We start from the raw sequence: 144,179 nt of genomic DNA, 5'->3' as shown, positions 1-144,179 counted from the left end.
TGGATGGGGCCCTGAGAAACCTGGTCTAGTGGAAGGTGTTCTTGCCTGTGGCAGGGGGGGCTGGAACTAGATGGCCTCTAAGATCCTTTCCAAACAAAACCATTCTATGATTTAATGTCTCCATAAAAAGAGTCTGATTGAGGTCAGGACTGATGAGACTGACAAACTAGAAAGTACTAAAGCATAGTCATTCAGGCAAATGTATATTTTGTGTGAAATATATTAAGCCTAAATATTGGTTATTAAAACAGATAGGAAGGGAAAAAAAAATCACAGCTTCCAAAACAATGTATATTACTGACAGAGAAGTGTATGTAACTTAAAGTTACACAAAGGCCCAAATTAAGAGATGTCTGAATCAGAACAAAATCAATATGTGTTAGAAATTATTATGGAATGAAAAAACCCTGAATCTTTGGAAAATCTGAAGGAATGTAAGAAAAGTTCCATCTGCCCACAAAAATACTTAGGAAAATATTTCTATGAATGAAAAATCCCCTCAGATATTTTTATATCCAAAGTAGGTTTTAAATCATAGGTATGATTACCTATATATTACCTATATACCTTTATGATAGGTATTAAAAGAACAGAACTGCTTTGACCTTCTAAATCAGTGTGTTGCTGCTTTATCCTAAGCCACTCCTTTATTTTTTTTAAATGGTTACGTACCCTTTTGACACCAGAAATTAAGAGTTTTATTTCTCATTGCTTGTTAAGATATTTAGTTCCAACTGGGAGATTTAGGCTAGGCATTGAGAAGACTTTATTCACAGGAAGGGTTTAGGTACTGGAATGGGCTGCCTTAGGGGGTGGTGGAATCATCATCCAAGGAGTATTTAAGGAAAGACTGCATACGGCACTCAGGGCCACTGATGGCAATCATGGTCTGGTTAACACCGTGGTGTTTGGTCACAGGGTGGACTCAACGGGCTTGGAGGTCTTTTCCAGTCTAATTGATTCTGTGACTCTTTGTGACTGATGAAAATTTCCTTCCACAAGGAGACTAAGTATCTGAACTTGGAAGGACAACGTACTATTAAAATGAAAAATAACGAAGATGGATTTATAGCTGCATAGGGTGGACTCTGAATTCTTCATCAGATTGTGAGGCTACAGTGTTCTCTTGCTCAATTTGCCAAATGAATGCTCATTCCACATTTTATGGTGATATGGTAACTTTTAATAACAGAGGAACTCAACAAAACAGAAAATTTCTTCTCACTGCTTTGGAGTGAAATAACATTTCATTTCATTTCATAACATTGCTCTGGGCAAATATGAACCAAATAGGCAAATTCATTGCCTCTGTTCACCCAAAAATCAATTAATGTTTTAACTCAAGACATAAAGATCTGGATTCACCAGACCATGTTCTGAACAGTAATCTTTTTATTAACTTTCTACCATAAGTGAATTCATCTTGCCTAATAGTGGCATACACATTTGCATTTATACTGGCTCTGTACAGGCACAACTGTAATGTGATTTCTCCTATTTCTCATAGACACTTGTCCCAGGATGTAGTGATTCCCATCCTAGACATACCTGTCTCTCCCTCCATCAGGTATTGAGGAAACTCAGAAAATTAGATAAGACTGGCTGAGGTCTGATGAGGTCATCATCAGGTATGGATTAGTGAATCAGGGAGCACACAGGTCTGTGTTTCCACAACTAATTAAAAAGCTGGTGACTATTCATGCCATATTTTGTTGAAGATTCTAGCAGAAACATGAAGCTCTAACAAATGACAGAAAGAGGTAAAATTGATAATAATGTGTTGGTATGCTTTGAATTTTGTGTTCTTGAAATGCTTGGCTTCCAAATACACAATTATTTTTGTACCAGACCTTCAGAACATCCTCTTGTTAGGAGACATTTGTCCATGAGAGCTAACACCTCCTTCTTCTTCAGTACAGATACAGCCAACCACTTTGTCTTTTCAGAATTTATTTTATTTTCTATTGAATCTCGACTTCATATTACTAATAATTACATCAAAAATCAACACTTTACACATAAGAGATTGTATAGCTAAAAAGAATCATAGTCTTATGAAGTACATAACAAGAGAACTAAAATTAAAAGCTTTTGATTCTTTCAATATGAAGATATAGAAAGGCTGTTTTCTGTTCAGTTATACATAATCACATACTAGTAGTAATAGCTGTGTGAGCATTATCTAATTTTAAGTAACAACCTGATCTCAATTTTTTTTCTGTAAGCCTCATTGCAAAATCTCATGAGTAGATCTGGAAAGATTCTTCCAGTTATCCACCTTCTTGTTGTCTGGATTTCATAATTACTAGAATTTCACATGAGAGCCCTGGAAAAAAATTCAGAACCAACAGTCTAGAAAAGCTACTGCAAGAAATCCCTGCTACACTTTCTGTATTTTCCAGTTAGCAAAATGAAAGACTTTAATCTTAAAATTATAGTGTACTGCATATCCTCATAAATATGCCTTCATATGTTGACAAATGATTCTTGTTTTTTTCTGAACAGAGAGGATATAACCATATAATTTCACAAATAGAATTATATTTGGTTTTTGGTTTTTCAGTTTGTTTTGGGGTTTTTTTTGTACTTTTTTGTACTTCTGTCACTTCTTTGACAGTTTTGTAATTTTGACATTGTGTAATGCAGTTGATCGAATATGCAAGTATGACTCATGACTTGCAGAGTAAAGTCAGTCCATAGCCAAAAGTTAAAGAACAAATCCTAACCAATAAATTACACAGGACTCCCCTGGTTATGCAAGAGGGATGTTATAAGTATTTATAGTGTTATGACTGTAATTGTTAGTCTGTTGGTATGTTCTTGTTCTCCCCTATTAACTGTGTTGGTTTTGACCCCAGTTGTCAATTATGTAAACCCCTCCCCTTATTCTCGAACCTTCCCTGCCCGTCACCCTGGCCTGCCCTAATCCCCTATCCATCATTGTAAACTCGACCCTTCCTTCCAGAACCTTCCATGCTCCTCACCCCTAGTTCGGTTCGCGATTGGTTCCCTAGTTGCCGTCCCACCCATGACATGTCCCTATTGGCTCCCAGTAGTGCAACTGCCTCCCTCACTCCTCCTCCCCTGATCCCTCATTGGACCCTGAGTTGTACCCTCCCCTGGGGATGGAGCGGTATATAACCTTGTGCGCAGCTGTGTTGGGGGCTCTCCTTCCTCGTCAGGTTGTGAGTTGCAGGGATTCAGGCTAGCCTGTCTCCCTACTCCTGTTGGTATTTTTGTCATCGAATAAAGGTTTGGCTACTTCTTTTAACATCCAGAAGAGTCCAGACCCTTGTTTTTGACAATTTTTGGTGCCGAAACCCGGGATATTCACGCCCAGAGGTGGTCCCGGAGTAGCACAGATTTGGGTGGCGTGCATTTTCTTTTTATGTATACCCCTGGACTACATCGAGACCACGGAAGGGTTGCTGGATAGAACCCTAAGACCAGCAGGAGTGACAACCCGGTGAGAAGGACCCCCCTCTCCAGGTAAGGTGTTGGGGTGAAGGGGGAGGGACCCCCTTAGGCTAGGAGGGAGATGGGCAAACCCCAGGGACCCAGAGAAGGGAGACGGGTGACCCCCTAGGGACCCCGAAGTGCCTGGGACAACACCTGAGAGAGGGGCTCCCCAGAAATCCAACTGGAAGTCCCGAGATTGAGAAGTTTGAGAGAGGACTCTGAAGCCCTTAAGGCTGGGAAGGTGCCGAGTCCGTACACCACAGTGCAGAGACCTAGGAGGGAGAGGCCACCGACTGTGGGAGGGTCCCCTTGGTGGTTAAGACCAGGTGGGAAGGTTTTTTTGTGAGTTGGACCATCTGGGGAATTAGGACCCGGAAGTGGGGAGGTAACTTTTCTCTAGACAGGGGAGAAAGGGGGTACTCACTCCGGGGTTTGTGCTCCTCGAGGGTTGAGGGACAACCTGGGGAGTTAGGACCCCGAACTAGGAACCTAGCCCGGAGTTTTTGGGGTTCATAGGGGGAACCTCACAAGACGGAGACCCTAGAGAGGGAATAAGGGCCACCGGTTGTGGGAAGGGCCTCCTACTCATTAGGATTAGGAGGGAATGGTTTTGGAGCCTGTCATTATAGGGTTCTTGTATAAGGTTCTTTGAGTTCTGGTTATTTATAAGTTCCTTTGTTGTTAGTTGAATTTCCTTTTTTTAAGAGATACTCTTTTTATGATAAAAGGCCAAGAAAAATTGATTGCGATTCAGATTTGTCTTGCCCGTCATTAAATTTTAGTTTGGGTAGGGGCACATTATCCATTTAGTTTAAGGCTTGGTATATTGAAATAATCTCGGTGTGCCAGAGGGATGTAGTTCTGGGGTGAGGCTCAGCCGAGAGTCTCCAGATCATCCCCTGGCTGTGAGGAGCAGAAATCGTGTGGCTGGCAGGGCAGCTATTTTGTGGTGAATTGTGTGACTGGTCAAGCAGCCTGTGGACTCTGTGGTGAGCAGAGATTGTGTGGCTGGCAGGGCAGCCATTTCGTGGTTAATTGTGTGGCTGGTCAAGCAGCCATTTCGTTGTTGGTTGAATAGCTGGCAGAACACTCATTTTGGTGTGATAAGCTAAGTGGCTGGAAGGGTGGCCATTTTGTTGCTGTGGCTGTATGGTCGAGAAGGCAGCCATTTTGAATTGTAAAGGTTGATTGCTGGTTAGACATACTAATTTTATAATTTAATCATCGTTTTCTATTGTCTGGCATTTTGTTTTTACTTGATTACATTTATATTTAATTATTGTTTTCAATTGTCTGCCATTTTGTTTTTACCCGATTACTTTCGATTGTCCGCCATTTTGTTTTTACTTGATTACATTTATATTTAGTTATTGTTTTCAATTGTCCGCCATTTTGTTTTTACTTGATTACATTTATATTTAATTATTGTTTTCAATTGTCTGCCATTTTGTTTTTAATTAATATTTTCTATAGTCCGCCATTTTGTTTTTACCTGATTACTTTCAATTGTCTGCCATTTTGTTTTTACTTGATTATATTTATATTTAATTATTGTTTTCAATTGTCCGCCATTTGTTTTTACCTGGTTACATTTATATTTAATTATTGTTTTCAATTGTCCGCCATTTTGTTTCTACCCGATTATATTCAGAGATCGTATTTACATTTAATTATTATTATTTTCAATTGTCTGTCATTTTATTTCTATTCTAATATATTGATAACACTTTGTGGGTATATTTGATTCTAGTTATTAAAGTGTGAGGTCACGGGTGTGCTATCTCATTTTTGTTTGAAATAAATACATATCGATTTGCATTACCTAAAGTGTAAAAAGGCGATATGGGGCAATGTGCGGGGAAGAGTGGCAGTAAGAAAAATAGAAGAGAAAAGATGCCAAGAGAAATACCTCCGAATAGCCCACTGGGAAAAATGTTGAGTAAGTGGGAGAAGGAGGAAAGGCTAAAGGAATTAGATAAGGTAAAAATGATAAGATATTGGACGGAAATATGGTCAAAAGAGAGCATTTCTGAGGGCCCGGTGTTTTGGCCCTGGTATGGGTCGGGAGAGAAATGGTTGTATCTAGCCTTGAATAAACATGTAAGTTTAAAGGAGACATCAAATGACGAGGAAGTAAAGTATGCTAGCTGTTGGCTTCATGATGATAAGAGAGAAGAAAGAGTTAAAGTATATAAGGTAACTAAAGAGTCTGAAAAAGGAGAGAAAGAGAAACTGGAGAAGAAATGGGACCTTTTAGAAAACCTCCCACCACCTCCTCCCCCAACTCCACCTATGGTGCATCATCCTCCTCCTCTGCCATTAACATCTTACCCCACGCTACCTCAAGCTTCCCTGGACCCCTCGTCCGTATCTTCATATCCAATATTAGAACCCACTACCTCTTCTTACAGAGCCTCTAATTTCCCTGTTGTCTCCCCCATGACACTGACACCCTCTTTGGAATTACCAGTGGAGATTTCAACCTCAACTCCTCCACCAAGGCCTCCTCCTAACATCCTTGCAGTTCCTGCAGGATCTCAAAGCACCCAATTGACTGATTCTCTCTCAACTAACCCAAACGTCCCTGTATCCCTTCCAATCTCTGGTAAACAGAGTTGGGATGAAGGGGGACATAGATACAATACCAGATTTCCAAACAAAAAGAAATGAGGACAAAAGTGGAATAGCAGAAAAGTTGTTCCCATTGCGGGAAGTACCCATGGGAGGTGCCAGAGGGGGTATAGGGTTTGTGAATGCTCCTCTGACCGCCTCGGAGGTGTGGAACTTTAAGAAAGAGATAAAAACCTTATTGGAAGATCCAATTGGAATCTCTAATCAGTTAGATCAATTCCTAGGCCTGAGTGTGTACACCTGGGAAGAACTGAATTCAATATTGAATATCCTGTTTTCCCCAGAGGAAAATCAGTTGATTAGAGCCGCTGCAATGAGGATATGGGAGAGGGAAAATTGGATTGGCCCCAGAGGGGAGGAGAAGGTTCCAAATCGAGATCCTGGGTGGAATCCCAATGAGGAAGAAAGAAGAGGGAATATGAGAGATTACAGAACATTAATGATTAGAGGTATAAGGGAGGCAGTACCGAGAGCGAATAACGCAAAGTTGGCTTTCGATAGTCATCAGGAGAAGGAAGAGACACCTAGTGCATGGTTGGAGAGGTTGAGAAGAAACTTTCAGTTATACTCAAGTGTCGATCCAGAAAGCCCGGAAGGACAGGTGCTAGTAAAAATACAATTCGTGACCAAGGCGTGGGTGGATATAAGAAGAAAATTAGAAAAATTGGATGATTGGCAGGAGAAGGGGTTGAATGAACTGCTGAGAGAAGCACAAAAAGTTTATCTGAGGAGGAAAGAGGAGAAAGCAAAAGCAAAGATAATGATAACAGTGGCCAAAGAGAGCATGGGGGGAGAAAGAGGAGGAGCCAAAAAGGATGACAAGAGAGAATTCAAGAGGTGGGAGGAGGAAAAGGAAGGAAGAGATGGAGAAGAGAAAAAGATACAGAGGTCAGAATTAATATGCTATTACTGTAATGGGAAAGGACATGTTAAAAGGTTCTGTTAGAAAAGGCAATAACATGAGTACATAGCCAAGGAACAGGATACTCTAGAGAAAATATTAAGAGGTGATGATTAGGGGTGTCAGGGGTTCTATGCTCTGAGGGATGGCATGAAACATCGAAAAGAACCCCTGGTAAAATTGGAAGTAGGCCCTCAGAGCGAAGAATATGAATTTTTAGTTGATACAGGGGTAGATAGGTCCAGTGTCTACAAGGTTCCAGAAGGATATAGTTTAAGTGAAAGGACTTGCAAAGTAAATGGTGCTGAAAATAATCCTTTTGAGGTTTTTATTATAGAAGGGGTAACAGTTAAGGGGGGTTTCCGGGAAGGATGTGTGGATCTGCTATACATCCCGGACATAAAGTGCAATCTATTGGGCCGGGACCTACAAGTGCAATTACAAATAGGGGTAATACCAACAGAGGAGCAGATGGTAGCCAAGATGTTGTTGTTAAGAGAGGAAGATGAAAGTAAAATAGATCAAAGAGTGTGGGCAGAAAAAGGGCAGCATGGGTTGTTGGATATTCCTCCAACAGAGGTAAAAATGAAGCCTGGTATACCGTCTATTCAAATACGACAGTATCCCATATTGGTAGAAGGGAGACAAGGGCTGAATGGCATCATTAGTGAGTTGATTGAGGGAGGGATACTAGAACCATGCATGTCCCCCCATAATACTCCCATTTTGCCAGTAAAAAAATCTGATGGTACTTACCGGCTAGTGCAAGATTTGAGGGAGGTTAACAGACAGACCATCACTCGATATCCAGTGGTAGCCAACCCTTATAACCTACTGAATAGGATACCGTCAGACCACAAATGGTTTAGCGTAATCGATTTAAAGGATGCTTTTTGGTCTTGCCCGTTGGAGAAAGAGAGTAGCAAATGGTTTGCCTTTGAGTGGACAGACACCGAGACTGGTAGGAAACAGCAATTGCAATGGACTAGGTTACCGCAAGGCTTCACAGAATCCCCGAATTTATTTGGGCAGGCTCTAGAAGAACTGATGAGTGAATTCAAGCCCATGGGAGGTGTTAATATTTTACAATATGTTGATGATTTATTAGTTTTGGGTGAATTAGAAGATGAAGTACGAGAAACTACAATCAGCCTATTAAATTACTTGGGAAAGAAAGGACTAAGGGTGTCCAGGAAAAAGTTGCAGTTTGTAGAATCTGAAGTGAGATATTTGGGGCATTTGATTGGGCAAGGATACAAAAAGTTAGATCCAATCCGAGTACAAGGAATATTGTCGTTGTCAGCACCGAAAACTAAAACAGATATAAGGAAATTGTTAGGATTGACTGGATACTGCAAATTCTGGGTGGAAGAACACACAAAATTGGTGAAGTTTTTATATGAAAAATTAGCAGAAGAGTAACCTATCACTTGGGAAGAAGAAAAGAGGTTAAAGGAGATAAAAGAAAAATTGGCTAGTGCCCTGGTTTTGAGTTTACCTGATTTAAATTGACCATTTGAGTTATTTGTTAATGTTAAGGAAGGCATAGCATATGGTGTTTTAGTCCAAGAATGGTGTGGAGTTGAGAAGCCTATTGCATATGTATCAAAATTATTAGACCCTGTGGTCAGAGGATGGCCAAATTGTCTTCAGGCCTTGGCAGTGACAGCAGTCCTCATAGAAGAAGGTTACAAACTAACTTTTGGAAGCAAAATCAAAGTATACACACCACATGATTTAAAATCTATTTTGAGCAGAAGAGCCGGTGATTGGGTATCAGATAGTAGACTCTTAAAATATGAACTGATGATAAATAACAGTGAGAACTTGGAACTAGCAATGACAAAGATTCAAAATCCATCCCAATTTTTGTATGGAGAACCAATGGAAGAAGGACTAGAACATTGGTGTTTAAAAATCATTGATCCACAAACAAAAGTAAGGGAAGATCTACAGGCATGTCCATTGACGGAAGGGGAAGTTTTGTTTGTAGATGGATCTTCTAGAATGATGAATGGAAAAAGGGTGAGTGGTTATGCAGTCATTAATGGAAAGAATATGACCGTTGTAGAGAAGGGAAGGTTACCTGATGGTTGGTCAGCACAATGCTGCGAAATCTACACATTGTTAAAGGGCTTAGAATGGCTAAACCGAAAAAAAGGGACCATTTATACAGACTCTAAATATGCCTATGGAGTGGTACATACCTTTGGCAGAGTATGGGTTGAAAGAGGGTTCATAAGTTCAAAAGGGAAGACGTTGATACATGAGGGCATCATAAAAGCTGTGTTAAAAGCCTTGAAGGGACCAGAAGAAATTGTGGTGGTCCATGTAAAAGGGCATCAGAGAGGGGATTCGATGGAAATAAGAGGGAATCGTATGGCGGACCAGTCAGCAAAAGCAGCAGCATTGGAACAGATTGAGAGGATTTTCCAGTTAAGAGAAGTGAGAAGTGAAGATGGAGGTGGTCCAGACAAAAGTGAGAAAGAAGTCCCTGTATTTAATGAGAAGGAACAGAAGGAGCTACAAAGAATAGGTGCGAGTAAGAATGAGAAGGGGGAGTGGAGATTACAAGATGGGAGACAAGTTCTGAACAAAGCGTTAGCAAGGAAAATATTGGAGGCTTTACATGCCTCTACACATTGGGAGGCACAAGCAATATGTGACCATTTTATGAGGACCTATGTCTGCATTGGGGTATTTGAAATCATCAAAGCAATTACACGGGAATGTATGATATGTCAGAAAGGAAATAAAAAGGTAATGCGAAAGACATCATATGGAGGAAGAGAGCTAGCTAAAAGGCCATTCTGAAACATACAAATAGACTTCACGGAACTACTCCAGGTTCAAAGATTTAAGTACTTGCTGGTAGTAATAGACCACCTGACCCATTGGGTAGAAGCATATCCAACTGCAAAGGCAACAGCAGAGGTGGTCAGTAAAATTCTACTAGAACAAATTATTCCCAGATACGGAATAGTAAATACCATAGATTCCGACAGAGGTCCTCATTTTACCGCCAATATTTTACATAAGATCACAGCAGCTTTGGGCATTGCTTGGAAACTACATACTCCCTGGCGACCACAAAGTTCAGGAAGAGTAGAAAGGGTAAATCAGACACTGAAGATCACTCTCACAAAATTGTCTGAAGAAACCGGAATGAATTGGATTAGATGCCTTCCATTAGCCCTATTGAGGGTACGGACACAACCGAGGGCAGACTTGGGGGTGTCGCCGTACGAGATGATGTTTGGGTTGCCCTTTTTGACTACTCTAGATGGCATTGGAACATACGAAGAGGGGGAGCAAAATCTGAGGAAGTATATGCAAACAATAGCTAATAATTTACAGGAGTTAAGAAAAAGGGGATACCTTCCCCAGACCACCCCAATAGACTTCAAGATTCATAGAGTCAACCCAGGGGATTGGGTCCTCATTAAGGTTTGGAAAGAACAACCACTGACACCGAAGTGGGAAGGTCCCTTACAGGTTCTATTAGTTACTGAGATTGCTGTACATACACGAGAGAAAGGATGGACACATGCCACCAGAGTGAAAGGACCAGTTCCGGCACCAGAGGGACCAGGTCCAGCTCCCAATGAATGGACTACAGAGAAGATAACAGACACCAAGTTATTTTTCAGGAAGAAGCCTTAAACTGAGTTCAACTGTATAACTTATTAAAAATGATTAATATTTATTTATTTATGTATCTATTACTATCTACTTATCATAACTTAAGATGCCAAGATGATTAATATTTAGTTAGCTATTTATTTATTACTATCTATTTATCATAACTTGCTGACTAATTTATTGAGAAAGAAGATTCCAAAATTATTAATATTTGTTTATTTATTTATTACTACCTATTTATCATAACTTAACAACTGCATATCTATTTGTTTATTTGATATTTTAAAATATAGACTGAGAGATGTAATGATACTAGTTATATGTAAAAAGACTTGAGACAAACCGTGATATGAGGCAAGATGTTGAGTTGAACTGTTGAAAGTATGAATAAGTTGTGATATTTGTAAATAAGTTGTAATATTTGCACTTCTTCTTACAGATCGACAGATCCTGAGAGACAAATAGAACATTCCCTCACATCTCTAGAGATCAGGCCCTAAAAAGAGAATTAACAAGTTGATACGGAAAGGGAATCTAAACTCCTGCAGCAAAGAAGCGAGGAGGTAGCCGGAAAGGAGAGTAGAAAAGGGGAGGCAAGACCAAGCAGAGACACTTTTGCCACGAATATGGGTGGGAGAGTTATCTGCATCGGACTCCCATGGGTATTCCTCCTGTTGACTCTCCAAGAAGGGGAAGGGATCCCTTGCGACAAATGCTACTACCCCATATATGCAGGAGAATCTCGAACAGCCATCCTCAGAATCCATACGAATCCAAGTCCCCAATGTATCAACTTTTTGGAGTTAACCACTTGTGAAGAGGATGGTAAGATTTATTGGCTGTCAGAAAATGTAGGTGATTTTAAGCAAAAACTGTTGGGGAAATGTCCTATGAAAGAAAAATGGATCTGTTCGGAAGTAAAGCCAGAAGAGAGGGATAATGAAGGGGACAGAGACTACAGATCAGACTGGGTTAAGGAAAAGGAAATAAAAGGGATAGTCAAACAGGGTCCTGGGATACAGGCATTAAGAGGAAAGAATCTCTTCCTGGACTTGGCTGAGAGGATAAGTCGGGAATTTAACATCACTAACTGCTGGATTTGTGGAGACACCCAAATGGCGGAGATCTGGCCATGGGAAGGGATACCTCTAACCCCACAAAACTTACTAAGGGCATTGGAACAAGGGAAGACAATTCTAGATAAGAGGTCCTTGGAGGAAGTATGGAGTCTACGGTCTGATGTCATCGGAGAAGAATGCATTTGGAGAAAAGGACCCCGGTTCAAGTTCTATGTGGGTGAGTTGCCATGTAAAAGATATTTTGTAACAAATGACACGCATAAATGGTGGATTCCTCAAGCTCCTCATTTGTACTGGGCTAAGGAGAAGGAACCGAGATGCTCTTATGTGGAAAGGGAAAAATTATATGAGTGTGCAACTACAGATCCAAACCCAAATCCACTACGGGGGGACAAAAGGTTAGCCAAATTTTGGCACCATATTGGAGTGGACACCATAGAACCCCCGGGCTTCTGGAGGGCTCCAATTAATTTTTATTGGATTTGTGGGAGGTCAGCTTATGTCATGCTGCCTAAAGACTGGGCGGGAAGCTGCACACTTGGAATTATTAAACCTTCCTTTTTTCTTCTTCCCCGATTAGAGGGTCGGCATTTGGGGGTTCCATTGTATGATGAACTGAAAAGAAAAAGGAGAGAGGTGTTAATTGGGGGAACCCAAAAATGGGGAGACGATGAGTGGCCACCAGAACGAATAATAGCAACCTACGGCCCGGCTACCTGGGCGCAAGACGGATCATGGGGATACAGAACCCCAATATATATGCTAAACAGACTGATACGGTTACAAGCAGTGGTAGAGATTATCTCTAATCAGTCCAGCTGTCATGGAGTTACTTTACCTTTAAGAAAGTTTAAGTTGCTGGGATCTGCCTGGCGTCTTTTCTCCTGACCAATTATCGGTCATTGCTGAGAATTGACAGCAGTTTAGGCCATTGAAAAGTGGGATCAACTTGTGAACCCTACCTTAAAGTGTAAAACCAGAGCTCTCTTGGTTCTCTTTGTTTCCTGGCTGTGAAGGGTGGCAGAGCTCCAGGCCTCCCGTTCCCTGCCCCGGGCCATGCGGCCGGGCGGGGACTGGGCTGGGCCCAGCGTCTCCCGGCCGGGGGATGCGGGCCCTGTGGAGGGGGTTTTCTCCGGGCTCCGGCCGGGCCGGGCCGAGCCGATCTCTGGCTCGGCTGCAGGTTTTTTGCTGTGGCTGGATTCACTGGAGACTGCTGAGTGAAGAAGGAGAGAGGGCTCTGGACCTGCAGCGGGCTGGGCGCGGCGCCTACACTCTCCAGAGCAGCCATGAGGAACTTTCCATCGCAGACGGCTCCAGCTCCTGCACCGGCCGAGGCCACAGAACTACCTACAACAGCCTGGGCAAGATTTTAACTCTTTCATTTCCCAGATGAGACTTGCGGATTAATCTTTTTATCCAGAGAGAGAAAAAGAGAGTGATCAACATGAAAAGAGACTTTATAAACTACTAGTGACAGGAAAGAAAAGAAAAGGTAGAGAATTAAGAAGATGCTTTAATTAAGCTGAAATATCTTTCTGTTAAAACTATGGAAATAGACAAAAAGGTCTTGAAAACGCTCCTTTAATTCATGACAGTATATAGGGAGGAATAGAGTGTTCAAAGTGTAAATTTTGAGTAAAAAGTAGAGTAATTATGGTACAGTGAAGTGCTGGAAGATTTGAAGCCTTGAGAGGCAATGAGAAAACTGTTTTCTGGTGAAGCTCACGGAAACAGATGAAGAAGACTTTTTGCCTTTGAATAACTTATCCTTAAAAATCCCATCCCTAGACTCATGGCCCATACACACTTGGGATGTGAAAATGGGAGGAGTGGGCTCTAATAACAGCAGCTCTGGGCAGCTAACATTAGAGCAATGGAAAACTATAAGAAAAATAGTTTTTCTTGTGAGAAACTCCATAAATTAACAGGAAGAAACTTCTGTTTCTCTATAAAGACTGGTGAAAGGACTGTAGCAAGAATTGGGACTGTTTTAACCATCAAAGTTCCAAAGGTTTTGTCTCTTTTGTCATGTGAACAAGGGAATAGTGGGTAGACAGGGGATGAAAAGGTTTTTCTGGAAGTTTATTCTGGTGTTCTTATTGTAGTTTGTCAATAAACTTTCTTTTTTTTTCCCTTTTAAGTTTTATGCCTGTTTTGCTCTTGTTCTAATCCATATCTCACAGCAAGAAATAAGTAATTTTCTTAGTTATTGGTTTAAAACCACGACACCAGCCTAGCCCTTGATTTGCTGTCTGCACAAGCCCGACAAATGAGGACCACGATCTATCAAAACCGATTAGCCCTGGACTACCTACTGGCAGAAGAGGGAGGCGTGTGTGGGAAGTTCAGCTCCTCCGAGTGTTGCGTTGAGATAGACAACCACAGTGAGGTAATCAAGAACATAACTACAAACATCCGAAAACTAGCACATGTCCCAGTTCAAAAGTGGTCCTCATTAGTCAAGACCAGTTGGTGGAATAATCTTTTTAATGGAGAGTGGTGGAAAAAGCTGTTAATTGTCATAGGCTGTATATTAACCGGTGTCTCTTTCCTCCCTTGTCTAATCCCATGTGTAATCCGGACCACCACGAAAACAGTACAAAAATCCCTGGAACTGAGTTTGAAACAAGAATTAAGTGAGAACATTTACCGGATAAAGACTGAAAACTCAGACAAAGATCATGGACCTGAATCTACAGTAACCCTCTACAGAAACTTCCAGAAGCTTTGAAAAATCTATCAAGACTATAAAGAAGAAGTTTAAAGTTAGGACAAGAAGCACATTGACTATAAATGCTTTTGATGTGGGCTTAAGTTAGTGAAGACTGCTTTGAGGACTGTTTATAAGATTTGGACTTAAGCCCGATCAAAGTTTAAGAGGGGGGAATTGTTATAAGTATTGATAGTGTTATGATTGTAATTGTAAGTCTGTTGGTATGTTCTTGTTCTCCCCTATTAACTGTGTTGGTTTTAACCCCAGTTGTCAATTATGTAAACCCCTCCCCTTATTCTCGAACCTTCCCTGCCCATCACCCCGGCCTGCCCTAATCCCCTATCCATCATTGTAAACTCGACCCTTCCTTCCAGAACCTTCCATGCTCCTCACCCCTAGTTCGGTTCGCGATTGGTTCCCTAGTTGCCGTCCCACCCATGACATGTCCCTATTGGTTCCCAGTAGTGCAACCGCCTTCCCTCACTCCTCCTCCCCTGATCCCTCATTGGACCCTGAGTTGTACCCTCCCCTGGGGATGGAGCGGTATATAACCTTGTGCACAGCTGTGTTGGGGGCTCTCCTTCCTCGTCGGGTTGTGAGTTGCAGGGATTCAGGCTAGCCTGTCTCCCTACTCCTGTTGGTATTTTTTTGTCATCGAATAAAGGTTTGGCTACTTCTTTTAACATCCAGAAGAGTCCAGGCCCTTGTTTTTGACAGGGAAAAGGAACAAAATTTTATTAGCTTGTCTAAAACATAGTGTAAGGATAAATAAAGGCATTCTGAGGAACTATTCCTGTTGCTAAGTCACAGAGAATAAATGAACATATCAACTAGTAATGTCGAGGATATCTGATTTGCTCCTTCGATAGCTTAACCCCAGCTGACAACTATGCACCACATGCCACCACCTCACTGCTCCCCTCCCCTCCTCCCCATGGAGGGACAGACAAGAAAACTGGAAAAAGTAACCTGAAGGTTGAGATAAGAATAGTTTAATAATAGAAATAGTAGAAATAAAAATAAAATAATCATCATGATGATGATAATAATAATAATAATAAATTATTGTAGACATTTTGTCTACAATTGTATACATAATTGTATACAATTAATAAAAATTGTAGTAGTAGTAGAGAGATAGTGGAATGATGCCCAAGACAAGCAAGTGATGCACAATGTAGTTGCTCACCACCTGATGACAAATGCCCAGCCTGTCCCCAAGCAACAACTGGTTCCTTCCAGCCAAATGTCCCCAGCTTCTCATACTGGACAGGTTGTTCCATGGTGTGGAATATTCTTTTGGCTAGTTCAGGTCAGTTGTTCTGATTGTGGTCCTTCCCGGCTTCTTGTGCACATGTTCTTTGGGACAGCATGTGACACCAAAAAGTCCTTAATTCTGGATAAGAACTGATTAATAATATCTAAATAAAACATCAGTGTTACCAACATTACTTCATACTGAATTTGAAACACAGCATGGTACCAGCTGCTGAGAAAAGAATTAACTCTATCCCAATTGAGCTCAGGACAATACCTCAGAACTATACTTGCACTTCAGATGAAAACACTTTTGTTGTGTTTGCTATGCTAGATTGTACTTTAACTAAATTACTTTATAAATCCTTACACAAACTTACATAAACTGTGATGAAAAGAGATTAATGTTTCTGATGTAATTTTCTACCATTTTCTTGGGATCAGTATGCTATTGAATAGTTCAAGCCCATCCCTGGCAGTGTTGAAGACCAGGATGGATGGAGCTTTGAACAATCTGGTCTAGTGGAAGGTGTCCCTGCCCATGGCAGGGGAGTTGGAACTAAATAATATTTACCATGCTTTCCAAACCAAATCATTCTAGGATTCCATGACGCTGTATTTATAGAGAGGGTAAAAATCTTATAGTCATTTATCAGTCAGTGAAAATCATAAGGTAAAACTGAAATTCAAGCTTTTACAGTCTTAGGGACTTGACATCCCACATTTAATGAAGCCTAACACAGCCGATGCGATGCAGATTCTGATCTCAATCTATTCTTTGAGCAAAAAGCAAATACTTATTCAAAAATTGATATATAAATGCAGATAAAAGTAAAAGAATTTTGGATTCACAAGTATTTTGAACAGTTATAAAAAGCAGCAGACGATGCAAAGGAACGTGCTTTTGTGTTTTACTTCCTAAAACTGCATTTGTAGCGAGCCAAATAGGATTTTCATAATTGTTTGACATTTACATGTTTTTATTTCGCCAGATGATCAGTATAAAATCACCTATATTGCTGATAGTTGTTTCAATGGTTTTGAATTCTGCATCTAAATACATATTCTCAAAACCATTCACTTATTTTGTACAGGTGAAAACTCAAAACTCTTCAGTTCTGATGTGCCATGGGACAAATATCTGATATACAAAGTTGTCCTGATATACAATATCTGATATACAAATTCTTTCTAAATTGATTCTGTGAGGACCTATGTAGATAATCTGATGCACAACAAATTTACTTGGATATAAGATACATATATGTGTGTGTGTGTGTGTGTGTGTGTGTATGTATATTTATGTATATGTATGTATGTATGTTGTATGTATGTACATTTATATATATTTTATATAGAAATAGAAATAGAAATAAATATAGATATAGATAAATAAATAAATAAATAAATGCATAAATGTTTGCAAGTTCTGAACCTTAGAAAATACCACAAAATTAGTTGCCTGTGAACTGTTCAAGGATTTTTCACAGAAATGCAACATACTTCTTTACTCCACTTGGAACTGGTTTGCAAATTGAAGGTTTGTCAGACATAGCAGCCTTAAACTCTGACAAGTGAGGCCAGCAATTAAGCCAGAAAGTTATTCCTCCTCAGGAACACTTTCTGATATAACAGCACATGCTAAGACATGACTCACATAATTTATCAACTCCATCAAAAAACAAATAATTGTGTAGCACAAAATGGTTGGTAAGGGAAAAAAAAATAAGATGCAAGTAAAAAGAGTCATCACTCTATTCTCTTTAGATCAAGTCCCTCAGGATACATAAGAAACATCATGCAGTAGGAGGCCAGAAATTTGTTTTCTGAAGCAGACGCATTTCCTCTCCTCCCTGGCTCTGACTCTTGCATTGTAGAATAGTCTCTTTTCAGACACTATAGTAATGACTGCTGAATGCATTTTGTCTTCTATCCACAACAGAGTTTCAACCAAGCTTGAAGGGTAAAATAAGCCTCATACCCAGTTATGTCTAAAGCCAAAAATCAATTCCAAGAACAACTAATCCTTTCCTTTCCTTTCCTTTCCTTTCCTTTCCTTTCCTTTCCTTTCCTTTCCTTTCCTTTCCTTTCCTTTCCTTTCCTTTCCTTTCCTTTCCTTTCCTTTCCTTTCCTTTCCGCACCTTTCCGCACCTTTCCGCACCTTTCCGCACCTTTCCGCACCTTTCCGCACCTTTCCGCACCTTTCCGCACCTTTCCGCACCTTTCCGCACCTTTCCGCACCTTTCCGCACCTTTCCGCACCTTTCCGCACCTTTCCGCACCTTTCCGCACCTTTCCTTTCCTTTCCTTTCCTTTCCTTTCCTTTCCTTTCCTTTCCTTTCCTTTCCTTTCCTTTCCTTTCCTTTCCTTTCCTCTCCTCTCCTCTCCTCTCCTCTCCTCTCCTCTCCTCTCCTCTCCTCTCCTTTCCTTTCCTCTCCTCTCCTCTCCTCTCCTCTCCCCTCCTCTCCTCTCCCCTCCTCTCCTCTCCTCTCCTCTCCTCTCCTCTCCTCTCCTCTCCTCTCCTCTCCTCTCCTCTCCTCTCCTCTCCTCTCCTCTCCTCTCCTCTCCTCTCCTTTCCTTTCCGCACCTTTCCGCACCTTTCCTTTCCGCACCTTTCCTTTCCGCACCTTTCCGCACCTTTCCTTTCCGCACCTTTCCTTTCCGCACCTTTCCTTTCCTTTCCGCACCTTTCCTTTCCGCACCTTTCCTTTCCTTTCCGCACCTTTCCTTTCCTTTCCGCACCTTTCCTTTCCTTTCCGCACCTTTCCTTTCCTTTCCTTTCCGCACCTTTCCTTTCCTTTCCGCACCTTTCCTTTCCGCACCTTTCCTTTCCTTTCCTTTCCGCACCTTTCCTTTCCTTTCCTTTCCGCACCTTTCCTTTCCTTTCCGCACCTTTCCGCACCTTTCCGCACCTTTCCGCACCTTTCCTTTCCGCACCTTTCCTTTCCGCACCTTTCCTTTCCTTTCCGCACCTTTCCGCACCTTTCCTTTCCGCACCTTTCCTTTCCTTTCCTTTCCTTTCCTTTCCTTTCCTTTCCTTTCCTTTCCTTTCCTTTCCTTTCCTTTCCTTTCCTTTCCTTTCCTTTCCTTTCCTTTCCTTTCCTTTCCTTTCCTTTCCTTTCCTTTCCTTTCCTTTCCTTTCCTTTCCTTTCCTTTCCTTTCCTTTCCTTTCCTTTCCTTTCCTTTCCGCACCTTTCCGCACCTTTCCGCACCTTTCCGCACCTTTCCGCACCTTTCCGCACCTTTCCTTTCCGCACCTTTCCTTTCCGCACCTTTCCTTTCCGCACCTTTCCTTTCCGCACCTTTCCGCACCTTTCCGCACCTTTCCGCACCTTTCCTTTCCTTTCCGCACCTTTCCTTTCCTTTCCTTTCCTTTCCTTTCCTTTCCTTTCCTTTCCTTTCCGCACCTTTCCGCACCTTTCCTTTCCTTTCCTTTCCGCACCTTTCCGCACCTTTCCGCACCTTTCCGCACCTTTCCGCACCTTTCCGCACCTTTCCGCACCTTTCCTTTCCGCACCTTTCCTTTCCGCACCTTTCCTTTCCGCACCTTTCCTTTCCGCACCTTTCCCTTCTGCACCTTTCCTTTCCTTTCCTTTCCTTTCCTTTCCTTTCCTTTCCTTTCCTTTCCTTTCCTTTCCTTTCCTTTCCTTTCCTTTCCTTTCCTTTCCTTTCCTTTCCTTTCCTTTCCTTTCCTTTCCTTTCCTTTCCTTTCCTTTCCTTTCCTTTCCTTTCCTTTCCTTCCCTTCCCTTCCCTTCCCTTCCCTTCCTTTCCTTTCCTTTCCTTTCCCTTTCCCTTTCCCTTTCCCTTTCCCTTTCCCTTTCCCTTTCCCTTTCCCTTTCCCTTTCCCTTTCCCTTTCCCTTTCCCTTTCCCTTTCCCTTTCCCTTTCCCTTTCCCTTTCCCTTTCCCTTTCCCTTTCCCTTTCCCTTTCCCTTTCCCTTTCCCTTTCCCTTTCCCTTTCCCTTTCCGCACCTTTCCGCACCTTTCCTTTCCGCACCTTTCCGCACCTTTCACCTCATCTCACTAAAACAACAAATGTTCTCACCACTGGTAAATATTTAACGGTATTTATATGCACTTACATAATTCTTGTTTACAAAAATATATTGTTGGTATTCCATAAGTAATCTAAATAAATTACATTTCACTCTGAAAGTTCATAGAATTTCAAAGGGATGGGAATATCTGTGCTTTAAAAACAACAAGAGAACTAGATATTCAGAAAAAAAAAAACAACAGAGGCATTACATCCAAATATAAAAAATTAAGCCATAATGAGATATCTCTCATTTTCTAAAGCAGTGAATAAGCACTAAAGCCCCTGTCCAATCTTAAAAATCTTACCAAGGCAGTCTTTTCAAGCATAATAATTAGCCTTATTAAAAAGAAATCTGTGTTTGATGTTACTTCTGAGAGGAAAATGCTAAGAAAGTATTCTTTAAAATACAAAATAGACTAATCATTGTAGGCTCAATCCAATAGTGTAGAGTGAAGTCACATATAGTGTATACCACTAGTGATAATAGCATAGCTCATAGGAGAGTTTAGGTTTTGTGATCACTTAGCACATCAGATAAACCAAGATTTTCCGACTGACAAATTACTGAAGAACAAACTACTGGGCTGTCTTTTCATTTCTCATGGTTCCACAGGATTTTTTGTACTTCCTGAGACTTCTTCTCTATTAACCAGTACCTTACTGCAATTTCTTGCTGTTGTTGTTTGCTGTTGTTGTTGTAAATATCAGAGTAGTTTAAAGATGGTTAATGTTGCAGTTGTTGGCATTATTTCAAGTTCTTGAAAATTACAAATATTGAGATTTGTGCATATAATTTGCCATGTCTATGTTTTATGAGTAAGATTGGTTTGAAGCAAAGCCTCACAAATTAGTGGCTCGGCATCACCATTACTTCATATAAACTAGTGAAGTTATAAATTTAAAAACATAATGTAAGACTACATTTGATTAATGGTCTTGGAACTCATGAATTATGGAATAAGTTAATGCTACATGAGAAAGGGAAGAATAAACTTACTCTGGATATCTAAAACTAAATTTTAACAATGGATATATGAATTTATGCGGTTCACACAATAAAAAATGAGCTGTATTGGATGATTATGTACATGTTCTCTAATGCATCAGTAATGGCTCAGCATAAAATAATTGTGTAGTGGAAGCACTTGTGGGATAACATCTGTAAGAAAGGCAGGAAAAAACTGTGCAGCAGCAACTGTAGCCCAAGAGGAGGGTGAAAACATGCAAGAGGAGTATCTCTGAGACACCAAGGTCGGTGGAGGAGGGGCAGGAGATGCACCAAGCACCAGAGATGAGATTCCTCTGCAGCCCTGGTGTAGACCATGGTGAAGCAGCTGTGCCCCTGCAGCCCATGGAGGACCATGGTGGAGCAGAGATCCACCTGCAGCCCACAGAGGACCCCATGCCAGAGCAGGTGGATGTCTGAGAAGGATGTTGTGACCTCTTAGAAAACATGAGTCAGGAGGATCCTGGCAGGCTCTGTGGAGCCCTTAAAAGAGGAGCCCATGCTGGAAGAGGTTTTCTGGCAGATCCTGTAGATCTGTGGAAAGAGGAGTCCATGCCAGAGCAAGTTTTCTGGCAGGACTTGTGACCCCATGGGGCACCCAGTGAACAGTGTATTTCTGAAGGACTGCATTCAGTGGGAGGGACCCACACAGGGACCACAGTTTGTGAAGAGCTGCAGCCCACAAGAAGGAGTCATATTGGAGAAGTTTGTGGATGCTGTCTCCTGTGGGACAGTCTCCACACAGGAGTAGGGAAAGAGTGTAATGAGTCTTCCCTGTAAAGGAGAAGTGAGCTGCAAAAACAGCCTGTGAGGAATTGGTCACAAGCTCAGCGCTCCACTCCTCTGTGCCACTGGTGGGGAGGAGGTACAAAAAATCAGGAATGAGGTTGATTAGGACATGGTGGTTTCAAGATTTTTCATTACGCTATTCTTAAATGAGTATCAAATAAAACAATTTGCAAAAAGTTAGTAAGTTGAGTCTGTATTTCCTATGATGGTGTCCTGGGGTGACTTTATGATGCTTGTATGCCCAGTTTTGTTACATTGCCTGGTTTATGTTACATATTAAGTTCTGCACCTTTAACACTGGCTCTGAGAGTGAAGGGGGGAAGAAGAAGCCACAGTTTGTGTTGAGGAAAAGCATCACTCCCCCACATGCAGCTCCTGGACTGTGGTGTCTGCAGACAGACAGCAGGACAGAGCTTCTCTTTTACAGTTAGTTAGTTTTTAGCTGGCTGAGGCAGAGGAGTTCCCTGGACTTTTTTTTCCTTTTTTCCTTGGATCTGTGCAAACCTGCTCTGGACTGAAAACCCAGCCAAACTCCGGGAGCTCACACCTGTGGGCCACTGGGGCCTGGGCCTTGGCACTTTCCAGCGCCAGAGGGACTGATAAACACGTGAGCGGGCCGAGCTACACCACATGAAAAGGACTTTTCTTCCTTGATTTGCCCTCTCATCAAACAATGAGAGGTTTTATTGTTTAATATTATTCAATTTCTGTTAAATAAACAGGGTTTTTCCACTTCTCTCCAAGGAAATCTCTTCTCCTGAACCAGTTGGGAAGAGGAGACACTTGGATTTGCTTTTCTGAAGGGACCCCATTTGGAGGTTCTCTCCCAGATTTGCCCTAAATGAAGACAGATGGTAATAGGTGAACAATTTCTCTTTATCTCAACCTGTGAACCTTCCATCATATTTTCTTTCCCCTGTCCAGCTGAGGAGAATAGTGCTACAGCAGCTTTGGAAGGAATCTGGCAGTCAGACAGGGTCAGGTCAACCCAACACAGCTCCCATCCAGGCTAGCAAAAGGAATACAATATGCTATTTAGACACACCATTTTATCTTAATGTACTTTTAAAATTATTTAACAAGTATTTCTCAGCTGAGTACATAACAATATTATTTCTACTGGCTACACAAATTGCTTTTATCACGTTCACATCCATAGCTAGCCTTGTAATTCCTTTGATTACTGCAACTTCATAATGTATTTCACTGTTGCTTTAGATTAAATATATTTAAATGGAACAGCCTTAAATCTCTTCTAGCTGTACTACAGAAAATACTTCAATTGAATTAATTCAGTTTGTACCTGCCTTGTTTGATGGACCTGACCCGAGTCTCTGGACAAGGGATTTACTGTTCTTGAAAGGTCAAGATCACCTTCTTTCTATTAGCCTGCAGGAGGAAAGTTGAATTTGGAGTTCATTAAGCTTTTTCTTGACAAAAGGCTCAGTCAAACCACCTAATGTAACACACAGTTCATCTTCTATAACAGATATGGTTTTTCTTCTTCATCAGGTAACAGGGATACAAACTCCCGTCTTCTCAGATGTTGACTTCTATTGAAAGGAAATGGGAATACGTGCTAGAAAAGATCCACAACTCATCCCAGACCATCAGGATTCCAAGGCATGACACAGCATGTACCTATAATTCAGACAAAAATAATCCATTTTCTTTTAATTTCCTTTTGTCAAAGGACTAATATTTTCTTTTTCTTTCTTAAGAATATGCAATTGACTCCAAAAAATCCAGTGCACCTCAAAATAAATAAGAGAATCACAAGGTTGATCACATCAACCTTGTGATCACAAGAGATCACAAGGTTGCAGCATCATACCACAGGTGTAACCTTACTGAAATGTTCACTTAGTCCCATCTTTTTTCTTCCCTCTGTGCCACAACAGACAATAATAAGTATGTGGGTGGAAGGAATCACTTGAAGCTGGCAATTTGTTGCAATCTTTAGAGCTGCACAGAATTTTGTCTTGATTACTGGTATCAGTACTTCATTTCTTTTTGCCACAGAACTTGTCTCAGCACATTATAGCCTTTCCAGTCCCATGCACTTCAGAAAAAGAAAAAAAAGTAAAAAAAAAAGAACCACTTATTCCTGTGTCTCTGAAAAGAAGAGAGTAACATAAAGAAGCTGATACATTCAAATTGCATTTTTCTTTCTAATCTCTTATTGTTCTAAGATCTCTTAGATTACAAGAGCACTTTATTCACTTCGCATTATAGTCTTAGAGAGGTTAAAGGTATTTACCTATTTATTTGACACCATGAGGATCCATGTTTAAAATATGTCCCTTAAAATTCACCATCTAAACCTAGATGCCTACAAGTTTTCTTGTCATAATTGTCAGGATTCTACATTTCTGCTACTGGGGAGCTACTGAGCCACCTATGGACTGGGCATGATCAGTTTATCTCATATTGAATTCAATCAGGAGTCACATAGAAGGATTTCTCCACATACCTTACCTCTGGTATCCAAATTCTACTAGTAGGGCTTAGAAAATTACAAGAAGTCCCAGAAAACATTGTCAAATGGGACAGTACTCTGCTTCTTAATTTCCACTGCCATATAGAGCATTTATTCAGAAGCTGGAAGACGCTGAAATTTCTTCTGTGTGTATATAAATCTTTCTTCTAGAAATGTAGCCTCAGTGAGGTTTCTTAGATATCATTCCATATGAAAAGTTTGTGGAGAAAAATTGTTTCAGAACAAACCATATACAACTCTCATGGAGTGTATCTGACACACAGTACCACTTGATCATCTTCCATAGTTTGGTTCCAGGTGCTAGAAGGTATGACAGCCTCATAAACGAGGGAAATCCGCTGTGTGGTTTCCTCATAATTAAAGCACTTCATTTCCACATTTCACCTTTTGTCTTCTTCATTCATCCTTCTCAGTGACATTTCATTACATAGTGCTCATATGATTTGGAACTAGAAAATTCATACCTGGAACTCATATCTCTTTTCCACACAGGGAATGAAATTATTTCTTTTTAAATAAATTTACAAAGAAAGTAGAAAAATACTAGCTGGGAAAAAAACCCTAAAAAGTAATAAATACATGAGTTTCAAATAGGTTTTGGTTTTAGTAGATATATGCAATTGTAAAAATGCAAGTAGAAGTCTGTATCTAAAGCTTTAGTTATATTTGTCTGTCCAATAAATTACACAAACACAAACACAGCTAAATAGAATGAATGACACCACAGAGAATTGTTGCTTAATACCAATTTAAAACAGTTAATCAGTAAATATGCTTCTCCTCAATTCTATATTTGTAATTCTGTTTTTAGTCTTGTTCAATTCTGTCAGTATCTTAGGTTGTGCCATTTCATGATGGCTGAAGCCAAGACTGCCATGACCTTTGCACTCCCAGCCAGTTCTTTCTGAGAGGAACAGGTCCTTCTACTCCAGGAATCTCCTGGACTGCTTTGGCCTTGACATCTTTTAGTAGATGTTAGGATATTTTAGTTAGAGTAGCTCATGTTTCTGACTAAAATCAGGGCCTGCACCTGTAAGGCTTCTTCCATTTTTCTAAAGAAAGCCTTATCAATTTCTTGTTATTTGTTATTTGGTGGTTTTTACCAAAGCCCCTCATGAAGTCACTTTAGTTGACTCTGAAGCTCCTTTACCTACAAAACACCAATTAGATCTTGGTGCATTTGGCCTTTTGTTTGACCTTTGTGCTCTTGTATGTAATGCAACTCCTCCTTCCTGCCTTCCTGACCTGTTCTTCCTAAGGTCTCATTGTCCATTCTTTACAACACTCTATTCAAGCAAACCGTATCCGTGGTGCCAATGAAACTCTGCAGCAGCACCTGGACTTCTGCCATGGTGATTCCCATGCTGTGTGAAATGATAAGCAGGTGTCTGGGATAGGCCTGCAGTAACACAGTTTATTGGTTGGAAACCAGAGAGCCTCCCTCATTTTGTGTCTCCAGGCACTTCCTTACTATCTATCAGACCTCCCTACACCTCTGTTCAGGCTTTGGTCACCATTCCCTAACCTAGATTAAAGTCTTCCTCTCTGGTTGGCAAAGGAGTTCCGGCCCCCATCTCTCCTCTGTCATCCATATTCTTCAAGGAGCTATAAAAAACAAACCTTTGCAAGTGACATGAGCTGTTAACCCAGCACTGCCAGATGCCTTGCTGCTCCACTCACCATCAAGAATGTGAAGTGTAGGAATAAATAAAAGTAAAGAAAAAAGTTTCCATTTCAACACATTTTTTTTCCCCTGGGTAGTGTGATTGTCACAAGCCACCTAGCTTGTCACAGTTTGTTTCCCATCGTGCTTTCTGTGTATCTTCAAAACTGACTCCTTAATTTTCACCAGTCTGTAAATTTTTTATGGCAGCCACTCTAGTGGAAAGACCTCTTTTCCAAAGTACAGAATCAGAAAATAAATGTAAAAAAGTCAGAAGTGTCAGAAAAATAAATCCATAGGATTTTGAGCGGAAAAAAATCAGATCACAAGAGTTAATGAAATATTGTTAGTGAATCAAAGGTTGCCTGTATTTCAGAAAATAAAAAGGCTAAAACCAGTTCTTTTTCTTAGGTCTGCTCTGAATATGCCTTTTATAAAATATGTCTTTGTATCAAAGTATTCTTTGTTATTATTTCTGTAACAAGCTTAAGTACAATACTGAAGAAGGACTGGGTGCTTTGAGAGATTCTTTTTCTTTTTTCCTGAGCTGCCTCTTCTAAGTATATTTGTTTTCTTCTGGGTCAGTATGTGAATTTTTAACCTGGAATTACAATTATTGCCTCATTTTTATCAAAATATGTTTCTAGGAAGTGAGAGAAGGAATATTGGTGTAGTTCAGAAGTTAGGAACCTAGTAGTCTGACTAGAGTTATACCTGAGCTGGTAAAATGTGACAAATTTAGGTTATAATTTGCAGCAATAAGGTGTTATTTACCAGATGCTGTACTCAGCATTACAGGTCGATTTCTAAATTTTCCTGTACTAATAATTAAACAAAATTCTCTTTCAGTCCCCATGTGAGGCATCATTGAGTCATTACCTTGAGAGTGAATACCAGTTTTACTTGAGCTGCATCCATCATTACCTTACGCTTGCTGTTTCCTTTGAAGCAAGACAGAATAAACATTTCACATTCAAATGTGAAGTAGATTGAAACCAACATACCCACTCTTTCAAAGGAGACAGCTAGAAAATATATTAAAAAAAAATAAAAAATGCTTGCACCATTGGTAACGTGGCAGTTCAGGCCAGATAATAAGTAGTCTCTAGGCAACATCAGCTAGAAATCTTGGAAGCGTAATATTGAAGTTCTGAGGAATAGAGGACCAAAGAGAGGAAAATGAAACTCTTTCAAGAAGACCTACTGTAAGTCCATACTTCCAAAAATACAGAGGAGAGTCAGTATGCACCCACTGAAGGACCATGGGATTCCCTAAGTCACATCTCACAGCTTGGAGATGTTTTCTTTTTCTTTTGCCTCTGTCATTCTTTTAGCTCTTGACTAAGAGCTAAAATTACTTATCCATCATGAAGCATGGCATTTTTCCTTTTCTACATCAACCATGACATTGGTTTTTGCTCCACTTCCTAAAGAGAATATATAGGAAATACTTTCAATCACATTATCAATGCAAACATTATTTAATAATACAATCAGAAATATACTTTTCAGGATTTTTCTGTATGTCTGCCAATGATTAGTCAGATTGCACATTAAAGAAAAGAACCACTCCGACTGTTACAAACTTCAGTTGTTCAGGATCACTCTTATCTCTGAAAACATTAGAAAAAAATCAAGGTACTTCTTTAAACCTTTTTATAGATAATGTGCTAAAAAAAGAGACTTAATTACATAGATATTCACTCTAAACAATTCACCCAGCAATACTATTCCTTTTGGTTTGCTTGCATACTCCAGTTAAACTATTCAATGTTTGCAGATAAGTCTTTACTTCTTGATCAGACCTTAAGAACTGATCAAAGCAACTGGACTCAGTAGCTTGCTCTCCACTTAAAGCTATTTCTATGCTTGTAAATAGCTAAATAATTTCCCTCATAGTTTTCTTCAATCCAGTGTTTGCAAACTTCTCTTGTAGTTCTTGCTGTTTAAATCTTTAATGCTCTATTTAAATGCGGCAGAAATACATTTAATATTTGAAGAGGACTAAGCATGACTCAGTTAGCCATCACCCTCCCATCACAACCTATCCACAAGAGGCTGTTTGTCTCCAGACTTTCTGAAGTCCAAACAGCCTATGAATATCAGTACCTTACATTTGTTAAGTTCAAATATATGTAGTTCATAAGCCGTATATGAATGATGGGGAAGCCTCAAACCGCTTTTACACAGCATAAGAGGCATCCTGCATACACAAATGTTTATTTTATTTTTGTGTTGCCCACTGCTGATCTTAAATTAAACCTGAACTCACATGCATGAATAGCATATGAAATGCACACACACAAAGCAAAGTAAGCCAACATGCAGGATGGATGAAGAAAAACATTCTATTTATTACCAGTATGGCTTCAGCTGTAGTACCATGTTGCATGCTGTATAGTACCTCAAGAAGAACACAACTCTTTCAGAAAATAAAGCTCATGGAAGTGTATCTTGGATGATCAGAGGCTTAGGAAAAATGACATAGGAAGGATGACTGAGAACTGGACTGATAAAGTTGAGAGAAGGCTGACAGAATCAGGACAAGAGTCTTAAAATAGACAAAAATGTTTTTCAGAATGGAATCATAATTTCTCCATGGCCCTATAAAACATACAAGAAGTACTGGGCTTCCATGTGAGATTACCTTTAACACCAGGAAAAGTCTTTCAAGGTGAGATAGAGAAGTACTGCGACATTTGACCTAGGACTGTGAAATTTTCATGATTGGATGATTTTGAAAAAGATTTTGTTTGCACAAATACCTATGAGGGATTATTTATGTAGAATTTATCTTGCTTTGAATTCAGAAGATGCAAAAATTATTATTCTGAGGTCTTTTCCAGTTCTACCTCACAAGATGAGGTATATTTATCAGTACCATTAAGAAAACAAAGAGCAAACAAGATCAGTAAAGAGACAAGCATAAGACATTCAATTTAAATCTTTAAAATACATTTTTTAAAAATAGACAAATGCACTGGTTTTTTGTACTGTGAGCGTTGTCAAACTCTGCAAACCAGGGAGGCTGTGGGGTCTCTGTCCTTGGAGATATTTTGAACTGAGTTGGATACAGTTCCGAGCATCCTGCTCTTGATGGCTTTATTTTCTACAGGGCCTTGGACTCAGTATCTCCATAGACCCCTTCCAACATCTTCTGTTATGTGGAGGACATGAAATCAAACATTTCTAACATATTTAAACTAGTGATTCCCATCTTTCATTCCACCAGTGACCATGGTCTTGATCCAGCTTTTCAGCTGCAGGTAGTCTTACAACTGAATTATTCTAGCCTTTGTTATAATTTAACTTGTTTTGTAGAGAAACTGCATGAAATGAAGGGTTTGACAAAGCCCTGAAATATCTATAATTACAGACACTTACAAATCACTTCTCACCTTGGTCAGCAGGGAAGCAACCTAAGCATCTGGGTATTCAACTACAAATCTGAGAACAGAGTGTTTATTAGAAGTTGGAAAATATTCATCTGACCTGCTATCAGGTGTAACAAAAACTGTGCTACAGAAGACTCTTCCCCAAAAAAACACATCTTTGCATCTTGTCATATAGATATTTTTATTATCAGTGCACCTTTCTTTCATAATTCTTTTAAATAAACAGCTACAGAAATCTGAACACCGACTGTCATTACCATGGAATAACTGCCTAATTAAAAATGGAAATTAAATTAAGTATTTGTCTTTAAACATTAGTGAAAAAAAAAAAAAAAAGCATTAATATGTCAGTTTTCTAAGTTGTATATATAAAAAAAAAATCAGAAATAGACAAACCTTTTAGTTTTCTTAAGAAATAATGAATATTAATTAATGGTTTTTGAAAATTATGAAATACATTTATGGTTTTTGTGCAATTATTACAATAACTCCTAATAATACAGAAATTTATAAGCTGAAAAACATTTAAATTCATGCTAGGACCTGCACTTCATTAAAATATGAAAAAAAAATAATTTCTTTCTCTGTTTAGTGATCATGCTATTTGGTGCTATTTGCATATTTAGATAAACATACTAAAAAACTGCTGATCATCAGCTTTTTAACCACCACATTTTTCATACTCTAAACCAAGTGTTTTATAATAGTCTATATGAGAACAGGATTATTTTTAACAGTGGCCAGCCCTAGCACAATTCTAGAGTTCTGGATGAGAATAAGTCAGAACTGAAACAATTGCTATTTTTCTAATTGAAAGTGAAGCCTTTGCACTCGCCATGAAAAGGCTAGAAACTGCTTAGGATAAGTTTCTGTAAAAACATGAATATTGCGTCTCTCACATCCCTCAGCAGCAATGAAAATTTGAGAGAAAAGGCCATAGAAGTCCTTAAAATGGCACAAAATAATCCACATCTTCTAATGAAATCAATTTTTCATCAGAAAAGAAAAGAAACAGCTACAACATGAATCCTGAATAATTTTAACATGTATGGGGACAACATGGACCAAAGCCTAAAGCTTCAAAGTAGATAATATTAGATAATAGCATTTTAACAGGAAGAATAATTAACAGTTGGAGCAACTTCAAAAACCTAGGCTGAGTTTTTCATCCTCAACATATTCAGGTTAAGCTTAGACATTGTTTTGAAGTTTGCATATCAATTAAAGGAAGACTCATAACCTACAGGGTGGAGACAATCTGTAAATGTAACTACAAAGGTCCTGCCTGGCTTCATAACCAAGGAACATGTAAAATCTTATGCCTTTTATTGAAGTTCTTACTGGAATTTCAGCCCTAATTTCCTTGTCAGCAAGAATCTGTTCAAGCTAAAAGCGTGAGCTTGACAGAATTGACAAATCTGCCATGGAACTTAAGAAAATCAGAATTTCACTGGGATAGTAGCCTTTGCAGTACTGAAAAAAAATAAAAATGCACATACCTTTGCCTGCTTCCCTTAGCCTCTAAAAAGAGGTAATGTAACAGTTGTTATTAAAATAACACATGTTGTATCAAGATAACACAGTAACAAGGCAAGGCAAGGCAGCTTTTCTCCAAAGCAGGATGCTGCCTGCAATAAACCAGAATTAACACTATTTTCTGTTGACAGCACTGAGAGCCCAGTCATGCTTGTTATAATTTTCTGTAGCTCATAATTTCTATTAATTTTTTCATACTTGACTCAGAAATTGGAAATATTCTATAAAACCCATAGAAGCAACATAAAAGAACACATAAATTAAAATAAATAAGCAAAGATAAAGAAGAATCTGAGCTAGTTCCAGGCTTCTGAAAGTTTTTCAGGGATATTAAGTAAACTGTTTATCAGATGGGTTATTCTCTAGCACTTCTTCTCTGCTGCCAGGTTTATTTCTCAACATGTTTTCTATAAGAAGGCTCTTTCATTCAGACCTATATACTGAATGAAATTCAGGATACATATATGCATATTTCTTTAATTATCTAAAGGTGTAGCCACTATTTTTAAATCATACCCCAGACACTTCCATCTTCTTTCACAAATAACAGGAAATACAGGAATGCTGACATTTCTGACTGATCCTGTCTGTTATGAATTTATTCGACTTAAAACTAATTGGCTCTCTCAGGCACTTCCTTTCTAAGGCATCTATAGCTTTCTCTATCACTACAGCAGATTTGGAAATTTCCATAATTTAATTGAAGGCTTTTATGGGTTCTAGATTCTTTAATTAACTCTAGAGTTACACTTAACAAAACCCCAGTTTCAATGTCAGGTTATGATCTGCTCTAACTTACTACCAAATTTGTGACTTGACTCTTCTTGTGTTCTTTTGTCATCTTTTTGATAGGATCTTTTGTGGGATTTTACTGAAGGCAATTTTTTTTTCCATAATGGCTCATTTCTTCTTCCATTAGAGGGATAAGAAGAATTTGTGGTCTTTATTTGTATGGTGACTGAACCAATGTGCAAAAGAGATGTATTTTGCTAATGACATGCAATTTGTCTTTTCCTCTTCACTTCTTTTTTTTTCTCTTTAGAAGAGCAGTAAGAGAATGCTTTAATATTCGACTGTAATAACTGTGTTAAGCCTTTCATTTAAGGCTACACTTTACTAAACTCTTAATATCAAGCCTTGAAAAAAATATCCTTTGTGAAAAAATATATGTTTTCAAAGCACTACAGCTTAAAAAAAGTTTAACTTCTTTTTAATAGTAGGAGAAGCTCATTTTATCATGCTCAAAAATTAGTTGAAAGTATTCCCTTTTAATTTTCCCATTAAAAATTATCACATTTGGTGAAGAACATGAAGGAAAATACCAGGCAAATAGTAATTTTGGGAGGTCATAAATCACTGGAAAATCTTTTGCCTGAGCCATAATTATGTCCCTCTTAGATCAATGTGGTACTAAAATAAATCTCACTGCCAAATTGTGAGACAAACTTTTTATTACACTACAGCTGAAAACATTCTTTGCTCACTGCCAGCAAGCATAACATTTTGTTTCAGCACCCACCCACAGCTACTCAGAAGAGAAAGCATGTGTACTGCAACTGAACCATTAGCCAGTCAGATAGAGAGACTGTGAGAGACTGTTCTGCTCTGCCAGCCAGGCAGAACGGCATATTAAAAACTCCTGTTAAGGTATAAATGTAACTTTCCTTCCTCTCCGTTTGCTGTGAATCTTCACAAGTCCTCTAATGCAACAGAATCAAAAGTAAAAAGTGAAGTTACATTGCAGATTTCTTGCCCTTTAAAGGGCAAAGGATAGTGTCTGGCATTAAACAGACTACTGCAAAGATGGTGATTTGAAGTGGAAATTAGAACAGGAATGTACAGTGAGAATTCACTGCTGTTATTTTCCAACCATTCATGGAAAGATCTAATGCCATTAATGAAACTAAGTATTTCAAGAAACACTAATTTTGGTAAAGGGACAGATTTTGGTGTCACATACAGGCACAAGACTATAAGATATGTTGTAATGCCAAAGACAGGAAATGTCTTTAAATAAACTATGAACCTGGGAGGAGAAACTCAACATTAATGACCAGTCTACTCTAAATAGCTGTGGAAAAGCCACTCCAAGATCTTGCTCTTTCTGTGTCCCAAAAAAAATGATAAATTTTCTCTTCAAAACACTAAGATTTCCATCTTCCTTTTTCCTTATTCTGCTACAAGTCTATCCTGTGTAGGGTGAAAGAGCCAGAAGAGCACACTTGGGCAGACGGCTTTGGACAAGCAATGTTATTTCAGGTCTTGTAATCTGAGAGTGCAATGAAAAACTTGTGTCTCATACTCACAGCCATTCAGTGTTGCCAGGTTCTGGGTGCTGTGATCTACATACGAGAGGGCAGTATCTTACTCAAGGAACAGCATAAGCTCTCTTAAAATTGGGCATCACAATGAAAACAGACGATAAATCTGTATTAAAAGACACACAGTGAAGTTACAGCAGGTGTTTGTTGGCTCAGCTTCATGGCTGTGTTACTTCCTGTGATGGATATATTTAACAGGAACAATTATTTTAGAGACAGTTTAATTTACACTGCTGTTCTTTTCACTGTCTCCCATGTGAACATACCTACAGGTAAAATATTGTCAGCAGGGCTGGATCTTTTAATGACCACTGCCAGTGTCCTCACTATGGTGTTATAACAAAGAGCAAAAATCCTGTCTTGTGTAATAAATTCTGTCTTATGCTATTATCTTAGAGAAAGTATTATTATACTTGTAGGTCTAAGTGCAAGTTTCTCTACAATGTTTGATAGAAAATCAATACACATATAGGACATTTATTATACTCTGTCTGTAGTGCCTCCCATCCTAAATAAAGAGAGGAAACCAGTGCTGTGTTCATATACCAAGAAATGCTGTAATATTTGTTAAATATTTGCAGGGAAACAGAATGAATTCTTACTGACAAGTGTTCTCAAGGCTTCAAAATTGTGAGTTATTTTAAAGCAGTAAGTAATTATTTAGCAAAACTGGGTAGAAATTCCCATTATGCTTCCACGTTCAGCATCCATGTTGATGTACCTTACTGACAATGATGTGGTCTAGTTCACATTGCTTACTGCTCAGTGAATGCTGTACAGCATGCTTCTCGCTAATTAGAAGTTTAGATCTCCCAACTTTCAATTACCCTAAATCCCTTTTTCTTAATCTGAGTTGAGTTTCACTGTTGCTAAAGTTGAATATGAAGAATTGAATACTGAAAAACATGGAAAAACATATTCTTGAGCAGGTTCTTCCTTCCTTGAAAAGGCCTCCACCCCATGGAGTGTGTTTTGAGGTTTTCTGGGTATTTTTGTGAAGGACTGTAACCAACCTACCTCATTCAAGATATGTCATTTAATTTCATTTTTGAGAGATGGGACTGTCTGCATGAGCAGAGACTGACAGGATCAAATCCCTGCTTTGTAAACTCTTCAAACTTTAGAAGCCAGCAATGCTAAATGCATGTGTAAGTGTTCAATAATGTCAACAGAGAGAGTTGATGGACTAACCCAATGTCTGCTAAACATCTCACAGGCAAATAAATATAAAAGCTCCTTGATGCAGCTTTTAAAAATATAAGGACTACAATGTAACTAGCTATAGTACAGCTGTGATAGGAAAGAGCAGAAAAGGGTCAGAAAGAAAGAAGCATATCAGAAATTGCAAATCGTTTCACCAGCCATTGGCAGGGGGGAGGAAAGAAGTGCATGCAAATATTATTCCAGACCCAATAAGAAAACTGATAAAATGGAAGGCAAAACATTAGACATGGCTGGGCACTGATGGCCTCAGTTCAATTAGCTTCATGTGACAGGTGAATTATAGGTCTTAAGGGCAAGTCAGTGAATATACTCAAGGGCAGGTAGTCCAAAAAGACCTACAGTGATTGGTAGACTGTGCCAGGAGGGATTGTGTTAATTTCAGCAAGGATGAATGCACACATTTCCACCTGGGAAGAAGAACCCCCTTGAACCTATGGAGATGTATGGCTGCATCATGTGTAAGTGTAACTTGGGAAAACAAATGCCATGACTTCAAAGATACCCTTCTTCCCCAAGCTTTATGAGCCAAGCGTGATTTCATGTGGTCTGGAATACCACTTGGGTCAGCTGGGGTCAGCAGTGCCAGATGTGTCACCTCCCAACCCTTTGTGCACCCCCAGCCTCCTCACTGACGGGATAATGTGAGGAGCAGAAACACTTCGATGCTGCTCAAGTGCTGCTTCATAACATTGAAAACACCTCTGTGTTCCATAATAATGAAAATACCCCTGCACTTTTGCAGCATAAATCCAGAACGTAGCCCTATACTTTAAAGAAAAGTAATTCTATCCCATCCAAAATAAATCTGGAGATACTCAAAACCTGACATGGACAAGTCCCTGAGTAACGTACTCAGCTTTGAGCTGGTGTGTGGGTTGGATATCTCTGTGCAATCTCTCTAAGGCCCTTCAAACCCCAGCTCGTTTGTGGCTGCGTGTAATTCTGCTGGATGTTGTGCAGCTATGACTTGACTGTATAAATTCCTGAGCAAGCTAGTCTAACCTCACTGCTGATCCTGTTTTGAGCAGGAAATGGACTAAGAGCTCCTCAGGTCCCTTCCAAGCTTATTATCTTTTGATGCTATGCTTGGCAGCAGAGCCAGTACTGCAGTGAAAAACACTAATGATGAGCCAGCTGAACAGTTTAGGAAGCAACAACATAGATAGACTGTGAACACCCCTCAGAATAGAATGGTTCTTTATTGTACCTCTCAAATGATTCTCTAATGCTCAGCTGTAGAAACTCCACAAGTCACTGCAACATTGAAAATAATTTAATGGCACAGTCATGTCTGAACTTCCTTTTAGGTCTACTGTTATCAAAACATAGCAAACATAAACTATAAAGCACTATACTTGGACCAATGAAAATCAGCTGAGGCAAATGCATGTATTATCAGCAGACTTCATAGCAAATTTCAGAGTAACATTATTTGATGAAATCATATCTGAAATAATTAAGATAATAAATAATGAAGCCAACATCTTCTTAATTACTTATCCCATATGCAAGACATCCAAAATGAGAAACACGGTTGACAGAAAATGGAAAGATGATAGTAATACCTAAAGACAAGCAAATTATGATGTGTACCTTTTCAGGAGTTTTTTATTCTGAGAAACAGCTTTTTGGCAGTCATAAAAATGAATGTCAAAACTTTTGTCACGGATTCAAAAAGAAAAAACCCTACAATTCCTGTATACATCCTTCATGCAAAATGGTAAAAGTGGAATAAGTCAATTATACACACCCAAACTCCAGACTTTATAATGTAAAATTTGATGATAGAAACCATCCTGTGACAGGAAGAACAGAAACAAAACCCATCATGATTGTCTAGTCAAAATGAGAGAGACAGACAAATGTGTTCATCAAGTCTACATAATGGTTTTAAGGAAAACAAATTAAAAATGATCAAAAAGTCATAAAGTTTCCCTAGCGAGGGGACACTGACTGACTAACAGCTTGGTACCCAAAGAGAAATCAAGTAACAGCTGCCTTTACAGCAAAGTGCTATGTCTAGATATATTAAACATAAGCTTAGAGTAAAAACAGTCTGCTTACCCATCTGAACATTCCCTACATGAAAAAGCCTTTGGAAAATAGCTTCTAAATCCTTGGACCATCCTTCCTAGAAAGAAAATAGGTTTGCATAAGCTGCAAGGGACAATAAGGGGCAGGGGGAAATCACTAAAACAGATTGATCCAAAAGGGTACATAGTGACAAAACCAAAACAGACTTCCATCAGCTTCATGTGTCTGTATTAGGACAGTATTTTCTGTGAAGGAAAAATAGAAGAAAAACAAACAAACAAGCAAAAATTACAACAAACAAACAAACAAACTCCACAACAACAACAACAACAAAATAATAAAAAATAGGAAGTTATAGCTTAGCATCAAAAGAGATGGAACTGTTGAGAGAAGTTGAAGATGAGAAGGAATACTTATTCATTTTTGAGAGATGGGACTCATTTCTTGACTTTATTCCAAAAGTCAAGAAAAATACCAAGGAAAGTACTCACTGGAAATGTCACTAAGTTCAAAATCCTGAGAGCAGTGGTAAATAGGAAGACTTGCATAATATGCATGGTTGAAAACATACCCTGGGTGATTCTTACTACCACTACATCTAAATGATGTATTACAAATAATACAAAACTTGCCCAAAAACAAAAATACAAGAAATTGTCTGTCACCAACATGGTTTCACGTTAAAATAGAGATGGGATATCCTTCAAGAGCATGATAAGCTATACATAACAAAAGCAAGAATATATTTTCAATTACTAAATACCTATTTGAGATGTAAATAGTTAAAAAGTAACAAGAAATCAAGTTTATTTCAACTTCTGAAGTTGAGACAGAAAGTTCAGATCTGACTTATTGGATAAACGTCAGCTCCTCCTACTGAATGTACTTCTGCTGGATATGGCTTTTTATCTCCTATTATACAATTACCATAGTCTCCTTTTTACAATTTCAGAAGTACTTTTGGTTTGTACAAATCCACTTTTCTTTTCGAATTCTCATGGTAATCCTTAATAGCCATTTGTCCAGATGAATTTTCAGTTTCTGAATAGAAGAAAAACAACGACTAAAATTTTCTAACATACTTATCTGCTGTTGGAACAGGTACTCTGTCTCATTCAGTGCAGATGAGCAGTGAAAGAATATTTTAAAATATATAAGTACAACTACTGTCTACAAATATATCAAACAGCATAAACTGCAGCCTCTGCATGGATTTTGAAACCCAGTTTTAAAAGCCCCAACAATATAAACAGAAAACCAAGCTATTTTGAATGTATTGAAGTAAATTAAGGATGTAAGGCCAGTGATTTATTTTGTGAGAACTTAATAAAACAAAATCAGTTGACTGCAATATTGTTTTATTTACAAACTGCTAGCAATAGGTAATAACCCTTACAATAATGTAATTCTAGCAATTTGTGCCTTCCTAAGTCCAAGAAATTAATGTTAAAAAATAACAAAAAGGAGAGCAGGAAAAAGCATCTTACTGAGTATCCTGGGTGTTACAATCATTAGATGTAGGGATCTATAACCTAGACAAATCTGAGGTGCACCAAGTTTTAAAACATAATAGAATTATCTCATTAATAAAAGATGTCAAAACAAAATAGAATTATCACACCAAACTTCAATTGAATCAATGTTTCACCTACATGGAAAATGTTCAGTGAAACAATTCACTGAAGTAGAAGCTGCAAACTATGACAAACTTCTTTTCTAACAGATTACAAAGCCAGAGTACCCATTTACTTTTGTGTAGCACTTGAAACTACTTTTTTATCTTCTACAGAATTGCAGTACCCTTTCGTTTTCCTTTAAAGTTCCACTGTCTCTCACACAGAAGAATGAATTTTTCAGAGGGACTGACTTGTCACAAAGCATTGCTGGTGTACAGGTTGCTTTGGTTGATACAGTTTGAATGAGTATGCTGACTAGAAAAGAGCTTGGAAAGTCAGGGCTTTGTATGAAAAAATGTCCCAATCCACCTGACTGGGTGGAAAATATGGGTAGAAATATTATAAACCTAAAAGTCTGAAGAAATGAAGTTTGTATGTGTATGTTTTTGTCTGTGCTCCCTACCATATACCTTATGACTTCTTTACATTTAGAAAATCAGAGTCACACTCATATTTTCATATCAGAAAACAATCTATTCCCCATTTTTAAACTGGATTATGTTGTCCCAGTGAAGATTGCTTCTCTACCCCTGGTCCCCTCTTTTTTACTTGGACAGCTTTGAAAACATATACAAGCATATAACAGAAAAAGCAGTCGCTCCATTGTTCCCTTCTTTATTGACTTTGTGGGTCAAATGCCCAGAGAGCTTAACTTGCTCCACAGAGGCAAAAACCTGGCATTTGCCAGAGGAAAAGATCAACAGTGAAAATTTTTTAGATGTTCTCTGCAAACATTCATTCTGCAGTAGACTAAATCAATGTCCTGCCCTTACTTTGAGGAGACTATAAGTTATGATCTATTCTAAAATAGGAATCAGGGATTTTAATGAGCAGAGTCAAAACCTTCATAAACAGCCAAAACCTAGAATTTTTTCTTCTGAGCTCATAGCTACAACTGAACTGTGTTTTTCCTATTAAAACATACTTTATTTTTTATTGTTAAATAAGCAATTTTCTCTCTGTTGCAAAGAAAAGCAATCAGCTCACATTAAATTTCTCCTCACAACAATTTTTCTCCAAACTAAGAGTCATTCTTTGAGGTTGATGTAAGTCATAAAAGTTATGGTATTTCCAAAATGTTCCCCTCACTGGTACTTCAGTTTGCATTAGCAATTCATGTAGAATGACTCAATCTAAAAAATGTGTATTTAGTTCTGCTTCTTTATGACATCATTCAAACACAAAATGGGAGAATTATAAACTTACAAGCAACTAATAGGAGTGAAAGAGAGAACTGTTCTCAAAAGCATCATTAGAGACATTTAAAGGAAGCAAAGTGCACAGTAGCATAAAAGCAATTTTATTTGCACATGAACTACAAATACCAATAATTCATCCTGTTCTCCATTTGTTGGCTTTTTTGACTTAGACACTTAGACAAACAGGTACTATTTATGAGGAAATGCTTTTTCTTGCTCTTTAATACTTGCCAGCTTCTGTCATTTTTTTTCTGTATGTAATGTTCCTCACAAAAGCAATAATCTCTGCCAATGTGTTTCTCATTTGGAGAACATGCACAGTTTAGTCCCAATTTTGATCTTCTCTTAAACTGATTCTTCTCTGTCACAGATCCATAAGCCATAAAAATACAAAAAGCATTGAAGCATCATTCAATGCATCGTTAATTTGTAAACAAAGGAGAGAGGCTGCAGAATGCAACACAACCAAATGTCTGTATCTATTCTGCTGGGCACAGAGATCTAGCCAGTCTCCCCTGCAGCCTGAAGGCTAAACCAGCAAAGCCAATGCAACACTGATCTGCCAAGAGTGGCAGAACCCTGCTAACCAAAAGGTCAGGTCTGTGCTGTAGCACAGGGGTTAGTCAAGGGTTGCAACTTCCCCCCATTTTTGACTAGTCCCTAAAGCTGGAGTCTGTTTTAAATTCAACCAGCTGATTATGATGATAGAAAATCAGATGCAGCTAGCAAATAGGAGCTTCTTTTTCTGTCTCTAAACCCATCAGAAATTTCTAAGAGATAGGAAAATAGTTAGATTTCTGTGCATAGGCTTAACATACACCTACAGTCTATAGCTGGAACAGAAGTGAGAGATTTGCACATTTTCTCACTATACACTCTGTCTTAATTTTAAGGTCTGCTGGAGATGGATGGACATTCATATGCTTTTCTCCTTGTAAATATTGTCATAATATTCTCTGCACAGTGAATATATTTGTGCTTAGAAATACCGTGCTCTTCTATTGTTACCACTCAACATGGAAGCACTTAACTGTTCATTTTCTGACTTTTCTGGACAATGATTATGCTGTATGGTTTTCTTTGTGTCCTATACCAGCTTCTATTCACATATAAATGGGAATGCAGCTGGAATCACTACAGGTTTGTGAGTGAGACAGCCGTTCAACAACATTAACTGAAGAGAAGATAGCCAATGCACTGACCCCCAAAAGTGTTTGCTTATGATGTGGCTGGTTTTAGAAACAAGGTTACAAGTAAAAGTCATGATTGGTACCTTAAAATTAAAATCCTTCCTTTTTCTAATGGGGATTTCTAGCTTTTTTCAAGTACTCCTTGCAAATGTTACACATAAAAATTAATTAAATGTTTTTGCACAGACACAACACATTTTTCTATTTTATTCTATCTCCCAGCAGACAGGTAGAAGAGAAAGCAAATAGCAGAAAAGGGGAAAAGAAGAAATAATAAAAATTCCCTGCGTTTAGAAAGATGGAGACATAAATTTTGCACTTTATAAAGTCAAAATTCCGTGCTTTTCTATTTGAAGTCCTTAACTTTTTCATTATAAGGTCTATTTAGAAGTCAATTTTTTATTCTCTGCAAAGGAATTTTTAAGGCTACTGATTCTGGTGTAAAAGCACTGCTTTTGTAGAAATTGGGAGGACATTGAAATAATAAAACACTGTTGGAAGCTGATTTTATTTGTGATTATAAGAAAAATTGCCCTAGAGATTGTTGTAGGCGGAATTAGCCACCATTAGTAAAAGCAGGAAGGTTTAATTATATGTGCTATTCTTCTCTTCTGCACAATGTAATCTTGACAGGCAGCGCCGATTATGGGTAATATTTTTCCACCCTTTTCTTTTTTGGTTTTTTTTTTAATATATCTTCAGTATACATATATCATCTGCCAGGAACAAAACCCAAAAAAATTCCAAAGCTACACTACTACAGGGGAGGGGGGCCGATGCTGAAGTGCTCCTCTTTCTGGTGTGGTTAAATATAGGAGAGCTGTTGTCTGCTTAGGGAGTGAATACCTTGAAGAACACAATTACTACATAAACTCATAGCTGGCTTCTTCTCTCTCCTCAAAGAGAAATAGTTTTTAGGGAAGCACATAATTCACAGCAGAAGTGTGATTTTGAGAAGATATTTCCATTGTAAGCAGAAATTTCATTCCTTTGCTGCGTGTCTCTTCAAAAAGAGTTGAGAGCCAGAGGATAGTCCAGAGCATCTGCTTGAGAAAAAAACCACAATGGCTTCATAATGAGAATGGATAAAGATAGAAACTATTTCAACCATTCTGTTCTGATTGCTTCCACAACAAAAACAACACAGGATACAGTACTTTGCCCTCCACATCACAGTGAAGCACAAACACAAAAAGCCGTGACACAAATTAACAGCTCACAAAACAAGGACCCATTTCAAAAGTTATTAATGACTTCTACTTGATCCCCAATAGGCACCCTAAGAATCAGGTTCTTTTAAGCTGCAAAATAGATTCTGACCATCTCTTAAGAGTTCCTGGTACATTGAATCACCATGTTCACAATCAGCACTCTGTTTTTCTAAAATTGCAAAGGAAATCTCTGGGAGGAGAGCTGGAAAACATCCCAGAGATCAAACAAAATTATCTGAATTACATTCTGCAGACGTTTTGATATGACTTTACAATTCAGAAGTATTGAAACTTCAAAACCAGTCTACCTGGTTTGAAATACACTTTCCTACCACAGAATGCATTCTGTGTCAGGGACAGATGACAGATGTTCTTTTGCAGTACACAGTTCTGAATTGCCTAGGAACATTTTTACAAAACCGCATGATTTGGTAGCACACAATTGGACATTACCTTTTTCAGAAAGCACTCCTAACTTTACTCTTTGTTTGTTGCACAAACACACACAGCCATTTCAAGTCAACCCTTTTTTCTTCTAATCACAGTCCTTAATTTATCTCTAGAAGAAAAGTGCGATTTTAAAAATAATGCTCTTCCGTGACAGTAGAAATCTTTTGAAAGTTGGGCATTCATAGATGTAATACTAAAATATTAGAAATAACTGACACTTTCTTTCAAAATACCCATTTTTGCAGTCCTTAATGATAACTCTTGGGAACAACAGTAATAAAGTAGTTTAAAATTGTCTGCAAATGTGTCTCACATCTGTAGATAACATGTAGATTTGTAGAATATTTGTAGATATCATGTAGATAACATGAAATTTCATCTTCCTTTCATCTTTTAAGATTTCATCAGCTGATTAGTGAGTAGAAGCATTTAATATCAGGAAGGTAATAGACTCATAACAACAGAAATGTTGAAGTACTAAAACAAAAAGCAGACAGAAGTAGAGGGCAGGCAAACAATTCATCAGTCTCTGACAAAGGCTCAGTTATTCACAATACTTTTTTTTGATATCTGAAATGTTTTAAATTCCATGGTCCACACTACAGTGTAGCTATTTAATAAAAAAATAATAGAACTCTGCATGCTAAATCTTTGGAAGAGATGGTAGCACTGGACAATTCTCTAGGCCTTTGTAAGGGTAAAATGTTTAAACTTTAGCATTTTATTTCTAGCTACTTCTTACTCAGCAAAATTCTATGTAGAAAGTTTCTTTTTATTTATATAAATAAAAATAACAATTTTTTTAAAATTTCCACTGAATTGAATTCCACATCACCAAGAATAATCTTGAAACAGTCTAAGTTTAGTTCTTCGCTGATAGAAACTGGTAGAGCTTGAAAGAAATCTGGTTTTCACATCTGATTAAAACTATTGTTCTTCATATCCCAGAGTTTTCTCCCCTAGGTTTTGTATGTAGGACAAAATTTGTTTCATAAGAAAAAGAATTTATAGATTTATATAACATTAGATTGGAAGGAGACCTGAAGGATCATCTAGTACAACCTTTCGTGCAGAAGCATGGCCTCTACCAGATGGCCCATCACTCTAGCTCAATCTTAAAAGTGTTCAGCTTTGGAGAATCCAATATTTCTCTGGGAGCTGATTCCAATGGCTGATTGTTCTTATTTTGAAAAATATTCCTCTTGCATTCAGTCACAACCTTTTCAGGAGTAACTTTAACACATATTTTTCCATGTGACTCCTTGTAGAAAGGGAGACTCCACCTCCTCTGCAGCCACTCTTTAAATACTGGAACATGGTGATAAAGTCTCCCCAAAGTCTTCCTTGTCTCAAGGCTGAGCAAACCCAGCCTCAAGTGTCAGGATTCCCAGGCCTTTGATCCAGGTCTTTGTGGTCCTCTCTGGGCCCTCTGCAGCCTGTCCACATCTATTTTGTACAACAGGGACCAAAACTGAACACAAGATTCTGGGTGAGACCAGACAAGCTCTGAATGGAGAGGGGTAACAGCTTGGTCATCTCTGCTGGTGGTGCCCTTGATGCCATCCAGTCTCCTGTCACCTTTCTGTACCACAGCAGCCCACTGGTCACTCATTCTGAGCTTTGTCCACCAGTACCCCAGGTCCCTTCCCAGACAGCTGCTCCACAGATGGGCAGATCCCAGTGTAGAAGCAGGGCCTGGCGGCTTGGAAGATATCGGGATATAACAGAAAGATAGTAACCCCCCCTCCTCTTTAGTATGGTAATGACCCTTGCAATTAGCCACTAGCACCTAGCTGTGGTGAAAGCAGATGGGAGTAACACACTGGACCTAGGTTATAAACTGTCAAATTTTCCAGCAATAAACACCATTTCTGCCATCCATCACATTGATGCCTTGTGTGCGGAATGGACCAAGTGACCTGGGCATGGCCACCGTGCTGCTCTTGAACCAGGGTGTCTGCCTTGCTTAAAAGACAACATCCCAGTCCATGCTGCATTCCTGGATTACGCTTTTCCAGGGCCAAGACCTTACATTTCTTCTTGCTGAGCTTTATAAATTTCTTGTTAGCCGAGTCTTCCAGCCTATTCAATTTTTCCTGCAGGATGGGTCTCCCTTCCCAAGTGTCCTCTTTCCCACTCAGTTTGGTGTCATCAGCAAATTTATTGGGTTACTCCTGATCCCATCTTCCAGATCACTTACAGAGATACTAAACAGCACTGGGCACAATATCATCCCTGAGGAACCATGATTTTTGCCAGTTTGAAAAGGAGCTGTGTACCAACACCCCCTGGGTACCACCTGCCAGCCAGCTGCTCACATGCCTCACATGCCTCTTGTCCAGACCATAACACAACAGTTTCTCTAGGAAAAGGCTGTGGGAAACCATATTGAAACCCTTAAAAAAATGAGATAGAACATGTCAACCCCACACCAATCAACTATGGTTACTTTGGCATAGAAGGTAATCATGTGTGTCAAATGTGATTTGCCTTTCGTGAATCCATCCTGGCTTTTTCACGCACGTGCTTCATCTGCTTGTGACAGCCCTCAGGGTTTGTTCCATAACTGTTGTAGAGACTGAAGTAAGAGTGATGGAAGAGTGATTAAGAAGCTTCCTTAAGAGCTCCTTAATGGGAATGACATTAGCCTTCTTCCAGTTTTCTGAGACATCCTCCAACAAATTTTCATGCCAAGTGTCCTCACAATGATGTTAACCATCTTGTAATGCTGTAGGATAGGTGTCTTCAGGGTTCGTCAATTTCTAGGGACCAGGCTCCTGCAATGTCTCACTTATCAGCTTTTCACCTCTGATGGCAGGTTTGGTTTTGTACCAAGTTGGATAGCTGATCCCAAGGACAGGGGCCCAGCACGGCTGGTAAAGGCAGAGGAGAAGGAGGTTTTGAAAAAATCCTGTTTAGTAGTGCTGGTGAATGATTCACTCTCCTGTTCAACAGGCCAGTATTTGCCTTCTGTTTCTCCTTGTTGCTTATGTACTTGAAGAACATGCTTTTGGCATCTCTGACCAATTTTAATTTGAGGTCAGGTTCTGCTTTTCTAACTGCACCTCTGCACAAGCTGGAAATGTCCACTTTTCCATCTCTTATGTTTTCTTCTGGTTTTGAGCAGGCTCAAGACCTCACAGTTTAACCAAAGTGTCTCTTGCTCCACTTACCTCCCTTGATCATCAGAGGTGATGAGCTGTCTTTGTGCTTGTGGAAGAGCACTCTCAAAAAAATACTGGCAGAACCACAATCAAGCACTGCTATCCTGCATGAAAGCTTTCCATGAAATTCCTCCCAGCTGAGCTCTGGGTGGCATAAAGTTTATTCTTTTCAAACCTTTGTGCTAGTACTAACCTTCTGCACCTGACTGAATTGCAAAGTCCTCAGCCTATTGTGACCAATTCAGCCTAGGCTATCCTTAACCAGGATATTACAAAGCAGGCTTTTCCCTTGGTAAGTAGCAAGTCCAGTCACAATCTCACTCCAGGCTGGCACATTTAACATTTTCATAAGGAAGTAGTCCACTACACATGTCAAGAACTTAACAGATGACATTTGAGTTACTCTATTGCTCTTCCAACAAAGGTCTGGGTGGTTGAACTCACCCAGAAGTACCAGGTTCTCTTGATGAATCTTGTTTAAGAAACATCATACAGTCATCCATCACAGTTCTCCAATCAGCTGAGTTGTCCCACCATGTTTCAGTTATTCCTAAGATATGATTACTTTCTGTCAAGGTGCAGCGTTATTTTTATTTTTTTTATTTTTAAATTTTCTTATTATATTTATTTTATTGTATTTTATTATATTTTTTATTGTATTTGTTCCCCAGGCTGTGTGCATTGTTGCACATATATTTGAGTTGGTCAGTCTCCTGATTTTCACCTTGGAAGGCAGCTAAGGAGCATTTCTCACTGCTCTGGCTGGCCTGCCTTACTCCCAGCTGGCTGCAATGGTGTGAGCATTGCCACTTTGGACCATGGCCACTTCTGCACTTTGGAAGTGCTTCATCTTAGGCCATTTAACTTCCTATGGCTTTTAACATATGAATTTAACCAATTATTTCTCACAGTTCTCAGACTTCATTTTTGAGTGTTTAAACCTGGTGTTTTTCCTTAACCTTTACAGTAAGGTGCAAATCTGTCTCTGCATTCATAATAATATCCATGTAGTTAATGGTGAATAAACTTTCTTTTGAATAGAAGACTGCCAAATTTGCAAACGTTTCACTCCAGTATCAAATCTGCAGATTTCACTCCTGTACCACAAAAATTATCTAGTGTATAATAATTCAGAAGTTTATTCTATGCTATATATAAACTCTCCTTGAGTAAAAAAAGTCTGATTATGATGATGACCACACTAACATTTATTAGATGGCTTGCCTTAGAAAGTCCAAGCAAATTAATAGTTTATAATTTCAAATAGCCTTCCCTTCTCTTTATCGAGATACTCAGAGGAGTTAAAGGCAAATTTATTGCTTCAAATTCAAAAGAAATTAAACTAATTGACTTTTTCTGAAGAGAGGCCATTGCATTTAAGAAAATGAAGAAGACAGTTACCAAGCAACTATGTTCAGCCTACATACATTGTCTATTCATAATCCCTAGCACAGTACAGGAAATGACAGGCTGTCACTACAGAAGAGAGAAGTGCTGAATTATGCCATTTCTTTCCTGTGCTACCTCCTACAGGAGAGAAAGCAATTATATCTTACATACATTGATTAGGTCAAATAACTAAATAACTGCAGTACGTTTGAAATATTTGGATGTCTCAGAGCAGTCACATAATGCAGTGTGAATGCTTCCAAAAATACAGCAAATTACCTCTAAAGTATTAGTACCAGATAGGTTGGACAAACATCTCTTGCATAACTGTCTGGGTAAAGACAAGACTGAATTCCCACGGAGTTTCAGAGGTAGAATTAGCATTTCAGTTTGGCCTATCAGTGTTGTAATTTACAAGTCATTGTCCCGAACCCGTAATTATAGAAGGTGGGCAGATTGTTGTGACAGCATGAAATGCTGTTAACTTCACTGAGGCTCTGCATGTGTGTAACCTTCTGCACACACAGAGTAAAACAGAGGACCAAGGCCTATGACGACCTCTCCTAGGCCTCTAATAAATGAAAACATAGCACTTTCCTGAATACATGACAGAACTGAAGATTAAATGAAGTCAGCAAGAATTCCGCCATTAACTTCTATGACAACTTCTTAAATTCCTTCATAATCTTTATGCCTAAAAGAACCATAAGAATAGGGGAGATCTACTTTCAAAATCAAGTTGGAAAAAGTAAAAAAGAAAAATCCTGAAAGCTGGTGTTGCTGCAATTTTACCAGTATGTCTGGGATAAAAAGAACTGACTCCTCTGCTGCAATGATGGCATGTACTCAAGCAGTGTGTCTCTGTCAGCAGTAAACAGACACTCTGAAACAGAATTTTAAATTTTGTAAAAATATTTGATTTTATTATATTGCATCTTTCCTCTGTTTTCACAAATATATTCTTCTTGTATAGACCAAAAATAAATAAGAAATACAAAAATGTCTCATTAGTTAGCAATTGAAGGAAAAGAAGACATACACCCTCTTCCGTATAAAAGAAAACACACAAAAATACTATGATTAAATAATTAGCAAAATAATTAAATGAGAACATCACTGTTTGCTCATATTTAGGGCATAAACTTCACTCTTGGTTTTCATTCACTTTTCCTCCTTTGACTGCAAGAAAAAGATCTTTGTAGCGTATTGACTTCAATCCCAGTATGGGCCATTTACTTTGGAGTTGGACTTGATGACCTTTGTGAGTCCCTTCCAAACCAGAATAGTCTGTGATTCTGTGATTCTTATTACTGCATTCATGCAAGATTGTCTGGACAGAAAAAAAAAAAAAAAAAATCTTACCACTCTTCAACTGTAGGAACAGAGGTATTTACCATCTTTTTTTTATGGGATGTCTTTAGAGGAGGAACAGAACATTTACTCCAACACAAAATACTGTTTTCACAGAAAATCTTTTTATTCCCAGGTGGAAATAAAAACTGCTTTCCAGGACTCTGCAAAATTCTGATCAGCTCTTAGGTCAGGCATAGGGAAAAAGCATCTTCTTGGATCACACTTTGTTCCAAATAATGACCTGAAAGCAACTGAAATCTACTTGTAATGAATGTTGGGAATATTGAATAAGTCTCCCAAGGCTGACAGATCAAACTAGGAGGATTTGCAGAGAGGGGAAGTTCAACTGTATAAGGAAGCATTACTTTTTGTGGGGCTTCTGAATTAATTGCTAATAGCAAATTACTTAATATTTACTAGTGATTGTGTTTTTCTGGAACTACTAGAATTCATCATTTACACATACAATGACTCCTACTACATTTCATTTAAGATACTAAAGATCTAAAAGTAGTCTACCAAAGATTAATCTCTAAAAGTAGATCTGATAAATACCTTGTTTAATTGCAAGTTTTTAACTGAGTCATCATAAATCATGAAAGTGAACAACTACAGTAATTCTAATCACCCTTGTCATCAAACCCAAAATTTTTCCTTGAGCCATTGACAAATCACAGAAAGTGAATGACAATAAATTAATGATGGTGTGCTTTTTCTTGGAAAGAATAGGGCTAGATCCTAGGGAGGGCATAATATAAAGGAAAGGCAGTGGAAATAACAGAGGCTGCATGTTCAAAGGATAAATGATAAAGGATGGTCAGTAACCACTGACCAGAAGACTAGAAACGGATTAACAAGATAAAGAAACCACCAGTTCCTCATGCACAAAACATTCTATCTACTTTTTTTTTGACAACTTTTGAGATTCAGTCCACTTCAGAAATTTTATAAGGAAATAAACATATTTTAAAGTCTTTCATATAGTGCAAAGCGGTTTTCATTCTTTCACTTCAGTGGCACTGCTTCATGGTCAGCTCCTTATTATACGCATTAGATAGATATGATGTGTATATTATGCAAAGTGGGACACAGTCCATGCCCTGGAATGCCTCACCAGCACAATTCATGTTCAGCTTCATTAACTGATTGTACAGACAATTCTGGATGCTCTGAAGAAGCTAAAATTATGCTCCTCAGCAGAAACACTTAAAACAGAGAGAGTATGACAAGTGTTGCCTTTAACCTAGACATCTGCAATTTTTTGCTAGTCAATGTTATGACTAGGAGTACTCAAGGAGACTATTCTAGTTAGTTCAGCTAAAATATATGAAGCTCCATTATGATAAACACATGACTACTGTGTTTGTTGTTCTTCTATCGCCCGTAAGTTGTCATTCAAATATAACAGAAAAACTTTCTCTTAAGTATCAACATGTCTTTAAAACTAGCCTGAGTTCTTTTACAGACAAATTGTATAAAATTTAATTTCTTAGATTTACAGAGTGAGGCAGATATGTATCCCCAATAGAAAACATCTGGGTAACAGCTGTTGCTATGAAATGACCTGCAAAATAATTTTTTCAAGCATTTCTCTAAACAGTGGAAAAAAATCAGGTGTACAAAAAGCCTTGGAAAAAAAAAAAGGCCAGAGCAAGAGCAAACAGCAGGAAATGTCTTCATTCTCTCTTTTCATTATTATTTTTTAACATATTACAGATTTACTGCTGCTGAGAAAGTGTTTTTTCTAATTAGAGATGAACTAGCAGAGTGAATCAATAGCAGCTGTTGCAGTCAGTCTAATGCTGTCAGCCCAGGCAGTGAACTGGAGAAAAAAAATAAAACATAAGATCCTGGAAAGTGTCTTCCCTGCTATTCTTTTTTAAGTTTCTGAACATCATTTTTGGAGGGAAAAAAATGCATTACTAGGGTTCAATATTAAGCTTGTCTTTCCACTCTGGATCTAGGGCTGAAGACAAATTGAGCATTAAGCCTTTTCAGAGCATTAGGTCTCCAGCTTAAAGTTTATTTCACTTGACTTGCAGGCAATCCATTTTATCGATAGATTCCTGAAGGCTAATAGTCCCAGATGGAGCTTGGGATTTCTCCAACATATGATGCAGACTAGAAGACCCATAGAATTAATTTCTCCCTCATTCCCCTTCTCCATCTTGTTTTGCAAATCTTGGAACACAGCAAAAGTAGAACTCTAAAGCAGTCTGTATGACTAGATTAATCTAAGAATGAGGGACCTCACACATGAAGAGAAAGGGATAGATTATATACTTAAAATCTCAGAGCTTCACAGAATCTGTATGAATAATAAGAAAATAAGCATAAATAATGTCTTAATATGGCAGCTTCCTAACAGTTTTTAGTATCTTGGCAATGTTTTAAAAGAGCGAAAGGCAATCTAACAATTAGATGTGCTACAAAAATCTACATACTTCTTTTATACAAGGAAACCCAATAGAACATCAAACTCTCCAAAACCTGAAAGAAGTTGATTATCTTCAATACCTGAGGAAAACCTTCAGAGAAAGTTCAGTAAAACAGAGAAACAATTACATTTTACCAAATCCTATTTCCTGAGTGAGGATGTTGAATCTCTCACAATCATGCAAACTAGGAGTATGGAGAGGTTTTTTTTACAAGACTATTACAAATGAACAAACAAACATTTCCCAGTTTCTTCTCTGAGATGAACTGGTTATGTTCCACTTTATATGGAAGTGGATACTTAATACATAATCAGGTCTGCGATTTGCTTGTTTAAAAACACATGCTGAAGGTGTCCTTCGGCTCCCTCTCCATCCAAGCCAGATTCCAGCCAAGCTTAATACACCATTAGAACTAGAATCATGAAAATAGGCCCACACAGGATCTTCCAGAATGACACAAAACTTTTCCAAATAACTCACAGAACTGGAATGTAAAAGGCAAGAAGGGATTCACAGGAAGAAAAAAAGCATTCCTTACAAGGGGTCAGTATATGCTTTCTGTACTAGATTCACACTAATCCTTTAATAAGAAGCCCTGACATGACTCTTCCCTTCTATAGGTATGTTAATGTCACACTATTTAAGGTCAATCAGACATCTAGAATGCAACACAATACACAGGAACAAGGCTGCAAAGTGTCTCTTTGGAAGGCATACATCCTTTGTTCATAGGAATTATATGTGAGGTCTGCCATCTTTTAAAGCACAAAACATTTTTCCAGCCAATTTAACCATAGGATATCACTCATTTGCTCAACAGCATGAAAAGGAACACTATTTTCAAAACAATGAATTATAAAATATGGAACTATGACCAAAAAAGCTTGAAATACACAGCTTGTTGGATGGACTAGAAATAATGCAAAAGTAGACCACACCAAATGTGCAGAACTGTGAGGTGTCCCCTCACAAAGATTTAATTTCAGATAAGCATTGTTAAAGTGAGAGGCTTGGCTTTAAAGCCCAGGAAGAGTAAATTCCACCCTCAGCTTCGGGGGCTGGGCCCTGTGAGCCCTGGAAAAGTTGCCCCACCCCAGACCCTCGGGGGGTGTCAGCCCAGGGGCTCTGATTGGGTTTGAGTCCCTGGGGTTTCCTCCTTGCTGTGTTCCTAGTGGTCCCTGACCCTGAATCCACCCTGGTTCTGACCCTCAAAACCCATTTCCCTGCTTCTGTTCGGGGCTCTCTGTCTCTGGATCTGAGTTTGTTCCTGTGCTGAATAAATGGTTTCCTGAGCAGAGACCCATATCGTTGGTATCCCATGCTGGTTCCTGGTACCTGTAGCTTTTCTGGACATGATCCTGCAGCCCTGGAATGCAACCCAGAACATGTGCATTCCCGAGTGATGCTTCTCTACACGTAGTTTTGTCTCAATCCACCTTGGGGCAATACTCAGGCACATATCACTTGTCAGGTTCTTCCTGCTTTGTTCCTTTGTGCTGAAAGGCAACCTACATGCAAGAGCTGGCTGGAAGAGAACTGGACCATTTACTGTCTTGTGAGCACTAAACTGGGACCTCTGACATTACATGGTAACAGAAGATTCAAGCACAGATGACAATGCCAGAATGTCAGGGACAGAACACCATGTCATCTTTACATGCACAGTTTAAGAGTATTTCTCTCCAAAGAATACTACAAAACCATGTAAATGTTGAAGAAATCAAACTTTTTTTGATCAAATCTAACCTTCCTCTAGATGTTTCATGAGCAGATAATAACTTGAATAACATGATAGAGAAGAACAGTGTATCATTACTGCTTTACCTTAAAACCTCCAATATTGACATAGGCTAAATTAAGAGTTTATTTGCTATGGCATTTCGTAGTTCTCATTGCATATGAACGTGTCTGAAATGAGAGGGGATAGGAGGGAGTCTTGTAACTTTTGTGACAAGCCGGTTCAAATTATTTTGTGGTAGAACTCCATTTATGTCATAGGAGGGATAAATCTGGTTTGCTGCACTCTTTCCTTTGAGTGAAGTGTTTCACTTGGAATTTTAAAATGCATTTTCCCAGTCTGTGTCTCCCTGAAAGCCTGGTTAGCTTGTTTTACCTCTATGGACTATATAAACCAACACAGGTAACATGACAATTAAACAAAGAATACATTTGCTTGGTAGAAAGAAAAGCAAAATACAATATGTGATACTGCTTGTAAAAATCTGGGCACTGTGCAGAGGGATATATCACAGACTGCAGAAATACATGGAGGCCTGAAAAACCTTACAGCATTTTATAGGTCATATTGGGGTATTTTTACTAGTAGATTTGCCAACAGATGCTGGTGCGGTTTTTTGGGGTTTTTTTATGCAGAATTGCAAACATTTAGGAGCTTTGTCCACATTTTCATTGTGATCCATAAAATTAAATCGAAAACATATTATTTTTTTTATTATCGAGGTCAGATAAGGAATAGCTATGGGAAAGAAACGCAGTCCAAATTTTACTCAGACTCAATATGAAATGGTCAAAAAATGTCAGGAGAAAAAATCCAGACCAAAAAAAATGAGGACCCATTAAAAGAGAGTATGTAATGCAATGCAATTTCCTCTTCTGCTAGAGGAATCTTATGTCATTACTCAGTACAAGGATGATAGTTTTAGTACATTTTCTAACTCTCAAGAAAATAATATAATCTACAGTGATGGTCTTTTCCATGTTACTCTGCAAGACAGCAGAATTTCCACAAGGGAAAAATAGAATTTAACTATGCAGTAGGTAAATATTTTGGTCCTTGTCAGTAAGATACTGTATTAATCAAATTTCCATGGAAAACACTACTTATTCTGAATATTTCAAATTTTGAGTGTCTGTAAACCAATTTTTATTTTAGCTATATTCAGACTAATGAGGTCAATCCAACATGTCTGAAAAATGGCTCATAAAAATTTAGAAATCAGTAAAAAAGCAAAACAAGAACCTAATTTTTAAAATCTGGACACACCAAAGAATTATCAATCCAAACACCAAATTTTGAGCCTAATCCTACTAAAGCTACACTATGAACACAAAATATTTCTGAAAATTAATGCATACTAATGGATCTGTCCAGTCTAATAGTAGTGCACCTTGACAGAACACAAAAAGAATACTGGGAATTGGAGAACAGATGTCTGTATTATGAAAGAGACCCATGTTTGAAAAGGACAGAATCAGGATCAGATGGCAGCAGAGAACTGGATGACAATAGCAGTACTTTCACAAGTAACTACAGGTTTTGCTCTAGGTGCATCATTATATGGATGTTTTTGGATCATGCATTTTTTATACAGGAGGTCTTGGGGTAAAATAAGCCCTCTGAAAGACAGTCTCAAAACAATTAGCTGAACAGGTAATGACACTTTTTAAGTAAGAGACTGTTTTTATATGTTCATGTATGTACTTCACAAACTGCAACAAATGGTTTGGTAAAAATGGGTTAAAACCTATTCAAAACATGTATACTAACCCAATTTAAAACTACAAAATAAAGTGCTAGACATAAATGAAGGGCTCATGGCAGTCATAAACAAAATTTCAAGTTGACAAGTTAAGAAGAGGCAGTAAAATTGTCATACTTGATATCTGAACTCTAATGAATATTTAATATTGCTATGACCACTGAGAGATCAATCATCAACTATCACCAGGGGAAACACATGAAGGAAAATGATCCCTTCCAGTAGCCTTAAATATCACTTTTGATTCTTTCTTTCTTTTGAGGATTGACTCTCCAGAACTCCCACTTTGATCTGCAGCCCAGCTCTCACCTTTTTCTTTCATTAAACATACCAGAAACTGTTGAATCCTAATATATTTTCAGTCTTCCATTTTCACGGCAAAACTGTATTACAAGTACATCACCAAAAAGTTTTGAGTGGGCATTTCTAAACCTAAACTACAGTGGTAAAAATAAGCCTGAAAAAACTCTTCAGGATAGAGTCAAAAATACTCAGTAACATTTTATATATTTAAATAAATCTTGTATTTAAATTAAAGAATGAAATGAGAATCTGTTCAACTTCTTTCTAGAGTTAGTGATACAAAAAATTTGCATTATGATAATTTTTGCAAATTTCCACCTAGGGCAAGTGAAAACAAGGGAGGAAGAGATTAACTTGATAGACAGATCCAGAACCTCTGTATGTTCTCCTTTCAATTTTTCCTATTAGTGCATTCAAATTCTCATCAGATGGAAGACTGGTCACAAACAGGCATATGTGAGCATGTTAGAAGACAAAAAAAAAATTTTAAACATTCACTTTACAATTCGTTTAATTGTTTCAGCCAGGAAATCATCACTTAGTTGGCTTCGTACACTGCAGAACATGACAAAACCAATTTTGAGAAGACAACTGGGTCTCAACAAGAAATTTTATTTTCAGCAGCTGTTTGTAGGAAAAACATTAGACATTTGGTTGCCATGTTACTTTGCCCCAAAAGTGTCAGACAGCTTCATCCAAAACCAAAAAAAACAAACAAGTTAATTTCTGCACAACCTCACCACAAAGCTTGATTTCTCAATGCTAATATTACAGTTATCTTTAGTTTAAATATTCCATGTCCCTTATATCAGAGAAAGCAATAGAAACTGCATTACAGGATAGAGTTTCACACAGTAAAAATCAGTTTGTGGATGGATTTCAAACATCAGTAATACCCCACAAAAAGCTGAAAGCAGCAGCACCTCAAATACTGTTATTTCACCATACCATTTCATCTGTCATTTAAAGCAAAAAGAATCTCTTGGTGTACCTACTACTTTTTTTTTCCTTCTCACCTCTTTCTCCACATCAGGAATGTCAGTTTAAGTAAGAAAACAAACCTGTAAGAAATACTCTCTATTACAGTTCAGAGCTTTAAGAAATCTCTTTCAGATGCATTTGTGGAAGTAGAAATGCTGATGAAGAGTTCCAGAAAATGTTCATGTATGTTAGTATTAAGAAGGAAAAAGGAAACCAGTATACTATTATCCTGTCCAGAATTTGGATGAAAAAGTTATTACTTGATATTATTGTTATTACCGGCTATATTTTTTCAATTCTTGCCCATCACTTTTGTATTTTAACTAACCCTACAACTATAAATGAAGAATTCCTTGTTATTCTTCTCCAGTATCAGCTGCAAACGTAGTCTTCCACCCAGTATGGAACAAGACTTCAAACAAAAAACTGTGTTGAACAATTTGAATACCTATGAAATGAGCTATCAGTTCCTTATCTTAACATTGATAAATATTGAATGTTTTCTACTAGCATAAGATTCTCCACCAGTAAGTAAGTGAAGAAGCAAAGTGAAAAAATTCAAAAGTTGTTAAAAATGTCAATATGGCTGTAGTTTTATTGGCAGAATTGGCATGCCTGTAATTTTTAATGTATAGCCTTTGAAACTGTCATATTTGACACTGTCATTTGATTTTCACACTGCCATGTTATAGAATTCACATCTCTGAAGCCTGATTTTGATGTTCCTTTCCAGTTTTCCCCTGATAACTGAAGAGCTGACTCACGGCACTTCTATCTCCACTTTTTCATTCTAGGCCATCAAGCAGAAAACTTTATCAAAAAAAGAAAGGAAGAATATATACAGCTCCTTCTCTCTGAGAAGAACTGATGAATTGCTGCATTAGAATAAATTATGTCCTAGGCAAAAAACCCCACATTTCACAGGTTTCCAGAAACATAAAATCAACAGATAATCAAAAATAGAAGTTTCAGGAGCAAAAAAGATTGAGGATTACCTTACACTAAGTCATGGGGAAGACATTAATGAATAAAATTCTAGACTCCATTATGTTTCAAAGTGCATATATGTGTGTGTGAGTGTGCATGCACACATGCAAGATTAACTCCTGAAAATCAAATGGCAGGGAAGGAAAACAGCTTTTGTTCCCTGAAGCTGGCTCCTGCTGTTGCAATCAGCACAGGCTTTCATAACACACATAAGTATATACACACACTGCTGGAGAAAACCTTTTACCACTCTGGTCCCTTCTTTAGATTTTCAACCAAAAATAAGTGAGAACTGAAGAGGGTAATAGAGACAAAAAGAAAGGAAAGACTGGAGGCATAAATTAATGTTTTATTTGCAATTTTTCTCAAACCATGTTTCTCCAAGTTGAAAAGAGTGGTGATGTATTACCAATAGAAACAAAACTTCTGCTTCTGACACATTTTAGGGATCTGACCTCAGGTACTTGCCCACAAGAGAAACAAAGACTACCCTGAATACTTAAGTAGTAGCTATTTGGAGATTTTGTATTTTAAGGGAAATCCTTGCTTACTGTAAAGGTGGCTTTATTTCTTTAATGGCTGTTCCCACAGTGTAGGGGAACATATGCGGGCATTTTACCATCTGGATGTCAAAAATATATGGCTGGAAAGCTCATGTCCATTAGTACCACACTGTATTCCAGCTGTCAACAGCAGATTCATAGTGGTTTTGTAGCTAGACTCAATTTGGAATGGCACAGCACTTCCTCAGGTGGATCACAAGGTAAGTGAGGAATTTGGTGCCCTGAGAGTAGAGACAGAAAGAGTGTCACACAGGTGTGTTTTGCCAGGTGCTCAGGATACAAACAGAAGGGCTGACTACCTGATTCAGTATTTATGAAGTAAAATTTAATTGTGTATGAGTATGCAGTAATTTGCTTACAGTAAAGCACAGTGTGCAACTGTTCTATACCTCCTGTATTTCCTGATTTTAAATGGCGCTGTGTGGTTATCTGTAGGGTTTATATTGTTCATACTCAGGAATTGTCAGAGGGTTTGTGATGCTGATTGAGATATTTAGATATGTACTCTTTTGAAAGCTATATTTGGGGTTCACCACACGGATTTCAATCAGCAACATCACTTTACATTGCACCATAAGTGAGGTGCCTAACCCTGTAGTTAATTTCACTGAGTAAAGAGAAAAACCAAAATTTTCTATTTTCTGTGTACATGCTTCCACAGAAAAACTTTTTAAAGAGTATAAGCCTCTAAAGCAAAGAACAAAGAATGGAGGCCTCTGGTGCTTATGCAAACTTAATCCCAGCACTTATATGAAAATAATCATATATATATATATTACTATATATATTACTCAAAACTCCAAAAAGAGGGACTCAGAAGAAGAAGGAATAGAGGAAAAGAAAGAGAGAAGAGATATAGAAAAGAGTAAATATGTCTACCACTCCTGGTTTCACCAGTGTTCAGCTGATAGAAATCCCAAGGGGAGGTAGGATCAAGACATGTACTTGCCTCATGTTCTGGGTAAGGTATACTTTGGTTTTCCTGGATCTGTCCCACCTGGGGAAAGGTTATCTGGTCACAGTGGGGCTGGATTGGAGCTTCCAGGGCAGGTGTGGAGCAATGTCTCCAGTGTGGCATAGATTGGGGCAGGGCTGCAGGACTGCAGGGATAGAGGCCCAAGGGGGTGGGGTGTGAGGAGCAGGGCATCATTTCACCAAGCAAGGCCCAACCTGTCCCTTCTCTCCAAACACATATAAAATGTTTCAAGCCAGCAGTCATTCCAGCCTCTCACATTTGGGATATAGTGTCCATGGTTAAGTCTACCCCTCAATTACAATTGCATCTGAATGCTGCATCTCTTCCCTGATGGCCACCAAACAAAAATAATTCATCCTTGTGGTGCCAGTCCAGATCCACCTGTGACACTTTGACTTCTGCAGCTTGGTCCCCATGTCTGTTGTGGTGATGCTCTTCAGCAGCTGGACTCTTGGGTACATGTACATCTACACTATGTACTTTTACAGCCAGCTTCTCTACCCGTGCAGCAACATCCTGCCACAATTCAGCAGTCCTGATGGGTTTACTTCTGTGCTGCCAATTGGTCTTTTTCCATTGTCCCAGCTACCCCTGCAGAGCATTTGCCACCAGCCATGAGTCACTGTAGAGGTACTTGATTCACCTTGTCCCTCAGTAGCTTGTGTGACTTGCTGCATAGGACTCCATAGCGAAGCTTTCCATTTTCAATGTATCCTTTACAATGTGGCAGGAACCATGAGTGAAGAGAGGGTGTTTGTTACTTTTCATTTTCTGGTAGCGCATTATATGGAGGGGCCTGTCACCTTTTTCTCCTCCTTTTCTGATAATCTGAAATTTTCACCATCAGGCCAATTTGTAATGATCTCCAAGATCCAAGGAAAATTTGGATTTTCTATGAGACCTATGTGATCTCTGAGACCCACTCACTTTATGTAGCATTGGTGGCATGATGTGTGGAAAGGACTTCCCTTTGAATATCTAGCCCAGCACTGGCTAGGTGCCAAGAGGAGCTGTGTTTTGGTATCAATCATTTCTGAAGCAGCCCAAACTCCTTCATAAGCTGCCAGTATCTCTTTTTCAGCTGTTTCTTTTTTTGTTTGTTTGTTTTTTTCGGAAGAAATTCAGTCTGTCAGTCTCCACTCTCCATCAGATTTACACATTGGCCTATTAAAGGCTGAGCAAGTCTGGATGACCACTTCCTGGCTCTCCAGTTCACAAATCGTCCCATGGATAGGGGGTCACACAATCTCAGTCAGCGCAGTATTGCCAACAGTGCACTAGGGTGGCAATCAATATTTTCTGCTCTTCTACCCTCAGCAGTCCCACAGCAGAAAGGTCCTCTGAGAGACCAAGCAAAGTATTCAGCTGTCTCATTTCTTCTGTCTCCACACCAGCTATCGCAAAAGCTGAAAAATGCTTTTGGGTCTTTGAAATACCCTCTGCTGAAGCAATCTATGCCAAGGATGCACAGGAGCTTTGGGTCAGTCATAATGCGTGTTTTTCCTTTCTTTCCTGGTCAGGCTCACTTCAGCTTTCAGTACAGTCAGCTGTTGGGACCCCCCTGCCACCCCAGAAATACAGATGGATTCTGCTCCTACATATCTTCATGGCATCAGGGTATACTGTGTCATGAGATCCACATGGTCCAATAGATTGTCACTTTCCTCCACCTGGCTGGAGGCAGGGATCGTCTAGTTCTGCTCCTAGTACTTGTTGTTCACATCTTGTAAATATGAATTGGAGGTCGCCTTCAGAGGATCAGAAGTAACATTAGCCCTTCTATTCTGTCTGAGAACTTTCCCGCTAAACACTGGATCAGCTTGTATCCTTGAAGAGTTTCCTGTGGTGGTTGTTCTTCCTCTCAGCCCATGTATCTGTGCTGCTGGGGCACAGGTGGGTTTTCCATCCCACTTCATCATATCCTCTTCATGGCCATGGAGGTAAAAACCACAGTCTGCACCTTGTCTCTCGAGCAGGAGAGAACTCGATCCCAATAGCAGTCTGGTCTGTACTAGTTACATAGGAACATTTCCTCCGTAGTTTGCTCAAGTCTTTCAACTCTCTCTGTAGTCTTGGATAATCTCAACAGCTCAGGCACATGTTGACAGGGAGGAAAAAAAATGGTCTTCATTACTCAAATTGCTATAGACTATGTTTGGCACAGTTAATTCTCTCAGGTACTGGATACCTTTTCCCATGGCATTCCACCTGCTTGGGTGCACTACTAGATCATCCTTGACAGTGCCTGTCCTTCATGCTTGACAGGAGTCATCTCCAGGGTCCGAGTTTCTGTCCTTTTCCCAATCCTCTTGTCAGTGCCCCGGGTCAGGGATCCCAGCTGTCTGGCTTCACTATTGTCTGGTTTTACATTGTGGCCTGCAATATCCCGGCATTGGACCAGGCAGGTCACCAGTGGCTCTCCTGTCTGGTGGCTGAATCTTACTGTGTATCCCACAGCTCACCCAGGGATAGAAATGGGATGATTATCTCTGGCCCTGACTCTTCCTCCTGTTAGAAGGACCCTGCTTCTGAAACAATAGAATCACAGACAAAGGACTCTCTAACTATTTAAAGTTAGTGAGTATGCTTTATTAAGGCCAGGTGACGCACCGGAGTCATCTTCCAAAGATGTGTGTGCCCCCCACTGCCCCTTATTCTCTATCTATTCCCCAAAGTATTATATATGCATAGATTACACAATATGCCCATACATATTTATTGCCTGACTCTGCCTGCTCTCATCTCATATGGCAATGAGCTCCACACCCCTCTGGGCATGCTCAGTTCTTCTTCTGAAATGGGTCTGGGGTCTTTTTAATGAAATCTTTCTTTTCCTTGGGCTTGAACATCTCAACTGCATCCTGTTGGCAGCTCTCCTGGTGCTCTTGGACACAGTTCAGATCCCTTGCATGCAGGTGTAGACATGGTCCTCTTCTTTCCTGCAACAGTCTATTCTTCATGTCTCCTACAAACACAACTTAAGACAAGTAAATTATATATATCCTTGAGCTATTAATTTCATATTAGCAATTGTTGATGCCTTTACATTTTTTTCTACAAGCAAAAGGTATGTAGCCTTGCTTTTAATTAACTACACCTAGTAATCATTAACTACCTGTATTGCTCCTACCTTAAATTTTGTTTTACCTTGAATTTTTAAAGTTGCTCTTGTTCTAGTTTAAATCTTAATTTCCTGATTTTCTTAACTCACTTCCTCCTCATTCCTTCCTGTGTGAACTGAATTGATCTTGGATTTCTTCTGTATAGGGGAAACACCAGAGGTTGTTCCTCTGGTTCAGCTGCAGTTTGAGTGGCCACAGTACCTGGTGGTCTGCTTTTCTCTCTCTCCCCTGAGGGTGCTTTTTAGGGACAAGCAGTATCCAGGATGCAGTAGCACACATGAGTTCTCCTTGCTGGAGTTGCCACAGCATTCTCCTTGCAAATATTTTGTCTCTTTAATAGAGTTTCTGTGGTGTGTCAGAGGTAAATTTCCAAAACCATTGGAGCAGAGAATTTCCCCACAAACTGACACATTTTCTTCCACATTCCTTTCCACTCATAACTACCTATCCTTGGGGCAGATCTCTGAATAACCTTCCTGGAAATTTCTTTTGTGACTCTAAACATGGTGAGGACCATGAGGGTGCCACATTGAGGAGGCCTGGCAGACCTAACAACATGAACATGCTTTCCTTAATACCCAAAGAGAATTCAAAATCCTCAAAAGCTATTGTAACAGGCCTGAAGAAAGAAAAGGTAGTGAAAAGATGGGGAAAATCATCATCCCTTGTTCACCCCACAGGCTGGCTACAATTATTAATGAGTTCCTGGATGTAGCACTCCAGGTCAGGGCAGGAGAGTGACACTGAATACACATCCAAAAGTATCCTCATTGCCTTTGATGGCATCAATGCCATAAACTGATGCCACACAGTACAGCAACAGAACAATCCTGACTTCTCTCACTGCTCTGGAAAAGATCCCCACAGGGAGCACATACAGGAATATATACAGGGTTACATACCACACCCACAGGAATAGACCAAGCAACAGTGGCTCCCTACCTAAGAAAGCAAATGCTTAGATCAAATTTGTTTCCAACTCACTCTGATCAAATGTTGTAATCTCATCCCTTTGTGCCTCATAGTGGGCACAGATTGAAGGCTGGCATCATTCAGGAGTAGCACTCCGTAATTTACAGCTTGCCCTCTGCCCCCACTTGCTCGTCTTCCCACTTTGGTGGGAGATAAAAAAGACAGGGATTACAGGATGAAATAAAATCAATTTACTGGAAGCAGCAATGAGACAGGAAAACAAACAGTAACAGCAACAATATTAATAACAAAGTTATACAAAAAGAAGATGATTTAGTGCAAAAATTACTCACCAACCAACCCAGCATGACAGGACCCCAGGACAATGAACAAAAGGGTGGATGGACCCTCTGCTCACCGCCTATTCCTTCCCAAGCAAAAGCCACACTGCACTCCTCCTCAGAAGCAAGAATCCTTTAACAACCCCTGACAATGATCTGGATGGTATAGAACAACAACCTAGACATGCCTACAGAGCTCCAGGCTCTGCTTCCTCATGGCTAACATGAATAATTACAAAAAATTAACCCCGTCCTGGCCAAAATCAGGAAACTACAAACAAAATAATATGAAATATTTCACTTCAATAGTAGACTGAGACCATGATCATATGGTTTATGGAATTATTTTCAGCTGATATTTAGGTCAATGACTGTCATGGTTTGACACTGGACCAATGCCAGGCACTCAAAAGAGTTGCTCGCTCACCATCCCGCAGCTGGACAGAGGAGAGGAGAACAATTAATGAAGGGTTCACAAGTTGAGATAAGGACCAGGAGAAACACCTCAAGGGCAAAACAGACTCAACTTAAGGTTGCAAAGTGAATTTATTACTAATCAGAGGAAGAGAATGAGAAGTCAAACAAGCCCTCAAAACACCCTTTCCCCCCAGCCCCTCCGTCCTTCCCACCAACAGTGCAGGGAGACAGGGTGTAGGGGTTTTGGTCAGTTCATCACTGAGGTTTTCTTCCACTGCTCAGGGAGAGGAGTCCTTCCCCTCTGAGACCACGGGGTCCCTCCCATGGGACACAGTTCTCTGCCTTCCAATCTCATGAGCAGCAGTCCTCCCGAAACTGCTGCAGTGTGGGTCACTCTTCCATGGGGTGCAGCCCTCCAAGGACAGGCTGCTCCAGCCTGGAAGCAGGGCCCCCTCTCTCCATCAAGTCTTCCACAGGACCACAGCCTCCTCCAGGCATCCACCCTCTCTGGCACGGGCACCTTCCCCAGGGGCTGCAGGTGGATCTCTGCATCCCCTGTGGATCCCCATGGGCTGCAGGGGCACAGCTGCTTCACCATGGTCTCACCACAGCCTGCAGAGGAATCTTGGCTCCAGCACCTGGAGCACCTCCTCTCCTCCTTCTTCACTGACCTTGGTGTCTCCATGTTGTTCCCTTCACATGTTCTCACCTCTTCCTCTTCTCCAACTAGAAGCAAAAACTTTGTGACTTTATTTTGATTTTCTTCGTAAATCTGCCATCACAAAGGTATTACCAGCCTCTCTCCCTGGCCCAGTTTTGGCCAGCAGCATGTCCATCTTCAGAGCCATCAAGGACTGGCTCTGCTGGACGTGGTGGAAGCTTCCAACAGCTTTTCACAGGAGCCATCTTTGTGGCCCCTCTCCTACCAAAAAACAGGCTGTGCAAAACCAATACAATGACCATGTCCAATTCCCTATTTATTCATTCATTCGATTCCCTATTCACAGCTATCTGAATAATATTTTATAAAATATAGACCCCTATATATATAAACCCCTGTGTGCCTTGGCTTTCATAAAGTACTACGCCAGAGCCAATAAATGAACAAAACAGAATACAGCTGTCCACACTATAGCATACATTTGTTTTCTTTCTAGATCTGTTCTGTTTCACCCAAATACACACCAAGTATAGCTGGTTTCAAGTTGCTATCCAATTTTCAATTAAACAAATTTGTTATACAAAATAGGAAGAACAGGCCAAATAATTACTATGTCTATTTCACAGTCAAATAATGCTGCAAAACAAATGCCTTGAAATAAAAGCTTTCATTTTAAAGGAGACTGTCTAAATATTTTTGTAAAATAGACTTTTCTTTTTTTTTGTAATAGAATAAAAAATTAAATACTAACAATGGAAATTTATTTCTTCACCAAATTTTTGTCTTCCCTCCATGCAGACACATTGCATGTTTCTGTATGGTTACTCAGGAATAATGGATTGCTGGCAGATATTAATTTTTTTTTGAAAACACCATTTATTTAGGGAAGAAAAGAAGACATAAATACTGTAGTTTTGATTATGCTTGTTTTTATAAAAAGAGAAACACCTATGACAACTCGCAATAAATGATCTTCAGAAGCTCCTTTCTGTTCTGTAATAGCCAATACTTCTCAAACAGAACTACAGCATTAATTCCAGGCAATCCTAGCTGCCTTGTAAGGTACCCATTACATTTCCATGAATCCTGGCAGAATAAGGCAGGAAAATGACATCCAGGATGTTCTCTTGATCAGTATTTTGCCATTCACCATCAGAGCTCTTCCTTCAAACTCACTGCAATTATTTTTCCATCAAAATATAAGAATTTTCTCTTGAATTTGGGAAGAAATTAAGGCTGGTAGTAACAACATTGCATGGATTTAGTGTCTGGCAGATTGGAAAGACCAAATATCTCAAGCCCACAGGAAAGACCAAAGATCTCAAGCCACACTTTGCAAGTTTTGGACCTACTCATATGCCTGAGACTGTAAAGCTTGAGGCTGTTAATTACAGAACACATTGGTATCAATACAGCAAAACAAATAGAGGTTTGAATTGTATGTGACCAACACCTTGAAATCAAACCTAATTTGCCATTTCAAGTTAAATACAGGAACGAGCTGGGGCTAAAATGTTAATCAGATCAACCTTTCTATTGAAACTCATTTTTTCAGTATGCATCTTTTGGACAGATTTTTCTTACATAGCTAAATAAAGAGCTTCTTCAAAGATCTCCACAGTATGCATGGAAAAATACTAGAAATCTACTTCTGAGGCTCTAAACTGCTGTGATAAGTTTGCTCAGATGACATTAATTTTTCAGGTACTTCTTTCCTCTATACTGAAAATACACTGAAAACCACATAGGGCTGCAACTTTAATCTAGCATGCTTTATTACTCTATTTTTTATTTAACTTGAATCTGTCAATAAGCTGATGATCTTAAACCAGATTTATTATCTCCCTTGCAAAACTCAGTGGAGTTAGAGTAGACCACAACAGGTTTGATCTGGCAGTAAAATCAGAGAAAAAATTAGAAAAATATCAAATTCAATCTACAGAGACAACCTTTTAGATCATGAACTCTGTTATCTCTGAAGTGAACATGAAAGGCTTTTATTTTTCTGTCTTCTCTTCGTGGCATGCAGATTAGGTTGGTGATCAAGAACACTAAAGAGCTTACACAGGATTTTTTTTTTTTTTTTCAGATACTGTTTCATAAAAATTTAATCGTCCAAGGTGGGGTTTGGATGGGGGAGCTGGGGATGCTTTTCTGGTTTTTTGACTGGGCAAGTGAAACACTGGCTAATTTTGCAGGGAATTTGCCATCATTCTAAAGGAAAGACAAGCATATGTTTTGCCTAGACTGGTAAATCTTTGTGTCAGTTTTGCAAGGCACTTGAATATCTTTCTCTCTCTCTCTCACACACACACAGACACACACACACACACACACACACACACACACACACACAATTACACTATCACATGTAACTGGGAACAAAGACTACAGGGAACAGAGTTTAATGGACTGTGATTACTGTTCTGGAACAGATTGAGTCTCTTTATAGCCTATGAGAAGATGATGTGAACTGAATTCAAACAAAGAACTGATAATGGATTTTACTGAAAGCTACACAGTTAAAAAGGACACTCTCATAATTCATAGCCATAGAAGGAACCTCAAATAAAAAAAAGGCATTTTAAAAACTAAGACATGGATTACATGTAAAACAACAGTTTTAAACATTTTATCTCTATATAGAACTTTACTTTCAAGAAAGGAAAATGAAGAATTATATTTATTTTTGTTTTAAATATTTTCATTAGTAAATAGTGTTATATTTTGACTATTTTTCACTAATACAGTAACTGACCCCTTCTTCTTGCTTAGGCAGTTCTGTTCATGCTTCAATCTAACATAAGCTTCTGTTATTATCAAATCAAATCAACTGTACTTCAACCAATGCTTTAATAATAAAGCACATTTCATGTCAGCCATTGTTTTCCTATACTTCTTATTCCAAATCAGCTACCCAGACATTTTCTTCTTCTCCCAAGATGAGGGAAGAGGTGACTTTTCAGCTATTTGTAATGATCCTCCTTGACTTGTTCACAGCATGGGGGAGGGAAGCACCTCATCCCTGCATAAATACCTCCCTTTGTGTCATTTCTGATGTGCTACCCTAGGTGCCTGTTTTCTTTAATCTGATATCTCTCCAAGCAGTGGAGGCTGCTTGTTTCTGAGTAAACAGCTTATGAATTTTAGACAGTAGATGAGAAAATGAATTTAAAATATATTAACCATAGTGCTATCTGCTTCAAATTCTGCCTTTTACACATGAAGGAAAGCACTGTTTGTAAATCAGAATATGCCTTACTAAAATTCTTACCAAATGAGATTGAAAGATTTAAACAGTGCATACATCTTGCTGTGTTGCTATGAGTCAAACTGATCAGTTAACTGATAAAAATCAACAAACACCCCAATTTCTGATTTCTGAGACATATTTTCAAATGCCATTTCAATAATGTCTGTTTTAAGAACTGATCCAGTATTAAAACTGGGCCCCAAATCTAGCCCAAATAGATGAACCTTCATGGTCTTTTTTCACTGTATTAAAGAGGATTAGTTCTGCATATGAACAATCATTTCCATACCTCTAATTACATTGTACAAATATTTTAAAATTGAAATACTGTCAAGTTTGTAATAAGCAAGCTCAAGCTGAAGTTTTTCTAATAGGTAATTTTCTTCTAACTTTGAATCCTCCCACCAGACGCCCACATTGTCCTCGTCTTTTTGTACTGCCTGTGCTACAGACATCTCCACTAGAAAAGATTCAAACAATTACCTAATGGTGCAGAACTAGCATGACAGCGCTTGCTGCTGTGCACCCCATTTCAATGAGAATGTGTTTTCTATGACTCAGAATGAATCAGACTGAGGAAAGAGAACTGCAGTTCCAGAAATAATAAACAGCAGCATACAATTTGTAAGAAAGATCCTATGCTGCTTAATCATCACTGCCCCACAATTAATTGCACTGCACATTATATATTGCATGACTAAATAGGATGCACTTGTGGATGTATGACTGTGTTTATAATGAGTTGTACAAATATTAATCAAGGTCTTTTGTTGAAAATATCAAGCCCTAATCACTCATAAACAGGTACTGATATAATTTTAGATGCCATAGCAAAAGACAGCAAAACATTTAGCTTCCTATTGCTACACCCATGCTTCTGTCCCCAGAAGCCAGACCAGTGCTGTGAAAACACCTATGAACAGGGTGCAAATCACCTATGAGGCCCAAAACTACTTCTTCCAACTACCCAGCATGATCAATATCAACATGATGGATTGTGGACTCAAGATCCTCCAAAGCGGAGAATGCTCCTTCACCCTTTCACACAGTCAGACTCAAAGTTAACAGAAAGCTGAATGCTTTTAGAGAATCAGCTGAGCAGTCTACCCAAGTTCTCCAAAGGAACAGGGGGATTGCTACTTATTTGACAAAGCCCAGCTGCCAGAGCTACACAGCAAAGCCACACACATGTGAGACATCTAACAGCTTCCATCCTTAGCCATGTGTGTGTAGCTGGGGCACAGCACAGACAGGCACTGGCAGACCCCTACCTCTGATGTGACCTCACGTGAATCTTCTCTGTGGCAGTACACAACTTACAGACAGTGTTACACCAGAACTTGGCTCAAACCAGTAATCAGAGCCGTGCAACTTTCAATATGTTCCCAGAACTGGGTCAGATTAATTTTCTAGAATGGTGATGTTAAATCCCATGTAAGATACACACTCTGAAGGTATGTCAAAGCCTGACCAAAACTTCTACTGAGTCCTCCAGCTGAGTGCTACTCTCTCACTCTTCATCACATATTGGTCAGAACCCCACTACCACCTCTTGGGCATAGATCTGTGACAGCTGTTTTTAATACAGAAAATCAAACCCTCTTTCTTCATAAAAACAAAAAGGAAGAAACCCTTTATTAAAATACTATCAGCATAGAGTACTTTCAGTAGAAAATTAAAAGCTCTCTTATAGAATATAAACAACAGTAAAATTACTGAACTTCCATATGATGTTTCCTTTTTTTCATACCCTAATTCTCCATTATTTACTTTATTTACATTATTTACATTATTTACTTTCTGGTAAAGAGGTTTGGTTTGCCTAGATTTTTTCTTCATATGTTGATCAATGGTTATTTAGTCTGCTTCCTCCTACATTTGTGTAGAAGCCTTCTTTTATTCCATTATTTGCATAGTGTCTCTTGTTTTCATGTATTTTTAGACAAATAGTTTTTTTAGATCAATTTTTAACAATCCACCATGAAGAGCAATTAACCTCAGTAAAGTCACCAAGTCCAGTTCCTTCAGTTTTAGGAAGAAGTCCAATATTTAAAATCACTGCACACAGAATCAAAAATCCTTGAGATGTCCTGTACTGCACCATCTTATGGTCAACTGCATTTGTTTAAAAGACCTTGAAGTACTGCAGTACTCCTTAACTTTTCAAAAGAGGATTGCGTTTCCTGAGGTAGTGTCTCAGGGGTATCACGGCTGCATAGCTTTCCTGAAAAACATTTATTTGTGTTTCAGTTCATTACCTCTGGCCATGAACAACATGACTATTTCTTAAATCCCTAGGGCTGTAATCTCAGGAAGGGCTTCCCCAAGGTATTTCGGCTTTCTCCACAGGATAAAAGGAAGCCAGGAACATGTTTCTTTGCCAGTTTTACTCCAACATTTATTTAAAGTTAGCAATTTAAATGTCAGCATTTTTTACTTTCAAAGGTGGAAATACTGAATATACAGGCTAAATTATCTCAGCAGTCAGCAACTATTACTGCTTTTCTTTTATACTCTCTTCAGCAACTTTCTCTTCCATCAGAGATGACTGCCTACTGGTTTTGGTTTCCTATCTAGTTACTATTCTGTACTTCCTTACAAGATAAGAGAAAAGAGCTCTAGGACCATCCCAGATAGATTGATAATGGCTCAGGTAGCCTCACTACCACTCAAAGGGCCCCATTCAGAGGTGATATCACTACTCTCCAAGGCACTCTCCCTCTGGAAAACAAAGGAAAGGACATTGGAAGGAACTGTAGTTAGTGTATTGATGTCTTAACTTCATTTGTTCTTTTTCTTGTCCTTCATCTTTTCATCAGGCAATCTCTGGAATATCCAAGAACCAGCTTTAGAGAGTGGTTTGGGGAGTGCAGATATGTTTTGACCTTTTCTTCTGCAGACCTTGACTGAGAGCACCCCGCAGCCTGCGTCGCATTAGCCTGCTTTCAGGGAGGCTCTCAGAAGCTCACTTAGGGAGAGAATTAGCAGCAGGGAGGAAATGCAGGCCTGGACTGGCAGTGCATTAATCCACTGGACTGTCTGAACACACAGATCCCCTTGGGCATTCAAAACCAAACTAGTATTTGTAGTCTGATTCCTGCATCCCCTTTGAGCACAGCCTTGAGGACAATGCTGAAAGTGTTCTGAGAAAAGAGGCTAGACACACACAGAGAAGAAAAGGTCTTTATTGGTATGTTTTTCATTTAAAATGAACCAATAAATTTAAATATAAGGAATCAAAATTATTATTATACTATATATAATAATATAATGTATAAATTTCATATTATATTTTATATCATTATCTATATATATAATTATATAATAGATATATAATATATATAATTATATAATTATATATATAATTTTATATAAGAATTTTTTGATTCATATACCCTGTCAAATCAACACTTTTGTGTGACCAGGACATGAATTCATGAATTTCACAATAACTAATACCAAGAGAAAAAAGTTTTTATTTATTCTGTGCTAAATAAAAGGCAGGTTTCACGACTGCAGGGGCAGTTAACTGAACTCCCCCAGTTGAGTTGAACACAGAACTTCTGTTTGAATCTTGGAAAGATATCCAAGTAATTAGGGAAAATGGAAATATTACCTACCATGCAGATAGCCACAAAAAAAAAAAAAGAGCTGGACAGATGCAAAACTTAAAAACTACTTTCTGTTGAAATTTACTACTTTGTGTTGAAATTTCTAATGCAATGCTGTAGTGGGTTTTTGAGGACAGGTTTTGGTAATAGCGGGGAACACAGGGGTGGCTTTTGTGAGAGGCTGCCAGATGCCTCCCCCATGTCCAACAGAGCCCATACCAGCTGCCTCCAGAACAGAGACAAGGCTAGGCCAATCACAGATAATAACCTGTGATAACAGATCTAAAAAGGAAAAAAAGTTATTGTGTAGATGTAACTGAAGTCAAAGAGTGGACTGGGAATATGTGAGAGGAAAAACTGTGCACACACCAAGGTCAGTGGAGAAGGATGGGAAGAAGATGATCCAGGCACTGGAGCTGGGATTCTCCTGGAGCCATGATGCAGCCCATGGTGAAGCAGCCGTGCCCCTGCAGCCCATGGAGATCCATGGTGGAATAGAGTTCCACCTGCAGCCTCTGGAGGAGCCCCACATCAGAGCAGGTGAATGTCTGAGAGTCTGTGGGAAGCCCATGCTGGAGCTGGCTCCCAGCAGGCACTTGTGAATTCATGAAAGGGGAGCCCACACTGGAGCAGGTTTCATGGTAGGACTTGTGACACCTTGAAAAACCCATGTTAGAGCAGGCTGCACCTGAAGAACTGCACCCTGTGGAAACAGACTCATGATGGAGCAGTTCATGAAGAACTGCTGCCCATGGGATGTACTCACACTGGAAGAGTTTGTGGAGCACTATCTCCCAATGGAGCAACCCCACACTGGAGCAGGGGAAGAACTCCTTTCCCCAACCAGAGGCATAAACAACATGTGATGAACTGACCCTAACCCCTATTCCCTTTCTCCCTGTCTCCCTGTGCCACTGGGGGGAAGGAAGTAAAGCTGGGAAGGAAGGAGGCATGGGGGATGGGGGGAGGGGGGGAGGTGTTTTTAAGCTTTGTTTTAGTTCATATTACCCTGATCTGATTTTGTTTAGAAATAAACTCAATATCCCAAATTCAAGTCTGTTTTGCCCTTAACAGTATTGGTGAGTGATCTATCCTGGTCCTTACCTTAGCACATGAACCTTTGTGATGTTTTCTGTCCCCTCAAAAAGGAGTGATTGAGAAGCTCTGTTGAGGACCTGACATCCAGCCATGGTCAACATACCACAAACACTGAGGAGCATTCCCAGGTTCTGGAGTACAGATATTTCAGAGTTCCGCAAAAGTATTGTCATCCACACCTTATTCCAGGTGTCATTGTATTAGACTATAACTGCTTGTTCACTTTAAAGATTTTGTTTATTTAACAGATTAAGTATAGTTTATATTGAGAGAAACACTGTGCCATTATCTACACACAATAATGAGGAAAAGATTTATTTGTACTTTAGTAAGTAGATCAACATTAAGAGTGTTGAAATTTGATGAACTACACTCAGAAAAAAAATATTAATCACGGACTAAAGATACTGTCACTCAGTAGAGTCAATTCAAAGGCAAAACTGCTGTGAAGTTAATGACTAAAGAATGGGTTTGAAAATGCATATACTTAAAATGATGAAAAAAATATCATTCAGAAAGCCACAGTTCACAAAAAAAAAAAATTAACATCCTCTTTATGAGCCTGTGAGACACTGGTTTGTTAACTGTTAATGACTCAAACAATTGATGTTTAACCTCCCAAGTGCAGAAGGCACACACACCCTTCATCAGAGGCTCACTGTGAAAACTCCTCTCTGGACAAGCACCTCACATGCAGCCTGAAAATATTCACCCCTCCTGAGGGGCCATAATTAATTCAATTTCTCTGATGTAAGAGACAGCTGTAATGTCTTAGAAGGTGTTACAAACCATCATCCAAGTGTTCTGTGATCCAAAGTATTACATCACTCAGTGTAAAATACCCTGAGTTGGGGATATTACCTGGGCATTCCTACCTGAACAGGACTGAATGTAAACTTAGTGGACTCTTTGTTTCATGGGGCTCCCCCACCCTTGAAAGGTCATGACAATGGCCAGCAGTTTGACAAGACTGGAACCCTCACCATTGAGAAGACCGAAAGAAGGGGACCAACAGGACCCATGAAGTGGGTCTACTGAATCTGCCTATCACTCTTTCTCCTCCCAGCCCCCCAGCCTTTTCCTGTTTCTTCCTATCTCTCCCTCTCTCCCTCACACTTACTATATAAATAGATAAATAAAAATCCATACTGACCTTAGAATATGGTCTCATTTGCACCTTAGTTCAGGCAGAGACATTTCCCTAATAATTTTAATAACTGGATCTTAAATAGCCTTGAGGAGAAAATCTTATTTTATTTTGAACAAAAACTCCACATTCTCTAAAACTGGCTTTCATGCAAAAGGTTCAGTCTAGAGCTATGAGTCCAGTGTCTCACTTAATATTAAGGGATACTTAGAGAAGTGTATACACTAACTGTTGTAAATTATGAATTTCAACCACTAAGAGGATGATTGATAAATTTTTCATGCTGGGAGTAACATCAACTACAATGTGCCATAGTGCTCACTGAGATCCTGAAGACAAGAACCTTCCAGCATCTATCTGAGTCTTAAACTAGAAGTTTACTTGGAAGGTGAAATGCAGTTTTCTTAAGGAAAAACATGGGCCTGGAGGAAATTTTCTAGATACAGAAGATTTATGAGAAACTGGATATATTTCAATTTATCTAAAAAATTTTATACAAATATCAAGTGATTTGAAGCGCAAAGTCCCTGTCCTAAAACAAAACGGTCCTGTTTTTCATTAACATGCAGTTATAAACTATCCTAAATATGCTGTCAACCAAGGATAAAACATCCCTTCAAGGTGATAAAAAAATCTCCAGTCCCAAAAAACAATAGACTTACTTACTTTATTGTAATGGTAATTATTAAATAAAGGCACTGTAACTGGAAGCCACGTAACTTCCATTTCCTAATTTCACTATATGTTAAAATATGCTGAAAACACCCAGGGTTATGGTTCCAAGCTTGTGTCCAAGACAACGTTACACTGTCCCTTGATCACAGCAGAAATGCTGATGGAGACTAAAAGCACCACAGCACTTGGTGTGTATTTATATATGCTCTTAAGCCTTCTCCAAAATCCACTGAGTAAAAAAATCTTCAAACTTTGGATAATCAGATCTGGAAACACTTCCATCAAGTTAGGAATAAACTACTGAGCTTAACAATATCTCAGATTTGAAAAACCTCTAACTCAATCATTCATATACAGATCTCCAAAATTTTAGATGACTTGAGTTCCTCATCTAATGTATTATACCAGCTGCTAGGTCAAAAGGTATCCCCTCAGCTGTGCTATTCTGAATAGTGTAAAGTCCTTTCAGCTTGTTGTGTTTGCAAGGGGTTTCATTCATCAGTTTGAGAGGCAAATACACAGTTTGTAGGGATGTTCATCTGCTTTGATAACCCAAAACAGCAATGCAGAAAATAGGAATATGCTTCTCTCTGCTTCATTGTGGACATGGACCACAGTTCACCTTTATTGATGCTGAAGCTTTTTGGTCTATGGAGGTGAGTATGTGCAAAACTGAGCACTGAAGAAGAATATGGTCCTGTCGTGGTTTCAAGGGCCAGAGGAAGCTAGTGCTGTGCAAATGCCTGCAAGTTATACCCTGAAAGGACACTTGGGAGTTATACAGGTTGAACTCCAGAGTTCCATGCATCCTTTGCCTTCTATGAGCTTCCCTTTGTAAAGACCATTCAACTTGTAATCTGTATTCAAGCTTTACAGACAGAAAGTAAACTGAACTGTGGTTCACTATCACATATATATAGTGAGTGTAAAACTATACTTTGTAAGTAGCGTCAAGCTACTTTTATGATATTAATTCAGGTTTTCCTGCCAAGAATCAGTCCTCATCTCAATATCTATTTAAGGTTAAAGAACACAGACATTATCCAAAATTTGCATAGTGAAATATTTTTCCTTCTGATTTCCAGTAAATGGTCACACCACGTGTGACCAAGGGAAATTATTTGTAGCCCTTTTATTTCTTCCAAGCATTGTGATTTTTGGAATCTGCTGAAGATCATGTCTTAACAACAACCAGAAATCCCCATGAACACTAGAATACAGTTGTCTGTGTAGACTCCTAAAATACTCCCTAAAAGATCTTTGCCCTGTACCTCTTCCAAATAGGTCCATGAACATAATTTGGTTGGCAGATTGTTTCAGGAGCTACTCTTAAAAGGCAGCTTGTATTCAACCACTTGTGGAGGATAAGAGAGTTTGGTGAAGTATGTACACAGTATTACCTGCCAGTTAGCCCAGTGCCTGAGAGAGGTTTTAATCTATTAGTCTATAAATTGTCTTAACTTTGCTAAGCAATTCTTATAGCAAAGGTACGGTAACAACTGACATTGTTCATTCGATGGCCAACATTATTTGGGCAGCAGTTGAAAACATTAATAATGAGTCAGATCAACTGAAGATCCTCTGTGGCTCATGAAGAGTACTGAGCATTCTAAAATGCAACTTCAAGGATAAAAAAAATTTCCCTGTGGTGTGCAAGAAGGGAAGACACATAGGATTAGACATGAATGTTACGATAATATTCAACAAACATTTAAATGTAGTGGTAAGAGAGTCCACAAAAAGAGTAAACCCTGTATCAGTAAATATAACACGTCATAAAAGCATTGTCAGCAAAAAACTTAATTGCAATTAGTCACACTAGAGAAAGATGCTCAAGAAAGGAGTTGGAGAGGTTAATGGGGGAAATAAAGAAAAAAGCAGTAAGGACTCATCACAACTTTGTCTCTCTTCCTTCTCATGTTTTACATGTGAAAACCACATGTAGGAATTATTAAGAAGTTTATCTACTCATGACATTGCAGGGTATATTATATTTTTCTTTAATTACCATTTATCGAGTCTTTAAAGTGGATGGATTTTACAGCACATTTCCCCCTCATTCCTACTTTTCAATTTGCAGATGTTCCTGCTAGAAAACACACGTTTCTACCAAAAATATCTCCTCAGCAAAGTGTCTTTACTTAAGAAAATTGCATTTCTTTGGAAGCCCAAATAGCTGAAATAATTTTTTCGTTCACTGTTATAAGAAAACCATAAAATCCTCTTCTGACAAAATAATATTCCACTGAGAAAAAAAAAAAAAGTTAAGACCAGAGCATCTTTCTTCACCATTCTTTTGTTCAAGTGTTAGACTTAAACAATTTAAAAGTACCCAGCAATTACATCAGCTCAGAAGAAAAACAAATCCCAAGTCAGAGCCTTGTCATATTCAGTTGCTATACATTGTCACAGCCAGAAGCCTCACTGCAGATATTTATATCAGCAGAGCTCTGGCTCACTGAGAAGCTAACAGGAACCAAGGAAATGGCCAGGCTGGACTTGGGCTAGCCAACCTTACTTCTGAAGAAAAGCACTGAGATCCTTAAGAATAGTAGTGGACAAGCTCTGAAAGTTATGATCCCTTCACACAAGACTTTAAGACTATCTAGAGTGCCTATACTATTTGAGTGAAGGAAAAGGATGGGCTGCGGCGAGTAAACATTTCCAAATATTCAATGATACTAGCTGACAAGCAAGTTCACATGTTCTGTTCAGCTCTACATACAGTGAGCACTTGCAGCTCCTACTGCTTTTGAAAGAACCTGAGTACTCAGCAGGAAAACCAACCCTCAGCTGAATCTTTGAACCTCATGAAGTCCAACCTTCAGTGGAGAACCTTTCTATCAAACTCTTTCTTATTTCTCTTACAGTCAGCACAAAGAAATGGAAACATGCAAAATTAGCACATGATTTGAAAACTGTGAGATTGCAACTCTCCACATTTCAATTTCTTATACTCTTAAAGCCCAGAAATAATACTGATGAATGCTATTTAGCTACTTCATTATTCAATAATATTTAAATATCAAATGATGCTTAAGACCCATCAGTTATAGCAACACAAATTTACTCAAAACTTTCTCTTGAGCAGACCTGTGTTTGTTCCACTGAATCTTTCCCTGTAGACACCATCATTTCTTTTTTTTCATTCCCTTCTCTCCTTTTTCAAAATGTGGTACAAGTTTACTGGAAGAACTGTTTTGAAATTTTACATAACTTCCCAAGAAAAGACACCTTTCTCTAAATATATCCCAAAAGTACCTAGAGAAATACTATACCACAAATCTTGACAAAAACTTAAGTGTGTTGGTATGCAAGATTATGTGAAATGAATTGGTAAACAGATAAATAATTACACAGGTTATTGAAGAAAATAAAAACTAAAACCTCCATACATTATTCCTCTCAGTACCACACTTTCAGGAGCTTACTCATAAGCTGTTTTGGGAAGGGAAACAACACAAAGGAAACTACACAAAAACTTAGAAGATCTGTATTTGTGTGTACATTCTGAAGTCCAAGGAAGACTTTGCAGCCCTATTAAGTTATCCAGACAGGGGACACTATAAAAGTATGACACACTATAAAAGCGCTAAGTCTGCAGCACAACGTAACTGAACTACCCTTGACCAAATTTGAAGAGTTCCTAATAATAAACACTGTGTAATGGAAAGATAAGCAAGATCAGATAAAAGGATAAATACAGTAGTCACCCTATATTAATGCTAAAATTCATGTAACTTCAAGAAAAAAAAATACAATTAGCCTAACAAGTATAACCATCGCATTAGTCTTGTCTACTGGGAAAAACTGTATCAGAATACTCTGGATGTGGTCTGGCACTACAGAAGGCTTTCCTAAATATGAAATTATCTCATAAGCATTGCTCTGCTAAGGTAAGGTATCACTACATATTAGAAATAGAAAAACGTAGCATTCGGAAGATTTATTATAGCAATAAATCAACTACTCAATCAAACAAATTATTGCCCTGGATCTATAACAAGACTTTATAAATACAGGATAGGCTAAAAAAGAACAGAAGAGTTACTGTCTCTCAAAAACACTAATTAAGAATCCACACACCTCGTAGATTTCCAAGCCATGAGCAGTGTCAGTCATTTGCTTGGCTTCCCTAAGCTGTCCTTTCAAATTTACCATTTTTCATTCTGTTTAGCTGATGGTCTCATTGAATGGTGTTCATGATCTGAATGTAGAAGGAGTAAATAAAAAGACAACAGATGAAAAACTATGTTGGATCTGATTACTTGCTAGGAATAGAGATTCTTTAACAAATAGGGATACTTTGTTGCACATATTAGTATATTCTCTAGCAAGGTTTCAAAGTGCTTTGCAAACATATTACGAGGTCAAGGAGCAGGCAGAGTTCCTTAATTATTTTCTCAGGAACATTAGATCCTTCCTTTTATCAATTATTAGCAGGGATAGGCAGGAGGATCTCAGGGAATCATGATTTTCTGTACATAAAAAAAGAAAACTATGCCTATCTAAAACATACATAGTTAAGATGTAAATTGTAGAGTCTGCATCACTGAGGGGCTGACCCAAACCTCCATCTCTGATTAAATATAAAATAACATACAAGCACTTTAATATTTAAAATTGCACCTTCAGTGCCAGGAATAAAATGAGCTACAGAGCTGACAGTGTGATGTCTCACCTGCATTCAGTACACAGAAATTCAAAAAGGACTCTAACAATATCTAGATGTCATATATTCTTGCCATATAATGTAAGTGATGATAACACTTAACTGTTCTGCACTGATGCTATGCTACATCTGAGAAATCAGGGGAAAAAAGAAGGAAATACTACTTTTTGTGTATTTTTATATTTATATTTCATAATATTTTTTCATAATATATTTTCATAATATAGTTCATATATTATCAGTGAAAACACTGAGTTTTCTTAGGGGTTGCCAAGGCCACCAGCTAGTCAGAGTCTTTATGTAATTTACTTAGCATTGCACTTAAATTGTTCCTTTTAAAAGTAAAAAAAGAGTTCTTTTCAAGACATATCCAGTATCTTTGAAGAATTAAAACTGAAATGATAAAACTGTAGCATGAGGCAAGATGAAGAAGAAAAATAAGATGCAGTCTTGCAAATAGTGTCTTAACAACTAAGAATTAATGGATGAATAACACAACCATGCTTCACAATCATAGCTAAGACAATGCCCTATTTCCTCAAAGTATATTAAAAGCCAACATAGATCACAGTCTCTGCTTACTGTACACATAATTTCATGATTTTTTAACAAAGGTCTTCAGGAACAAAATCTATTTGCACATAGTATCCTAAACGGGGAAGTTTAAATCTTTAAGTCAATTAAAATTGTAATAACGTTTTAAAAACTAAAGTCTTCGGACTCGCTATACTGAAACATTTTAACTATGTCATCTAACTAGAGAAAAAAATATTCCAATTATTACTCAAATACCTCTTTTATTTACAAGGTTCTGTCATGGGGTGACTTTACCTTTAAGATGGTTTTGGGAGCTAAGGAAGTTGAAGTTGCTGGTGACTGATGAGAGTCTTTTCTCCTGACCAATTATCGGTCATTACTGGGAATTGACAGCAGTTTTGACCATTGAAAAGTGAGATCAACTTGTGAACCCCACCTTAAGATGTAAAGTCAGAGCACTCTTGTCCTCTTTGTTTCCTGGCTGTGAAAGGTAACAGAGCTCCGGCTGCCCTCCCGTTCCCTGCCCAGGCCATGCGGCCGGGCAGGGGCTGGGCTGGGCCCAGCGGCTCCCGGCCGGGAGATGGGGCCTGCGGGGCTTGCCCCGGGCTCTGGCCGGGCCAGGCTGGTCCCTGGCTCGGCTGCAGGTTTTGCTGTGACTGAATTCATCAGAGACTGCCAAGTGAAGAAAAAGGGGCTCTGGACCTGCGGCGGGCTAAGGCGGCGACTACACTTTCCAGAACAACCATGAGGAATCTTCTATCGAAGACAGCTCCAGCTCTTGCTCCGGCAGAGATCACAGAACCATCTACAAAGCCTGGGCAAGATTTTAACCCTTTCATTACTCAGATGAGACTTGCAGATTAATCTTTTTTTTTTATCCAGAGAAAGAAAAAGAGAGTAATCAACATGTAAAGAGACTTTATAAAACTATCAGAGACACGAAAGAAAATAATTAAGTTTCAGAAAAGGTAGAGAATAAGGAGATGCTTTATGAGCTGAAATACCTTTCTGTTGAGGCTATGGAAATGGACAATAAGGTCTTGAAAAACCTCCTTTAATTCATGACAGGATATAGGGAGGAATAGAGTGTTCAAAGTGTAAATTTTGAGTAAAAAGTAGAGTGATTGTGGTACAGTGAAGTGCTGGAATAGAGTGAAGCGAAGATTTGAAGCCTTGGGGGGCAATGAGAAAACTGTTTTCTAGTGAAGCTCACAGAGACAGATGAAGAAGACTTTTGCCTTTGAATAACTCATCCTTAAAATGACATCCCTAGACCCATGGCACATACACACCTCAGAATGAGGTGAAATGGGAGGAGTAAACTCTGATGACAGATTTCAGGGCAGCTGACATCAGGGCAATAGAAAACTATAGCAGAAATAGTTTTCTTGTGAGACACTCCATAGATTAACAGAAAGAGACTTCTGTTTCTCTACAAAGACTGATGAAAAGACTGTAGCAGGAATTGGGACTGTTTTAACCACCAAAGTTCCAAAGTTTTTGTCTCTGTTGTCATGTGAACAAGAGAGTGGTGGGTAGTAGGGGATAAAAAGGGTTTTCTGGAAGTTTATTCTGGTGTTCTTATTATTATAGTTTGTTAATAAACTTTCTTTATTCCTTTTAAGTTTTAAGCCTGTTTTGCTCTTGTTCTAATCCATATCTCACAGCAAGAAATAAGTAATTTTTTTAGTTACAGGTTTAAAACCTCGACAGGTTCTAATTGAGACTATGCTCTTTAATGAATCTGTTCACCATAAAACTAGAATGCAGTACTTTGCATAGCGTCTCACAGGAAATGTTCTTGGTGCATTAATAATTCCCATCAGCAATGCTTATTCTACTTCCCTTTTCATCAAGTCATAATGAAGGGACTATGACTTGTCCTTCCTGAATTATGTTTCTTAATCCAGCTCCCAATTTTAGAAGGATACCCCTCTATCCCTCAAGAACTACTGTAAGTTGACTGATATGAAACTGACTCTTTCTTATCTTTTCATTGTATCTATAGACAAAATTTTAGAAGTTTTAATGGCAGGCATTTCAGAGACTTGCATGGTCTTCTTATATATCAAAATTTACTTATAACTCAGCTATTAATTTTGCCATTACTCAACAGCTAAACAAAACCCTTGTCCTTTCCTTTCTGTGATGCTGTATTTCACAGCTGTGTTTATTACAGTAACAGTATACCCAGCTCACAGATATTTTGTTAAACATGATACATTATCAGAGGGAAAATCAGAATTAAAGCAATTTATTAACAGCATGTAATTAACCAGCAATCAGTGATCTCTATATTTAACATTCAGCAATACAAATAAACCATGGTATTAGATGCAAGCAAAATGCTAATAAACCACAATATTAGATGCATATGAAATGCTTATAATATACACAAACAAAAACTACCTCCTGGAACAACCCACCCAAAACATAATGACAGGGAAATAAACACAGGTACATGTGCACATCCTTCTCACAGGACCTCTGAGTAGTTACAAGTGCACACACTTTATCTGGGCATGCTTGTTCCCCTCCTTACACATCTCTTGCTAGAGATGTGGGTAGTCTAGCTTTCCATGGATCTGTTCAGCTCCTTGTAACCTGCTGAATCACACACTAGTGTGAAAGAGTCCCATGACTTCACATATGTACATCAAAGGTGTGGGTATGTGTTCTTGCAGCCTGAACTGACAGCTCACTGGCTGGATGCAGACACCTCACGGCATCCAACAGGGAGGATGCTTCTCCCTTAGACACAGGTTCTAACTCCAGCAGAGCAGCTTCCACCGTGTCAAATGTCATTCTGTGTACTGCTGTTTCCAGCCCAATATCTCTCCTCCTCACAAACTTCCACGCCACTTTTGCATTTCTTTTCAGGCTGTCTCCTTAGAAGAGCCAATACACATAACTATCTTTCTGTTAAGCTAAAGATACAATAGTGATCTATCTCCCAATGTAACATTCCATGAAAACATGAATATTGCATCTTTGAACTTGAATCTTTTTAAAAAAAAAGAAACTTCTCCACACTCGTCTTCCTCTTCCTGCACCACAGCACATTAAGGGCACCCTTGCCTCAACAAATAATGGAATACTTCTTATTTAGCTTTAGATGTCACCTGCATCCTCTATCGGGTTTAATTTCCACTTTAGGACAAAATAAATCACATATTTTGCCTTCTAGCTCAGATGTAAGTCTGAACTTTGGAACTAAATTTATGCAAGCAAAATCTCATCCCAAATGTTTATAATGTCTTCTAAATTAATGTCTTCTAAATTAGCATGAAGCAGGTACAATTTTTTTTGCTGAGTGAGAATTTGTTTGGTTGCATTTGCATTGGCTTCTGCCTTTGTCCAGAGTGAGGGAGTTATAATTTTTAAGGTTTTCTTGTTCTTTGCTGCATCTTCTCCATTTTTCCTTCCTGCTCCTAACTACAATCCATCAAAGTCAATTTATAATCCAAAAGGAGACCAGCACTAACACATACCAATACTCTATGGATCAGATACATTACTGGAAGTAATGCCAGTTTCCCAGTATCTGTATTTCAACACAGTAGCTCATCCATTTGAGGCATTCTTTAAAGGTCTGCTTCTTACTACAATCTTTCTGTCACTAAAGACTATGCACACTTTTTAAAAATTCTCTTGGTATGCTATTTTTGCAAGCTGTCTAGTGAAAAGTTTTTTTCAGCTGGATTTTGAGATCTGTTTGATTATGTAATGGAAAGGAAAGCTGGAAGAGCTGTAATACCTGCCTACAGACGGGTGGTATGTTTCCAAGTACTGCAAAAATAAATTCCCACATAGACTTTAGTGAGTATGAGCTTGATGGCAAAGAAATTTAATACCTTTAAAGCTGTTCTAAATTATTGCCTTCATATTAATTGATACATGTAATTGAATATAAGCACTTTGTCTTCATTAGAATACCAGTTTCATTAAATTAGTTCTGACTTTCTGCCTCCAAATAGATACAACACTGGTGGACAGGTAGTGCTAACTACTTTTATGCTCCCACATTCAATAATTCCATTAAAATGAAAACTACATTGAAAGGGTACTTTTTCCCCTCAAGTCTCACATACACAGCCACAACACAAGCAGACTGTTGTTTTCCTTTATTTTCTTCCTAAAGATCCATCTGCATTCACATCACACAGTGGAAAGTATAATGTGCAATCCTGAAGGAGGGAAGCAGGAAAATGTGAATTACTGCAGCACTTACCACAGATTTGGCACTACTGGGTAGATATGCTCTCCTATAAAAGAAACACATGGATAACAGTGTAAAATAGGAAGTCAGTGTTCTTGGTTTGGCACAAATACACTTATTGCTCATTAAAGCAAGTGGGAATAGGAAATAAACAAAATCTAGCAAACAAAACCAAAAAGAGAAGCAAAATAGATGTTTTTGAGGAAGAAAACGTCAGAGCTGAAAACAGCAGAGACAAAGATAATATGCCACTTCACCACTTATTTTTCTATTTACAGTTTTCACTGGTTTTGCTACAGGACTCTCATACTCAAAAAAATTCAACATTTTTAAGCACACTCCTGAAACTACAATAAGGAACACTGTACTTCACACATAGAACAAGAATGAATCACTCTACCTTAAATGTAATCTGATAGATTTCATTTATTTACCTGAAAAATATCTCAATATAAATTACACACTTCTGTTGTAATTCTATTTTAAAACTACCACATTAATCTATTATTATTTAAGATTGGATTTGTTTCTAACATAAAGGTGATTCTAGGTTAGAGCAAAAGCTACTGATTCATCAAGCTTAGTAACCATTCTCCAAAAGACCACCAAAAGTAAAAAAGGAAAAATACAGCACATAATGAGACTTCACCAAATAATCTAACCTCCAAAAATTTGGAATTCCTTAGCCAGGGACAATGTCTTTTTTTATTCAATAGGTGTTGGTGGATGTTTCTTCTTTAAATTATCTGCGATTCTGAAGGCACATAAAGCATGTAGAATGAATTTGTGGAGTTTCTTAAAAAAGATATTGCCAAATGCTAAAACAAGATGAAGAACCAAGTTTGTTTGCTTACTTTGACTGATGCTTCTGTTAGCGTCAACTGATGCTCAACATTTTTTTTTTAATTGGAAATGAGACTAAACAAGAAATCCTTATGCACTACCTTCATACTATTTGGTGCTCTCTAGCCCTCTTTAACATTTCCATAGAACTATCTTTTCTCCAGGGTAAAGAACTCTGGTTTGCCTAATTACTATTCCCATTGTAACATCACAATTTAGATCCTTTTTACCTTTCTTTGAATTTTTTTTCCAGCTTAATTATAGCATTTTTAAGAGGAAGGGATAACAATAGTTATGAACCAAACTCATGCTCTTATTGGAACCAAAGACCTTTTTCCCAAGTAAAGATGGGCAGCTCAAAACCCAACATGGCTGGGGAGAGTTTGGGATGTTTTTATGTACATAACAATACATTTTAGATAACAGTTTAGATATTCAGTTTCATTTGCCATCTCAACCTTCAATCACTGTCTCAAAGTCTTCTTATAAAGATAATCAGAGATGGTCTGTGAATGCAACATTGCTAGTCACCTTGAAATAAGAAAACTTTTTTGTGTGATAACTTACAAATTCCAAAAATTAGTAAGTAAAACACAGTTTTCCTTGTGGGATTTCCACATCAGTGGACTCTGACTTTGCTGATTAATCAACTTGTTCTAAAGTAATCCCATACTCACATTTCACCCTGTGACTGGTTCTGTAGGGCTTCACTCCAATGTCAAAGCTTTTGACATATTGCCCAAAACACTGTCACTTATCTACATGCACACACCTTCATATCCCTTCCTCTCCTTCTTCCTTCATTTAAGGCTACAAAAAATTCCATAAGCACTTTTATTCCCTTAATTTCAATTCACACTCAAGAATTTGGTTTTGTCTGCTTTCTTCCTTTCATATACACTCTACATTCCCATTCTCTTTCATAATACTGTCTTCCATAAAAGTTCCATTTGTCTATTTATATTCCTGCATGTTAAATACTTCACAAACTTTTCTTTTAAAACAGCTATGTTTTGCCTTTTACACTTGTTTTACAATCTTAAAGGATAAGACATTTAAGCCTTTAACCAAGTCTCTTCCCTTATATTGTTTTTACCATGTTATTATAATGTTAATACAGTGAACTGGAATGGAACAGGCACTACCAGATTTATCTCTCACCTGTTGTAGTTAGAATTGTGTCTCCTTACTCCAGAAATGGATAGAGTGACCCAGATAACTGTCTAGCTGGGCTAGTTGAGTTTGGACGCCAAATTGAAAAAAAATTGTGGTTTAATAATCAAACCCTTTGACAGCTTGTAATTCCATTTGAAGTACAACTACATTCAAAAGATTGGAATCACCTGAGCAAATGCAAATGTCTAAAATGTAGATAACTGAACTAGTTTTCTAGACTCTATAGTCACAACAGAGTAATAAGCACTTTCGTGGTATGATTCATCTGACCTTTTATAAATGTATGAGATCAACTGAACCCTGCAGGCACTTGATTCTCTGCTAGGAGTACAAAAGACTAAAAGACTTTCCAGATGAAGCTACCTCTGATGTCCCTTAAGCAGCTACAAGGGTAATCCCCACAATGAATAGCCCAGAAGATGCCTGCAATAAAAAGGCCTTAAGTTGACAGTATGAATACCACACAAAACATTTCAGCTTGATTGTCACAGACATCTGAACACTTGTTTGAAAGGCCTTTTAATAGCAACCAAAGTTTTTATTAGTCTAAATTGAAGGTGCTAGTCCTTCAAATACTATGATTCTTTCTTTATCAGCAGAGAATTTTTTAGTAATTAGGTTCCAGAGAACTTGAAAGAAGAAAACTCTTGTAACACGTAGCATTTTGCATCTTAAAATGAATGCCAACAGCACTCTCTAAAGCTTAAAAGGTACCTTTAGTGCATACTCTTACACTGTTTAGACCATCTCATTGAATTCTTCTCTTCTTTATAATTAATGGCATTTATCCGGTCTTTGTTAACATTAATATAATAAGACATAAATGTAATAACAATAATTAATTTGATTTTTCAAAATATCAGTGCTGACTGAATTCTGCAGAACGCTGCATATTACAAGCGTTTGTGCCTTTAACACCAGGTCACGAGCAGAGCAGCATGATATGTTGCCACCTGGTGTAGAGGTGATGTAAAAACCCTTGGTGACTCCTGCGTGAGCAAAGGCTGCGTCACTGCAGAGGCACATCTCTGCGTGGCCCATCCCGGCAATGCCGTCAGCTACCTTGCCTGCTGACTCACGTCTCGGGAAGAAATCTGTTCGGAGGAGGGTGTCCTTCAGCCCGCGATGAAGCGGAGCAGGCAAGCACAGGGACTGCAGACCTTGCTGGAGAACAGGGAGAGAAGAAGTGATCGCTGCAGGCAATGGAGCTGAGAGCATTCAAAAAGAATGCAAATATGTATGTTTACAGCTGTCAACAGCCAACATGTTGATCCTGCCATAAGATGCTGAAGAGATGCTAAAACATTTTGACTGCTATACAATATCTCAAGTAAAGGGGCAGCTCTTGGAAGAAGGCTGTCTGCTGCATATTAACTATTTCAAAATCTTCCTGCATTTCATTTGCCAAAAGGGTCTGTGTTTTATGATGGAAATACCATCCAAATAACCTACTTAGTATTCCCTTGTGCAAAGAAACTCTTAAAAGTGGTAAAAGCAAGAACAGTGTGCAGATTTCTCAAAGATAGCAATAAACATCACAATTGTTATTTATAAAGACTGCATTTTCCTTAGGAACAGGTCTTTAATACAATCAAGCTTGTATTAATCAATATTTATTTTCAACAAGAACAGTTTAATTGTTGCCAACTCCTACAAGAAATATAGTTCCACCTTTCTGTAAAATCCTGTATGCTGCTGCAAGGAACAATTACAAGCCCAGCATTCATTCTTTAGATATTTTCAGTAACATATTTCAGTGGGAATGCTAGTCTTGGAAGAAGCTGATGCTTTGCCTTTTACAGTCATTCAATACTCTAGAGCACAGTGGTGTTCTGTTGCCCCTGCAGCTGAATATGTCATCACAAATACGTTGTACATGTGCACCCTGTCACTGAAAGATCTCTAGGGATGTTGGTCTTTTAAGATCTTATGAGAAGAGACTTCACCTGTTCTCTACAGTTTGAAAGTGGGAAAAACACAAAAATATTCCCAGTGCTTTTTGGCAAAACTACTGACATCTGTTTTGGTATCACACTAGAAAAAAGATAGAAGCTTGAAAAACAGGTGAATGTATGGTTACCTAAGGTACTGTAAGAGAAGCATTTTTTTATGTAACTGAAAATCTTTATCTAGTATGTCAATGAGTAATTATAGCAGAAAAACCAACCTTGCTATTTAAGAAAAATCTCTTCATAGAAAATTCTGTCATGATTGGTTGCCACTGATGGGGAAAAGACTGACAACCGACTGATTTCAAAACACTTACTTGAGCGAAAAACATTCAAAGGCCCAGGGAGAAACTTTTAAATATATATAAACATGCTCACTGGGCCTTTTGTATTTATAGGCTCTTCAACATTGTCTTGTGTCTGTCAAGATACAAGCTGATACACCTGTTAAATATATACATATATATAATATGTATATATATTTTCAGATAACAGCAAATACTAACCTCCAGACTATTTTCAATCTCTAAATATTGATTACAAGTCCCTTGGATATTTTTCTGAAAAATAATATAAACTTGATATATGCACTAACCATTATATAAGAGCATAGTCAGAAGAGTATTTTTACAAGGGAAAAAGAGGATGATAGAAGATAGACCCCTTTAACGCTGAGGTGTTCAAAATTTACAAGGTAAGTTTGTTTCTACCATCAGCATTATCACAAGAAAAAATGCCAGTAATTTCCAAAATATCAGGAACTGCACAGCCACATTGCTTGTGTTCACTACAGTTGCACATTATTTTTTGTATAAAATAAGGATTTCAATTGTGTATGAAAAGGCAGTATTTTGAAAAACATTTCTTAATGCAGTCAGAACAAAAAATTCATTGTGAGGCTTGAAATGAGTGATCTGTCAATCAGATATTTAATATTTCATTTCCTGGACCACCCAACTAGAATAGTCCCGCTGCACACGGCAGTGGCCATAATGTGACAGTCCTTTGAATGTAAAGCCCCAAAAGATGGAGTTTAGTGCCTTCTCCCTGGCTCTCTGCCTCCAGACACTCAACAGCTCCCTTTGAGACACCTGGAGTCATGGAGCAGAAGAGAGATGGTGAGACCACATTGTACAAGGCACAGATCTACCTAGAAGCCAGGGCTGCATCTAGCACTCCACATGAGAGGAGGCAGATCTTATGTTCACACAGCACTCAAATAGATAATCTGGTAGAGTCACATAATAACCACCCCAGTCTCCACTCTTAAGTTATAACAAAATATCTGGCCTTCCGTCATCATATAATCATGACGGATGCAGGGGCGAAATAGAAAACACTGGAAATGTTTTTCAGCAACTTACAGAACTACAGAAAACACTAAAAATTCATTATTGTTTCATGTAAACTGGATGATATTTATTTTAAACTTTGAATTCGTCAAAAACAGTTTCAAAGAAAGAAAATGTGACTTTTTGACTTTAGATGTGTTAGTGCCATTAATCAGTTCAACCTCCTGCCTCTCTTCTACCTGTTTCCTTCAAAAGCTCAGAACAGCACCTGCTTCAAAACTAATTCATAGTCTGCACAGACAACCATACTTCTCCTGATTTCAATCACTGCCGCAGAATTTGCTTGGCTAGAGCAGCAGATGAACATAGATGGTCATAAGAGCATAGAAAAATCTCCTTCCGTGAAAATAATTGCACAGTAGAATCCAACATGAAAGATGGAAGGTATTTTTTAAATACAATTCAGAATCAGAAAGTTTCAACAGAAGTTTTCATCAGATACACCATAAAATCCCCAGTGTGGGAATAGGGTAATTATTGTCATTTCATTGGTCTCTAACTATGTACAATTATCCCTTTATACTAGTAATCAGCTTGATACCATTTGATCTCCTTTGCTTTTCATCCATCTAATTATGAAGTAGCAGTAGATGTTTGCATCACAAAAACTGGTTTGAGTACCCATTGCAAACTCCTTCAATTTTCAAATACCTGCATTTTCCCAAAGATGTAAGACTAAAAGCTAAACACATATTTAAACTCTATGTTTTAAGTGCCAATGGTAGTCATGTATTTTAAAACTATTTTATGAAGAAAGATTCATCATATTTTTTAAGCAGCAGCATGAAAAACAAATTAACATGAAAAGCAGGATAGAAGCATGTATCATCTCTCCATTTTGATAAATAAACTTAAATTATTTGGTCTGAGACAAGAAACCTGCTCTTTTTCACTAGCATGTACCAGACAAACATTGCAGTTCTGCTCTCTTGTAACCTTATGTGAAACACACCCAAAAAAAAAAAGTATATTTGGAGGCTGCTTTAGTAGTTAGAAGGCTTAGAAGGGCTTATCTGGACTTTCTATGATTTAAGTTGGTTTTTGAAAGATATTCTCTTTCACTCTTAGCTGATAGCAGCCTCTTAAACACCAGGTATGTGTAGAGGGGGTCCTGTGACCAGAAATCTTGCCATGTTTTATGGCTACAAACGCCACTGTGCCTCCTGCCCTTTGCTGTGAAGGCCAACTTAGTCCATTCACAAACAGTATTATGTCTCATTAAGCTTATTTTAGAGTTGAGGGATGATCCAATCCTACAAATTTGTTACTGTTAGGATACAGGAACAACTCTACTCCCCTTTGTCCAGAAATACTTTGGTTTTCTGCTTTATTGCAATATCCTCCCTCAGCTACAACCTTTTGGAAAAGCCAGCTGTGGCAAGGAAAAATAAGCTGTGTTTTGCTTTGCTGTGGGCATTGGTCACCAATATGTGATTACAGCTGAATGTCAGGTTCAGTTCAGCACTTAAAAAAGGGAATGGAACAAGGTCTGAAGCCAGTGCTCCTGCAGATCCTACCAAATGCAGCTCCCTTTTACCCCAAACTTAAATGGAACTGAAGATCCTATCATAGATATTTGCAACCAAATTGATTAAAAAATACATGTATTTCTGAAGCCACACATTCCTTCATGCTTATTAAAATCCATCTGCAAATGCAGCCCTTCCATTATGCTTTTCTGGAAATGAACACCAACCAATGTTGTTGCAGGCCTTAATGAAACACAATTAGTGTTTCTAACTGTGCACAGTTGACCTGACTCCTCAGGTTGGAATTTTTGCTCATCAGATCATGATGACCTTAGCAGATGCTGCAGCTAAAAACAACCCTCCATTGCCATTTTCTGAGAGAACTTCAACAATTGTTGAAGTAGGCTTCTACTATGTGAAAAGGCTCATTCAAGGAGGACTTAAATGCCTCTAAGAGAGGTGAAATTTTCTGGCGGTTTCCTTACTTGCTCAGCTACGTCACAGGAGCAAAAGATTCTAGAATGCGGTATATGTATTGCTGTGAACATTTATAAGGGGCAAATAATGAGTTACAGTTGTGTGCCTATCTGCATATTTTATGCCCAAATTATCTTTCTCATGTTGTCAGACAAAATGTTGGTGCTATATAAGGTATGATCTCATATTATAGAGCTCGACCAGAAAGCTTGTGGCACTAGCATGCCCAGTGCCATGCTGCAGCCAGAGCTCAGAGCTGTAATTTTGAAATAATTTTGCACCATTTTCAGTGTCACAGCTTCCATTACAGAAAGATCAATCACAATGGTATCGTAAGAAGGCTGGAAAACGGAAGGACTCCCTACTCCTTGATGCCCAATGACAGAATCTTTAAAACCCGCTGCTGTATTTCTTTCTATTACAGCCCTGAGGTGGCAGCAAGGAGAGTTATTTGCCTCAGGCGGTGTGTGCGACACTAAGTCCCTGCCACGGGGCTGGCCCGATTTAGCTCCCGAATCCATCCTGCCTGTCTGCCTACTCAAAGCTTTACGGGAAGCCCGACCTGGAGAGAAATGCTAGGAATTACAAGCCAAGACCTCTTTCTGCAACATTACTGCACAAATTATTTAAAACCCCTGCTCCGGGACGGTTTATAGCTTCATTATTAGCATAGATGAAAGAATGAAGGAGTTCCACATGAGTGAAGGAGTTCCACAAAGGAATTCTCTCCAATTTATTCATTTATTTATTTATTTATTTATTAAAATAAATCTTCATTCTTCACAGGAATGCCCGTCAGCAGTTGCTGACAGACAGATTCAAGCTTCCCCCCACCAAAGCCTTTAATCTGGCACGGTTCCCTCCACGGCAGCGCCAGGGCCACCACGCAAGCCTCTGGCGGCTGGCGCGGGTCGCGGGCCGGGAATGCGGAGCCCGGGCCGCGAATGCAGGCCCACACCACGGGCGCCCGACACGCCCCCATCCCCGCCCCTCGGCACCACGGGGCGGGACCGCCCCGCGCGCCCCCGCGCCAGCCCCGCCAATCAGCGCGAGTCACGAGCTGCTGCCGGGCGGGGCGGGGCCGGCGGCGTGCGCGCCCCCAGCCTGGCGACTCGATTGGCTGTTTCGCCGCCAAGCTGCCCAATCAGAGGGTGCTTTGCAAAGGCACCCTGAGCCTATCGCAGAGGTGGTTCCTCTTCCGCTCCGGCAGTTTGAAACCGTCGGTGCCGGCGGGCGGCGCCGCCGGGGCCTGCAGGTGAGCGGTGGGGGGTGGCTGGGGGCCGCGCCGTCCTTCCCACAGCACCCCTGCGCCTGGCCGGGGACCGCATTGCCGCCCGCAGCCCCACCCTGAGTTTCCTGAGGGTGCCAGTGGGTACTCCCTGCCCACAGGTTGGGCTGGTCGCCTCAAAAGCTCTGTATAAGAAAAGAAAAGGAGAATTTCCTGCTCATAATCTATCGTATTCCCAGCTGCCTGACCCCTGTGCCTCCCTGGTTTCTGTGGGACACTCAGCGGATTGTCTTTGTTGTCCCTGGCTGCCATGACAGCCGTGGTCTCAACGGTGTCGGTGCTGACGGCGTCGGGGGCAGCTGCGGAGCTGCTGCTGTGAGAGTAAAAAGTGTGAGCAGCGCTGCTTTGCAAGGGGGCACAGCTAAAGGGAAGGAATATGTCCTGTCTCTGCTGGCAGGCAGTGTAGTTCTATCACTGGCAGTGTCACCCAGGGTTCAATAATGGGCCCAGAACTTGTTCATCCATGACTTGGATGAGGGGGCAGATGTCTGCTCAGCAGATTGACTGAGAACACGGAGCTGGGAGGAATGGCCAACACCCCGGGGTGCTGTGCAGCCCTTCAGAAGGACCTCAGCAGGGTGGAGAGATGGGCGGAGAAGAACCATCTGATATTCAGCAAAGGCAAATGCAGGGTCCTGCATCTGGGGAGGAACAACCCCAGGTACCTGGGGCTGACCTGCTGGGGTGCAGCTCTTCAGAGAAGGACCTGGGGGTTCTGGTGGACAACAAGCTGTTCATGAGCCAGCAGCGTGTCCTGGTGGCCAAGAAGGACAATGGGATCCTGGGGGACATTAGGAAGAGCATTGCCAGCAGGTCATGAAAGGTGATCCTTCCCCTGTACTCATCCTTGGTGAGGCCGCCAGCTGTGTCCACTTCTGGGTTCCTCAGGACAAGACATGGAACTCCTAGAATGGGTAGCAGAGGCTACAAAGATGATGAGGGGACTAGAGTATCTCTCCTAAGAGGAAAGGCAGGGGGAGCTGGGCCTGTTCAGCCTCAAGAAGAGACAACTGAGAGGAGACCTCATCAATGTCTATAATTATCTAAAGGGAGGGTGCCAAGGTAATGGAGCTGAGCTCTTCCTAGTGGTTTCAAGCAATAGGACAAGAGGTAATGAGGAGAAACTGATACACAGGAAGTTCCACCTGAACATGAGGGGGAACTTCTGTATTGTGCAGGTGGCCATGCACTGGAACAGAGTACTCAGATTGTGGAATCTCCCTCACTGGAGATATTCAAGAATCACCGGGATGCAATCCTGTACCATGTTCTCTAGGATGATCTTGCTTAAGCAGGAAGTTGGACTAGATGACCCACTGTGGTCTGTTCCGACCTTACCCTCTACATGATTATCTTTCCTAGGTGTTGAATACTCTTATCTGAATGAAGCACTAAATTATTTGGAAAAGCATCACCCTTAGTTAAAAACAAAGCTAAACCCACAAAAACCTGAGTTTAGCTTAATTCATTCAAAATTAAGGAGGAGAACGAGGTTGGTGAGTCAGATCAAGGTCTTTCTAGTTGCATCCTGTTTCTTAAAAGTAGCAGTGTTACTATTGTAACTATTGCAGTTGTATGCTTATGGTTTGGAAGAAACTGCTGTTAGCAGGAATCTTTCTCTAATGAAGTCAGACATATATTTTGACAGATGCTTGGGTAAGTTTAGAACTTGGTAAGCTTGAAGATGTTCTTCTCACTTGTCTTACACCATATAATGATTTGCAGCTTAGCAAATTAGCCTGTTGACCCAGAGGTGGTGTCCTAATATCCCTTGATTTCTCTTTTAGAAACTTATCCGGTATTTTGTGGTACTTAGTGCTTGTTCACTGAGATCAAAGCTGATAAGTTATTCTTAGGCTGGCTTGGCTGCACAGAGATCTTCTTCTGAAGCTAAGGCAAAAAAGGAAAGCATATGCCCAGTAGAAGCAAAGTCAGATTACAAAGTCAAAGAGATACAGAGATTCAGCTCTCCACAGTAGACAGGAAATTCATGTAGCCAGAGCTCAGTTAGACTTGGAGCTGTCCAGTACTGTGGGGGACAGAAAAAGTAGTTTCTAAAAATATGTCAGTAATGAAAGGCAGTCCAGAAATAACACGAGCCTGTTACATGATGAGAATGGTCACCTCACGAACAGGACTAGACAAGGCAGAGATGAGTTCTTTGCTTCATTGCAACATTGACACCGTTGTTGATCACAGCCAGCATGAGTTCATGAGAAGAAGGTCCTGCCTGAGAAACTTAATTCCTTTTAATGACAAGGTGACCCTCCTCCTTGACCAAAGGAAGCCAGTTAATGTGATCTTTTTGGATTTCAGTAGAGCTTTTGGTACTGTCTCACAGTATCCTTCTGGACAAAGTATCCGGCACACAGCTGGATAAATGCATCATGTGATGGGTGAGCAACTGGCTCACAGGTTGGGCACAGAAGTTTACAGTGACTGGGGTGACATCAGACTGGGGACCTGTCCCTGGGGGGTTCCACAGGGCTCCATCTTAGGCCTGATGCTTTTCAACATCTGCTTAATTGACTTGGGTGGAGGAATTGAAGGCATGCTAAGTTTGTTGACAATACTGAATTGGGTAGGGCATTTGATTTCCTCAAAGGCAGAAAAGCCACCTGGGACAGGACTGGATATATAAACAAACTGGAAAATGAGAGGCTGGAGAACAGCCCCACTGAAGTGGTCTGGTGGGTCCTGGTGGATGGCAAGTTGAACACAAGTCAGCAGTGTTCTGGCAACCAGGAGGGCCACCTGTGTCCTGGGGACATCAGGCACAGCATCAGCCAGGAAAGGGAGGGCCTCACTTTGAGTGCTGAGTGCAGTTCTGGGTGCCACAGTATAAGAGAGACATTCTGCTATTTGAAAGCATCCAAAGGAGAGCAATGAAGATGGTGAAGGGTCTTAGGGGGAAGCTGTATGAGGACTGACTGAGATCACTAGTTTATCACTTGTGATGAAGGAACCTTTTGAGTTTTAGAAGACCAAAGAGAAGTTTCAGTGATAAGTAGAGAACTAGATCCACTAGATTGCATGTCAGGGGCATGATCTTAGAGAACTGAAAATAAGAAGTCAGGACAGTGTTCTTAGGTTATTGAACAAACTTTTCAATAAAAACCTCTATTTTCTACTTCCTCGGACTTGTCTGCATTCACATGGGACTCCATGTGCCATCCTGTTTCTCAGAAAAATCAGTAGTTTTGTTCTTTCGAAGTGTACTGAAAAGGGAAGATATGACAGTATTTTTAACTTCTGGCTGCAAATACACATACAGTTCCTGTACGTGCTAGATAGTTGGTGCTTCGTGTTCTTTGCTAATGCACACACATCTTTGAACAGATCCAGAGTAGATTTTAGAGTAACCAGGATCCACAATTTGAGAAACTATGTAGGAAAGCATATGAAGTTGACTTTTTAGGATTACAGAAGTATCTTTTGGTATTGAAAGAATTTATCAGCTAAAAGAAGGTTGAGTGCTAGTATAGTGCTATTTCATTATGTAGAGAGGCTAAAACCAAGGGGATTTATAAGGAATAATTCATGTGATTGAGGAAAGAAGAAAATTATCAGACCAGGAGGCAACAAAAAAGGCGGAGCTGAGGAAGGTAGTATTTCTTCTGTCATCATAGACACAGATATACAGGAATAAAAAGTACAAAGTAAACCTTCATTAGACTCCATTTTTTGTATTTAAAAAATGTGGTTGGTATATAAGGGCCCAGCAGGAAGTAGGAGGGCCCATCAGGAAGTAGGAAGATGGTAATCATGTCTTTTGAACCTTGAGCCGTGGGAAATCTCAGCAATTGAAATTGTCTTTATACTGTTTTTTAACATTTTTAATCATTGGCACAGAAATGAGCTTGCCATTCTGAAAGGTATAAAATTATCCATGGCAGAGAGAGCTTTTGTGATGCAGGAAAAATCAGTGTTTAGAATATATGTTTATATATATTATGAATATATGTTTATGTACTGAAACTGAAAAACAAAGTTCAGCTTCTACTGTTTTATAGACTGTGCAGAATGTCATCTGATGAGGAGAAAAGCACAAGTCCAGTTTTGCCAAATGACTTTGTTCAGGACAGTCCTGTTTCTTCAGATCCTCAGGTAGGACAAAGGCAATATAATTTGATTTACTGTCATGGCATTTTATTTGGCAATGGATAACTATGAGGAAATCTAACTAAATGTGCATCTATTTTATATATACAGGAAAATAGTAAAAATGTTAGTGAAAAAAAGCAAAGACCACAAAAAAACTGATGCTAAAATACATTCAGTTAGAGTCCCCTTTTGTGCATTTCACAAGGAATTTTTGTAAAAATTCTTATCTAAACTTTAGAGTTTGATCAGTTACAAGTAAAATAGTTTTCTTACCTTTTTTTTCCTAGTGTTGTTCTTTGTTTGTGCTAAGTCTTATCAAGAAGCCAGAATTTGACACAGTAAGATAGAAACCCATTATTTTTCAGACATGAAACGTAACTATATTTTAGGCTTTCCCCATAATGTAGTAAAAACTGAATTTTTTTAAAATGGATTTATTTCCCTTAGAGTAGTGATATGGCTAAGTTAATCACAGAAAGGAAATTATTGCTTTTTTTTTTTTTTTACTTTCTGCATCAAATACATCAGGACGTGCTGTAACTATAATACTAGGAGGTTTCCTTTTCTGTGCTCATCATTCTCTCAAGAGGATGCAGTGATCCTGGATAAAGTCTTTGTACCATTCTTTTAAAAGCAGTAGATGTTCATAATTTAATAATTGGTTATTCTGGTTTGAGTAGTATACTGTGTGGTTTTTTTCCTGTGGTAGGATACAGTCCAAATTAAGATAGTTTTGACAATAATATGTTTTGCTAGTTGCCTTGTAGAAATGCATCTCCACATTTGTAACCTGGTGAAATGGGCATATACAGCTGCAGAACTGTTTAATTAAGGGGTTTTCTTTTTTCTTTTTTTACCGTTTGGATTGATTTGTAACTTTTAAATGACATTTTAGAGGCAATTAATTTCTGCAGCTCATATACTTCTCTATTTGTGCTTATCTCATGGACAAGTTTTCATAATCTTTTTTTAGGAATAGTAATGTATCTGTGTTTCCAATGCTTTTGATAGTCAGAGAACAAGATAAAAGCATCATGCTGCAAATTTTGAAGGACCAGAATTTTCTGTTATGACCAGGTTGATTATCAAGGAGGCTCTAAGACTGCCTTGTAGAGAATGAAAAAAAAATACTAATGAGCAACTGGTTTGTGAATGAGAATGTGTCTAGAGAAGAATAGTCCCAGTTGGAAGTGACCTTCATCAATCATTGGCCAAACTGCCTGACCATTCTGTGGCTGACCAAAAGTTAAAGCATCTTATTAGAAGGCATTATGCAAATGTCTCTTAAACAGGCTCGTGACATCAAACACTCTTCCTAGGGAAGTCCATTCCAGTGTTTGCCCTCTTGGTAAAGAAATGCTTTGTAGTGTCAAATCTGACACAATCTCCCCGACACAATTTTGAACCATTCCCACTCATTCCATCACTGGATCCCAGGGAGAAGAGATGGACACCTCTCACTTCCCCTCCTCAGGAGGCTGTACAGAGCAAGGAGGCCCCTCAGCCTCCTTTTCTCCAAACTAGACAAGCCCAAAGCTACCCTGGCAGGAGTTTTTTACTGTTGAAAAAGACCTCTGAGGTGACAGGTGATCAATAGGAATGTTGACAGGGAAGTACTCTACTGTGTTTACATAATTTTGGAAGGTATTTTGTTCAGTTGGGCCTTTTTGGTAATGTGTTGCTTTTAAATAGAGACCAGATTATTACTTTTTTCTTACAAAGAGATCCACTGGCTCTTAGAGAATTTCCATTACTTATAATTGTATAATATAGTATTGTATATAATTGTAATATAATATTACAAAACTTTATCCATTCAATCTGTTCTTGCCATATTGTATAGGTTATATGTATAGGTATAATCAAGGTTATCTTAATTACAATCCTTTGCAGTATCTGTAGATTTTTGTTTTAAAATTAGAAAAAAATGATCAAAAAATGTCTGATTTTTTTTGTACCATTTGTTCACTGCATCATTACATTTTTTTTCCTACAAAACCAAGGCACTTAATAGTCAAAACTCCACTGACCTTCAGGTCACAGAACTATATTCCTCTAGTTTTATACATGAACAGAATTGTTAGTCATTGACAAAACAGCTTGGAAGTTTTGTTTAAAGCAGAACCAAGATAGTAAAGCAAAGATATGTTGTTAATTTTATTTTATTTTGGTTTGTACTGGTCAGTATTGCATTCCAGTTGCAGCATATTTGTTATGGAATATTGAAGACTGAGGTGATACACTTAAATCACTCAGTGTTTCCATACATATTCTCACAGCTGTCTCCAGGATTATTTTTTCCGTGTCTACATTTCTGATTACAATTGGGATACTGTGCTTTCTTTAGTATTTGCCTTTCAACTTCATTTCAACAGAGTTGTAATATTGCAATTTATAAACATTTATTTCCAGATTTGTCACTGGATGCTGTCTGTTGACACTTACTGTTGGCGCATAAGCGTGCGTATTCCTGTACAGAGGGGATTCTTTGAGTTTTAATAAAGGAGTTAGAACTTGAAAGAAATTTCCTGCCATAACTTGCTATGTGTATTTTGAATGCTAGGCATGTCTATAGTAGGACAGATTGTGTGATAATGAATAAATTTGATGACTCATTGTGGGACACCCACTTGGATCTGACATCTAACCTACTAGGTCCTTCGAATTGACTAAGATAATCATGGAAGCACTTGGATCAACTCTGTCTGAGAACTAACTTGTTTGTGGAGAGGAATTAGTTTTAAGTTGCTGTTTGGTTAAATGATCTCTTAGAAGAAGACAGAGGCGTGATCTAACATCTTCTGCAGAATCATTTAATTTATATTAGTTAAGGCTAATACTGGCTTTTACTCAGCTGAGATTTTGCTGCAGGGAGTTTTGTATGGTCTCTGATTGAGTAACAGATCTGAAAAACAGAACCTGTTTTCTTCTTTTGGTATCTTATAACATCTAAACTATATACATTTAGAAAGATATCGCTGTGGAAAAATGGATAACTTGTTGATCTGCAGCTAACTACCTTTTACATGGAATGTGACACACTTATTTATCCAAAAGATACATCACATATTTGTAATTCTATAGCTTTGTATACATTTATTTAGTTTTTTACTATGAACATGATTAGAAGATGGGAAATGGACATTTATATGGAAACTAGAATTCAAATAAAATGTACCAAACCTAGCTTCTTAAATTCTCAAATTAGTTGAAACACACAAAAATATAGAAGTTACACAGAGAGTTTTGAAGTAGTATCCTTTTCCGTTGTTAGATGCAAAAATATACTGCATGTAATTGGTACCTTTCATTGCTTGTTTTCACTCTAACTTTCCCCAGGTTAAAGAGGAAATTAATTTTTGAATTCACATTTGCTTTCTGAGGTTTCATTAGGATACTGAACAGAACTGATGTGAACAGAACAGAACTAATGTGATAATACTAAGTGAAGAAAAAATAACCGCTAGTGACCCGGTTTAGTGTTTTCCAATGAACATTGTTTTCCAAATCTTTAATTAGTAGATTTGATTTGGTTTTAGTATGTAACTGGTACTGGAACTTGTTTAATTAATTACTAGATTGTAGTAAATATACAGATTGTTTACAGACTCACAATGAATACTAAATACCTTCATCCTGAAAATCTGTTTCATTAGGAGGTTTTTAAAAAATATTAATAGGCTTACTTTGGTGCATAGCATAATGCCACATACCAGTTAGATGGGTTTATAGATTCTTAACATGAAAGTATCTTTCTAACTTATATATACATATTCCATATGCCTGTATAATTTCAAAAATAAATAATATAAGGTGAGAATAATTATATCCACTTTAAACAAAACTGTGTATAATCAAATCTCTTTTGATGATTGGCTTTGCAACTTCCCTCAAAGAAACTGTAATGTTACAGAGTGTGAAGTGTGACTGTGTTCAGTAGAATCTTTGTCATGGCTATAAAAACACATATTTTTCTTTGCAGCACTAGTAGTAGTAATTATGAATAATAATGGTCAATTAATAACTTACATGATCTGGGGCTGGAGTTTTTTTCCAGTTCTTGTTTTAGATGCCAATTACAGTATTCAATGCTGGCATTTGGCAGAGTCTTTCTGTGCAACAATTGCAGTGCATATAGTTGTAATCAGAAGGAATGTGAACATTAAACAGGAGAAAGTTCAATTATTATAGTCATTGTAGGAAAACTGCTCACTTTTGCAACTTTAAGGGAAATCCACTTAGTTTTCACCATAATAGTAAAAAGAAGCCTCTCAAAATCATAGAAAATAATTTGCACTTCTTCTTACATATGCCTATTTTTAAAAAATGTAATTGTAGTTTTGTAATTCTTTGTCACCACTTTGCAACAGGATGAATATGAAGAGCTGTTTCGTTATACTGTAGTGACTCCGAAGTTTGAACAGTGTGTCTCGAAGTTACCAGAGCCTGCATCAGAACAGAGACTGCCTGACAGAGTTTCAAGGGTGACAGATGATGCCGATCACCATAAGACTCCAGGTACTATGACCAAGGCTATGTGTTGAGCTTACAAGAGCAATGATACAACTTTTGTGACTTACATTTTTTAATAGCTTCAGTTTGAAAAATATATGTACCACATTTGTAGTACATTTGCATTTTGCACAACAAGAAATTTAGGAAGGCATATTCCCTGAAGGGTTCTCTCTTTGGCATCACTTTCAGATGACAGCGTTGATGTGCCGACACTTCTTCATATTTTGTGATGCATATGTTTAAAGATTGTTGATGTAATAACAGAAAAAGGGATACCCTTTCTTACAGTATACTTTATTGAAATTTGATGGGTAACAGCTGGTTTTGCTCAAGCTTGTACTGCTATGATAGAGAAATGCATATTGAAACAACGATTATTTGGAAAGAGGGATTACCTTAAAAGGGCTTTGTGTATTGGCTGATCATGACACTACATGAATGTCATTCTTGCTCTTTCAGTTCAATCCTTTTATTCTATATTATTTTATTGCTAGGTAGTTAGGACTCTAAACTTAATGTCTTGCGATGCATTAGTTACATGGATATTTTTGACTGGGTTTTTTGCTTCTGTCACTACCATTTAGACTGAGAATTTTGCTTTGATTGAGAATTTTGCTTTGCTGTTAATTTTGCTTCAGAAGAAATAGTAAACAATCACACCTGCATTATTTCTTTTCTAGGAAGTTAGGCAAAATCAGAAAAAAAATACTTTAAACTAACTTATATTCTTTATCATTCTATTTGATTATAAAAGTATTTAGCTATCTTTCTGTCTTCTCTTTTATAATCTTTGTGGATGGCTTTATGTCTACTATTTGGAGGAGCAAGTGACATATTTATATCTTCCAACTTGGAAGTTTAGTCAGTAATATCTCTAAGTTTTTAGATTCTGAAGCAACTGCTAGACAATCTGTATGGAAGGATTAAGGCTGCAGGAGATAGCAAATGGTAGGTGATGGCAGCTATGTAATGACCTTTAGCCCTTCTGTCCATCAAATCCTCCTTACCTGCTGCTCTCACCTTGACCTCATGGCACCAGTCCCAGGATACACCAGGCCTTAGGATGGTCTGTGTGTTAGCCAAAATCTGAGCAGGACTTAGATGAGCAGTTATGGCAGGAGCAGAATGTCTGCAGTACACAGATCACAGTGCAGGTCCGCCTCCTATTGCCAATCTCTGTATATGAACGATCATGACACAAGCTGTCCCCTGTTGCTCTGACAGTCTGTGTGGGTTAAAGCCAGCTGTAGTTAGTTTTGCTAGTTGCTTAGTTTTTGCTGGCTCAAGGCATGCTTGTGTGGCTTGCACAGAAATGCATAGAGTTCACAATTAATTAAGGCCACTTGCACAAGCAGTTGATTCACTCAACTAGTTCAGCCTTTTATGAAAAACAGAGGCCACCCAGAGCCCCTTCCTGTGTTGAGATAACTTCAGCTTTCTTTGAAACAACCATGGTCACTCACTGTACTTTTCCCAGAGCTCCATGAGCAGAAGGCTTATCTCCTCTGAACGTTCTTCCATTGTTGATCTGTCGCATCACAAGTCACATTTCAAGTACACTTGTAAAACTCTTGATTTGTAAAGCCCTTAATATAAGCTGCTGGAGCTGTTTCTCAAGCTGAGTTGGTGTTCTTAAAAGAGCAGTAGAAAATTTCAAACCCAGCTATGTGGAACTATATTATGGAGCAGATTCTGATTTGGGTATTGTCCTCAGTGCTCTCTCTGCTTAGAGTTTTGTCTCCCAGTTTGAGTGGAATATTGTTTTATAAAGGAATTTTTGTGATGTGTAATAATGCTTAGTTTAGGGCAAATTAGGGAGGAAAACTCCGAATGGGGATTTCCCCAGGGAAATGCCCCCTCCCCACCAACTGGTCCTGGAAAAGGAAAAAAAAAAAAAATTCCTTGGAGAGAAGTGGAAAAAGCTGTTTATTTAACAGAAATTGAGTAATATTAAATAATAAAACCTCTTGCTGTTCGATGGGATGGCAAATCAAGGAAGAAAAGTCCTTTTCATGTGGTGTAGCTCGGCTCGCTCAGGTTCTTATCAGTCCCTCCGTCGCTGGAAAGTGCCAAGGCCCAGGCCCCGGTGGGCCACAGGCGTGAGCTCCCGGGGTTTGGCTGGGTGTTCAGTCCAGAGCAGGCTTGCACAGATCCAAGAAAATTGTGAAAAAAAAACAAACAAAGGTCTAGGGAACTCCTCTGCCTCAGCTAGCTAAAACTAACTAAAAGCCTGAGAGAAGCTCTGTCCCTCTGTCTGTCCGTGCTGCAGACACCACAGTCCAGGAGCGGGATGTGTGGGAGTGATGTTTTTCCTTAACACAAACTGCGCGCTTCTTCTTCTCCCTCTCTTGCTCTAAAAGCCAGTCTTAAAGGTTCAGAACTTAATATATAACATAAACCAGACGATTGGGGATACCAGTATCATAAAGTCACCCCAGGACAGCTGCTCATGAGAAAGAATATCAGAATCAAAGCACTAGACTCTTGTGGCTTTCTGGTACATGACTGTATACTCTATTGTCTATCATATTTGTCTGAAGAGAAAGTTGTAGCCAGCCACCCAATCTCCTGTCTCTCTTTAACTCTTTCAGATGGATTATGCTATTTTTTAGATTGTTTTGGGGGTGTATTGGTTTTGCATGGCCAAACTTTGGTAGTGGGGGTGCTACAGGGGTAACTTCTGTAAGAAGCTGTCAGAAGCTTCCTCCATGTTCAACAGTCCCTGGCAGCTCCAAAGGATGGACCTGCTGCTGGCCAAGGCTGAGCCAAGCAGAAATGGTGGTAAGGTCTCTGTGCTAAGAGATTTGAGAAAAAAAAAAAGTTATTGCACGGTTGTAATTGTGACCACATGAAAACAGAGTGAGAACATGCAAGAGGAACAGCTCTGTACACACCAAAGTCAGTGGAGAAGCAGGGGCAGGCAGTGCTCCAGGCACTGGAGCTGGGATTCTCCTGCAGCCCATGGTACAGACCACGGTGAGACAGCGGTGCCCCTGCAGCCCACGGAGATCAGTGGGAGTGCAGGGATCCCCCTGCAGCCCATGGAGGAGACCCACCTGGAGCAGGTGGATGTCTTTGAAGGGGCTGTGACCTCTTGGGAAGTTCACACTGGAGCAGGGACACGCAGACCCACGGAGAGTGGAGCCCACACTGGAGCAGGTTTTCTGGTAGGACTTGTGACACCGTGGGGGACCCACAGTGGAGCTGCCTGTCCTCAGAGGACTGCACCCCATGGAAGAGTGAGCCACACTGCAGCAGTTCACAGAGAGCTGTTGCCCATGGGATGGACTCATGTTGGAGAAGTTCATGGAGAACTGTCTCCCATGGGAGGGACCCCGCATGTTGCAGCAGGGGAAAGAAAGTGAGCAGGAATAACGTGTGAGGAACTGATCATAACCCCCATTCCCTGTCTCTTTGTGCCAGTGGGGGAGGACATAGAGGTGAGAAGGAGGGAGGGATGCAGGAGAGGTATTTTTAAGGTCTTATTTTACTTCTTATCCTGCTCTCATTTTTTTTAGTGAAAAATTCAATTAATATCTCTAATTAGAGCCTGCTTAGCCCATGATGTTATTTCATGAGTGATCTCTCCCAGTCCTTACCTCAACCCATGAACCCTTCATTATATTTTCTCTCCCCTGTCCAGCTACAGAGGTGAGTGGGAGAGCATCTTTGGTGGCTGCCTGGCATCCAGCCACAGTCAATCCACTCCATGGGGCTAAACATGTAGCCTGTCAGGTCTTTGTTTGTTTTTATGGCCACAGAAGTGAGAGGACAAAATCCCATTCCCTTGGTTGCTTCTCTTGAAATATTTGAACAGTGTTATCATTTTAATATGCCTGGTGTTATCAAGTTAGAATCGTCATTTGCAAGCTCTTGTTAATTGTCATGGAACAGGGGAAAGAAATAGTCTTATACTTGATGGTGATCAAAATTTTGCACTGTAGTTCTCATTAAAAGAGTTGTATTGCTTATGGCAAGGAGCCACTCCGATATTTATTATCTTTTCAGAAGGCAGCACCCTGCAAAATACAATTTCTCTGTTATTTTCAAAGTGGAAAAAAAAGTGATTAAAGGCAGTGAAGCAGGTGCTTCTGAACTTCCCAGAGAGCAAAAGAGACAAGAGTAGTATTTGCACAGACTCATCCTGCTTCTGTCAATTACATGCTATAAACAAGTTTCCTTTGCTTTGCTCCTTTATCAAAATACGTGTTTGGTGTTCAAAATATCACTATGTCTTCTCAGTCTGGGAGAGAAATGGGTTATGCTTCCTTGAGACAGAGCTTGAAACAATTTAGTTGTAAAAAGATTATTTCAACTTTTAGAAAAAGATCTGATCAAAATATTGAACTCTTCTATATAATCACTAGTACTGATTGATGGTGATTACGTATTGAAGTAGTGTTGACCACAGTGCTAATGGCCACAGAATACTTTGTTTTTTTAATTATGGTAATAACAAGACTTTGATTGAACCATGAGAAAACTGTTAAATTCAAATTTAATACTCTAATGCTTAAATTCAAGCTTAATACCATACCTCTAATGCTGATCAGGTGGGATTGTTTTTCAAGTTGTTTCTGAAGCACAGTTACTTTTTCTGTTGAACTCCATTCTTTTGGCACTGCTTCCTTGTTCATAGTAAAAATCAGACATTTTGACATTTGGCTGTAATGCTGCTACTTTGTTAAAATAATAAAATCATAAATTATTAGGTTAGTGTTCTATAACTGTAAACCAAAATGAATGAATGTGCTGAGCATGGAGTTAAAACCTGAAAGTTTGCTCTTCTGCAGAGCTTCTCAAGTTTATAATTTATTTTCCCCTCCTCCGTGTGATGGTATTGGAGCCAATAGAGTTTCCAATGCTATGCGATGACTTCTGAAATGAAGTTTTGGTTATGAAGTATTTGGTCTGGACGCTATCATTATGATGGTAGAAGTCTGATTATTGGTAATCTGTATTTGTTGCAGAAAATTTAGGTATACATAGTATCTTCCCTAGCTGCTTTCAGTCAAATAAGAAAAGTAACTGGAATAAAAATACTGTAGTGTTCAATTCAGTTCAATGTCCTAATATTTTTAAACTTCAAAACATAAAACTTAATTTCCTGTTCTTGTTACCTGTTTAGTTGATTAAATTTGAATATTACTAAGACTGAAGCAGTAAATTATTTCTTGCAGAGATGTGCAATGATGACTCATACTCAGAGACTGGAAAAATTCCTTCTCTTCAGGCCTGCAAGTTCTCAGTATATGTCCATTAGACTTCTTAGAAGATTTTAGCAAATTGCTGTACTCAGCTTGGACCACTAATAGCATGTCACGTGTGAGAGCAGTCTCTCAGAGCTTATTTACTTAATAAAGGCAGAAAGAGTCAGATACTAGAGCAACACAGAAAAACCCAACAGTAGTAACAGACATCTGGATAAACAGCTAATTTCATTACCTCCATCTAGAGATTTGTTGCAGTAAATGTGTGTAGAGATTATTTAATAAAGTACATTTCTATACTTCTCATATCCAAATGATTCCAATATCCTTGATACCTTAGTGCACTGCAACTGAATGACATCATATAATTCTATGGAAGGAACAGAAGTGACAGAAGGAGAGCATTAGATACAAGAATTAAATTAATAAGTGTACAACTAGAAAATTATGGCAATGCTGGAAGGCCAAGATGAATTTCATAAGATGATGTAACATGTAACGGATACACTTAGTGGATTCAGTAAAGATACGACACATCCTATGCTAAAAGAGAGAAATGAAAACTGTTTTAGGATAATCTGTTCATAGGGAGAATTAAGGAGAACAGAGTGATGAACTAGTAGTGTGATTCTCAGACTTTGGCAGATGTCAGTCTATTTTAATATTCTGTTTTGATCAATACAGTTTGTTCTGTTGGGTTGTTTTTTGGTTTGGTTTTTGTTTTTTTTTTTTTTTGGAAGGTATCTAAGAAACTGTGCTGTATTGGTTGCATATCTTCATAATCTAACCGAGCGGTAAAAGTTTAAAAATAAAAACAAAACATTGTGCATTTCATGTCACAACAGAAGGAAGGAGTGGCATGCAGGAATGGGGAAAAATGGTGAAGGAGAGAACTGTGAATATTTGACAATGGTAACAGTGCCAGATAATTTTATTGTCAGATGCCAGCCAGATTCTTCATCACAGAAATTAGATGCATTTCAAGTAATATGGATCATCTGTCCGGCATGTCACATATTTTGGAGATTTTTACAAGCAACAAGTATTCAAATTCTGCCACTACCTTAACAATACTTCTGTCATTTTCAAGGGAAACAATGACAAAAATCTAAAGCCTGATTTTAATATACTCCGTGATGGGGAATAATCTCTTTGTGGTCTTTTGCCTCTGTAATAGGGTAGGGCATTTAGTCTATAGAAATGGTGTGTTAGATGGCACTCCTTTAGCTCAAGCTGGTGTTAATTTCATGATGTGTGGTTGTGTATTACTTTGAGAGAAATATCAAAAAGTAGTTGTAACTGCCTCTGCATCACGGTTCTTCCTTATTTCCTTTTGTTTTGGAGCATGAGTGTAGCAGTTTTGTGGCAGGGAGTGTCAGCCATACAGCTCTTCTCATTTCCTTAGAAAAGGCGACCTAACAGTAAAAATAACCGTAAAAGAGTATCAACCATCAGGCTCTGCCTTAAATAAATTAGAAACACACTTTCCTAGTGTCCACTGAAGATCCTGTTTTGTGATAGACAAGCTTATCTCTTCTAGGTTGAACCAAAAAATAGTACCTATCAGACAATATTTGTTTTCAGAAATGAAGACTAAAATGTTGGAGGTTTCATCTTTTTATGAAAAAAGAGGATTTTTTTTAAAGTTGTCGTGTTTGTTCTTATTAGCAGAAATCTGCTAATGCCTCTTCTTTCTAATTTTCTTTTATTCAATTGTCAACTCAAATAACAATTTTTTTCTAAGGAGTAACTAATAATGAAACAATATTTTACTTCCCAAGTTTACTTAAATATTAACTTTATTCTTGGCTTAAATGCATGCAAACTAGCTTTTGGGTAGAGATTAACTTTTATTGCAGTGGTTCCTAGCCACAGCTCCTGAAAGTGAGGATTTATTGTGTAAGGCATTATATAAATTCATGGCAGATACTTCCTTTCTCAAATTGCTTGGACACTAATTAGATGAACAAATTGAAGGATTTAAGAAAAATGGATGTAGGTACATATTAACATGGAAATATATCCACAGACTACTTTGTGAATTCATAAAGGAACACCACAGACCTCAGGTGTTTACAGGCTCATTGAAGAAAAAGGCAAAAGTTAGTAGATTGTTGACCTGAGATGTTAATTGTCAAGAAGCCTTTACTTAGAGATGTTATTTCTGACTGTATTTTTGGTGCTTGGTTAACTTATATTAAAATACAGTATCTTAATATAAGTTAAATACAGTATCTTAAGGGAGCAGCACTTTTTAATTTATTAATGTTACAGTAGGATTGTCAGTTTAAATATATGTGTCCAGGAAGCATGTATTAGAATTGGATTGTTTTTTCTTATGTGGAGAAAGGAGGTTTCTGATGTCATAAATATTTTATTTCCTTTTTACCAAAGCCTGTCTTCTGACTTCCATTCAGAATGTGGACCAGTTAGCCTTTCCAGAGTGTCAGTCCTTATTCTCTTGTTTCATTTTCAGTCTTGACATCAGTGAAACAGGCTGGTATGGAACAACCTGCTTTTTCAGAAGCAACTTCTTTTCAAGGATCCACACATGGTCCAAGAGAAGTCAGCAAAACCATAGTGACCGAATTAACTTTACCAGATGAAAAAGTCACTCAAATAGAAAATATTCTTGATCTCTGGAGTGGAAGTCTTAAGGTATTTATATTGTATGGAATCATTAAAAGCATCCACAGATATCATGCAGATGCAGTGTGATTGCTGGGAGAATGGTGCATTTTGTTGTTTTTGCATATTGCCCATAAGCATATGTAGCATAGAATATCTTGTTTCAAAAACTTTGGAATAACTGTCTCCATTAGGGATGTTCTAATATCATGATTCAATAGTTCACTGTGTCATCTCTTTACAGCCTGTTTAATGAAGGTATCACTGTAAATATGTCTCCTTAATTTTGCTAAGTGTTTTAAGATTAAAATAATAGAGAGGAGGGAATAATTTAAACTCATTGCATTACTGTCATCCTTTCAACTTTTCAGACAAATATTCTGACTGAACTGAAAAACTGGAAACTTGATTTGATTCAACAGCACAAGCTTCAAATGAGACAAGAGAAAGAGAAATATGCCGCACATTTGAAACAACTGCAGAATGAGATGGAAAACTTGAAGGAGTTACTTCATACTTACGAAATCTCTGTTAGGAGGAAAGATGAGGTAGTAACTCAATTTCATATTTTAACAGTTCCTCTCTGTTTAAAAATACCCACACTACATTTTTTGGTCCATCTCTTTGAACAATGTCTTTTTTGAAGCAAGTAACAAAGAAGGAAATAATATATTCGGACTATAGTACAAAAATAATTATTGTTGCTGACGGGGTTGTCTGTACTAACAGTGAAAACACATTATATAAGCATACTTTACATTGTTTGCTTCTTAAATCTAGAGTCTATTCTTGTTTCTTATTTATTTCATAAAGATCACACAGGCTTAGGTGAGCCTATTAGCTGTCACACTTTAAAAGCCTCTAACTTTTCAATTATTTGATCTGATTTCCTCAATTTTAAATGGGCAGCAGTCTTGTAAATGTTGAAGAGTCTCTGTTTTATTCCTAGGAATACTACATTTGTATATGTACTTAAGACTGGACATTTGAGAGTCCCTGGTTTACACTTTCTTGATGTCAACAGTGTAAACAACTTCAAAATTAACTGGAACTGTGAATATGGATATAAAATCTTGGCAGTTTTGCAATCACATAACATAACATTGAGTCTTACTGCTACCCTGAGCATTTAACCTAGTACTTGAGAATAAGTAATGGAGTTTGGGTTTCTAATTCCTACTTACATTTTCAAAAAACATACATTGCAGGAGTTAAAATATGAATAAGATGGTGTTGTGTGTCCATTTGGAAAACAGACTAATCTTACAGACCAAGCAAATATAAATGTTGTAACATTACAGTAACAGAATTAGTCTTGTACAATGTAAAGTAGTACCTATGTGCATGGTTATTTCAGCCTATACCTTTCAAACATCTAATTCTCAGTTATACTTAATGTGCCATAATTCTCAATGATACCTTGAAAGCTCTATTTTGTTTTCTGCTGCCAAAGAAATTATTTTTTCAGCCAATTTTCAGTTCAGTTCTGTTTCTAACAAGAAATAATAATAAATAAATAAATAATTTTAATAGAAAATTACTATTGCTGCCACCTGAATGGAAGGTGGCTGTGCTTCCATGCATTCATATGTCACTCCATAATTACTGAAACTGCTGTATCCTGATGTGGACATAAACCAAGGTCCATCAGCCTCACAAATATTACAAGTATTAGGGATTCTTATTTCATATTGTAAATCTCAGATGCTTTTAATTTACGAAAATGTGCTTATTAACAGAAATAGACTTAGGCTAAGACTTCTAGTGGGTGGCAGCATGTATGCAGCATTAAAAATTGATTTTTATGACACTTTTTCAACAAAAGTAATTAATATATCAGTTTGCTTTCTATTTTAATTTCAAGTATTCATTTCACTGAGATATGTTCAATGATTATTACTTGTAACAAATACAATATAATGTTAACATATGCTACCATGTATTATTATAAAATGTTGTTCTTGGCAATATTTATGCAGTAGTTAAAATAACTTTACATTATTCCCCAAAGTCCTAAGATAGATCACTACTGACACTTGGAGTTGCTCATATGTGGCTGATGGCAGAATCTAGCTTAAGAATTTAGGCAGAAATATGAAGTAATATTCAGAGTTGCAGTACCAAATTTGTATGGTTTAATTATTAATTGGGGAACTTCAGCTGTTTACGTGTACTCATTAAATTAAGAGATTGCTGGTAAAAGTCCCCAGTTGCAGTCTCTATCCAGTACTCTGTCTTACCTCTCAAATGTTTTAATTGCTATAAGCCTATAGAATATCTTTAATGAGAACTTCTGAAGAGAGTAACAATTCTTAATAAGATTTTTAATAAGCAACAACTTAGCTTGTTTATTCTGTTCAGACAAGTAAAACAAACTTCTAATATAAATGTTTCTGATTTATCAAAATTCTCTTTGAAATAAGAGATTCTTCTGATGTTATGCTACAGTAACATTTAATTATGAGAAAGTAGCTAAGAAATCAGCAAATGTAGGAGGAAATAACAATTCAGTTGAACTTCTTCTAAAGCTACACAACGGAAGTGTCACAATCTGAGTGTTGAAGTCACAGGAATTTTACTTCTGATTTGAACTCTGATTATTGTGTCTTACTTGGTTAGAGTAAGGGAAAGTTTCAGTAGAAAGCATCTGTTAAAAGCAAGTGCTTTAAGTGAAAAATAACTGACCTTACAGTGATCACAGCTATTTTAACAGTGTTAATAAATATTTTTGCAGGTAATTACTAACTTAACCCAAGCATTAGAAAAGCAAACGGACAGAGTAGAGTTGATGAGAAAGTTTACACTCTGGCGGATTCAGCATGTTAAAGCCAAACAAGAGGTATGTGCACAAAATCAAAATGCAATGAAAATGAAACCTCTGAACTCAAGAGCCAGAGCTGCTGCAATTCCTTTTAGAGTTTGAAGAAATTATGGTCTTTCTATTTTGATGTGTTTGACAGTGTCAAACAGTTTGAAAAGATCAGCTCTAAAAAGAGTGTTGCTGTCAGAATGCTCTCTGGAATGGGAAGAAAGCAGTGTCTGCTGACGATTTTGATACAGAGTTGAATAGTAGGGTTGTTTTAAGGTAGTTTTTTAAACAGTCCTTAAGTCTAAATTTATTCAAAAGGTAAGTTTTTTAAACTATCTGCAATCTTTTTGACTGCAAGTTTTGTATGATTCCTGCAGTGAATCCAAATGTGCCACATATCCAGCAAATGGCTTCACACATCTCTTTACATTGTGTGTGAGGTTGTTGTTTGAGTGTCATTAAACTAAGAGTAAGACCACTGTTGTGTGTAGCCTAGGAGTTCACAAACATGGTTTCTCTTGGTGGGGGTGGTAAAGTACCATGGCACACGTGCAGAGGCAGCACTGAGCTGCTGCTGCTGCTTGTGTAACACTTCACTGCAGGACCTGTAACTCAGTTAAGAGGTTTCTGCTGTGGTCTATGTTATAAACTGTAAAACAATCATCCACAGTGGAGTGCCAAATTTTTTATCAAGCCTAAACTTTCATATGATATGGTTGTATTTACTTCCTAAGGAGTATGCAGTTAGAATGGCAGATGCACATTTCCGTACAGCTTTGATGAAAAAAGTGTGGGCAGCATGGCGCTCTCTTAGTGAAGAAAGATGGAAAGACAAAGTAGCAAAAGCCTGTCAGTTAAGGGCAGAAGATGTCTGTGTTCAGCTCACCAATGATTATGAAGCCAAAATTGCAGAGGTAAAATAAATTTTTTTTCCCTCTTTTGCTCCTTGACTCCAAATCCCTGTCCCTCCAAGTATCTCTTTCTCAGCAAACCTAACAAACATGAATGTTTTCCAGCAGAACAGGGCTCCCAAGTATGTGAGAAGATGTGAATGGATCTAAGATCTCTGTTATGTTTCCAGACATAACTTTTTTCCCTGCATCTGATATAAAATGTTGCCAATCTGCATGCACAGGTGACATACATTGGGCTTTCCTGAAACAAGGCACATTTATGTTTGCCTACCAATGGGAATGCCATTTGTTTTCTAACAACATCCTGTTAGTATGGGCTATGCATTTTGAGATCTTAATGAAGAAGACAATGGAAAGAGAAGACCATTATTACTTTGAATGATCATAATGAGTACAATGTTTTTTTCTGTAATAGCTACTCTGTTAAAGGCTGAAATTAAGTTTGATTTTTCTTTAGCTTGCCGATTAAGCTTGTTAAAGAATTTTCAGAGCTAAAGGTGAAATTGTCAACTGTGGATTGGTGCATGCTAAGTAATCAGTTTTAAAATACAACTTCTAAGAGATTTGTATTTCAGCAAGAAATTAAACCTAGAATTTTAAAAACAGGCTTACCAAATGTGTCTTAGGAGAACAAAAACTGTAAGTAACAACCTGCTCTTTTCTCTTCTCAGCATTTTTAGTTTTTTACAGTATCTAGAGAAGAACTGGTGATAAAAATTTACCCTTATACTTAAATAATTGTCTGAGAATGCTTGCTCTTCTATTGAATGAGCCCATGTTTCTGCAGAGATCTGGGTTGTGCCAGATGCCAATTTCTAAAAGACAAAAACTTGCAAAATATATTTCTGCATAGGTAGAATCTGACGGTCCTTTTCAATAGTCTTGTCCTTGATACACTCTACTATTAATATTGTGCTGTACTACCAAGAAACTACTATGAGCTGTTCATCTCTGGTGAAGCAGAGATTTTCAAGGGAAATATACTATATTTTTAAATATAATAAATGATTTTGAAAGTTAATTGATGAATGTGTTTGTAGATTGCATTAAGAAATCAGAGAGACCTGTTTCCTCATTCTGTTTCATAGTTAACTGCTGCTTTGGAACAGACAAAAGCTGAGATTCTGCGACTGCATAGTGAAAGAGATCAGTATGAAGAGACCATGAAGAAAGCCTTTATGCGTGGTGTATGTGCTTTGAATCTGGAAGCAATGAGCATGTTCCAAGGCAAGGACAATAGGCCGGAGCCTGGTTAGTATGAATAACAAGTTTAATCTGGTAGTGTGTGTGTATTTTTGTTGGATTTTTTTGGGATTTTTTGTTTGTTTGTTTTTTCTCTTTTTTTTTTTTTTTTTTTTAATTTGAGAATTTTTGGCCATACAGAGTTTATTAAACTCTTAGTGCTTTAGAATAAAGCAGTAGTCCAGCTGAATATGTTGAGAAATACCCCGGTGCTGGACTTCATACTGCTTCATACTGCTGTAGCTGAAAGGAGGAACGTGTTCTCTTCATCCCACATTGCTGGGAGAGGGTTAACATGCAGCTGAAGGCAGAACAAGAAGTGAGAGGTGGCAAATTTCTTAAAATACGAGGTTATGGAGCAGTGAAGATGAAATCCTGAAAATTTCTTTATGCTCTGGGATCTCAGTGTACAATGAATCAGCTTTTCCCAGACAGCTCTCCCTTCTCTCTTAATCTTGCTTTTGAATGTAAAAAGGGCAAGCAGATCTCTCAGGTTCTGTATTTAGTAGTAACTCCATGCCAGAACAGGAAGCACCAGTCTATTTTTATCAGCAGCATACCCGTAAAAGCTGTGCAGCTACACAGGGAAGAGCTGCACGTGCTTATGGATGTAATGAAATCACTCCCTCGGAGTGAGGCAATCCGTAGCAGTGGGAACATAATCATGCTGGTGCAGCAACCTACGTTAAAGAGAAAATAGCTGCAAGAGTGCCACAGCTATACATGTGGCTCGACCGCCAGCTGAACTGAAAGCAGTTGTTCATAGCCTTAGACAAGTAACTTCCATTGCTAAATTAAACAATCTTGCACAGAAGTTTCTGAACCACTTTAGAGGAATTCTTCACCAAAAAAGGTAGATAGGAAAAGGAAATAAAAACCTGAAGATGTAAGAGGATACTTACCTGAGCTGCTGTCTAAGCCTGTAAAACATAAGTGCTTAATGTGTAAAACTTATTTGTGCTTAATAGTGGTATGTGTGCTTAAGAAATTAATATGAAATTAGCTAAGTGTAGTAGCTGTGTGCTAGTAAAAATTTAGGATCAGTATTTGTAGAAGGTTAAGAATGAATGATTTCTTGAAGATCTTGAGTTTGGGAATAAAATTACAGGGCATTTCCCAAGTATTTTATTTGTCACCATGTTACTAATAAAGAATTATTCTGTCTTGAAGCATTATCTTTTATTTGTTTGTTGTTTTCAAAAACATGCAACAGAGACAACAGGTCTCCCTGATAATGAAGGGTAATTGGTGTGAAAGCATTGTTTTTGTATACCTATAAAAATAAGAATAAGTAGTAAGGAAACGAAGAAAACTGAGCTCTAGAATAGTTGTGACCAACCCTCGAGTTTCATGGACCAAAGATTTTGCTTGATTTTTACGAAGAAGCTGGAACTGATACTCTACACCATCACATCTAAAGATTTTGCTGTGCTGGATGTTAGAGTATCTGTAGCTCATTTTATTGTGTGCCCACTATTATGCTTTTTTTATCAGGCTGCATAACATCTTACAGACTCTGTGAGAGTCCTTGGTCCCAAGTAGGTCATCAGGTTCCACCACCTCTGATACCACCTTCTCCCCTGCCCCAGGCATACTATATTTTTCTTACAGCCAGATGGTGGTTTTAATGAAGTTAATTACATAATTATTTAATATATTTGAACAACCACTGATCTTCATTCTCAATCAGGTAGAACAGTTATCAGGACACTGGAGGACTGCAAACATCAGAGAAGATGATTGTGATTTGTTTCTAGTCTTTTAATCTGTGGACATCAAAACTTACATGTGCCAGAATCTGTCAGCAATTATAAATTTATATGAACACTGCAGTGCCACCTACTGTATATAAATATAAATGGATATAAAAAGCAGAATTTCACCCCTTTACAAATTTATTATTAGGTTATTTTAATATATATTTAATAGACACACAATCTACAGGTAAAATACATATCTCATTATAATGTATTTTTTAATAGTGTGCATGTATCACAACCTTAATGGCTTCATAATATTTAGTGTCAGTGTTGATGGAGTTAGTTATCTACCTCATTTGCTGACTTTTTTTTAATTAATAGTATATTAAGATTATTTTAACTTATTTATATATTCAAAGGAACACTGAAGCTGCAGAAATTAATAACTTTTGCTTATAAAAATCCTAGCACTGTTTTTCTTCAGTAACATGAATCAGATCTGACTGGTCTATTACTGCATTAGTCTAGTCTGTGCTTAAGCTTAATGTGTGTGTACACCCATAAATATGTACAAAATGCATATTCTGGCATGCTTTTACTCTTGATGTCTACAAGTATTGCACAGATTTGAAGGACTTTCTTTTTATTTTTCCTGCTTATTTCAGCTAATGAAAAAAACCCAAACACAATTACCACACGGTGTCACTCTAGTTCCTGGAATGAACAAATTTCTTTTGTCCTGGAACTCCTGCTAGCATCAGCTTCTTCAGAAACAGGGGACTAAATAAGAATACCTCTCTCTCCTTCCTTTAAGAAAGTCTGTATTCTAAAAGGAAAAGACTGGAAGTGTTTAGAAAAGAGACTGGGCTTATGTCTGCAGATCTGGCATCCCTAGTGATGCCATTTATGTCACATTTTGGGATAAAAGTATCCCAGATGGATTTTGTTCAAGTTTATGCTTGCCAACCTACCTTGATGAGGGGAGGTGAGAGCTATAGGGTGGCTGTAGATTGTCCCAGCCCTACAGCCAGGATGAGGCCACTGTCCAGCAGTTACATGTGGGGATGAGATGCTGCTGCTAATGCGTAACATCTTATTTTACTGCCAGTAAGCTCCTTTAAGGATCTTGTGCCCTCACAGAAGTCCAGTATGAACTTTGTGTTTTCCTGTCTTAACTGGATTTTGTCTCTTAGAGTACTTCTTGCACACTGGTTTAAATTTTGGCAAGCAGTAGGCAGGACCGCAGTTCTTTGCACTACAAGTAGGTGACATGTGCCATGGGGGTATTGAGAAATAACAGAGAAACAGGCCCCTTGGAAAACATATACAAACATCTCAAAAGAGGGTAAAATGCAGAAATGTTTGTTTATATCTGTCTACCTTACCTACCTGCTTTTTTTAATTAGATTATACAGAAATCCCAAAGAAACACTAAAATTTTTGTTGTAACTTACCTTCCCCCATATCCCCACCCCTTAGGGTTAGCTAGATCATGTACTTATCCCATTACATTGTGTTTCTAATAATAGATACAGGAAGCAGGAGAAGTGATAATGCAGCCACTGGTGCAGGAAGGCCACCTCCTTCACAATATAGTCAACCTTCACCACCACCTCCACCAACAGCTTCTCTTCACATGGAAAATATGGTAAGCATGTGGCTGGAACAGAATTGTATTCCCAAAAAGAAATTACTTGACTGAGGCTTTTTTGAAGAGAGTCCAGATCTAAAAGGAAATGTGCAGGAGTGTTCAGACTGCACTGTGAAAATGAAGTGACTGGGGCATGGCTGCTGTGGCTTGCTGTACTTTCATTAAGCTCTTTTTTTTTATTTTAGTGAAAATGCATTAAGCTAATTAAGACAAGGTCGCTATAATAAACATAATTTTCTCTCTAAGATTCTCTCTGGAAAAAAGAGCTGTTAAGAGGGTTTTTTTTAAAAAAAACTGAATTTAATATACTCTGGAAAGATGAAAAACTGGCTTGACTTCAAACTTCTTTTTTAGGGGCATAACACATACAGACATTGAGGGAACTCAGCTTATTGTACTGTCATATCAACTTGGCCAGTTCATCCTCTAATAGCCTGGTTGTTTTGGACCTGCTCTGGAGTCATCCTGAAAACTTTGCCACTGTAGAACAGTATCATGCTAGAGAGTAGGTTAGGACAGAGACGATGTGCTTGCCTCTCTCCTGACTTCTCATTCTAATAGTGACAAATGTTATTCACACCATTTCTACAGTTTTTAGACAAGTGATTCTAAATTAGCAATAAACAGTAACACTAAAGAGATAATATCTGCAAAGACATTACAATTAAAAGGCTAATTGGGATAGTCAAAAAACTAACTATCTAAGGAGTAAAACTGTATTTTCTAGAAAGCAGAAGTAATACTCATTCTGTGTAAACTCTGGTTTCATTTCAGTTTTCTAGCCACCTGGCTCATGCAAGCACATCTGAGACCAGACTAGATTCTGATTCTCCAATAATCATTGCTAGCACAACATCAGCATCGGGTTTGACATCAACTCAAAAACTGGTAACATGCTAAAGTTATCTTTTTTTCTAATTTTAAGGCATAACCATAACAAATATTAGTTTGGGTATTGTTATTTGTGCATTTCTCAGAGCAATACAGATATGTAGTTGAGGATACTGACAGAGTTCACATACCAGTATGAAGATGCTAGCTTGCAAATGCTCGTTTATGTTACATAAACTCATTTATGCTAGGAGCAGTTTTAAATTCTTTCTGTAGATAGGGCAGTGTGGCAAAATGAAGAATAGAAGTGCCTGTACACTTTGGTATAGTCAACAGGAACAATTGGCGTTTGACTTGATAACCTTTAGTTATAGAAGGTGCTCTGTCTTGTTATCCTGCTCTTTGAAATTTCTCCCTTACTCTCTTTTCTGTGCTTTGTGCTAAACTGCCCTACTTTCTTTTCCACATTTGACGTAGTTTGCTATCAGCTGTCAGAGAAAGTTGCATTATTGTATGCATGAGAGCTTTTTATTATCTGCTATGTCACTGCTAGAAAGGATTTCCACAGTGACAGAAGTACCTTCAGCTGTCACTCAAGCATGCAATCAGCAAGCAAAGCTAAACGATCCATGCTGCTTCATTTTTGTCAAATTAGTCTTACTTCCCTCAGGACAGAAGTAATTTGCTTGAAATGCTATCTCACGAGAGAAAAAAAAATGGAGTAATCCTGGTTGCAGCCAGATGGAGCAAATTCAGTCCTGTGTAATGTAACTGCATTACCTTCAACATTACATGTTCCATTTGGGCATGTGGCAGATAAAACTGAGCAGAAACACTAGAGCATTGCAAATAATGTTTAGAATTGTTTACCAATTAATACTTAATTTATTGATAGCCCACAGCAAAAGTAATAACATCTGCACAACAGAAAGCAGGAAGAACAATCACTGCTCGAATCACAGGCCGAGCTGATACGGGACAAAAATCCAGAGCTTCTGGGAGTTTAACAGTCATGGGAGTTGCTCCACCAATGAGTTCAGTCATTGTTGAGAAACATCATCCAGTCACTCAGGTAAATCAGATTACACTTCTTGAAGTATTTTTATTACAACATGTCTGGTAATAATTTGGAGAAAAGTTATCTTGTGAAGAGGTATCAGACAAAGCTCAGATTTGAGGCCTATTGAAAACAGCAAACAGTACTTACTGCCTTTGTGTAGAAGGCACTGGTGAGATGTCATGGTTTAACCCCAGGCAGCAGCTCCACACAGCTCCTCACCCACACCCCCACTAGAGAGTTTGGGAAAAGAATCAGAAGGGTAAAAGCTGTAGAACTCATGGGTTGAGAAAAAGGTAGGGAAAGCAAAGGCAGTGCAGACAAACAAAGCAAACCAAGGAATTAATCCAGTGCTTCCCATGAGCAGGCAGGTGTTCAGCCATCTCCAGAGAGTCAGGCCCCATAATGCAAAATCGTTACTTGGGAAGAGAAATGACATCACCACAAATGTCCCCCCCCTTTCCTGCTCCTTTCCCCCACTTCATACACTGAGCTTGGTGCCACACGGTCTGGAGTCTCCCTTTGGTCAGTTTGGGTCACCTGTCCTGGCTTTGTCTCCTCCCAACCTCACAAGCACCCCCAGTCCCCTCACCAGTGTGGCAGTACCAAAAGCAGAAAAGGCCCCCATTTCCTGCCATGACTCACAGTTGTGTGGCTTGCTTATAGCTTTCAAGAATTGGGCTCCTAAGCAGAAATTAATATTTAAATTGTATGTTCTTAGGAGTTTAGAGATTCAGTGTGGCATTTATTTCATTAAGAACAATTTCTGGATTCAGATTTTGTCACTAGTGTGACAAGGAAAGCACCTGAACTACTGTAACAAAAACTGACTTCTGAAAATGTAATGAATGTGACAGCCCTAGAGATATATTCTGTATACCCATTTTGCAAATAAAAATCTAAGTCAAGTATTTGTCTTGAGTTAATTTAAGAGAGAAGAGAATTTACCTTGATTAAAAGTAGAATGACTACTGTTTATTACACTAAGGTGGCTAGTTTTATGGGCAGAAAATTAATTCTTGATAAAATTGCAAACCTTTTCTTTTCAAAGGTCTTTCAGAGACTGCCTCGTAGCAATACTTCAAAAGAAAAGTTGTTAGCGCTACAGGGAAAATTGTGAACAGTATGGTAAAAAAATAAAACAAACCAACCTTGAAATAAAATTGAAGTGATAAAAGGTCAAGCTACTTAGTTAACTGGAAGTGTAGCACTTTGTATTCTAAAAGTGTATTACAGATAAGAAAGGAAAAAGACTTACTCCTTCCGTTAAATGACCATTTATTTTTTCCTTATTGATAATTGTATTTCAGTTTGCTGGGTTGCAGGTCTTTCTTTTTAAACTACAGCTCACCTAGAGCTATTTTAATGTGAATTTTTGGTGCCATTAATTGTTTTGATGTATCTCATTACTTTTCAGCAAACAATATCACAAGCCATTGCTGCTAAATATCCTCGAACTGTGCTTCATTCTTCTGGCTCTACTTCTTCAAGACCTGCAGGACAAGCTGGGCGAGTGCTTCAGGGCCAAACTCATACCATTGTTCAGTCAATAAAAGTTGTTGACTGACTGACTGTCTTTCTCACCAGTTGGGGTTTTTAATCAAGGTATCTCTTCCTGGTCTTTTCAGATTTGATGCAGTAAGGCCTAAAGTACATATCATGTTTTTAACCTTTTCTAAAAAAAAGGAAGGTTTTTCTAAGTAAAAATGCTTTTATAATAAAACCTGGAGTGGGGGGGAAAAGTAATTGAACTGTTGTTCTACCTCCAAACTTTTATTATTAAGACAAACACTTTTTATTTAAGGAAGCTTTTGCACACTTAAATAAAGAATACAATGTGATTTTTGTCTGAATCTCTTTGATTAATCCCAATGATACTAACATCTATGTTCAAAAGAAAATTAAATGTCTTTTTGTTACAAACACTTTTAGTTTCTTATGCAAGTAAGTTGACATGCACCTTAATTATATCCTACAAGAGTGTATTTAAATGGAAACCAGCAGGGTGGCATCCTCTACCCCCAGGGTCCAATTTAGGCTAAATGAGGTACCCAGCCCATCAAATTCTTAAACATTTTAATTTTCCAAGCTAATGTTGTAGAACTTGATGAATACTGTAGGGTTCCCAGCATCTAGGATCATTCAGATCCCTAATTCCAAAACCTTAGGGTTTACCAAGCGTGTTCTTCGTATTCCTGGGGTGCTCTGCAGCCAGGTCAAAGAAGGTTGCACACAAGAGGGCAGTTTGCAATAACACTTCAGACTAGATACAGATCACCTTTTCAGTACAAACACTAGGATTCAGCACAGAATAATTTTAGCTATATGCAAACAGAAAAGACAATTCAGTTCCTCTATTACATGATAAAACTATTGCTATGTTATAAAGAAAAGACAAAAGATAGATATTTACATAATTTTTCAGAATTAAATATAGCCAGTAATAAGAAAACATTTGAACATATTCAGCAGGACATTGACAAGTATTAATTCAAGACATGAACAAGAAATAGGCAAATAATTGCTAGATGTGTTAAGTATTAAATATTGGATGCTCTTTTGGGGTCATGCCGTGATAGAAAATTCTGCAGCTAGACACACGTGGTGTTTACACATGACATTTTTGTATTTCTTCACTACGTAAATCAAATGCTGCAGTAGAAAGATTTGTTATAATCCTAGCAAGAATTTATAAAAACTTGAATCCTAAATGAGGCCAGATGCCAGCTTATTTCTGCAAGTGTTAATTGATTTGTACACATAACTTCCACATATTAAATTTAATCTTTTCTTATAGAAAACATCTTACTTACATTTCACACCAAACACCAAGTAGCTTAACTTGCAGTTCCAATACCAAATTACTTTATCAGTGTTAGGTTAGAAATTGTAACTGGTGAGTCTTGCTTAGCAGTTACAAACTACCAGTCAACCATTTGCTCTTAATTTTTTTATATTTCTGTATAGCAAGCATCTGAGAAAAAAGTAACCATTTCAGGAATGCAAAATCTTCTAGGGTGGAAAAAGTTGTACAACTTCAAAATAGGTTTTTTGTTTCCCAAAAAGATATTTGAAAGCCACTTTCCATCTGGCTTGTAATTCCATCATATATGCCGTGTTTTGTTGATGATCATGAAATGACACATTTCCTGGAGTCCATGCCAATGCTGATTGAAGCTCTGATCTTCTCTGTAAAGTAAGAGAAAATACTTGATTGGTGTGCTCTGCTTTGCACAAAGTCACACTAACTGAAGAGCAGCCAGTCACAATTTAATCACGTGTGCAGGACAGACGAGGGAAGCAAAGTTTGCGCATGTCTTTCTTTAGAAATCTTAAGCCTGACATAAAAGCTTTTTTTCAATCAGCCTCACCCTCAGGAAGGGCAGTCCTGGAAAAGAAGAAATCCATCCCTGCCCTGGCCACAGCTTCCCAGCACCATCAGGGACCTCAACACATCACTGCAGTCTCACAGAGGACACTGTAATGTGCTCTGCATCAACTTACCAGCTAAAGGCTGAAATCCTGCCTCCACCAGATCTTCATACAGATGTTTAACAGGATTCTGATGAGACAGCAAGGTACCATGTAACCAGATGAGCAACATTCTGTTTCCATGTTCCTTGTAACTTTTTTTCCCTATGCAATACACAAAGTATTTGTTCAATATGCTGGAAACACTATTTTGTGCTTTTGCTCTTTAAAACTCCCAAGAGGTTTCAAATTTACTCATTTACCACCTTTCACATCTAGCAAAAAAATGAAGACTTAAGCTTAGAAAAGTTTTTAGAAGTTTTTTTAAAAAACTTGTTTTATCCTAACACTACTCTTAAGACATAAAAAACACCTAATATATGTTAAAATTAATTTTTCCTTTCATTTTTTCCCAAGCTGTGGAAATATACCCTGGAGTAGTAGTAACAAGTACAATATGTGCTGTAGAAGTACTCTTTTCCCAGCACTTGAGAGGCCTGAAACCAGAAATTCCTGTTTCATAGCACCTGTGCAGACAGAGCATTAGCAGAATTGTTCTGTGTCATGAGGTTCTCTGGATCCTCACTTGCAACATGACCCCCAAGAACCTTCTATGATGCTCATGGCTTCTAGTTTTGATCCTCAAAGAGGAAGGTTCCTTCAGGCCAAGAGGGAGAACAGAAGTGTCCTGTACTGCTACAGCACTACTTCCCAGGAAACGGAGACAAGGCTTGTACCCCTTCACTAAGTGATACATTGTTTAAAAAGCAACACCACCATGTGGGGTTCTTCTATATATTATGTTCAGATATTGTTACCTGTCCACTGTTCTTCAATAGCTTTAATTTGTTCATCTGTGAACTTCCAGAATACAGCCAGTTTTTTCCATTCACGGGGTTTTAACTGGTTGTATGCTAAATTCCAAAGGCAGGAACGGATTTGCTTGGTCTGTGTACTGTGATCTTGTTTGAAGGACACGCTGAAGTCTGACCCATTACCACTATGAGCTAGATGTGTCTGAAAAAGAAAGCAGATGATAAATTTTGTAACAGAGCTGGGAACCTTTGCTCAGTGAGCAGTGTCCTGTACAGCTGTAGCCGCTGACAGATGATTTGCTCAGTGCCTCTAAATGAACTGTAAAGCCCTGTAAAGGGCTCATAGAAACAGAACTGAAACAAAGAGTTCCAGTGTCTGTTGCTGTATATTGCTAATTGCAAAATAAGCCACTTTCTCTGTTACTTGATACATAAAAGCAAAGTAACAGCAACTGTTGTGCCAGCACTGCTGTGTTGCTTGGCTCTGTCTGTATGTCATTTTTAGAACACAGCTGGATTTCAGGCTCAGTTCTCACCCATTTTTCTTGCTTCTCAAAGCACTAATCTCTCCCCAGAGAGAGGGTAGGCACCACTGGCAACAGGACCTGCTCAAACTGTTCCTGTCTTTGCCCTGTCAGCTTCACTTGGCTGAAGTGGGGACTTCCAGGTCTTTTGCTGGCACCATCAGCCATTAGGTTTTTCATGGGGACCCCCATTCAGCAAAGTGTCTAATCACCAACATGCTCTTGTGTTGAGCATGGATCTAGTTTCATTCCTGCATGAATAAGATCAGATAGACACCAAAACTACATGGATTTTACCCTCCAGATTAAAAGTGATGTTGCTGCTGTATACATGGCAAACCTGAAACAGGAGTGATGGGGTTACCTCAAGCCTTGGGCACCTTGGCAAAAACCATGTCAATCAGTGAATTCAGTCCTAGCTAAGCTGTGCCCAGGAACATTCCTAGTTAGGTGAGCTCCAGCTATTTCTGTATTTCACTATGTTTATGTACTAGTCCTGCTTCAAATCAATCATCAAAGGGAAAAAAATTCTGTATGAATTTGATAGAGGATGACAAAGAAGATACTAAGCAAAAAAGGGAAATGGCAGTAGGCCACATTTTAAAAATGCTAAGCATAAAGTGCTTCATTCCAAATTAAATTCAGAAAAATACAGCAGAATTATTTCCCAATCTTACAAGAGACTTACAGAGAAAATAAGTTACAGTTCAGTAGCTAAGTATTGTCATGTATGTTTGATTTCATTCATCTGATACATACTTTATTTTATGCTTCCTGATACATGCAAAGTAAAGTTTAGGACATTCTACAGGACAACTTCAGGGTGTCTCTGACTAGATCCTTTCCTTGTGATGTTTAATGAAAAAACAAAACAAAAAACTAAAAGAAACAAAAAAAAACCCCCGACAAAACAAAAAAACCTCAAGCAAACAAGAAAAACTCTTTGTAGCAGCACAGCTTCTCTTAGCTACTAAATGTGTTTTGAGGCAATGGCAAGGTGTAACAGCTTAGGATAATAACAGCTGCCCTCATATCCAGTTAAAACCAGCCTGGACAATAATAGGGAAGGGCTGGGTAGAAGTGATAAATAGAGAAAAGGGCAAACAGAGACATGACACACTTTAGTATCATGTGTCCTTCCTCTCAGCTACATGACATTTCCCTTTGTAGCTAATGTTTTGTCAAGAATGATAAGTTAGCTGAATGTAACAAAAATCCTTATAATAATGGCTCAAAATGCTGTAGTTCCCTGTATAACACAACCTGAACAACATTATATTCCATAGGTGTAAGATTTAAGCTGTTCCAAAGGCCACGCTTTCAGCTTCAGCCAACAGGATACAAACACTTATGTTTGTATTTCCCAAAATCTCTGGTGCTTCTGCAGAAAAGCATCTGCTTGACACCTTTTCTTCTCTTCAGAAAATTCAATGAACAAGGCCAAGAGGTTAAGAACACTATGGGCTTACTGCTGTCAGACTTGTCATGTCTTCTGTGGCAACAGACTACTTCTAATTCCTCTTTAAGCCGAAGAAACAATAATGTACCTGACAATTCCAGTTGAACTGGTGCAAATCAAATGCACAATACAGAGTGCTCATGGAGGCATTTTTTCAGTAATTAATCTAGATCTGTGATTTACCAGCCCTATAACATTAAGTGTCATGGATCTGGCCACTGAGGACAGGAGTGGGGTGGTAAAACTGGCTAATTTCTGTACCTGCTCAGTATCAGGTGGGATCAGTATGCTTATACACTTGGCTAACTCAGCAGGAAGCAGAAGTGAGAATGAAGTCACAAAATGATATGGCAGTTAGTTGTAGCCTGTTAGAGAGGCCCATCACTATGCAGTGTACATTTAAGTAACAAGTAAGGAAAGAAAGTGTGAAATTCAGACAACCTAAGCCATGTCCTTCACACTTGTTGTGAAGCTCTTTTCCGTCTCATTTATTTAATTTTATAGTTAACACACAAGGAACAGAAGAGGGAGCTCCTGTCGAAGTAGCTGAGCTCTTGCAAAGGAGTCACAGACATCTTCACTCCCATTTTTCAACTGCAGATTTTACTGTACCTTTAAACATGGATCCAGGAGTCAATGTGGATCCATGTTATCCCAGCCATGATGCTGGTGGTACAGTTTGGATTTGGCTTAGAATGTCTCTCCATCCCTTTATGTGCAGAGCACAAGGCAGGAGAATGGTAAAATCAGCTTACAGTTTTACAGCCAGTCAGGAATAAAGCTTGGATGGGCTAGAGGCTTTCCCATTCCCAATCCTAACTTTAGTTCATCAAGGCTAATCTTCCTGCCTGCCAAAAGGAACCACCTCAACCAAAAGGCACTTCAAAATCAGAATTGGCTTTTCCCTGAGTTATCTTGTGTTTAATGAAAAATGCCTCTTACCTGTTGCATGGCAAAATACCTTTCTGCTTTAATGATCATATCTACAATGAGGGCATGATGGCTCCTTGATGCTGTGGCTAGTGCAGTTTTTCCATGCTAAAAGCAGAGACAGTGAATCAGAACATTATCTTGGGCGTGTCATAGAAGAAACAGGAACTTTTTACAGAGCCCCATCCCTTTTTTTTCTTTTCTTTTTTTTTCCAGGAAAATATATTTACTACAATTTTGTGGCTTTTGGGGAACTACAATCAAAGTTCTATGCTCTGCATAAGCTGTATCCCCTCAGTCCTGAGGTGGTACATTTTCTTCCACACTAAATTCCCCAGTAAAAAATTCTGGTGAGGTACAGCTGCTTTCAGAAACCTGCACTCAGACTGCTGCATGTTATACCAGCTTGCACGTTCCTGTCACTGCCTCCACATTCAAACTACCACAAATACAGTCCATTCCCATGCTACAGTTAAACTAGCATTTCAGATGAATAGGCTGGATAAGTTGGAAATCTCCAACTTAAAGGGCAAACCTGTGTCTTGTTTTAGATGGTAAGAGAAAATGACTCATGGAATGAACAGAAAATCACTTTCTCATTACAGCTGAAAGGAGCACAACTGTAGGATGATACTTCAATGGTATAGAAGGAGCCGTGGTTATTAAAAGCCATTGCTGTAATTCCAGCTGCAGAGGTTTTCTCAGTCTACCTGAACCCATGTCTCCTATCAGCACTTCAATGCACAGGCATCACGGTGGCTCTAAAGGGATTTCTCTGCAATTATCTATTTTCAGCAGATCTGCACTGAGTGCAATTGCCTTGGATTTAAATATTCAGAGTGTTCTCCACATAACAAGTGCTAGGCATTTCTAGAAAATGAGATCTAAGAGAAGCCAATCCCTTAATTATAAGATTCCTAAATTAAATTATAAGGTATTTCCATTCTCCAGATAGTATAAAGTTCCCTAATATACACTCTTTGAGTTCTAGCTCCTGGCTCTACTCAAGATCATTCTAATTAACCTGTTTTTGGAAGAGCATCACACTGGAAGCCAAGAAACATACATTTCATTAAATCTTTTAGGCATAGGCATGTTTTATATGTGAAGAGTCCAGAGACCATGAGAGCTTCTTGGGTTTCCCTCTGGAGAGATACTCAGCATTTGACAGAGGGCGAGAGGAGCAGTGGATAAGGAGCTGTTTCTGTACACCTGGGCTGGTGCAGACACTGCTGGCATCCTGCATGCACATGTAGCACAGCAGTCTTGCACATGGGGAGCTCTCTGTGCACCACCACTCACAACCAAAGATAGTTTAATCTGCCAATGAGATGAAGAGCTCCCAATAATGCATTTCCTGACCTCTGACAAGAACAGATGCATGGCACTCTCTGGAGACTGAGTACTCCTGCTGCCAGGGCATGGAGGCCAGGAAAATACCATGCAATTGAAGCAGGCTCCCTTTCTTCGTGTCTACTGTTCAGCAAGGACAGTGACATTTTTGGCATCTCAGCACCAATTCAGTTCAAAAGGCCACTGTACTTGCGTAAGTTCCCAGCAGTGACATGGTCTCAGGGATCATCCAGGAAATAGGCAAGGGAAAAGCTACTCCAAGAAATAAAACCAAAGCAGAAAGGTGACTTGTACCAGAACTTGTACTGGCTCAGAGCCAAAGTCTTGTAACAAGTCCTGAGCAATATCAGTGTTCCTGTAATACCACAGCACTACCTCGCCCAAAGACTTACAGGTGCTTAAGGTCATAGGCAATAAGGAATTTTTTGTGTCTGCCTTTGGAATACAAATAGGTTGAAAAAATTTTCTAGTGGCTAAGGTGCTGTTTAAAGTGGACAAGATCTTCTGCTGGGTTGATCCCTACGAGAACTGCAGCCCTTTGTCAAGTGTAGGCATGATTCCAAATGGCAAGGCTTAACTACAGTGTAGCATCTTACCTCAGCATCTCAAAACATATCAACCATGCAACTCACACTCAGAGCTCCAGGCCGCATATCAGGCTAGGGCAAAACAAGACAATCCTAATCCATAAAGCTTCACTTCTCATCAGGACAGTTTTGTGCAGGAAAGTTACTTTTTAGAGTTACAAAAGGGCAAGATTTTGCTCATAATTAAACATCAAATCTCTCAACTCAGTCATACAGAATATCAAGAAAAGTAGTAACAGTGTAAAAGGGGACACTCAATCTTGCAGTAATTTAGCAAGATTTGTAAATACTGGGTTTGGTACTCTCTCCTTTCAAAAGCATTTCCCCAGCAACTTTGCTTTGGTACTTCTTCCAGCCGTTGTCATTTTTGCCTCTTTCTTTCCAGGCAGAACATCATCTCAGGGTTTAAGTATCCACCTGAATGGATCTGGAATGTCACCATGATTCTCAGATGACCTGGAGTGCTAAAGGGCAAGCTCTCCATCACTGCACCAGGTGAAGCTGCATCTCTCCTGGCAACAAGCCCAGCTGCAGGTGCACAGTACAAGCAGCCACAAGCTATTTTCCCCGCTGCAAGCCTAGACCTTCTTTTTCTATGAAAGATCTCTAGAAGTAGGGTTTCTTCTTCAAACCACAGAGCTTACGAGTTTTACAGCTCTTCACCAAAACCATTTCAGGTCTCTGCCAGCTACTGGTATGGCAATATTAAAAGACTTCCTTTGTAGTTAGCTTTACTTAGCAAACAGAACTTGCAACATGTGCTTTATGCACCTCTGTAAGGAAGGTGATAAACAAAAAATAAAATCATGTAATCCTTACACGTGTGAGGAACACAATTTACCTTTTCTATGGTCTTGAGATTGCAGCCTGACTTCAGCAGCACGTCCACCAATTCCACATTGCCAAGATCAGCTGCCAGATGTAGAGGGGTTTCCTGCCTCTGGAATTAGAGACACCAAATAAATGCATTTATTCAAACTTGCTCCTAGAAGCAGCATCCTCACAGGCTGAATCTAAAATAGATTCACAATAAGAAGTGACCTTGGTGAGAAAATACTGAACAGAGGGAAATCATGTAACTTTTGGGTGATCTGCTGGTTTTGTTTCAGACAGGACAGTATATGGAATCTCTGCAGAAAAAAAACAGGCAGAAGTTCCTGCTGGCTTAGGAAAGACTTGCTGCTATGCCCCTCTAATGTACTGTTAACCTACAAGCTCACTCTCTCTCTTCCCTCTTAAAGCAAGGTGCTTTGGACAAAGCTCTTCATGTGGCTGGCAACCCACACCCATATATTCCTCTCAACTAACCTTTTCCCTGCTGAAATTCATGCCAGGACAACTGGATATCCACTATTTTCAACAGCACATTATGCCACATCCACAACAGAGCTTTTTAGTCAGCTCTGCCACAAAATGATGGTACACAATGGAAGTCTACCTGCTCCATAATGGGTTCAGTGAACCTTAAACAACACACATACAAAAAAACCCAAACCAAAACCATTAAACAAGGCCAAACAATTAACAAGAAATACAGCTAAAATCGCATTCAGCTTCAAGTAAATCTTTGAGTCTGCAAGGAGGGTTGTATAGTCTCTACACAGCTACATATACCCAAATATGTATTTATTTGTTCTTTTACAGAAATTAGAGTAAGAAATCCAGACAGCTGTGGATGAAGTGCAGCAGCAAATAATGGAGTAACTGTGGAAGCCTTGCATATATGGGAATGTTCCTTAGTATGTTTCTTGGGACACATTATCCTTCTAAGTTGAATGTTTTGTGCCTGTGCTTCTCTGACACTGCAAATTTACATTACATGTAGGTCTGGTTGGAGAACTTCTTTTGCCTTTAGACCTTAATTAAAGGTTTGCACATGGAGAAACCCCAGGCTCAGGGCTCCATTTAAAAAATCTTATCAGTTAATTTTGCAGGTTACACTATGATGACACAATCTCATGTATTTACCTTACTTTTTGATTCCCATAAATAAAAAGTATTTTTTTATTCATACACCCTACTATCTTTCTTGGAGAAATCTGGGGATACTTAAGTATGTACTGTAGGCAACTTCAGGCAAGCTAGAGACAAAGAACAAAATATTTCTAAAAGATGTGTTGAAGAATCTACAGAATTCTCTGTTTTACGTGACCAGAAAGTCTTGTCGTTATACTTTACTCCAGCCACAAATGGCACCCTTTGTCGTCCACAAAAATGTGTATAAATTAATGTCTAGCAATAAAATGAACAGTGGGAAGGGGTGAACCACAGATTTCCCAAAGACTCATCCTTGTTCCTATCATGGGGAGCACCTCCATATGTCATGAGGGAGAGCAAGCTGCATTTCCCCAGCAGAGAGCCACAGTGCCCAAATGGGACTCAACAGGCCTGCTGGGACAGTCTTTCCACAGCTGAGATGTAGGGCTGATGGTGAGTGGGAAGAAAGATTCTCCTTGAAGTGCCACAGGTGGCAGGCCAGCCTGTACACAGCTGGATTCCTGGAGTCTATCATGGTCAGGGACCATGTGAGCTCTGTACAATTCTCTGCCATATGGACCATGGGCACCAGATGTCACTGAGATTTTTGGAGACCTAGTTGTTGGCCAGATCACTGCAGTTCCCCTCTACCACCACTCTCCCAGATCCTGCATACCTTCTGTGGAAGTTTACTTGCCTTGCTGGTTTGCAGTATCATCTTTGAGGAGACACTATGTGTTCATGCTCAGTAAAAGCCATCTTCAGAGACCTATGAGTGGCTGCCTCTGTTATTGATAGTAAAAGGTCTTAAAATCTTAGAAAATTTGGGGACTAAGAAAGAAAGTTAGATTTGGAAAGCCCTGGGAAAAGTAAGCCCTGGGAAATGTTAGGACTTGTGCTTGCTAAAGATCAGGTCAAACTGCACCTGTGTAGTCAGTGTATGATAAATTATACAATTGTTAGATGTGATTAGATATAATTATTGTTTAAAGAACATGAGGAACAATGTTAGGGGGCTGGGGGGGATCACAAGAAATCCACGCTTGGGTAAAAACAATGCATACAATAGAACAATGTAAGTTTAATAATTACTATGTAAGTTGCATAACAATAGAGTATAAGGCATGTTCAACTCAAAACCAAATGGGGTCAGATTTGGGTATGTGTACCCCTGACACCCAGAGCTCTTCAATAAAGCACCTTCATATAATCATTTGTGACTATGTGTGTTCCTGAACGCTAACATTATGATCCCTTTGTCAATCCCTTTGTTCCTAGAGGTGGACCCCAGCAGCTAGGCTTCCCTACCTTCTCAACACTGAGCAGCCAGGTAGCAGTGTGTTTACCTTGCTGATGGATGAATACTTGCTGCCTGCCTATGAGGTCATTCAGAGATGGACACCAGGTAGTTTTGTCTCTCTTGTCATTCTTGTCTTCTCCCTTTTCTGTCCTGCTGCAGGCCAGGCTGCCTCTTTTGAACCTTCCCCCTTTTGCCCCTCAGCAGGAGCTGCTGTTTCTCTTTCTAACCAAATCAACATCTACTTCCACATCTCTCTTTGAATACAGGCACAATTATTATATTTGAGGGTGAGGTCTCTAAGCAAAGGTGTGATACCTCCAACTAAGTGAGTTTTCAGTGTCCATATGGTGTCTTCAGAGCTTCTCATGTCCCTTTGCATGCTCCTTGACCAGGAAACCCTCGTTCTCTTTTGGGGACACTGGATGTCAGCTCGGTAGGCAGGGGCCAGATCCAACACAGCACTGGAAATCTTTTAGTTTCATCAGGGCAGGAAAGACTTCCCTCCTTCAGATGGTGTATAAATTACTTGGGGCTACATTCCTCCTAAGGCATGAAGTCCCAAGCCATTGGAGACAGTAAGAGCCTCAGGCATGTGTCCAATTCCTTCCATACATGATGCTACCTGAGAATTGACTGCCTCTGGGAAATCCCTGTGTGGCATTCCCAATTAGCTGTTAATTATTACTCACAATAATCAAAACCATGCTCACAACACACACTACCATGAACAGTGTGATTATTTTAGGATATTCAAGGAACTGAGTGGTGTTACAAGAAGGTGGGAGAGACCTGTTCTGGAGGAGCAAGCAGGGACAAATGCCATTCATTCCTCTTTCAATGAAGTGCCTGTCCAAGGAAGGAGAGGAAAAGGCGTAATTGTGGTTGTAATTGTTCTCCATGAGATGGTCAGTTCACAGAGAGTGGCATTGTAAGGCCCAAAACCACCAGATCAGGCAAAAACCAGTGCTCTTATCATTGCTCTGCCAGGCAAGGTACTACAAAGTGATAGGCAACATAGCAAAACCAGAAATGGTCATTAACAATTATAGGAGGTTTTGTACAGTAAAAATGAGATGAAACATGACAGCATCAAAGTATGGCCCATGTCAGTGGTAGATACAATCTACAGTGAACTGATCTGATCTACAGCAAACTGGACAACAACCAGACCTCCAAAAAACACAGACACCAAGCAGGGCAAAAGAATCCTGGTTATGGTAAGGAACTGTGGATGGGTTCAAACCAGCATCCTTTCAGTTAACAGCTGAGTGTGCTCACTGATGGCATCACAGAGACCTGTGACCTTGTCATTCACTGTTGCTGTGTTGCTCAGTTCTGTCCCCTGCCAGCTCCCTGAGCACCCAGTCAATTCACATGGGGGCATAGAGTGTGAAACAGAGAAGGCCTTGATGCTGTGCAGGCATTGTTCAGCAGCAGCTTTAACAGCACTGTCTTACCAGCACTGTTTGGATCACAGGTCTAAAACACTGCACGTGGTGGGTTGCTTTAAGGAATAAATTAACTTTTTTCCAGCCAAAGGACATTCTGCAGTGGGCTTCCCTCTGAAGCCAATACCAGTGAGACATTTCTGGTTTTTATTACACTTGAACCATAACACTTGAACAATACATTACCAGATCATTTTCTGAGCATTGTGCTGTCCTTATCTTGCTCAAACAATATTAGCACAGCATGTACCAGTGACTAATATATATGTACACACACAAAAAGATTAGGAGGGAACTGCCTCTTCCTTCCTATTTTTTTGTACCCTCATAAGGAGGAGGAGCTCATAAGGAAAAAAAAATCAAGCAAAACCCACATAATCTCCCCTTTACCAATAAAGCTGTGTAAATTCCCAGCTTTTCTTACGTGATTTAAGGAGTTTATGTCGTGACTGGCATCCAAAAGGCTTTTTACTACTGGTAGATTATTACTGATAACTGCTAAATGGAGAGGGGAATTCTTCTGCTGTGGAGGGAAAATAATAAATTGTTATACTTGGGTATATTAATACAAACTCATGCAAACAAGAAAGAGGTTATACTTGAAGCCCACCTCTTGCAAAGGTGACATGCTCTAGCAGAGGTTCAAGGCTGCAGAAAACACAGCTGGATCTGTGGAGTTACACCAGAGGTGGTAGCCTGGTCCTGAAACACCCACAGAAGTGGGTAAATACATACAGCTCAGAAGACTGGAAATGCTGATTTCATGGGGTATGCATCAGTGTGCCACCACTTAGGAATGGAGCAAGACACCCCTCTTAAGTGTTCCTGTCTGGGATGTGCTGCTATCCTGACAACAGAGAGATTAGGGTAATGTTCTTGCTCCCTCAGAAAAGTGGCTTTGCCCTTTGTTGAATAGCCTGGAGACAGACTCATTCTGCAAACTGATGTCGAAATTTACTTAACAGTAAAACTACTTTCCTTGTCACGTGTTGCTGCTGGAAGTGCTCTTCATACTAAAGTGACTTGCTGTCATATTTATAAAATATGACTAATTACAGCGAGTAAGACAGAGGTTTTATTTGAGTGATTTTTTATTAATATAACCAGGGCACAGATGCAACACAAGTCAAAATCCACACTAGGTTGGTAAGATCACTTTGTATGTTGAACCTGTGACTGATCAGATTTTTGTGAAATAACAGCTAAAGAATAATTCCATACCAGTATCATTCATGGTTCCAGGCTCCAGTTCAGCGTCTTTATAAACCACAGCCATTTCTTAAGGGTTACAGAAAAATAAAGCAAGCTCTTATGCAACATTGTGATGGAAACATTTTCAAAATGTAAGTTAAAACTTTTGACTTGCTTCTGCTAAAGAAAGCTAATGAGAACAAACAGCACTACAACTGCCTGAGCTTTAAATAATTTCAAACACATCATAAATTGTTATTCCTTTATAGCTTTCTGCAAGAGGCCAAAGATCATGGCATAAGTCATGAAGTCCAGATTCTATTTTCATCCTGTACTGTAGAAGTGGAAAATAATTACCTATTCATAGAAAATCTCAAATATCTTTAATATCTAAACTGAGAGAGGATTTGGATAATATAAATACTTCTTTTTAAATCACAAAGAATTTTGGCATGCTGATTTTGAAGGCACTGAAGGTCATTTACCGGCAGAGGGTGAAAGCACTGAAGTGTTTATTTACATTTTAGTTATCTTTATTTAAAATCATGTTGACTGTTTGCCCACAGAATACCACTAAGTTCAAGCAGAGCACTTTGCTCTTCTCTGAATGCCTGGCTTAGCCTGGGCATGTCTATTCTGCACTGCACCAGCCTGCTCAGGCACTCACTGGGTTGGCAACAGGGCCTTTTCTCTATTGGTCTGTACTTGTTGCTAACCGACCTTGAGAAACCAAGTAATAATGTGTGTAGGAAAAAATACAAGGAGCTGCTCAATCTCATTCAGCTGTCAGAATTTCCATGGAAAGACAGGACAAGAGCAGTAGAGATATTCTGATAAACACTCACCTCAGGTTTAGGAACCAGGTCAATATTCTTATCAATAAGAAAAGTAACCAAGGATAGATGTCCATTTTGAATTGCAATCTGCAAAGCACTACTATTGTTCTGAAAGAAATTTGATAGACAAAAAACCTTGTATTTTTATTGCTGAAAAAAACAATTTGAAAGAGAGGTATAAATACAGAATAATCTTGCATTTAAATTTGTCTTCATATCCCCTCCACCAATAAAACCTTCTGACAAAATGATACAAACTGAAGTGGATCAGCAGTTGGCATGATATTTTTGTCAACAGTGAAGGAAATTTTTACTATATCACAACAAACACACTGAAGAACATCAGTATCTCATAGCCCCACCCAACTTCTCTTAAAAAAGAGATCGTCATCATCATCTATACTGTGGCATGGACAACAACATTGCCAACAGGTCTCCTACTCAGCTAGTTTGTTAGACCCTTGCCAAGCATGTACAGCCACATTAGCCAGTAAACCATAGAACAGTTAATAAATCAGTAGAAAATAAATTAATAGAAAATAAACTTTTAAAATTTATTTTTTCCAAAATATTTCTGCTTAAACAAACAAGCTCTCATTCTGCTGGAATCATAAACTTCTTGCAGCAGGCCAGCCGAGGCCATTCAGTAGGTATGAGTTGGACTGCAGCTCAGGAATCAGATGCAGAGAGCAAGTTTGTCATCAGATCAGTCACATACACTGCCAAAAAGGAAGATTTTCAGTTATCCTAGTTGGTTACATTTTCTAGTCACATGTTGTACCAGTGGGCATACAGGAAATAGAAAGCTCCACCACAGTACTCTATCAAATAAAGCTAATGCTATTTTTCTTCCACATTGCTTTTATTTTGTTAGTACTCTCTACATTCTCCATTCTACTTTTTTCCCCATTTCATAAAAAAAAAATGAGAGAAAATATCCTTTGTTAGTAAGGTCCTTTCCACAGTATATCCCACTAGGAGGGATACTGTGTACATACCTGAGTTGAAACATTGATGTCACTCCCTGCCTCCAGTAAGAGTTCTGCACATTTTTCATGACCTCCTTCAACAGCCAAGTAAAATGGAGTTTCTCCATTCTAGACCAAAGGAGATAAAATGTCTGTTCCAATTTAAGACGTGTGACTACAATACCGAGACACAAAACACCTACAGTATGCTCCACCAGGCTCATCCAGCTCCTGAATGTCATGGCTACTCACCAGCAGTCCAGATGATATTTATTTGGATATCCAGATGATATTTATCTGGACAGATGTATAGTAAAGTTTACAATACAGAAAACTATTCCAAGAATAAAATTTCATAAATTTAATGGAAGTTACTCTGGTATTTCAACAAAAGAATCAGTAAATCCCAATTATTCTGGTAAACTTAATACATTTTAGTACTTTGCCTGTGCTATGGGAGGAGAGATCTGTTCATACCCAGACCACAACATCCCCAGCTGGACAGGAAGGTCACACCATTAGCCATGCCAAGACAGGGGCACAAGCAGCACAAGCTTTGTGTGCAGAACCAACATTCTTAGAAAAGCCTTGGAAACACAAGGGCTCCACATTTCAGAGGGTTTCACATTTCAAAGAGGCTTGTGTGCCCCACAACAGCACAGCTGAAAATAGCAGACAAGTGGGATAAGTGGGGACTTCTTAACTCATCAGTGTGTCACTGATAAAGGAAGAGAAGGGCCTTGGGTAGGAGCTACTCATTTTTCCCACTGGCCCAGCAGAACAAATCATAAGCCACACACATGGCAGGTTCCCACAGTGTGCATGCCAGTCCGCAACAAAGGAAATTACCTTGTCCGGGTTGTTCCAGAAAGTTGAGAGAAGAAACAGAAGAGACAGAAGAGACACAAACCCTCTGCAAAGCAAGAATGCTGACATGAGCAGTTACTGTGCACTTCCTTCCTCCACTCCTTGTTTAAGCCTTAAAGTGAAGCTCAAGAGTGCATTAACTATTATTATTATTATTATTATTATTATTATTATTATTATTATATTAAGGGATACAACCTTCCAAGCTAATTGCTGAATATGCTGGCTGAGCTCACCAACACTAACCTGGGAAAGCAAATTGGGTAGGCAGTGTCTGCAGCCAGTTCTGTGCAACTGGGTTCAGAGGACAAGATACCAATCTGAGACCCCTCTGCCAAGGTGACTGTGATGGTACTGCTTGGTATCCAAGTCAAACTGGCTCAATGAATAGGCTGAAAAGCACCAGAAAAGCTTAAAAGTGAGCTGTTAAAAGGAAAGGGATCACATGGCTAAAAGTGCTGGATGACAGAAAGCAAGGGAGGTTAAGGCCTTCCTCTGTCCTCTTCTGCCAGTAGTTACGCAAGGGCTGGCCAAATGCAGCGGAGGATGTGTGTAAGGGATAGAGGACAGAGGAAGACACTGAAGGAGTTAATGTAGGTTGATTTCTTGGACAAGGAACAAAAAAACAGGCTGCAAAATTACTAGGAAACCAGCAAGACTAATGAAGTCTCCTCAGTGCCACATCTCTTCCTTTCAAATTTGATTTTTCAGAAAATGTTTCAAATCTCTAACTTTACTTCTTTCAATAGTTTAGTGTACTTACCTGATTGAGGTCATTTATTTCCTCCCATTGTTCAAGCAGAATTTCTACAACTTCACTGTGACCATTTTTGGCTGCTAAATGCAATGCCGTGTTTCCCTCCTTGAAATTAAAATGTTAAATAACCTATTTTAAAACCCAGAATAAAGACATTAACTAAAACCAACACAAAGCCTTTGGTCTTTCTTTCAAGTCTCTCAAGTCTCTCAAGTCTTTCAAGTCTCTCTTACATACAAGGAGAGGAAGGCAGCTACACACAGCATGTGACAAGACTCAGCCAAAAGTTGCTGACCTAGCTCGTTGTCTGAAAATTTCAGTGCATACCAGCAAAAAGATCTGAAATTCTAACTCCTAACAAATGAATCAGAAGAAAATTTCAGGTACTGGTTCCCACAAGGCTGGGTACTACACTGAGCCCCTGAGACCACTGATTTAAAAATAAAAAAGTCTAGGTCAGCATTTAGAAATTTGTCATGGCTTTGATATCAACATTGCAATCTTTGATCTCTGTCATGGTCAGTGCAATTTCTTTCCAGGAAATTAAGAAACACAAAACAGAAAAAAGCAAATAAGAGCAACTAACAACATCAGGCAGAGCAGCAGGTTTTGAACTAAAAGAAAACACAAGCATACAAAATAGATTAAAAATGGCTAAAAAAATCAGAAGAATTCCAACTCTCAGAAAAAATGAGAGCCCAGAATAGTTTTTCATTCACAGCGTTGAGTGGGAAGATGTGGGAATCCTTCTTACCACTGATGGTTACAGTGTGACTTGGTTTGGTGACCCAGGAGATAAGTTTCTGTCCTGGCTTCTTACCTAATTTGCAGGACCACAGCATTTACCTCCGGGTACTGTTGTCACCTTTAACCTGCTAGATGTCTGGGACAACACTATCTTTCAATCTCTGCTGATAAACTGCTTTGCACAGCAGAGTTCTGGGTGGTACTGCAGCTTTTAAACTATTACCAGAATACCAAAAAAAACCAACATCACTTCCTGAGCTCTCACTTAAGTGTTTCTGTTAATGCAGTATCTGACAATTTGAAAATTTCTAATGTATTTGTCCTTGCAATAACTCAAATGCAGAGAAATACTAACTTGCTCGTTCCAGAAATAGTAAAGTAAGGAAAAATAAATTTAAGAGCAGACTTTGAAAATTACTATGATACCTTAAAATATAGTGTCAAAGCAAACTCAATCAGATTGAAGTGTTAAGGTACTGCTGAAAAAGCATTTATAGGTGTTTATTTGCATCCTGAAGCTTTTAAACAGCTTTGAAAAATTGGTCACACAGTGACACACAGACACAGACAGAGTGAAACCCTGGGAAATATGATGTCCCAGAGCAGAGGCTGACACCTTTTTCCCCAGGCTTTCCCGTTTCTCCTAACAGACAGCATATGCTGCTTTTGCTTTGCATAAATTATAAATGTGTATGGAGAATCTCCCCACAATCAGCCCTTTATCACTAAAAAATCATCATCCTTTTATGTTTGTTGGTACCATATATCACCATAACATCTGTGCAGCGCACTCAGGTATTTGCATAATAACAACAGTGAAACAAAATAATCTTTCATAAACACATTTGTAGTTGTACTTCTGCAGAAAATAAACATTTACCTGATCTTTTTCAGATGTAAATAGCTTCAGAGCAATCAAACTTTTTATCATGTCAATGTGGCCTTTTTCACAGGCCAGAAGAAATGGCTTTTTACCTTTCTAGAAAACAATTATGGAAAGAAACACAGTGTTACAGAAAGTAAAAATATTTTTCTTCTAGTTACTAGATACATGGCATGCATATGTATATGTGTATCCTACATAAAAATGTATATATCATACGACTAAGGAGTTTAACACAATAGTAGATACACAGAAGAGCAGTAATAAAAAAATATACTTAGTGTATATAAACAGATTATAGACCTTGCATATCCTGAATAAAATATATAAAAATTGTTTAGAAATGGTGAAAATGTGGAAAATACACTCAAAATCTTTTAATCCTATTTTTTCTCAGTATGAAAATATTTATCGAAAGAACTGTGCAATTATAAGTCTAAGGATTCTCAGAAACAGGCACCAAAGAAATTGCAAGATTTATTTCCATGGGTTAATTTGTTTGATCCAAATTCTGGAAACAGAGACCAGGACTGTCAGAAGTTTCATCCAGGAGGCCTGAATTTAGCACTGTACATTATAGGGGGTTCTGGTGGTGCTGTAACTAACAAAAACTTTTCAAACCATTTATGAACTCACCTGCAGAAAGATATCTTGACACAAAACCATGCCTATAGACATGTCTAGAAAAAGAATGCATGCACCTAGTAGAGAATTATGATGCAACCTCAACAGGTGGTTGAGAAAGTGCTTCCTCATCTTTCCTTTCCCAAGGCCTAAATCTTCAAAGGTACATTTTGTTAAATTAACCCCGTTTTGTCAGATTTGTCATTTGCAAAAAGAATTCAGAATTTTGCACCCTTGAGTCAATAAAATCCAAGAAACTTAGAAAAAAAAATATGGGAGATTTGTTCTTTAGGTGTCAGACCTCACAGGAATAAGTTTTCCTCATGTAAAGATAAAATATCTGAATTAGCTACATAGCATTTCAAAATGAGTTCCCAACAGTGTGGAAATTAAAAATAAGAACACAGAAAACCTGATGAGGGTGAGGCACTGTTGGAGAGTCAAGGCACCTCTGCAGGATGGCTGCACGTAGTTCTATGCTCTGGATTGATGAAACATGTTGGCCATAACTGGCAGGTTTTGATAAGGGCAGGGGCTTGTGAAGATGAGCTGTGTGGGAAAGGTCAGAGGCTGCTCTGTGCTAGTCACAGACATTTCCAGCTGGCTCCACAGTCCACCAAACTGTCCCATGATGTGCCAGCACTTAACCCACCATAGAACCAAATGATGCCTCTGTGAAAATGTACTTAAGAATGGCTGGGCACTGCTGTGGGGAGGAAGCACAAGGGGAGATGTTGTAATGCATTATGTTACCACGGAGATACAGGAGGAGACACAAGAAGACACAAGAGAGGAGACACAGGGGAAGGAACACTCACAGGGTGACTGCAGCCCGTGCAAGAAGCTTTCTGGAACAGAGGAAAATAGTAAGAAGCAAAGAGCAGAAAAAAAGGAATCCACTGGAGACTGAACCCAACCTCCTCTGCCTCCCATTGCCCTACCACCACTAAGCATCACATGCGGCAAAAGCAAGGACAGTAGAGAGTGTCTGCAGTCCAACTGAAACAGACAAAGAGGGAGGAAAGGTGTTGCCCCTAAGTGCTCGTCTGGCTGTTTCTTTTACCTGTTTCCCATTATCCAAGTCAGTAATTAAAAGTATATGCAACTGTCAATAGATTAAAATTCATTGAAATTCCCTGAGATTGTTTCCCCCAAAACAAAAGCCTCATGACATCAAAGAAATAAACAAACAAACACACTGTACCCCATCAGGTTTGTTCAAGTCATTCAGATGAAGATCTTGGAGGAAATAATCAACTATTTTAATGCTGTTGCTCTGAGCTGCAAAATGCAGTACATTCATTCCTTCCTGTAAAATAGGAAGTGAATCTGTAAGAATATTGGATTTTTTTTCCCAGCATAAATATGTTTAGGGTTGGTAAAAATTTGTCATCAACAAACCTCATTCTTAGCCTTTTGATCAGCACCTGCTTTAACTAATTTTCGCATTATATCCAGATTTCCAGTCCAAGCTGCAAGATGAATCACTGTCAGGCCATGCTTTGAATAAAGTGACAAAAGAAAGAAATTACCACCAAAATACCTCAAGCCAAATTTCTTTAAATCTTTTTGATTGATTCAGTGTATTAGTAGGCTCCAACCTGCAGGCTTTTAGAAAAGCAATATGAACACCTGACAGTGTGAGTGGGATTCATCTCACTTAAATGAAGCTAGATGCAATACAGCAAGACCTGTATAAGATAAATGTTTGACCTCTTTTTGACAGAAGGTCTGGCATCTCTAGAGAAGGACTGATCCTATCTTAAGACAGAGGGATTAAGTCCTACCTGGAAATTATTTTCTCTCTACAGAAACCATATAGATAGATAGCCCTGGGTGCAGTGAATGACACTGCAAGTGTTAATATACAATGATTATATTTCCATGAGTCACCATAATTTTCCATTTAGGCTTCTTTCTAATGTTCTCGCCTCTCAAATTCTCTAAAAAAAAATTTCTCTCATAGGAAGAGAAGAACACTGTTTTTAACATCTTAAAAACAGAAGGACAAACTCTGAGCTGGGGCAGCTTCACCTTGAGTGCTGGGGGCAGTTTTGGGTGCCACAATACAAGGATAAAAAGCTACTGGAGAGTGTCCAAAGGAGGAACACAAAGATGGTGAAGGACCTTGAGAAAAAATCATATGAGATGCAACTACTATCACTTGGTCTGTTCAGCCTAGAGGAGAGAGAGGGGAGACCCCATTGCACTTACAACTTCCTCTTGAGGGGAAGAGCAGGGGCAGGCACTGACCTGGCAGGACCAAAGGGAATGGCATAGAGCTGTGTAAGGTGAGGTTTAGGTTGGATATTAGGACACCTCCTCATATACCATGTGCTGCACTTCTAACCATTCTAGAGTTTCCTCATGGGACTCACTCCACTTTATCAGTCTTTTTCATATTTGCAGAAATTGCAGTGGAAAACTCTGGAGGGCAATATGGAATATGTATCTGGTATATAATATGTATAGATAATTATATATATATTTTTTTTATATATATGTATGTATATGTATATGTATATGTATATGTATATATGTATGTATGTAAGTAAAATATACTATATATACAATAATATTTTAATAATAAATCTGGGCTTCAGCAAAATTTGTGGCTGTGGCCCAAAAGCCTGTCCTGCAAAACCTTCTAAGCGATGAACAGCTGGAGGCCAGTCACAAGCAATGCCCACCAGGCATCCATCCTGGGAATGTTATTTAGTATCTGCATTAATGACCTGAATCATGGGCAGAATGTACCCATAGCAAGCTTAAAAGATAATATTAAGTTGGGAGGAATGGCTGATAGACCATATTGGTGTGTTGTCATCCAGGAAAACATTGACAGACTGGAGAAATGGCCAGGCAAGAACACAACAAAATTCAACAGTCAAGTGCAAAGTCCTGCCCCTGAGGAGGAGCAAACCCAGGCAGCAGTACTGGCTGCAGATAACTGCCTGGAAAGCAGTTTGGCAGAGGAAGACCTGCAGCTCCTGGTGCACATTAAGTTGAACATGAGTCAGCAGTGTGCGCTTGGAACACACAAGGCAAATAATATCCTTGGCCGAATTAAGTAAACACTATGACCTGGCTTGTGCTCACTCAGGTATTCAAGTTATCCAATACTTAGGGCAAAAATGCTTTTTTCATATAAATATCTGCAGTTCAAAGATATTGAAACCAGAGTTTTTACTGCAAGGTGTTAATTTTGCACAATTGAGAGCACAAGAAAAATATCTACTTTTACTGTTCTTCAAAGGTGTTCCTATACAGGTGAACCAAAATAAGTAAACCAGCTTACCTGATCTGCCATGTCAAGTCTTGCTTTGTGACGGAGAAGAAAATCCACCACGGACATATGGCCTCCCACAACAGCAAAATGAAACGCTGTGCGCTTCAGCTGGAATAAGCAAAGCTTTGTTTGTCAGGTCTGTAATACTGTTCTTTTCCCTGTGCAGGTGGTCAGGACTTTGCAATTCTCTGATTGTTACCAAATGTACTGTTAATGCATACTATTTCATACTTCTCCTTCAACATTCACACTTGATCTTTATCTACACATTTTGTTTTGTTTCCTTGGATAGAATTTAGATATTGATCTTAGAGAATTCTTGTAAAAACAATGATTTTGTTAGTCTACATAGTATTGTCCCTCCATTCAAATGTCAAAATGGGAATAAGTAGTCAAATACTGCATAGGGGAGGTGCATGCAGTACAAGAAGCATCCTTTTTGTGTAGTAGTTGTAGTAGGTGTAGTTTGAATAGCTGAGGACTATATGTACACAGTTAGATTTGCTTTTGGTATCCTCCTTGCTTTTGACTAAACCTCTTCACTGCAAGCCAAGATTTCTCCCTCAGAGAAGATATACTCAGTGTTTGTCATCTTCCCAGACTGAGTCATCATCTACGTAAATAAAAGTTACCACCTTGCAAACAGTGAGTAATTTTACAGAGGTGAATGGGCTCAGCACTTCCCAAGTGGGAAGACTTCCATAAAGTAATTAGTGGTATATATTTAAAAGGGATTTGTTAAATTGAATCAAATTTTATTCAAGAGAGTTTTGCTTTCAGTTAAAGTGGACATAACTGGGTTTAACGTAAGTTTCTGATAGTTTCCATACAAAGATGTCTAAGAGATTTAATCAATTAATTTCAAAAGTCAGTTTGGATTTTTCTTCTCTGAAAGATCACCTGACTTAAATTTAGATTTACAACTGTATTCATCAAAATAAAAAATTTCTTTATGACATGTATTTATGTCAGAAAAAAGCCTCTTGTACTATAGAAAGAGTACTATTAAAAGCTGATCTTTTGACAGCCTTTCTTATTTGGCTTGAGGGTACAGGGGCAGAAATGATCAACATTAACAAAACAAATGGCTTTGCCACTATAAGCTACATCCCTACTAGGACAATCGATCAAAGCACAAAAATTCTGCAGCTATGCTAGTAACTCTCTCATCCTATAGGTCAAATATAAGGATGATAGAGTAAAGTTTCTAACTACTTGACTGAAAATGTATTTAATTTAACTTCCTGATTTCTGGAAAACAAGAAGGAAGAAATAACTATTTTTAAGTGACCTTTTAGTGTATAGTGCAATTGATACTCTCAATATTCAAGAAAAGCGTGCTCAGAAGACATGTTTGTCTCCTTGTCTGTTTCATAAACAAATCAAGGAACGCATTATACTATCTTCTAAATTCCCCAATGGGTGAAAATGCATGTGGGCATGGGAAGCAATTTTTTTCAGAACCCAGAAAAAGTAACATTTGATACTAACAAGTAGATGATTTATATGTAGCCATTGAGAGGACACTTACGCAAAACTCACAGATTAATATGATTTCTTCCTGCTGTTGAACTACCTCTCATGTGGAACACAATGCTGTATTTAGCTACTGTGAAGTATACATCCTCAGATTTTAGGCCTAGTGTTGAAGTCAGCATAAGAAATGCATTCTTGTGTGTCTAGGGTAAATCTGAACAATGAGCTCAGGCTGGAAGCAGAGGATGTTGGAGAATGCTGCCACGGTTCCACGCAAAGCAAAGAGTAATACTTCTTTCTAGAAATTTGTAATGCTAGCAGCATTAATCCAGTCTTAAAGTGACTGTGAGGTAAAGTCATCCCACTCAGAAAGGAGGAGATCTTGAGAAATCAGTCACCAAAGAGCTATGAGGAAACACTAGAGCAGGGGCACAACTGAGATGCCCTTAATTCCCAATGTGATATACTGACTACTGCAAAACCTGAGAGTTATGCTGTACAAATCTTAATGTCCATAACGGCCATATGAAATGATTCTTCATCAGGTCCTAGAGAACACTTCTGCAGCCTCATCACCTTGCAGCTGTGTAACCCTAAGGAGTCACCCTTCATATCAGTGATCTGTGTCAGGCACTTCATACTCACAGTATCTACGGCATTTATATTAACATTCTTTTTAAACAGTTTTTCCATGGTATCCAGATTGTTCATTTTAGCAGCATATTGAAATTCTCTCTCATCTGGCAGTACTGTGGAAAAACATAATAAAAAAGAAGAATTATTAAAAAAGTAGCCATAACCAACATAAGGAATGATGATACTGTTTATACTTTGTTATCTATACTGATTTAATGCTGTGAGAATTACTTCTTGTCATCAAAGCATTTAATGACTACGTTTTTCTGCTTTAGAAACATCTGACTGATATTTCTAGTTTCAGCTTTAAAGTGCAACTAAAGGGAGATATTTCACAAGAGTAAAATTGGATTAATGGTAATTGTAATATGGATTACCAGAGTTTGCATTCACAGGAACAATTTGTTTATGAAGCTCTTACTACGTAACTGTGTCCCAAGTTACTGCATAGGCATAGCAGTGAATAGTACAAACTGCAGCATTAATTTCCCATCCTTTAAGGAATTGTTCTTGTTTTAAAACACGCCACTGAAACACAAAGTACATAAAGCAGTAACCAAACACTGTGAAATTACTGGAAAAGCAAACCAGAAT

The 144,179-nt window shown here is 38.7% G+C and overlaps 3 protein-coding genes across 6 annotated transcripts; 2 read left to right on the top strand and 1 right to left on the bottom strand.

Annotated features, from left to right (window-relative positions):
- The first annotated feature begins 11,071 nt into the window (after positions 1–11,071).
- LOC148184507 (uncharacterized) lies at positions 11,072–12,600 on the top strand. Its single transcript, XM_088054639.1, has 2 exons — positions 11,072–11,929; positions 12,293–12,600. Exons 1-2 carry the CDS (start codon positions 11,260–11,262, stop codon positions 12,598–12,600), a joined length of 978 nt encoding a protein of 325 aa, XP_087910765.1. The 5' UTR covers positions 11,072–11,259.
- Positions 12,601–90,693: 78,093 nt separating this feature from the next.
- On the top strand, positions 90,694–119,288 carry POC5 (POC5 centriolar protein). 3 transcript variants are annotated; one of them, XM_005522733.3, is made up of 13 exons: positions 90,714–90,753; positions 94,800–94,893; positions 97,303–97,350; positions 99,261–99,408; positions 107,092–107,273; positions 107,615–107,791; positions 109,978–110,082; positions 110,787–110,966; positions 112,055–112,217; positions 115,438–115,556; positions 116,334–116,447; positions 117,286–117,462; positions 118,865–119,288. In XM_005522733.3, the coding sequence occupies exons 2-13, from the start codon at positions 94,810–94,812 to the stop codon at positions 119,012–119,014; spliced, it is 1,647 nt and encodes a 548-aa protein (XP_005522790.1). In that variant the 5' UTR covers positions 90,714–90,753; positions 94,800–94,809; the 3' UTR covers positions 119,015–119,288. The 3 variants fall into 3 exon arrangements, with proteins under 3 accessions (XP_087910796.1, XP_014107846.1, XP_005522790.1); XM_014252371.2 differs by lacking the exon at positions 97,303–97,350 and having other exon boundaries at positions 90,702–90,753; XM_088054670.1 differs by lacking the exons at positions 94,800–94,893; positions 97,303–97,350 and having other exon boundaries at positions 90,694–90,753.
- A 603-nt stretch (positions 119,289–119,891) lies between these two features.
- On the bottom strand, positions 119,892–143,651 carry ANKDD1B (ankyrin repeat and death domain containing 1B). 2 transcript variants are annotated; one of them, XM_014252204.2, is made up of 14 exons: positions 143,595–143,651; positions 141,483–141,581; positions 139,586–139,684; positions 139,389–139,493; positions 137,558–137,656; positions 135,937–136,035; positions 134,337–134,435; positions 133,348–133,446; positions 131,736–131,834; positions 127,428–127,526; positions 124,659–124,754; positions 121,737–121,935; positions 120,952–121,083; positions 119,892–120,636 (listed from the first exon to the last, which is right to left on the bottom strand). In XM_014252204.2, the coding sequence occupies exons 1-14, from the start codon at positions 143,640–143,642 to the stop codon at positions 120,578–120,580; spliced, it is 1,431 nt and encodes a 476-aa protein (XP_014107679.2). In that variant the 5' UTR covers positions 143,643–143,651; the 3' UTR covers positions 119,892–120,577. The 2 variants fall into 2 exon arrangements, with proteins under 2 accessions (XP_014107679.2, XP_087910345.1); XM_088054219.1 differs by lacking the exon at positions 124,659–124,754.
- Positions 143,652–144,179: the final 528 nt, after the last annotated feature.

This window comes from Pseudopodoces humilis, chromosome 4, assembly GCF_049639895.1.
Source record: "Pseudopodoces humilis isolate 2021_Gansu_Grassland_sample_001 chromosome 4, ASM4963989v1, whole genome shotgun sequence".
NCBI classification, from domain to species: Eukaryota; Metazoa; Chordata; class Aves; order Passeriformes; family Paridae; genus Pseudopodoces; species Pseudopodoces humilis.
Note: the sequence above shows the minus strand (reverse complement) of the source record. Positions and strands in the feature narration are given on the sequence as shown.

Excerpts from the sequence above, each read along its gene's own strand:
- LOC148184507 (XM_088054639.1), top strand. The coding sequence starts at position 11,260 with ATGGGTGGGAGAGTTATCTGCATCGGACTCCCATGGGTATTCCTCCTG. Across the intron at positions 11,930-12,292 it reads CCGGTTCAAGTTCTATGTGG|AGGGTCGGCATTTGGGGGTT; the intron begins GTGAGTTGCCAT and ends TTCCCCGATTAG.
- ANKDD1B (XM_014252204.2), bottom strand. The coding sequence starts at position 143,642 with ATGGAAAAACTGTTTAAAAAGAATGTTAATATAAATGCCGTAGATACT. Across the intron at positions 139,494-139,585 it reads ATCAAAAGGCTAAGAATGAG|GAAGGAATGAATGTACTGCA; the intron begins GTTTGTTGATGA and ends CCTATTTTACAG. Across the intron at positions 120,637-120,951 it reads AGGATTTCAGCCTTTAGCTG|AGAAGATCAGAGCTTCAATC; the intron begins GTAAGTTGATGC and ends CTTACTTTACAG.
- POC5 (XM_005522733.3), top strand. The coding sequence starts at position 94,810 with ATGTCATCTGATGAGGAGAAAAGCACAAGTCCAGTTTTGCCAAATGAC. Across the intron at positions 99,409-107,091 it reads CGATCACCATAAGACTCCAG|TCTTGACATCAGTGAAACAG; the intron begins GTACTATGACCA and ends TTTCATTTTCAG. Across the intron at positions 107,274-107,614 it reads TCTGGAGTGGAAGTCTTAAG|ACAAATATTCTGACTGAACT; the intron begins GTATTTATATTG and ends TCAACTTTTCAG.